Here is a 144,179-nt window from a genome sequence, read left to right as displayed (position 1 = left end):
CAGGTCAGGGTAGGGCCGCCTCATGGGCTCAGTTCCCTCAGGGGGTTTATGCAGAGAGCTTCAACAATGGATCCAAGCTCCTGCCTGCTTGGGGAGCCCTGGTCTGCTCCTGCCTCCGCTGTTGCCTCCCAAGGGGGCCTGAGTTATGGGGGCACCCCACTCCCCTCTCGACCTGCCAAAGAGACCCTCTCACTGACCCCCATCACCTGTGGGTGTAGGGACCCGCGGCCGCTGGAGATTTCATCCCTGAAGCCCGCTCGGATCTGCTCCTCTTGGTGCCGCAGCCGTGGCAGGGCTGTGCTCAGCTCCCAGTCCGGGGCGCCCAGTCTGTGGCACGAAGGACCTTTTGCGAGAGGTTTGCAGGTCCCTCTGGAACAAATCTCCTTTGCTTCACTGTTCTGTGGCCTCAGCTGCTCCAGAATTCACCGTGAGTTCCTTTTTACAGATGTTCTATGGATTGTGGGTTCAGAGCTATGTGTATGTGCGTCTTTCTACTCCTCCATCTTGGCTCCGCCCCGATTTGAATTGTTTTAGGAAATGGACAATTTCCTTTTCTGGACTGCCCTGGATATTAATTTTAGCTGGATTTTACCCATTTGAAAATTTTGGGTTTGTGATGGAAGAAGTCACACAATTTGGGGAAAGGGAGGCAATTTTGAGGCAGAGGACCTGACTTTGAATGTCATTTCTGTTATTGGCTATCTATGTGACCTTGAGCAAGTCAATTAATCTCCATGGTTCTAGATTTCCTCATTCATAAAAATGACAGGGTTGGGTTAGAATCTAACCAACTCTAACCATAAGAGGATCGCTTAAGGTTCTAAATCTGGGATTCTGTGATCTCTACCTTCAGGTCCTGTACCTACCTAGGAATGGCTATGCCCTTTCCAATTCCCTACTCATCTACTTACCCCCAAATCAGAGCTATATTTGAATTGAATCTATAAAGTGGAAGGAAGTGACTCCAAGTTAAATTTAAGTACTTTGCTCTGAAACCACTTGAGATCTTGAAAGGAATTATTGCATATACAGGGAGAAATAAATATATGCAAAGAAGACCACTAGAGAGAAGTTTGGAAATGGGGAGGGTGTAATGAAATTCTCTTTTGTATGGTTACTTAACATGCCAAGCATCACAAGATTAAAAAAATAAATCTATGTTTTCTTTAAGAAGGAAGGGAAAAGGAGTGTTTTGGTTACGTGAATATTCTAGCCGATAGCTTGTTAAGTGAAATTTTATATGGAGACAAAGAGATAGACTTAATGTCCTTTCCCATCCTGGAATACCTTTCCTTACTAACTAGAGCAAGAAGGAATAAATAAAAAAAAGAAATAATAAATGCTATCAGGCCTCCTACAATAAACATTTACTAGGGTGAAACATTGCTATGTCTGCCATCTCCACATGGCTATTACCTTAATTAATTTATTTTATCAATCCAACCTATGTTTCCTACCAGTTCTCCCTCAACTCAAGCTCTATTTGGCACTGTCCATAATTATTTACTTTGAAAGTTTTTGGCAAGTTCCATATTTGTAAACCATTTCTAGCAAAAACAAACTAATGAATGACACTATGTTCTCAAATATTCTTGCTAAGATGAGATTTGATGCCAAACTTTTAAGATAAATAAATAATGATAGAAATATTGGTGTCAGTGTAGGCCTTTCACAGGGACACTTTGAGGTGCTACTTCTCTCAGAGGCTTTGTGGAAAAAATAAAATGTTTTTTTATTGCCCGAGAAGACAGTGAATGTGTGAATATGCTGTCAAAGCTTTATGCTTCAGAGAAAATTATTTTAGGATCAGAGAGCTAGATCTCAAAAAACCCTAGAAGTCATTGAGTCCAATGCCCTTATTTTGCAGATGAAGAAGCCAAAGTCCAAGAAGTTAAGTCACTTGTCCAAGGTCATATAGGCAGGAAGCATCAGAAATGGGGTTGGAATTCAGGTCCTCTGATGTCAGTGAGAGTTCTCTTTTCCCTGTACTGACAGAGGAAAGCAGATTAATTAATAGGGACAATTAATGAACATTTTTTATTGCTTCATGAGAGATAAATTCAATTTATATTTGCTGAAAAATTGCTGATGGGGTAGACAGCACCATCCTGCTTGCTTTGGAAGGCATTCAAACTATCAAAGACAGTGAGACACTTATAATCTAATTTATAAATGTATAATTTATAATCTAATTTATAACTTTATAATTTATAAATCTATAATTTATAATTTAGATTTATAATCTAAATTAAGGAGGCATTATTGAATCTTAGAGTTTTGGAAAAGACCCGGGGGATCACTTAGAACAATCCCTTTGTTTTACAAATAAGGAAATTAAGACACCAAAAGGGAAAGGTGATATTTAGAGCATTGTGACTTGTATGAGAAAGGACACAGAAGCAGGAGACTATGGAACATTTTCCGGGAAAGGAAAGTGGTTTGGTTTGGCTACAATAGAGTATATGAAAGGGAAGAGAAAAGGTGGAGCCAGATTATGGAAAATCTTGAATACTAACCTCAGAAATTTAAATTTTTATTAGATAACAAGGGGATTCATTGAAGGATTTTGAGAGGAAAATAATGTGATCCCAGATGTGACTTAGGAAGATTAATTTGCTAATTGTGTGTAGTGTGGATTAAGACAGAAAGGTGACCAGTATGGAAAGTATTGCAATAGTTCAGATGAGAAGAAATATGAGTGTGAACCAAGATGGCGGCATCAGGAATGGAAAGGACAGGACAAAGATAAGATGTCAAATCAACAGGACCTGGGTACTGATTGAATATGAGTGGTAAGAGAAGGGAGGAGACAAAGATGACACTGAATTTTCAACCATGACTGAATGGGAATTCAGGAGAAGTGTGAGAAGTTGAGAGAATAAATAAAATTTAGGGGAAAGATGAGAAATTGAGTTTTGGACTTATTGACTTTGTGGTGCTGATCACCAGGTAATGTCCAGGTGGAAATATAGGTTTGAGTTTCAAGACAAGAGTCAGACTGACTTGGGAGCCATTTACATAGATAGCTGAAGGCATATGAGTGGTTGAGATTAGTTTAGGAGACAATATATGAATGTAGAAAAGAAGCCTAGAGACAGAGCTTTGGAGAATACTAACATTTAGGAGGCAGAAAGAGAAAGACAATCCAATGAGAGAAGAATGATTAGATGAGTGACGGAGATATAATAGAAGCAAAAGGAAATGAGAAGTATCAAGGCAGAGATGATAGTGTTAAATACAAAGCATAACCTAAGGGATGAGAGCTAAGGAAAGGTCATTGGATTGGACTTCTATGATGGTTTGACCACTAGAATGACCATTGATGACCTTCAAGAGAAAAGTGTTGACAAAGTAAGCCAGTTTGCAAGAGTTCTAGCAGTGAGTGGGTGGTCAAAAATGTAGATTACATCTTTGAGAAGTTTGATAATGGAATGAAGAGAGAGGATATCAGAAACTCAGGAGTAGGGCAGGATTGAGGGAAGAGTTTCTTTAAAACTTGTTTATTTTGAGGATGGAGAGACTTAAGCATATTTGTAGGTGTAGGACAAGTAGCCAATAAGGGGCTCATATACGTAGTAGGAGATTAATAAGTGTTAGTTATACTCATTATAGAATGATGGAAAAGAATTTGAGGGAAAGAGAGAAGAGAAGAAAAGAGAAGAGGAGAGGAGAGGGGAAGAGAGAGAGAGAGAGAGAGAGAGAGAGAGAGAGAGAGAGAGAGAGAGAGAGAGAGAGAGAGGAGAGAGTGGGGGAAGAGAGACTATCCATCATTGTTGGGTTGAATTAGGATGGAAGTGAAAATATGGGCAAAAATGGTAAATATATATATATATATATTTATACACACACACACACACACACACACACACACACACACCATAGTTGTGGGCTTATAAATTATCTATAGAAAGTTTGGCTGTCCTACATGAGACCTTTCCTTATGTCCCAGGTCCTAGTGCCTGGCTGTCCCTCTCTAAAATCTTACATTTATTTTGCATATATTTCTGCCTTCCTAGGAAGCTTGGTGCTCCCCACCACCTCACCCCACTCCCAGGGCTTACTATATTGGTTCTGGGCTTAATACAGACACCCGATTGGTTTTAGCCCTACCATAGGTCTGAACTTCTAAGTTTAATTGATCCACCATCCTCAGCTTCCCCAGCAGCAGAGGCAACAGGCATATATCACAATGTCTGTTCATGTATTTTATACTATGATCTCTTCTATTCCCCATTCCTGACCCCAAGATCCACCTTAACTTTAGCAAGTGTAATGTTCTCACTTTAAAAACCTCCCCCCCAAACCAGTTTGTGAACAGATGACCAAGCGTTCCAAAAAAGTCATGTGAATGATGGTGGACCGCTCTGCAGCAGCTGTAGCAAATTATGGCCTGTGGAAAGACAGATGTGACCACATCACTCTGCTTCAGGAAAGCTGTATGTCTCATTAGATTTTTCATGACGAAACAATCCAAATGCCACAGCTCTGTTCCCCAAGTGTTCTTTGCTGACATGTAGGAGTCCCCGGCAATGGAATTCATTTGCCCAACACAGAATGGGTTAAATAGGTAAGAATTACATGAGCAGGAAAATGACATAAAACTAAGGTTAAGTGGGACCCCACACAGTTGAATCTCTTTCTGCATGGTTTCCTCCAAGAAGCTGTTCTCAAACTCTGGCAAGCTTTATGTTTGTTGCTTGCCAGCGATGATCACAGACATGAAATGGCCAGTTATAAGCATGTAAGAGATTCTGATCACTCCTTTGGGCTTAGGGGACCCCTCAACACTCTTGTGGGTTAGGGAGGGAAGATAAATCTCCCTCATCCTTTCTTTACTTCCTCAAGTTGAGATGGTGCTCGAATACTCTGTGAAAAGTGATTGATTCCTTTAAAAGTACTAGGAATTATTAGTACTGAATCCAGGATCATAGACTCAAACGTTTAGAGCTGGGAGGAACCTTTAGGGGTCATCATGCCTATCCTCTTCATTTTACAGGAATAGTAAAAGACATCAGAGGTAAGTTAAGTAACTTGCCCAAGGTCACAGTGATAGAGGCTGAGATAGAATTTGAACCAAAATCCAGTGTGCTACCTCCCTCAACATCTGATATTAAGTTTGTGAGATGAGATTCAAAAGAACACTTTCTCCTTTAAGAAGTCATCTCAAGTTGCTTTTAGGGATGATTTTTTCAGTCTGTTCACTCTTTGTTTCTGTTTTTATCTACTGCCTAGTACCTAGCAGAAAGTCTTATACTTAGTTGTTGAGTTATTTCAATCATGTCTGACTCTTCATGGTCCCATTTGGGGTTTTCTTGGCAGTTTTGTTTTCCAGCTCATTTTACAGATGACGAAACTGAGGCAAAAAGGGTGAAGTGGCTTGACCAGGTTCACACAACTAATAAGTGCCTGAGGCCAGATTTGAACTCAGGAAGATGAGTCTGACCTGGCACTCTATCCACTGTGCCACCTAGCTGCCCTTAACACTTTACTAAGTGTTAGTAGGCATTTGATAAATGCTTGTCCGGTTGAATTCTTCCTCCTACTATTGGTTATCTGACATTTCAGAAGAGTGGTTAATGTTTCCTTATAACCTTCCTTAACCAGGGCAAATAATGTAGAGTAAATTGAACTCAGCAAAGATTTATGGGAAACAGAATTTAGCTTGACTTCTTATTAGGAGCTTTGAGGGGAAGAAATTTTGTAGTAGAAAAAGTTAAAATAATGGAGTAAAAAAAAAGATCTGAAGACTTGTTTAGGTATATTTTTCCTAGCTCTGGCTAATAATAATCATAATATCTGACATTTATTTACTATTTCAAGGTTTGCACTGTGCTTTGCACACATTGTCTCATTTTATCCTTGTACCAGCCCTGCGAAAGTGGTATCACACCTATTAGGATGCTCATTTTACACTTTAATGATGATAATGATAATTAGTATTTACAACATGCTTAAAGATTTGCAAAATGTCTTACAAATATTATCTCCTTTTATCCTCACAACAACCCTAGGAGGTAGGCGCCATTCTTATCTCCACTTTAGAGATGAGGAAGCTGATTCACACAGAGAAGTGACTTGCCCAGGGTCACACACCTGATGTCTGAAGCTAAATTTGAACTCAGGACTTCCTGACTCTATGTGTAACATTTTATCCATGAGCCAGCTAGCTGCCTCTATATTTATATGATAATGATGATAGTAATAGAATTTATATCGTGCTTTAAGGTTTACAGACTTGTTAAATATATTATCTTAAATTTATTAATAATATAAATATATTATATTAAATAAATTAAGTATTAAACATACTAAATATTAAATATAAACATAGTAAATAAATATATTAATTAAATATAATATAATTATATTAAATAAATTAAATTATAATAATAAATACCTTATTGAATATATATCATAATTTTGTGAAGTGGGTTCTATTGTTAAGTTCATTTTACAGATGAAAAAACTGGAAACTGAAGCAGAGAAGGATCAAGTGATCTACCCCTGGTCAAGTTAGACTTAGAGTTGGAATTCAAGTTCATGTTTTTTTTCTTCACTCAGAGATGAATAGTATTTTACCATAGCATACTGCTTCTTACAATCAATGTAAGACTGTCAGTGTCTATATTTCATGGTCTAGTGGAAGAGGCATTGAACTAAAAATCCTAAGGTCAAAAGATTTATGACTAGAAGAGACTTTAGAAATCTAGTTCAACATCTGCTTTATAGTATTTGTCTATTCATTTACTTTGTCTCTTTTTTATCTATCAGCTCATCAATTGATCTATAGATCTCTGTTTTAGAAAATCCAGCATAAAGCATCTTATTGCAATAATAGAATTTGAAACTATATGTGGCAGAGGGAGAGTGGGTGGTAGTGAGAGTGGTTGGTGGTAGCTTCTTTTATCTCATCACTAACTACACAGGTCAGTAAAAGAGAGCTAAGGATATCAGGAATAAGATTTCTGAGTATTAAAATCAGGAGATGATGAAATTTTGATGACCAGCATCAATTTAAAAATACATTTTTGCTGAGAGCATACATGTATTTATTGTGATGGTGCTTAAGCTTTCATATTGTTCAAAATTTCTACCAAGATCACTTTCAATTTAGCAATCAATTGAAGTTCTTGGAATTTAGATAGTCATGAAGATTTGGTGGCTCCTGGAGATTTAGAAGGTCATTCAAATTCAATACGAAATAACAAAATCATGGGGGAACAAAATCAGGCATCCACAAAACAGGTAGAAATTACCCTTTGTTGTTCTGTAGATAAGATGCTAATTGACATCCTACATTACTTTGAAAGTATCTGCTTTCAAAAGGCAGAAATTAATCTTTACTTTATGGAAGTGAAACTCAGCCATAAAACTAAGTCATGAAACTAAGATAATGAGTGGACTAGAGTGGATTAATGAAAGAAACTTGGGTTATTTAGCCAGAGAAAATTTTAAGGAAGACATGAACTCTATCCTCAAGTATTTGAAGAAACGTCAAGTTGGAGGATATTTAGACTTGTTCTGCTTGGTTAGCACTGAGGGCAAACATGGGAGCAATGGAGGGATACTGCAGAATATCAGATTTAAGTTTTATATGAGGAAAAAGTTATTAACTATCGATGTTGTCCTAAAATGGAATGGGTTGATACAGGGTTTTTACTCAATGGAGGTCTTCAAGCAGAAGAAGGGTCTTCTTGTTGGGGGTATTAGAGAAGGAATTCCTACTGAAGTGTAAGTTAAAGGAGATGGCCTCTGAGGTCTTACTCTAAGACAAGGAGACTCTGAGATCTTTTTTTTTCCTGTCATTAATTCTCATCTATCCCACAGCTGCTATCCCTTTTTAAATTTTTTATTTAATTTTGGTTTATGGAATGAAAAAAGCGTTTCCATAATATGGTACAATAAAAAGATGATTATACAAGAAACTGCAAATCTACTATGTACAACTCACTATTCCTTTAAAATATACAAGAAAATTATCATGTACATTTTTTTTCCTTTTTTCTTCCCTCCCTCACTTTCCCTTAACATAGAGATGGCTACCATTAGACACAAATTTTATATACATACATAGGTATGTATAAATATGTATATATAAAATTATATATGTAAATTAAAACAACCTTGAGATACTCACATATATGTAAAATTTTTATACATAATTCTATTTTTGAGTTCTTTCTCTGGATGTAGATATCATCTTTCTTCATATGTCCTTTATAGTTAATTAGGATATTTATAATTGCCTAAATAACAATTCACTCAAAGTCTTTCTTAAAACAATATTGCTGTTACTATATGCAATGTACTCTTTGTTCTGTTCATTTAAATCTTCATTATTTCATACAAATTTTTCCATGTTTTTCTAAAATTATTGAGTTCATGGAAATTGAGAGGATGCCCATCGTAAGAAATGATGAACAGGAAGACTTCAGAGAGGTCTGGAAAGATATATATGAACTGATGCTGAGAGAAAGGAGCAGAACCAGGAGAAATTTGTGCACAGAAACAGCCACAGTGTATGAGGACTGTTTCTGATAGACTTAGCCCTTCACAACAATGCAAGGACCTAAAACATTCCCAAAGGACTCTTGAGGCAAAATGCCATCCACAACCACAGAAAGAACTATGGAATTGGAATGCAGAATGAAGCAGAATATTTTCTCTTGAGTTATGTTTTGTTTTGTTATGGTTTTTCTCATGGTCTCTTCCATTCATTTTAATTCTTCTATGTAACATGAGTAATGTGAAAATGTGGTTGATAAAGAATGTATGTGTAGAACTCATATAAGATTATATGCCATCTCAGGGAAGGAGTGGGGAGAGAGAGGGAAAAAAATCTAAGACTTATGGAAGTGATTGTAGAAAACTGAAAACAGGTAAATTAAATAAAAATAAAGTTGTTGACTTCATAATTTTTAATAGCACAACAGTATTCCTTTGCTATCATATAACACAGCTTATTCATCCATTTCTCAATTGATGGATATCCCTACAATTTCCAGCTCTTTGCCACCATGAAGAGACCTGCTATAAACGTTTAAAAACATAGTTTCTTTTCCTTTTCCCCTAAGTATTTTTGGAAACAGACCAAGCAATGGTATTGCTGCGTCAAAGGGTATAGGTAGTTTAATAATTCTTTGTGTATAATTCCAGATTGCTCTCCAAAATGGCTGAATCAGTTCACAATTCCATCAACAATGAATTAGTGTCCCAATTTTTCCACATCCCCTCCAACATTTGTAAGTTTTCTCTTTTATCATTTTAATCAATCTGATAGGTGTAAAATGATATCTCAAGGTTGTTTTAATTTGCATTTCTCTAATCCATAAGAATTTAGAGCATTTTTATGTAACTATAAATTATCTTGACTTCCTCATTGGATAACTGTTCATATCCTTTTTTCATTTAGTTCATTTTTTCATTCAGTTTGGGAATGACTCATATTCTTATAGATTTGACAACATTCTTTTTATATTTGAGGTATGAGACATTTATCTGATGAAATGTCTGTAAAAATTTCTCCCCAATTCTCTGCTCTCCTTTTTATGTTGGCTACATTTGTTTTATTTGTACAAAAACCACTTAATGTAATATACATGAAATTATCCATTTTATACTTCATAATGCTCTCTAACTCTTGCTTATTCATAAATGGATCACTTAGTCATGTCTGATAAGTAATATATTCCATGGTCTTCTAATTTTCTTGTAAAAATCTCTCTTTATATCTAAGTCATGTAGCCATTTTGACCTTATTTTCATAATTGGTGTAAGATATTGGTTTATGCTCAGTTTTACCATACTGCTTTTCAGTTTTCCTAATAATTTTTACCAAAAAATTAATTTTTATCCCAAAGTTTCAAGTCTTTACACTTGTCAAATACGCACACATATGTTTGTTTATAGTATAATATGGACACCAAAGGTGGAAAGCATACTTAAAAAGGGCTCAGCAGGCCTCGCACCAGAGGTACTAGTTTTCTCTGAACACACTCTTACACCTACTATACATCCTAAACATAATACTACTATATCATAATACCACATATTTATATATAGTCAATAAACCAACCAACCAACACGTACAGTAATATATACTGGTACTGATATGTGTACTACAGTGTGTATAGTACTATTATTATTTTAGCATTATATATAGTATGTTTTGTATGGTCATATTATACATAGCACATATAGAATATTTAGCACAATGCTAAAGTATGGTTGACTGGTTGTCGGGCTTCGTTCTTGAAGAGTACCAAAATGACATCACTATGAAAACGTGAAATTTCACTGTGTCCGACTATGGCTGATCAGACCAATATGAGCTCAGAATTTTCTACCACAGGTTGGGCACAAATAGTCCATGTGAATATTTGAGTTGCATACTCCAAATTTGCACATGCTACGTTTACTTTATGCTGTTTAAGTTCTGCTTTGTTCACAGAGCACAGCACCTTTTCTGATGTGGGCACACCATGCTGAGTGGTCCTGTATCAGTGTCTCCCACATGTCACAGTCAAATCCAAAGTTCTTGAGAGAGACCTTGAGAGTTCCCTTGTATCACTTCTTCTGGCCACAATGTGATCACCTGCCCCATGTGAGTTCTCCATAAAATAGTCTTTTTGGCAAGCGTACATTTTGCATTTGAATAGCATGGCCAGTCCACTGGAACTGCGCTCTCTGAAGCACAGTTTGAATGCTTGGCAGCTCAACTCGAGTAAGGACTTCAGTGTCTGATACCTTATCCTGACAGGTGATCCTCAAAATCTTCCCAAGACAGTTCAAATGGAAGTGATTCAGTTTCCTGACATGGCTCTGGTAGACTGTCCATGTTTCATAGGCATACAACAATGAGGTCAGCACAATGGCTCTGTAGATCTTTAGTTTGGTACTAATACCTCTTCTGTCCCAAACTTTTCTTCAAAACCTCCCAAACACTGAGTTAGCTCTGGCAATGCATGTATCAACCTCATTGTCAATGTGTACATCCCTAGAAAGTACAATACCAAGGTAAGTGAACTTATCCACAGCATCCAAAACTTCTCCATTTGTTGTAACTGATGGTTCCATGTATGGATGGTGTGGCGGTGACAGATAAAGCACCTGTGTTTTCTTGGTGTTAATTATTAGACCAAAATGAGCACAGGCAGCAGAGAATTGATCCATACTTTGTTGCATCCAGCTTCAGAGGCTGCATTGAGTGCACAATCATCTGCAAACAGAAAATCATGCATCAACACTCCCTCCACTCTGGTCTTGGCTTGTAGCCTTTTCAAACTGAAGAATTTACCATCATTATGGCAGTTGATCTTGATGCCGTGTTCATCCTCACTGAAAGCATTTGACAACATTGCTGAAAACATCATGCTAAAAAGCATGGCAGCAAGCACACAGACATGTTTCACTCTGCTGGTGATTGGGAAGGAGGCACAAGAGCATTGTCCACTATCCAGAACTTTGACAAACATACTATCATGAAATTGATGTATAATATTGATGAACTTCTCTGGGCATCCAAATTTTGACATAATTTTCCATAAACCCTCCCAACTAACAATGTCAAAGGCCTTGGTAAGATCTGCAAACCTTGTGTACAAACCTCTGTTATTCTCCTGGCACATCTCCTGGAGTTGTCGGGCAGCAAACACCATATCAACTGTTCTTGGCCCTTTCTGAAGCCACACTGGCTCTCAAGTATATTACCATCTTCCAGGTGAAGGATCACCCTATTAAGGAGGACTCTAGCAAGAATTTTGCAAGCAATGACTGAGAGACATCCCCGTGTGATTGTTGCAGGGCAATCTATTCCCTTTACCTTTTTAGAGATGGACAATGGAGGTATCCTTGAACTCCTAGGGGATAACCTCTTCTTGCCATATAATCTGGAAAATTTCAGTCAGCTTGTGTATGAACAATAGCCCCCTACTTTGTAAATCTCAGCTGGAATAGAATCAGCACCAAGTGCTTTGCCACATGAAAGCAGTCTAATGGCCTCAAAATCTCTTCTTCAGTTGGAAGTTCAGCTAAGGAGGGATTGACTTCAACCTGAGGTAAATGGTTAATGGCCTCAGCATTGATTGATGATGGTCTGTTGAGAACACTATGAAAGTGTTTCAGCTCATCTCTCCAGGATCATGTCCTTATCACTAATGAATGTGGTTCCATCAGTACTGAGTAGTTGTGATGCACCATAGGTTTTTGGCCCATAAATAACTTTCAGGGAATCATAAAAGTGCTTTGGGTTGTTTCTATCAGCATAAAACTGAATTTCATCTGCTTTTTTACTAAACCAGGAATCCTGCATCTCTCTAAGCTTTGCTTGTACTTTGCTTTTGATGGAATTAAATGCTGCCTTCTTAGAGGTGAATGAACTATCCTGTTGCTAGTATATCTTGTGGAGTTCTCGTTTTTTGTTTAGCAGCTTCTGGATTTCCCTATCGTTTTCAAACCAGTCTTGGTGTTTGCGTGTGTTCTGACCCAGGTGAGCAAATGCAGTGTTGTACAGCAAATTTCTGAATACTGCCCACTCCTTTTATGCTCCACTGTTGTCAACTATGTGTTGGCCCAACCTTCCCTCTAAGTTAACAACAAACTATTCACATGTCAACAAAAGAGCTCTAATATGTCGACATTAATTCTTCTGGTAGTTATTTTGCCTTGGCGGCAGCACTTTTAATGAATGTGAATATTCAGCTTGGAAAGGATAAGTTTATGATCAATTTATATAGAATATATAGTACAATACTAAAGTATATAGTAGTAGTATATGTTTATATAGTGTTCTAATGAATAATTATTGATACTATGTATTATATAGTAGTAGTATATGCTTATATATTTAGCAAGATTAATGAATAGCTATTGGCATTATATATAATATTATGATATAATAGTGTTATATATTTAGTATTATATTTCTGGTATTATTAATTAATAATTATTGATGCTACACATATGCACTATATACATATACTCTTATTATGGTAGTAGTACCATTATAAGGCAAATGATGGGCACAGAGCGTAGAGGGCTAGACCTGGAGTTATGAACAGCTGAGTTGAAATTCAGCCTCAGATACTTACTAACTCTGTAACTCAGGGCAAGTAACAAAGCCTCAGTTTACTTTTCTTAACTGTAAAATGGGGATGATGCTAGTACTTACTTCCTAGGGTTGTTGTAAGGTTTAAATGTAATAATATTTATAAAAAGCATTTAGTGTAGTCCCTGGCACATGGATGGTTTTATATGAATGTTTATTTCCTTCATTTTACCCCTTACCTTATGGTAAGAAGCAGTTGGCATAGTGAATCAAGCACTACCTTCAGAAGACACATGCATTCAAAACGAGTACTATGTCTCAATCCCTCTCTCTTTCTCCCTTTTCCCCCTTTTCCTCCCTCCCTCCATATATGTTTAAGTTTGTATACATGTGTATATGTGTATAGATACATAGACACACATATGTATTCATAAATAAACACAAATGCACCTAGGTTTATTTTTGTTTTTTTAAATGAGTCTTGTGCGAGGTGATCATTTAAGGCTGTGGAGGTTCCATTACTGAGTGAGAGTTTGTGGAGGGAAATGGGGGAAGAACAGATGAAGATGCTGCTATTTTATCTTAGCCCTCTCTGATCTTATCCCTTCTCAGAATTCCTGTAGCATTGTCAGTACCACAAAATCTATTACATTGTTGAATCTAATCTGTACTGTCAGTCTTAGTAATTCAATTCATTCAATATCTATGAAAGACCTACTATGGGCCAAGTGCTGGAGATACTAAGATAAAAATAAAACAGTCCCAGTCTTTAAGGGACTTACATTCTCCTGGGGGGAAACAGCATGAACCTAGGGAAGCAAAAACCAGATAATTTGAGAAGAGAGAGTACTAGTAACTAGGGGAAACAGGAGATGCTGCCACAGGAGGTGGAAACGGCAGTACCTTCTAGCCATGGAGGGGTATCCCATTCAAAAGTGTTGAAGTTGGAAACACGATGACAAAGCAAGAAGACCATTTTGGGTGAAACATAGAGTATGTGAAGCTTGCATACTCTTCTACAGAAAGAAATAGAACATATTTCTTTCATATTTCTTGTCCCAGTTAGTAGAATACTAGGCACATAGGAAAAACTTGATAAATAGTTGATGGTGTGCAGTAACTTGAGGCCTACATTTATGCTGTATATGAAATAAATGTGTCATTTTATCTTGAAAAAGACCTGAAGTTTCCTTGTAGAAGTAGGAGTCAGAAAGACTGTGGCTTTTGAGTTATTATGAAATGGGATGTTTTTTTGCATTCTCGCTGCTATGCTGACAAAATAACACATTAGCAAACTTAAAATTCTCGTTACGCTCAAATTATTTTCTAATATATCTGTCACATTGGAACAGATGAGCATTACATGAGCATTGTTGGAGAGCTGGCTGTAGAACTAGAAAATTCTTAGTCAATATAAAACAACTTACTAGACTTATCTCATACTTCTATATCTTCCTGAATTGCAGCTGTTGAAGTAACCAGATAAGATGATGAAGAACGGACATGGTCCTACAGTGGGTTCAAAGGATCTTTTTGGGGTGTGAAGGAAAATGCAACATTCCTAACATTGTTATGCCTGTCAAAAGGGGATGGAATATTTGGTAGTTATTTTCCATTTCGAGTCCATTTTACAGTCCTTTCTTTAGATGAACTCCCTAAATATCTTGTGTTTTTATTGTTTGTTCATTTTTGGTCATGTTTGGCTCTTCATGACCCCATTTGAATTTTTCTTGGCAAAGATACTGGAGTGGTTTGCCATTTCCTTCTGGATGAGAAAACTGAGGTAGTGTTAAGTAACTTGCCCAGAGTAAGTATCTGAGGCCAGATTTGAACTCAATAAGATGAGCCTTCCTGACTTCAGGCCCACTGTTCTATCTACTGCCACCAGGCTAAGTGACACAAAAATGAAAATGAATTATTTACATGTTTAAATTCCTATTGTTTTAAGGTCTTATTGCTGTCCACTTCCAGGCTTTGGTAATGACCTAAACTTTGAGTAATAGAGCCACAGACTTATTTGTGGCATTACTAGACTTTATCACTCATGCACTTTATGATACAACTACATATACACCAAGCCAAACTTCCTACACAATCCAGTTGTTTTTCCATTATGACAAATACGTAAGATCCCTTTCTCACATTTGGTAGAGCGGGAAACTACTTTTGCATTGTTTATCTCAACTGCAAATGCCTATAGTTTATAAATCATAGCTCATGCATATAGTCTTTTCTGGTTTGCTGTGTGTGCATACATTTGCAAATTAATATTACTTCTTTTTATGAGATTATTGAGAAGGAAAAATTATGAACAAGGAAATAAAAAAAAACCTGATGACTTAAAAAGCTCTTTGAGTTCTTGAGTTAGAACTTTATAGTAGAAATAATATTGTGAATTGGTATTATGAATGCATGAATCAGAAAACCTGGGTTCTAATCCTATGACCCTGAGTAAGTAATTTCATTTCTCTGTGCCTCAGTTACTTCAGCTGAAGGGGGGAGTTGAACTTAGGAGTATGTTGGTATATATATAGCAACTGGATTCTGAAAAAAAAGGTATGCATGCACTTCAATAACACTTTCTTAAGTCTAGATAGCCAAGAAAACACCAAGCCTTGCTTTGTAACAATCATGATTATTGAAGCATAAATTCTACTACTAAAAATGTAACATTTGGCTCTCCAGAGCTGTCTCCAGCTAACCCCTGGCTGTACTGGATGGTCTCTACAGACCTTCTTAGCTCTTACATTCAGTGTAACCATGGAAAGACAGCAAAAGTCTTTGAGTCTCAGTTTTCTCATCTGTAAAAGGAGATAAAACATAGGGTACTTAGCAATAGCAGTTAGGATTTATGTAGCATTTGCTATGTACCAGGCACTGTGCTAAGCACTTTATGATTATTGCCTCACTGATCCTCCCATTAATGCTGAAAGGCAGGTGCTATTATTATTATTTGCAGAAGATGAAACTGAGACAGACAGAGCTTAAATGACTTGCCCAAGGTCACACAGCTGGTAGGTGTCTGAGGCTGGATTTGAACTCAGATCTGCCTGACTCCAGGCATGGTGCTCTGTCCGCTGAGTGACCTCACTGCCCTAGCTGTATAAGGTTGCTGTGAGGTTAATATAATATTTGTTAAGTATTTTGCAAACTTGAAAGCACCACAAACATGCCAGATGTCATTGCTATTACACCACAAATATGCCAGACATCATTACTATCAATTATTGTTTATTGTAACTATCGGTCTATAGTGAAGAAAGACATTCAGAAATACCATGTATTGTATTCTTACTATTAGTAGCACCACCCTCAACTTTGCCAAAGTTTACATTTCAGCCTAAATGGATTTTCATTCCCTATGAATGTTACTTTTTACTGGGTGCTCAACAAATTCAGTGTAACATTAAAAGGCCAAAGTCCCCCACTGCATCCTGGGCCATCTCCAGTCATCCTGAGGAATATCAGGTCACTGGATCCAGATGGCGCAGGAGGAGAAAGTGAGGTTGGTGACCTTGCACAGCCCTCCCTCACTCAGAACAAAGGCCAGCGCAAGTCATGTCATCATTTCTCTGATGTCATGGTCTTCTTCACAAATGAAGGATGAACACAACAGCTAGCTAGACTGTATGATGAGAAGTGATGACATCAGGGTTATGTAGAATTGAGATATCTATGGAACATCTCATTTCAAAATGTTTAATCATCAGTACCATGTGTGTTATAAGCTTGGACCAGTGGTCTTAAGACCACTATGACAATATCCCCTTAAAGAAGACTGTAGCTTATAGAATCTATACATGGAAATCATTCTTATGAGATTAGGCCTGATGGTTTTAAGGCCATCATGACAGTCTCCCCTTTTACAATAACATTTTTCAAAGACTGATATAGCTATACTCCCCAAAATGATATTCTGTCCATCACCAGTTTATTTTTCTACCTGATATGCAACCCCCCAATAATATTTTGTCTACCACAAGCTTGTTTATTCTCTCTGATAACAACTGCCCCCCAATAATATTTTGCCCTGACTACTGACATGCAAATCAGCCAGCTCCAGGGAGGCCACCCAAAATCAAAATAGAAGAACCCCAATCTCAGAAGGGAGCTTTAGAGCACACCCTCTCCTTCAGCAGAAACACACCTTCCTGCTGGAGCACACCACCTGCAGAATGGACACTTGCTCCCTAATGTACGTATGTATGTCTGAGTTGTATGTCAAGTCCCCTTTCCTCACTCTCCTTTCCTCTCTTCCTCATTTTTTACAATAAAGCTTTGCATTGATCTGATTCCCATTGCTATACATATTCTCAGCACCTGAACTCATTAAGACTAGTTTTCTCCAACATCTCTGGTTGGCCCATAAGCCTTTTTTGAGACATAAACCCAGGCAAGGAATTAACATATTGAAAGTTGCCCTTATACTTGGGGAGTAGGGCACTATGAGCTTACTTGTAGAAAGCAAGGGTCAATAGAGGAACCCTCTGTTTTCCCAGGAGGGACTCCCTAATGCCGAGGGACTGTCAGAAAACAATGTTCAATTAGTACTATACCATATTCCAGGTTCTGTTCTAGACAGTGGAGATACAAAGACAAAAAGTCCCTTCCCTCAAGGAACTTTCATTCCATTGCACAACGACAACAACACACACAAACACATATACACACATACACACATACTCAAAGTAGCTATAAAAGTAAAAAAATACTTTTAAGAGGGAGTGATTGAAAACACTTTGGATGAACAGACCAGAAATTCTATAACATCTGGGCTGGTCCTTGAAAGAAGCTAGGGATGCTAAAATCCCAATCCCTCAAATCTTTTGCAACATTACACTATTTGTTGCACTACTGAATTAATAAAAACTCACCTTAAACTTTTTGAGATCAATAGTAGGGAGAGTTTTCCCCACACTTTACAGATGCAAAAAATGGTGTTTGGAAAAAAGAAAAAGACTTGCCCAGAGTCACGGGGTCACTAAGAGACATTACTGGATAAGAGTCAGGTAGTCAAATCCATTGCTAATTTCATTCTACCATGATACCGTATTATCTTCTATGGTATAGTAGGAAGGGGTGATGGGAAGAAAAAACAGAGTCAACATGCAAACCTCTACAACATCAAATTGAAGCGTCAATGCTTGTGATTTTGGTCTCCCTACATCATTAGTATTTTCTTATACAGTAAAAAGTCATCCATTATAAATCATTAGAATTTTAATTTTAAAAATTAGTGTGAGAGCCTGAGTTGGGGAGGTATATTAATCTGAGTATCTGGTATTAAGATGAGAACAGCCCCGCAGGAAACTTCCTAATGGAAATGTCACCGATAGTAATTACCCCTTTCCAGCCAGGCAACTCTTTGATTTCCCTCCAGCATTCAGAGAGCAGTCAGCCTAGCAGACACTGGAAAATAAGAATGGTGATTCAGAAAACTATGCAGTCCAGCAAACTGGCTGGGGAATTGGAAGACAGCAGTCTAGTTCAATATTTGCTTTATCTGAGGTTCTAGTTGGTTATATTTTAAATCTGTTAAATAGAAACCCCATGGGGCAAATGACTGTTCAAAAGTCAGAATGAGCGGAATAAACAAGATAACAATAAAATAAGAGCAGTTGGTCCAGTCATAATTGGGTATTAGCTAGAGGAACCTTGCATACAGGTGATACATTTGACCTCAGGCACCAGAACCTTTGTCTCAGCCATCTTGTAAAGGAAATGAGCAGAGGGAGTGGTAGTAAACTGTTCATGATGGAGGAAGACATAGGAAGGACTTAGCCAACCTTCCTTTAGGCAGCATGAGGGTGTTCAAGACCATGACCATAATAAAAAAAAAAGTTTAAGTTAAGCCCTTGTTTCTGTGGGATCTGAGTACAAAATGGTATAATTGTATACGTTTATGTGTCCACATACAGATACACAGACACACATTCATATATTGTTTAAGAACCCGTGATCTAAGTGTCACTTTTGATCTGTTCCTACTATCCTGGCTATCTCCAAATGTAAGGCCATTGGTCTCAATGTGATCTGGTGGAAAAATCACCATGAGTTTTAGGCCTGAAAAGCAAACCACTGAACTCACCTGGGACTTAGTTTGCTCAACAGCAAAATGAGGGGGTTGAACAAGATTTTTTCCAAGATCACATCTACCTCTAAAGTTGGAAGGGGATGGTAGAACTGGGTTCTAGACTCAATTTTCCTCACCTTAGCATTGTTCTTTCTTCCTGGTCTGGTTCTTCCAAACTAAATGAAGCTTGGTGGCTAAGCAGATAGATCGCTGGGCCTGGAGTCAGGAAGACTTGAGTTCAAATATGGCCTCAGATGCTTACTATCGGTGTGACCTTGAACAAACCATTTAACCTCTGTTTGCCTCAGTTTTCTCAACTGTAAAATGGAGTAGTAATTTCACCTACCTCCCATGGTGACTGTGAGGATCGAATAAGATAATACATGTAAAGTACTTAGCACAGTGCCTGGCACCTAGTAGGTACTTAATAAATACTTGTTTCCCACCTGCCCTCTTCAGGAGATAAAATGAGCAATAATTCCTAATGTTGAATAGTCCTCTGTTTCCTTTTCTTTTTGCATGTGTCCATATTGAAATTTTCAGTGCTATAACATTCCTGTCAACTTACAGATCTCATGCATCCCCTGCTCTTTCCCTCTCCCATAAAAACATGATATTGCTTTCTACTCAGAAAGAACAGATCAAATTGGTTTACAAAATTAAAGGGCTAGAGTTTATTTTAGGGTCCCTTCTAGAGGTAACATTCTATGATTTTATGAAGGAAAGGGAGAAAAGGGACTTAAGAGTTTTTTACTTTTTCAGTGAAAAGAACACATTTGTCTAACAACTTCAAGAGGTTCATAGATTTAGAAGTACTGGAAGTACTGGAAGATCTTCTAGTACGTCATCTTTCATCTTGCACATGAAAGAAACTGAGACCCAAGAAAGTGAAGGCACTTGCAGAATTTGAACTTAGGATCAAAGCATCCTCTCTTCTTACTGAAGCATTCTACTTACCATATTAAAGGTGATATTGATCGATACGGAGACAAACATCCAGACATACTTCAATGGAACTGTGAGGTGATGATCGATGTAGATACTCTTGTAAATGTGTAGATTGTGACACATCTACACTTTATCCATGTCCACCTTTTACCCATGTCTTTCAATGAATCCTCCACCAGAGAGCCAATCAATATGCAGGGCCTTTGACTAGAATTCCTGTATTATGTAAGGTACTGTATTATATGCAGGTTCCTGTATCATATACAGATATACCTTTGGTTTCACTCTTTCATTCCTCAAGCCTGACACCTCCTTTCTGGGCATCTATTTAATGGTAGCAGTTACTTTAATTTTTGTACATCATTTGATATTGGTATGCCCACCATGTACTTCACTGTCATTTGTGTGACCTATAATTTTGAATCTTCAGAGACTGTGGTTTTCCACCATTCTTAGCCATACAGCATCACCAGAAGAATCAATGTTAAAAAGATGGGTTTTGTTTCAAGGAGAAACTTGAAGTTATGAAAGCATTAAACAATTTCCCAAATGTAATCAAGCCATTCTCTCACTCTCACTTATTCAATTTTGAGCTCAGCATTCATTGTCCAAGAGACATGCATTGTATGTCATACTTTGGACAATAGATATTCTTAATCTACTTGACTTTCCCCCCCATATGGTTGGTTAGGCCAAAATCATTTGAGTGGTTACAGCCCTTATTTAAGAGATCATAAGCAATGCCAAACTGGATGGAATAAAAATGAAAAGCTAAGATGTGCAATTAAAACAGCTCCTTCCAGATCTGTTTGAACAAACTATTGGTGCCAAAAGTGGGACATGGATAAAGGAATATACAATAACATAGACTATCAACACATAAGGAAATTTAATTAGTTTAAGGCAGATGAACAGCAATGAGGACAAAACAGCCTGAAAACTGACTTATCCAGCAATTCTTGATCTCCTTGCCAAGTGAAGTGGAGATAAACTCCAGTTTAAAACATAGATTAATTTGCAAAAAAGGTGATGATTATGAGCAGTATGCTCTTATAAAATAGTAAGAAATAATGAAAGCCAAAAACAAATTTTCAGAGAGTTGGATAAGGGATTCAATTAAAGCAGATCATCCCCAGAGAATTTGAAAATGAAATTGCAATTAGAATAAACAACAGGCAAAAATGAGGAAGATCTACAAATATTTGTACAACAAGCTATTTTTAAAAAATCCTTTAGAGTGGAGCCACCACATTTAAGCTCTATCACAGTCCTTGATCATAGAATCACAGATTTAGAGCTGGAAGAAACCTTGGAAGTCATCGATTCTAACAGTCTCATTTTATAGATGAATAACCTGTGGTGCAGGGAAGTCAGTTAAGAGATTTGCCCAGAGTCACACAGCTAGTACCTTTCAAGTGCTGAACATTTAAGAAAAAACTGTCGTTGTTACAGAAAACCTACCTGGATAATTAGATGAGAACTGGTAGAAGGTCTGTGGACACAGATATGAATGAGGTCACTGTGTCCACATATTATGATTTATGTATATTTTGTCTTTTTATACATGTATATGTGTATGTGTATATTTACACGCATATTTAGGTTTGAAACCTGATTTAATTGGTATAGAAAACAACCAGATAGGGGAATTCCCTTTGCCCATTCAGGTTGGCATCATCTTTGAAACCTCCAGTCTATGAGAGTTGTCTAGGGCACTGAGAGGTTAAGGGACTTGCCCGGGATTACACAGCCAGTACGTGTCAGAGATAGAACTTGAATTCTGTTGTTCCTGCCTAAGACCAAATCTCTATACATTCAGTGATGCTACCTGTGTGTGTATGTGTGTGTGTGTGTGTGTGTGTGTGTGTGTGTGTGTGTGTGTGTATATACCCATATGCACATACACGTATCTATCTATCCCTATTTAATAGTTAACATTTATATAGCTCTTCAAGGTTTGCAAGGTAGTACATATATATATATATATATATATACATAATGTAAAATCATATTTAATCCTCATAACTATGCTGCGAGTTAGTTACTATTATTTTCCCTATTTTCCCAATAAGGAAATTGAGTCGGAAAAATTAAACAGCTTACCTAGGGCTACACAGTTAGTATGTGTCTGAAGTGGAATTTGAACTCAGGTCTTGATTCCAAGTCCAATGCTCCATCCACTACAGCAAGCTGCCTCTGGGTATATACACACATATATACATACACATGTATACCCATACAAATTGAGAGAGAGAGAGAGAGAGAGAGAGAGAGAGAGAGAGAGAGAGAGAGAGAGAGAGACAGAGAGGGAGACAGACAAACAGACAGAGACAGAGAGAGACAGAGAGAGAGACAGAGACAGAGAGAGACTAGATAGGTTTTCATGTGTGGCTTGTGGAACCAATCTCATTATTTTGTAGTCACTAATATCCTAATATAAGCATACCTCAAGAGATGGTAGATATACTTGGGGCACAGCATGCTTCTATGTAGTTCTATTGTTCTGATACTTTCCTCTTCTATTAAAAAAATCAGATTTCAAATAAAAAAGAAAAAGACAAAGATGTTGAAGATGAAGATGATGAAAATGTTAGAGAGTGGAGGAGAGGAGAAAAATAGTATTTACCATACCAAAACTAGACTAACAATCTGTTTTATTTTGCTGGTAAATTTTCACAGTCATTTGGAGTTGTTTTTCCAGAGATCAGAGACAGTAGGAATATTCTCTAGGATCTATGAAGGTTCTGACTTGGGGGTAATTCAAAGGTTTGCTTTTGTAGCCTCCGTACTCTTCACATATAAATGAAATGGTAGATATTTTTAAAGCAACTAAATAATGCATGGTATGATGGGATGAGGAAAGTATTGCTAAAATTCACATCAAAAAGCATACTGTATCACATTGCTTGGTTCTCAGAACTGTTCCATTAGTGCACCTTTAACATGTAATATTTCCCAATTAAATGTGCTGGTAAGAATTATTCATGTTAATAATTAAAAAGCTTCCCCAGCTCCCTGAAGAGCGTTACCATGGAGGCTCAGCCCCACCACTGGGAATACTCACAGCATGCTAATGTACAGGATGAGATGACGCTTGAATGTTAGTGTTGCTGATGTATCGGAGTCCCTTTGTAAGTGACTAGCACCAGAAACTCTCCAAGATGTGAAAGGAAATTGGGATATATGTTAGATTGGGTCTTAGCATGTCTGAACAGAACAGGTTCTAATATAGTGGTTTGGTTTCTTGGCTCTAATTGTGATTGTATATAAAAGTTCATTAAGCACCTTCAGTCTATGTCCATGTATAACCTGACTTTTCCTCCATCTTTAAATATTTTCTCCTTTTATTGTATCATAATTTTTCACCCTTTCCCACTGACTTTAAATTGTAAAGTGCTTGAGAACAGGGCTTGCTCCTTATGTTACCTTTGAATATCTTTTTCATTCCATAAGAAGTTCAAGGATCTATTATTTAGTCAGTGTGGGAAATCTGTCCACCAATCAAAATCCCAATGAATGTGCAACCCATTCATAACTTATTGTTATGTCTTATGGAGTGATGTAAGGTTCATAGAGGTTTGGAGGGATTAAGTGATATGCCTAAAGTCACATAGCTAAGCAGCAGAAATGGGATTTAAACCCAGGTGTAACTGAGTCCAAGTCCAGCATTCTATATACTCTGCCTAGCTTTCTCTAATGTAGAATTTCTCAGCCTTTTTTTGTGTCATGGACTCCTTTGACATTCTGGCAAGAGGCCTTGGGTCCTTTCACAGATAAATTAAGAAAAAAATTCATAATTTAAGAAAATGCTAATTTTCAGTTAGAGGTTAGTAAAAATAAAGATGTAATTTTTTCCATCCAAGTTCCCAGATTCCTTGAAACATATCCATAGGTCCTTTGAGGGCTTGTAGACCCTGGATGAAGAACTCCTTTACAATTTGAAACTGTATCCAAAGGGCTATAAAACTGTGCATACCCTTTCATCCAACAATATCACTTCTAGCTCTCTGTCCCAAAGAAGTCAAAGAAAGAGAAAAGGACCCACATGTACAAAAATATTTATGCAGCTCTTTTTGGGGTGGCCAAGAATTGGAAATTGAGGGGATGCCCATCAGTTGGGGAATGGCTGAACAAGTTGGGGTATTTGAATGGAATGGAAAACTGTTGTGCTATAAGAAATGCTGATAGATGGATTTCAGAGAAACCTGGAAAGACTTGCATGAACTGATGTTAAGTGAAGGGAGCAGAACCAGGAGAACATTGTACACAGTAACATGCAACAGTATGTGATGATCAGCTATGACAGAATTAACTTTTCTCAACCATGCCATGATCTAAGACAATTTCAAAAGACTCATGATGGAAAATGCTATCCACATCCAGAGGAAGGACTTTTGAGTTTGAATGCAGATTGAAGCAGACTATTCTCACTTTTTTTTCCTTTCTTGTGGTTTCCATTTTGGTTCTGATTTTTCTTTAACAACTTACCTAATGTGGTAATATGTTTAATATGATTATACATGTATAATCTATACAGATAGCATATTTTTTTATGCTTGCCATTTGGGAGAGGGGAGGGAGGGAGACAGAAAAAAATGTGAAATTCAAAATCTTATAAAAGTGAATGTTGAAAACTATCTTTACATGTAAATGGGAAAAAAAAACTATTAAGTGGAGAGGAAAAAAGAACTGCTCTACTACACAATAGATACATAACAAATGTTTGTTGAATTGAAATAAACTGGGGTTTTTCTGGTCTAAGTTTGATTCAGGTCATTCTGAAATTTCAGTCTTGGGACTGGAACAAAATGAGATACTCCTAGATTACCTAACATTTAACAAGTAGTTTTACATGATAATGGTGGAAAGGACATTCAGCAAGGATGCAGTACTGTTTTCAATGGGTGGAGCTCCTCTGCCTCCATATTTGCCATCATGGGATACCTTGTTAGCAGGTAAGTCAAGCTTAAGGAGCCCCTAACTCCTTGTGAACTGAGTTTTTAGATTTAACTGACTAGGAAGTTATGACAACACTTAAAGTCAGTCCCCTGGACCAACTGAGGCTTGATGATGGCTTTGAAGTTTTGGGAAAACCTTTCCTAATTTCCATGGAATATACGTTACTCCTACCAAAAGGAGCTCCAAATTTTTTAGAGCTAGAAAAGATTTCAGTAGCCGTCTAATCCAACCTATAAACAAAAGGAATCCCCACTAAAATATACTCAAGAAGTGGTTATCCTGTCATTGTTTGGAAAGCACCAATGAGAGAAACTCCATTAGCTCCTGGGGTAGCCTATTTCACTTCTGCATAACTTAAATTGTTAGAATGTTTTGCTGAATTTTACCTCTTGACAATTCCCCTTCCATTGTTCCTGCTTCTGTTCTCTAGTGTCAAATGGAATCTTTAAATATTTAACTATTTTAATTCAGCTATCATTTCCTCTCTTCCTCATAGGACTCATGCTCAAAGCCCTTTGTCATTCTGGGTGCCATCTTCTGGATGCTCTCCAGTTAATAAATTGAAACCCCCTTTAAAAAAGAAGTTTCTAAAATAAGTGCAATGATTTTTTAAAAATGATATTTTGTTTTTTCCCAATGACATGTAAAGACAACTTTAACATTCATTAAACAATTTTTTTTGAGTTCCAAATTTTTCTCCTTCCTTTCACCCCCTCTTGAACAGAGCAATTCAATTTAATTTAAACATCTTAATTAAATTAAGCAAATTAATACAGGCTATTACATATGCAATCATGCAAAATATATTTCCATAATAGTCATGTTGTGAAAGAAGACACCGACCAAAAGAGAAAACACACATATGCACACAAATGAGAGACAGTATGCTTTGATCTGTATTCAGACTTCACCAGTTCTCTTTCTGAAGGTGAATGACATTTTTCATCATGAGTTCTTTGGAATTGTCTTGAAAAATTCAGTGATTTTTACATCATGTTTAATAACGAAAACCCTGTGCACTAGATTAATTTCAGTTCTTCCAAAGGCTAACATATTAAAACCTATGTCCTAGAGTACTTTTCAGAAAGTGGGAGTGGGGCTGCAAAAGCAAACTACAAGAAAGTGCTAGCTAGACTATATTGTAAGAAGAGGCAGCAAGCGTATTGAATTTGGTCTCTCCTGTGCACAGGGACTTGGTTCCTTGTAATCTTCCTTTGTTCATTGGGGCAACTAGGTGGTGCAGTGGATAGAGCACCAGTGCAGGAGTTCAAATCTCACCTCAGACACTTGACACTCACTAGCTGTGTGACCTTGAGCAAGTCACAACCCCAATCACCTCATCCTGGGCCATCTCCAGTCATTCTGACAAATATCTGGTCACTGAATTCAGATGGCTCTGGAGGAGAAGTGAGGCTGGTGACCTGCACAGCCTTCCCTCACTCAAAACAAAGTCAAGTGCAAGTCATGTCGCTATTTCTCTGATGGCATGGTCTTCTTCAGCAACGAAGGAAAAAAACACACACACCTTTGTTCATAAAAACTTATACAGGTCTCTTATTTAATCATACTATAATTATTCTTGAAAATGACTGTCATCATCCATAAACAGGGGTTCAATATCCACTCACACACCAATTGTGTGACCTTGATCAAATCACTTATTTTTAGATTCAGTTTCCTCATCTATACAGTAGAGACAGTAATACTTCTTACCTTTGCCTGTAAGATATTCTTGGCAAGTGGCCATTAAGCCTGTATTCAAAGACCTTGACAAATGGGTGTCGACTACTTGGACATCTTCTTCCACTTTTGAACAGCTTCAATTGTTAGGACGTTATTACTCATGCTAAGCCTAAATGATCATTTTGCAGATTAAATCCAGTCCTCCAATTTCTATTTTTTGGAACCACGTAGAATGAATAATTCTTTTCACACAATGCTTCTTCAAATATTTGAAGATCATTATCATGTCCTCCCCAAATCTTTAATTCTCTAGTCTAAACACCTTCAGTTCTTTCATTCATTTCTCAATAATCTCATAATCTTGAGGTCTTTCATCTTTCTTGAAAGACTTACTAATATGGAAATATGTTTTGCATGACTCAAAGTTTTATTCTTCTTCCTAATTTAACATTTTTATTTTTCCTCTACCTCTCTTACTTGATTTTCAAAATCCTTTTGTAGCTCTTCTATGGCCTGAGATCAGTTCATATTTTTCTTGGAGGCTTTGGATGGAGGAGCTTTGAGTTTGTTACCTTCTTTTGAATGTGTGTTTTGATCTTCCTTATCACCATAGTAACTTTCTATGGTCAGAATTCTTTTTATTGTTTGCTCATTTTCCCAGCCTATTTCTTCAATTCTAATTCTTTGCGTGGGTGGGGCTCTACTTCCAAGGTAGAGGACATACTGCTCCAAGTTTCAGGGGTTTTATGCAGCTGTTTTCAGAGATACTTCAAGGGACCTGTAAGTTTTTGGTTCTTCCAAGGTGATATGATCTAAGGAGACTCTCCTGGTCTATTTTCTGGTCTGTGAGTGACTTGGAACTTTGAGAACACCCCCTTCCCTGTGGCCACAAGCTCTGCTGTGCTGGTACTCCTCCTAACCCTGGGACTGCTACCCAGGACTGTAACCCAGATCCAAATATGGGCAAAGCAACAGAGTCCTATCTCAGTGTTGCAAAGAGACCCCTGTAATCTCCTTCTGACCAGTTGTTTGGCCCCCTTATTTGGCAAGAAAATTATTTCACCCGTCCTTTTGTGGGTTCTGATGCTCCAGAAACTGTTTAAAGATGTTCAGAGAGGTTTTGGGGAGAGTTCACGTGAATCCCTGCCTTTTCTTCTCCATCTTGGCTGTGCCCCAGATTGGCTTTATTCTAAAAGTGATAAAGGTCACGCTAAATCTCAATGAAAGAAATCTCTCCTAGCAGTGCCCCCAATGGCAGTAATTATGATAGGAATATCTCACTTTTATGTAATGCTTTAAAGTTTATAAAGCATTTTCTAATAACAGCTCTGATGATGATGCTAGAAGTATGTAAAGAGTGCAGTCTTCTAATATTTTTTGCGTCCCTAAGATATGCTCTTATGGATGTTTGTAGATGTCTGTGTAATCTTATGACAGATAAAATCTTTGGTTTTGGGTTTATGCTGCTGAATCTTTCCTGACATGCCACTCATTCTACATTCCAATCAAACTGGTTTGCTTGATGTTTGCTGATAGAACATGACATTTCTTCCCCTTTTTCTTTGTCTTTGTACAATGCCTGCTCTTCTCTCATTGACCATTTGAATTCTCTCCTATCTTTTAAGAGTACAGGTAGGTGACACAAGGACAGAGCACTGGTCCTGGAGTCAGGAAGACTCATTTTCCTGAGTTCATAACTGATGCTTACTAGCTGTATGCCCCTGGGCAAGTCACTTAACACTATTTGCCTCAGGTTCCTCATCTGCAAAATGAGCTGGAGAAGAAAATGGCAAACCACTTTAGTATCTGCCAAAAAGACCCCAAATGAGGTAAAGAGTCAGACATGACTGAAAAATTGAATAACAGTATTTTTTTGCAATCATGTAAAACATTTCCATGTCAGTCATTTTGTATAAGAAGACTTGAATGAAAGAAAAAATGAAAGTGAAAAATAGCTTGCTTCAGTTTATTCTCAAATAATATCAGTTCTTTCTCTGGAGGCAGATAGTACACTTTATCATCAGTCCTGTGGGATTGTTGTGGATCCTTGTATGGCTGAGAATAGCCAAGTCATTCATAGTTCTTCATTGACCAGTATTACTGATACTGTGTACAATGTTCTTTTGGTTTTATTCATTTATGTAAGTCTTTCCAAGTTTTTCTGAAATCATCCTTCTTGTCATTTCTAATATTATTCCATTACAATCATATACCACAACTTACTTATCCGTTCCCAAATTGATGGGCATCTTTTTGATTTCCAATTCTTAACCACAACAAAAAACCTGCAATAGGTATTTTGTACAAATAGGTCCTTTTCCATTTTTTTTGTATGTCTTTGGGATACAGGCTTAGCTGTGGTATTGTTGGATCAAAGAGTATGCATCGTTTTATAGCTCTTCAGACATAGTTCCAAATAGTTCCAAATAGCTCTCCAGAAAGGTTGGATCAATTCACAGCTCCACCAACAGTGCATTAGCATTCCAGTTTTCCCACATCCTCTCCAACATCCAACATTTTCCTTTTTTGTCATATTAACCAACCTGATAGAGAACAAACTATATCAAAGAACAAACTCCATGTTTCTAAACTCAACTTAAAGACCTTTTCTGGAACTACACAGTTTTTAGCAATCTCTATCCCATTTCCAAATTATTTTGTATTTACTTATGTGTAATTTTCACTGAGCATAGCAGTCGAGGGAGAGTTTTTTTTTTTTTTTAGATCAGTTCACTGTGGGTTTCTGAATTGGGGATCTGCCTTCTGTCTCTAGTTCTGTCTCCCTTTTGAGAAGTAGTTGATTTTGGATGTTGGTAGAGATAGCAGGGCTAGCACAAACAGAGCTCATAATCCTCAGGCTCTGCTCCACTTACCCTTATGATCTATGGATATGGATCTGTGACTTGGTTCTCAGCTCACACATAGCAGGATTGATCTTGGGGGGTGACCCTAAAAGACCAGTATTTTTATTGGACTCATTATGCTTCCGTCCCATTTAAACATAATCAAGTAACAGTGGTATCTGACAAAGGACAATTTCTATTTCATCCAGCTGAAAATGTGTAAGGTACAAAAGACTCAGCAGTGAATAAATAAATATAGAAAATACATAAGGAAATGCTAGCTAGTCCATTAACAATAGCCTTGAACTGAGCTAACTTTTCTGGGGCACTACAAGTGAGGTGGGCTCACAAGTGAAGTAGAACCCAAGGTCCAACATTCAGTGTAAAAATTGGAAGGGACTTCATAGACCATTTAGTCCAATCCATAACTGAACATGAATCTTTTCTGTGATATACTTAAAAAAGTAGTCATCTCATCTTTTCATGAAGAAGTGCAGTGCGAGGGAACTCACTGCCTCTGGAGGCAGATCATTCCACTTCTGGGTAGCTTTAACTGTTAGGAAGTTTTCCCCTACATGAAGACTATATCGGCTTCTCTGCAGTTCCTACTCTTTGATCTTGGTTCTACCTTGTGTGAACCAAGCAAGACAAGTCTTCCCCAAGGACTTATTCTCTATTTGTCCAGAGGCTGCCAAGGCACTTACTCCAGTTGTCTTTCAATTTTTTCTCATTAGAGAATGAACTAGAAGTGAAATTACGTGAGGCTTTTGGTGACAAGAATCACTAGTCATCACTCATACAAAATGAATGTGGTATTATCCAAAAGTGAGGGTCTGCCTTCTAATCTCCTAAGTCATTTAGAGAGAAGGGTTGGTCAGGAGTTGAAGTCAATGCTGTAGTTAAGAAGGGAAATAAGTTTATATATGTATGTATTTATGTATATGCATGTGTGTATATGCATATATACACATTTATATACACATAGATAAACATAGGCTGTGTATACATATAAATATACACACATTTAAACATACATATACACACACACATGTGTGTGTATGGTGTGCTTGTGTTGATATGCAGACCCTGTATTGGAAGGGACAAAAAATGAGGGAGCTCTTCACTAGAGGTCCATTTATTTTAGCCTTATATAATAGGGATGTTCATTTCAAATTTGAACAAACAGTGCCAGGAGTCATAATCATTAATAATGTGTCTGATCCTCAGAGGAAGAAATAAAAGGATGATGGGAAAGACAGAAGCTAAGGAATAAAACACTTTTTATTTGCATAGTAGTAATGAGACCTTTCAGGTAACATTTAAACGAAATGCTAGTAGTACAAGGGATTTTCCTCACATTAGGACAAGGCCAAGAGCAAGATTTCCTTAATTATATGAAGTGTGATCATAAAGAGACAGAAAGAGCTTATTTCATGGAATCAGGCTCATTACTTTGGTCAGTTCTACCAGTGCTATGAAAATGTGTTGTGATTTTGCAGCTAAGTCAGAAATGTGACTCTTTTAAGAAAACCAAGTTTACTTCATAAAATTCTGTTTTTGCTTATTAATTTTAATTTGTGTGATTGAATTGTTTGTGATGAATCCCACATATCCAAAAATATATTACAGTATTATTTATAAAAGAAATGCAATGCTAACCCTAAATTCACTTTTGATTCTAATCCTAAACCTATTATATAATGAAGGAGAAAGAAGTTGTACATTTTGGAGGATGACAGTGCAGTTTGGAGGTGAGCAATATGAAAAAATTATCTCATTTTTATATAGTATTTCATAGCTTACCAAATACTTCACCTGTGATGTCTTGGGAGAGTGCGTGGGGTCATATCTAGCAAGATGGCCTTGGAGCTGGAAAGATCTGGACTCAAATTCTTCTTATACGGACTGTATGACCCTGGACAAGTCCCTTAACATCTCAGTGCTCTAGAAACAATTTTCTATAAGTTGCAGAAAAGATGTCAACTTTTATTGGTACTTTTTGTTTTGTTTTATTCTAGTAATTTCTTACATGAATGAAATCCCAGGTCCAAGTCTTCATTTCCCCCTATGCCCACCCTAGTATTTTAGCTTGATCTTCACTGTGTGATCTTGGGCAAGTCAGTTCACTTCATTAGGTCTCAGTTTCCACATATATAGAATTAGATATTTCAATTCACTTAATTCAATAATTGTTAATTGCCTACCGTATGTAAGGTGCTCGGGTACAAAGACATTAACTTTCTTTTTGATTGAAGGAGCTTGTATTGTACTGAAGGATTTCACATATGCACAAATAGGTAAATATAAGATAATTTGAGGAGGGAGAGACCATTAACAACTGGGATGGGGTGGGAAACCTGTGGCCTTGAGTCCACATCTGGCCCTCTGGGTCTTTGGGGGCGGCCTTTAAAATGAGTTCAAGCTTTACAGAGCAAATCCTTTTATTAAGGGAATTTGTTCTGTGAAGTTTGGATTCAGTCAAAGGGTTGCACTTGAGGACCTAGAGGGCCACATGTGGCTTTGAGGCTGCAGGTTCCCCATCCTTGGACTAGGAGGTTTAGGAAGGTTTCCCCACAAGAGGTGACATATGAAGGTGGGGGTGGGGAGTGGGGATGGTGAAGAATTCTAAGAATTAGAGATGAAGAGGCAGTCCTTTCCCATGCAGAAGAGACAGGTTAAGCATAGGCACAGAAATGAGAGAGACCATATTGCCTTCAGGGTTTGGCTGGAAAATAAAGTGTGTGATGACTAATAAAATGAAATAAATCAGGAAAAGTCCATAAGAGCCGTAAGAACCTAGGTCGGACGGGATTGCTTGTAGCATCCCTGCCAGATATGTGATGATTATAGGTAGACGGAAGTGAGGCAGCTAGGTGGCTCAGTGGATAGAGTTCCAGACCTAGAGTCAGGAGGACCTGAGTTCAAATCTAGCCTTAGACCTTACTAGCTGTATGATCTTGGGCAAGTCACTTAACCCTGTTTTCTTCCATTTCCTGATCTCTAAAATGAGCTAGAGAAGGAAAAGGCAAACTAGTTTAGTATCTTTGCCAAGAAAGCCCAAATGGGGTTGTGAAGAGTTGACTGTGCCTAAACAACAACAGGTAGAAGCATCAGAGGAAGACTGCAGTTGGGGCTGCCCACCAGAGATGATTACGACTTACCAGGACAGGAGTGGAGAAACTGTGCAGCAGAGATGAGCATCAGGTGCTTTATCCAAATATGGATCTTGGGTGGGTCACTATGGGGTCCTTTACTATATAGGAGCCAGGATACAGACTACATCCAAGGTGGGTGGGGGGTTTAAGCAGTGATGATGAATCTGGCAGATTTGAACTCAAAGCCTCACATCTCATTCCTCACAACTAAATTTAATCCTCCACCATTGGGGAAAAGTGGGCCTGTTTTCAACGGAGCAAGTCTTTATTAAGCACCTACTAAAGATCAACTATTATGTTAGGTGCCGAGAGTACAACAGCAAACAAAACATCTGTCATAATCATGGAACATAGATTCTGCTGAGGGAAAGTAACCTGCATGCAGATAAATACATAGCTGTTCTTTCTTTCTTTCTTTCTTTTTCTTTCTTTCTTTCTTTCTTCTTTCTTTCTTTCTTTCTTTCTTTCTTTCTTTCTTTCTCTTTCTTTCTTTCTTTCTTTCTTTCCTTCCTTTCTTCCTTTCTTCCTTCCTTCCTTCCTTCCTTCCTTCCTTCCTTTCTTCCTTTCTTCTTCCTTCCTTCCTTCTTTCTTTCTTCCTTTCTTCTGTTTCTTTCTTTCTTTCTTTCTTTCTTTCTTTCTTTCTTTCTTTCTTTCTTTCTTTCTTTCTTTCTTTCCTTTCTTTCCTTTCCTTTCTTTCCTTTCTTTCTTTCTTTCTTTCTTTCTTTCTTTCTTTCTTTCTTTCTTTCTTTCTTTCTTTCTTTCTTTCTTTCTTTCTTTCTTTCTTTCTTCTTTCTTTTCTTTCTTTCTTTCTTTCTTTCTTTCTTTCTTTCTTTCTTTCTTTCTTTCTTTCTTCTCTCTCTCTCTCTCTCTCTCTCTCTCTCTCTCTCTCTCTCTCTCTCTCTCTCTCTCTCTCTCTCTCTCTCTCTCTCTCTCTCTCTCTTTCTTTCTTCCTTTCCTTGTTTGGTAGGGGAGAATACCAATGACTGGGGGATTGGAAAAGGCTTCATATTAGAAGTACACAATATTTGATCTTAATCTTAAGGGGAATTCTGTATTCCAAAAGTTGCAACTGAATAGGGATAACATCTAAGGAGTAGGGGATAAGCTGAGCAAAGGCAAAGAGGTGGAGAGATGGGTTGGTATGTTTGGGGAGCAACAAGGAAAGATTTTAAATTCCAAATTTATACTTCTTGATCAAAGGAGAGGGATAATCAGACCCTCAAGACAAATTTCTATGACAAATGATGATACTAAGTAGGAGTGGAAGTATTATTTCCATTTTATAAGTGAGGAAACAGGTTTGGAGATGTTAAATTTTACAATGGTAGATGATGTGTGTTTAATATTTTCTATGTTTTACTCTTGCTTTTGGCCCCTGAGATTTCATCGGTATGGGGGTACTCTTGGTATGGAACTTCCCTTCACTGATGCAGATTAGAAGCTCATTTGTAATTTACCGTTCTAGTCACGATTTGTCTGAGATCACTAAGAGGTTAGGTTACCTGTCCATGGTCATACAGCTACCATGTGTCAGAGACAGGGCTTAAACACAGATCTTCCTGACTTTAAGGCCAGCTCTCTATTCCCTACACTATACTGCTTCTCAACTTAGCCCCTCAGGAATGTTAAACTAAGTGGCATTTTAATCAAATCTCTACATGCTATGCATATTTAATTTTGCTTTCAAGGAACAAACATAATGATTAAAACTGGCAGGGCTGAGAGAGATGTTAGAGATGCAGAAGGAAAGCATTTTGTAAGCAATTTTGTAAGGGATCACCAAGTTTGCCATCTTCATTTCAATGAATACTTGATGATGATAAATATTGATGATACTTGATGATAAGATGATGATACTTGGGTGAAGAAACTTGCTGAAGATCACATAGCTAATTAATAGTGGAGCCAGGCCTAGGCCAATGCTCTTTACCGTATTGCGTGAAATAGGATATTGTTTCCAGCTCTTACATCAATTGAATATAAATGGTTAACAACATGGTTTTGCTGGAAGTGAAGATTCGGAAAAATTCTCACTTGCCAGGATTATTTGAAGTGTAACCTCTGTAATTTTTTATTATTTTCAAAACCCTCAACTTCCAGACCTGCTAGAAGTAAACTTTACCTGCAGGCCCATGGAAAGGTTATTTCAGAATTTCCAGGAGTGAAAATATCAATTTGCTAACGTATTAGCCCCAGGGAGGAGAACCTGCAACTTCAAGTCCACAGGTTCCCCATCCTTGTAATACCTTGTGGTGAGCCAATGGGGGTGTCCGAAGTTAGTATATTTTAGTTAGTATATTTTATTTAAGTTAATATATTTTATTTTTAGTTTTAATTTTTATATTCTCTTCCCTGTTATCTATTGTTTCTTAGGTTAAGCCTGTGCAATTTTGTATCCCCTGTTTGTGTGTCCCTGTGTGAAAATGCATGACTCAGTTACCTTAATTGTAAAACATGTGGAAGGTTTAGTTGATCTGTAATATCCTTTCCAGCTCTGTTTCAGTGGTTCTAATTTTTTTCTTTAGAGTTTCATAACATGATCTCTAATCCCTTTCCCCTCACTTTTTCCTTAGAGTCCAATTTGTATACGGCATATATAATGTTCTTTAGAAGAGATATTAAAGTTGACTCATGGGAATTCCTCCTTTTCCTCTCATTATTCTGTTTCTCAAAACCAGAACATATATTTTAGTTTCATAGCAACAAATTAAGTTGAACTTGAGCTAAAATATATGCTTTACATAAGTTAGTTGAATAAATTTCCCCAATCTTATCTGTTCCAATAACTTTCTGCTAGATTCTCATTTGCTCACAAACTTTACACCTCTTCTAGGTGCAAAAAAGTCCAGTGCATCCAATAAGTAATCTATAGTGGGTGGGTTAAGTGATAATAGCTTGCTTTCTTTAAAAAGCATTCAATTTAATTTAATTAAATAAATATTGAGTACTTCACTATTGTAAGGTATATGTCTGGTTCAGAGGGAGATAGCAAACTTGTGTCTCAAAAAACTTGTAATCTTAGAAAGATAAGATCACATAATGTAACTTAAGAATGATATTCATTCAACCATCACATACTGAATGCCTCAAATATATGTTCAGTGCCCTGTGTAGACATGTACACAGTTTAGCGATTGCTGTCAAAGAATTGACAATCTAGTAAAGGAAAAATATTGCTTGGTAAGTACATGAAAGAGTTGAAAAGTGGTAGGAGGGGGAAGCCATTTTGTACTCTTTACTATTAAGAGAATCAGTGAGGGCATAGCGGGAAAGTAACGTTTTGGTTGAACTTCATAGAATGGATAGGAATTCAATAGGTAAGAAGCAGGTAGGATGGTATCTAAGAACTGAAGCTTGTTTTCTGAATGATGGCTAAAATGTAGGACAGATATACTCTAGTCAGAAGTGATGTGACCTATAAGATTGGCAAACATGACAGAACAAGAAAATGATAAATGCTGGAGAGGATGTGGGAGAGTTGGAACGCTAATTCATTGTTGGTGGAGCTGTGAGCTCATCCAACCATTCTGGAGAGTAATTTGGAACCATGCCCAAAGGGCTACAAAAATGTGCATACCCTTTGACCCAACAATATCGCTACTAGGACTGTATCCCCAAGAGATCATAAAAATGGGAAAGGGTCCCACACGTACAAAAATATTTATAGCAGCACTCTTTGTAGTTGCCAAAAACTGGAAGTCAAGGGGATGCCCATCAATTGGGGAATGGCTGAATGTATTAGGGTAGATGAGTGAGAAGTGATGTGTTCATAACAGGAGCTGGCTGAAATATATTTGTTGAGTCTTTTAAATTTAACTAAAAGGGCTTTAAATTGAAAAGGAAGGAGGAAGAAGAAAACTGTTGACATATAACCATAAACTAGATACAACGCAGCAAGAAAGACAATAAGAAAATTACAAATTTAAAGAATGCTGTTTGACATTTTGTCCAAGATGGTTGTCTAGTACTCACATCCCTACTCTAGTGAAATGCTAAAGTTCATACTAGATTAAATAATGTCAAGAAATTCATTGAAAAAACCATAGCACACAATTTCTTCCACTCCAAGAATATAGAAAAATCAGCCAGCAGCCCATAGACAATAGAAAAGGGGGCCCCTCTTTCTCAGCAACTTCCAGTACGACCAGACACAAGGCATAGGTAGCCTCAAGGCTCTGTGTCTTGAGGCAGAAAAACGAAAAAGCTGTCTTGAGAAAGCTCCAGAATGGCCAGAATGCCCCAGGACCTTCAGAGTCCTGGGGAGAGGCAGCAGTTAGTGACCAGCAACTGGTGTGGTGCTGCAGTGCTATGATATGGCCCTGGAGCTCTGAGATTCTCAACTGCTTTGAGAATTTGAAGAGGGTGGATAGAAGGGAGGGTAAAAAGAGGAAAACACTGGTGTAGAAAGGAGGAGTAGAGGGCAAAACCTGATATTTCTTATAACTGAAAAGAATATATGTGTGGAAGAAAGAATGGAGGGAACAAATGCACATCAGCCTAATCTGAAATAGATAGGGGAGGGCTGAACACACACACACACACACACACACACACACACACACACACACACACAGAGTTTGGTTTGGAAGTGCATCAAACCCAACAGTGAAATAGATGTGAATGGGGAGGATGATGAGACAGGGGGTGAAGCGATTAAAAAGGGAAAAAAGTAAGAAAAGAACTTAAGTCAAAGGAAATGACTTAGACTGTTTTAGACAATTGTAGAATGATTGAACGAGCTGTGGTATGTGAGTGTAATAAAATATTATTGCACCATAAAAAATGGCAAAAGAGGCCATTTCAGGGAATTCTGGACAATATGATCTAATGCAAACTGAATGAAATGAGGGTAACCAGGAGAACAATTTATATAAGGAAAGTAGAAATGTAAAGGAAAAAGAAACCTTGAAAGACTTAAGAGCTGTGATGATTGTGATGACCAACCATGTTTCCAAAGAACATCTGATGAAGTGTGCTACTTGTCTCCTAACAGAGATGATGGATGCAAGGTGCAGAAACATGCATCTTTGGACAGGGCCAACTATGGGGATTAATTTTGCTTACCTATGCTTATTTGTTACAAGGGTTTTTTTCTTCTTTCTTTTGTAAATTAGAATCAAGCTCATTTACATAAGATTCTCCTTATTGGTGAATGATACTAGATGTTCCTTGTCTGTCTAACTCTTGGTAGGGTTGGCAAGAGCTCAGTAGAAGGGAAATCATTTTTTACTGACTTCTAGCTTTGAGAGACGAGATGCAATTCTACCTTTTCTTCAGAAATAAAACTTTAAAGGGAGAGAAAGAATCCAGGAAAAAGTCAACATGTAGAGGAACTGGCACCTAAATCATGTCCCTATTCAGGTAATATTATGCTAGAGACTTTGGGTAATTTCCTCTTGGGTGAGACCTGGACTTTCTCTTTCTTATGCTCGAATTGAGATATATCCTTCTCAATGAGAGAGCTTATAAATTTTGTATGCTGACTGGCATATTCAATTCTGTATAACTTTTCTTATTTGTTTGCTATTGGCATGAACAAATGGGTTTATCTGCTATTTTCTATGCATGAGGGTCTTTGTGGAACTGACTTTGGAAGAAAAGAAATAAATATTTGGATATATAGTTTTTAATATGCTTTACCTGTTAAGTGATAATGAACAATCAGAATGGTGGATTCAACCTGAAAATTATTTCCCCTAGACTAATAATATTTAGATAGGAAGATATCTATGATTCTATCCTGATACCTCCTCTTTGAAGAGAGGAGAGAGACCACCTTTGTACTCCTATTCTGATTGCCTACCTGACAGAAATCTTGGAGAAGGGTGAAAAGAGGCTACTTCTGTTGTGTCACGTTTACATCTCTCTGCCAGCCACATCTAGACAGACCCATGTGGATACACATAACTGGCATGGACAACATGCACACACTTCTACCTTATGCTTTCATTTTTAATTGAGTGGGGTATCAAGGGAAGGAGTATAAACAATATTGATGCAAAGAAGGGGCCACTTAAAATGCGCAGAAGACAACAAAAGAATTTCTGAGGGAAGCATAGATCAGCAGGACAGCTTTGAAAATAATGTTTATTTTTTATTATCTTAAAATGTAAAAGCAAACAAAATGGAATGAAAATTCACTATTTCCTTTAGAATCCTCTTTTTCACAAGCTGCAGTCTGCATAGAAATACATTGTTTCATGTTTAAGGTAAAAATAAAAAATCATTTTAAAAATTCAAAGTAGGCAGATATCTTTGAAGTCATTAATAAGAACCATGACTTCAGCTGGCAATACAGAAATGCACAAAGTATAAGGCAACAAAAAAGGTATATTAAATTTTATATTATTTATTTATATTATTATATTAACTTATATTAAATTAAATTCCTAATTACAGCGAATTTGCATTCATATTACCTATATTTGGTAGAATTTGATATATTTGAAAGAGTATACCTCATTCAAATGGGACAAGATAGGTAAAAGTTGGGAAGGTAGAGTAATAGTAAGAGGACATATAATGCACAGAAATTCAGGAAACAAAGAGGGCAAGTGTAAGATTTAGATTAAGACCAATGGAGATTAAAACAGAAGCGATGTTGTTATATACCATATATTAGAGAGTGCCTAAGCAGAAAGAAAAAATGGATTATGAATTTGGAAAATAGATTACAAGCCTGATATGAAAGCAAAACATAGTAATGAGGGAGGTCTTCAAATATCCAGAAGTCTTTCTTTCTCTCCCTGAAATGTGGTATAATGGAAGAAGGGCTGGATCTGAAGTACAGAACATGACTTCAGAAAACTATCCCTGCCATGTGCTACCTTTGTAACTTAGGACAAATCACCTCACGTCTCCTGTTTTCTCATTTATGACATAAGGAGATTGAAAGAGAAGGCCTCTGAGGTATCTTCCAGTTCGAAATCAATGATGTTACTTCAATGCAAGTAACAATTTCCCAAATTACCTTAATGATAATTTTATATTTCAAAAAATATGGGGTCTATACACTGTTCAGGGAAGACCAGCACCACTGGTGTGAGGACTTGCTGAGCCCTTGTCAGGGCTGCTCATTCATGTTTGGTGTCCCACCAATTGGTCATCTTTCACCTGTGGCTCCAAGAAGCAGTAGCATACAGCAGCCACACCTCCATAAAACTCAGGAGATGGGTTAACACACGTGAGGAAAACCAATGGGCCTCAAACCTGTCAGTAAATTAGGGGGATGTCTAACATATGAAGATTTCCCCTGTCAAATTGGGCAGAAGCAGGCCCTGAGGAACTTGGTCAGACAGCAAAGATGCCAAGATCATCCACCGCATTCTAGGTCACCTCCAACCATCCTGACTTTTGTCTTGCCCCTGGACTTAGACGGCTCCGGAATACAGAGTGAGGCTGACAACTGTGTGCAGCTCTGCCTCATTTAAATCCAGTTCATACACAAGTCACATCACCTCCTGGTTTTGATGATCCTTTTCTAAAACAAAGTACAAACAACAAACTCTGTGTGTGCACACACATTATTTATGATTAATTGGAGATAATCTCAGAGGAGAGCTACTAACAGACAGATTCTGCAAGCATGGAGAATTCCCGACTTCTCAAGATCCTATAGCTGCTTATTCTGGTCAGGAAGATGCCTGCTCCCCTGTCTTTCATGTACTTACACCACTCACATCTGCATATCCTAAATTGTTGGCTACATGTACATATCCTTAAACTCAGAGCTATCTATTCAGTGCATCATCGACTTCTCAGGTCACTTCTCAGGTAGGTGGAGAATGTTCACAAATATTTCCTGGGTGTTATGGTGGGGCCAGTTGAGATAAATGGAAGTTGCTGGACCTACACTAGACAATTTTGGTAGCTGGTATACAAATGGTAGATAGACTAGTAAAGTGGAGACTCCCTGAAGACAGGGATTCTTGCTTTGCCTTTATATTTCTAGTGTCTAGCACAGTTTCTAGCATTTAGTAACTGCTTAATAAATTCTTATGGAATAAATCAATGAAGACTGACCATTATTTGATGGGTTTGAATGGGTGTAGCAGAGATGACTTTACTTGATGAAAATAGATGATTTGGCTTGAGGTAGGTATTGTGGATAGAGTTTGAAATCCACCTAGACCCTAGCTGTGTGAGCCTTAGACAAGTTATTTTATCTCTTTCTGCTTCCATTTGCTCATAAAATGGGGATAATAATAACACTTACCTTTCAGGTTGGTTATAAAGATATGAGATATTTGTAAAAAAAAAAATTTAGCACAATGCCTGACGCATAGCTGGTGTTTAATATATGCCAGTTTGCTTCTTTCCTCCTTCCCCTAGAGAAGAACCAAAGTGAAAGAAAGAGAACTGGCATGTGATGTTTAGTCTTAGATGTTCTTCCTATGTCTGTGTATATGTGCTTGTATGTGTGTATGCATGTGTGTGCACATGTGTGCATGAGTGTGTGTATGTGTGTGTGTAGCACTCCCAGGTGTCTGTCTGGATTCTTGTCCTGTACTACTATCACATCCTTACACACATCCAAATTGAGGAAGCAGATAGTGTTGAGAGCAGAGGTCAGACCCATTCTAGCTAAACTTATCACAGTTGTATCAGTTGAGTTTACTTCCAGTGCCTGGTTCTAAAAAAGACTTCCTGGGAAGCAGGGATGAGAGAGGGGAGAGCGGCATATTGGGCATTCTTAACACACCTAAATTGCCACTGGAGCAGAAAGGGAAGCCAGAGAAAAGCCAGTACCAACTGGAACTTGCCTCATCCCTTCCATAGTGAAAAGTAAATCCAGAGGAGATCGGGCCAAGTAAGAAATACTCCTATTGTGATTTCTCCTGCCACTATTATCTCTACTATGAAAGTGCCTCATTGGTGTGTATTTAGGGCTCTGGTTTCTTTCCTGTCGTCATGCTCCCTTTCCCTCTCTCCTCTACCCATCACCTCCCCACAACACTTCCCACAGCCAGCTGGTTATCAGTCTGTGGCATTTGGGTTCCGTTGTTCCAGTTGTGTTCGCTGGTCCTGCTGTGCGAAGAAACCAAGCCTTGTGTCTTGTGCTGCCATCCCATATGCCCAACATGAGCAGGGATTCTTCTCAAATGATTACTATAGCAACTAGACTCCCTGCTCAGTTCCAGCTCTTCTCTGTAATAGGGAAAGGAATTTATTCTAGGAAATGAAGCTAACTTGGAACGCATGTACTCCCCCTTGCCCCTTTCACTATTATATGTGCTAAAGGGAGGGGAGAAAAGCACTCTGGAAACTACAGTATAAACAGACAAAATAAGTAAACAATCCAACTTGTGAAGCAGAGGGAAGGCAACTGGTTCTCCAGGCTAATGGATTTTCCTTATTTTTAGACTGGTACTTTTACCAACAAGGAAGGCAGCTGGTTTAAAAATGGCAGAAACCTGTAGTTTTTTTTTTCTTCTGAGACTTGGCTGGCCTATACTGTGTTAGTTTTGAGAGCATTGTGTAGGTGTTGTACACCTGGGTACTGAATCCAGTTAAAAAATATGCCTCACTAGGGGTCCAGTCCAATAGCTTTTTCTCATTTTAAAGCGCAGGCACCACTCCAAGTTTTGCATCTTGAAAGAACAAGACACCATCGGTCAAATCTAGAAGACCCAGGCAGCTGGAGGTAGAACATAAGCTCCTTGAGAATAGGACTTTAATATTTTCTTTTTAAGTTTTGCATCTGGCACTCAGCCTGGCATACTGTCAGTGCTTAATAAATGCTCTTTGAATTGGAATAAATTTAAATTGAGATTAAAGGAGTTGTGAATTGTCTAGAGTGGTGGAATATTCTCAAATTGCCAGTTCTATCTGCAACAGGAAGTTACTTTTGTATCTTTGACAATGATTGTTATCTCTTTAGTTCCACAATTAAAGTGTGTGTTAGAATGAAACCAAATTTCACAGCTCTTTACTCAGATTACTTGGATTCACAATTTTTTTCCATCTTCCTTTTTCCTACGGCATGGGTTCTTAATCCTTTTTGTCTCATGGACCCCATTAGTAGTCTAGAAAAGCCTGTAGACCTCTTCTCAGAATAATGTTTTAAGCATATGACATAAAATACATATGATTACAAGGGAAACCCACTTGTATTGAAATGCAGCTATGAAAATTTTTAAAATAAAATGTAGGGACCCCAGTTCCTATCCTAGGAAGTCTGTATCACTTTTTGCTTAATTTAAAGAATTAGATCACAAAAGCACTAGATTTCTTTTAGAAAAATCCTTTTGGTTCACAAAATCCTTGGGAGTAGGAAGGGAACTTTTTGATTTAAAGGTCTTATCTAGTTCTTGCTATGTAAAAAATAATATAAGCTGGCAATTGACACCCATAGTTATGTTTATAGAATAAGTGTAACCATAATAGTGAAACAACATTGATTTTATATGAATGGGTTAACAATTATAAAAGCAAGTCAAAATCTCTCAAAAGATTGTGTGATATTTCTTGTCAGTTTCTGTTATATACTTGTGAAATTTACCAAGTTACCAAGATACAGATAAATCGCTGAGGCCTGGCCTGATGTGATAGTTGTTCCCTATGGTTGGGATACTGTTGGATTGTTGGGTCAATAAACAAAGATGATGCATGGAGTTAAGGCAGGCCAGATGTACCAGGCATCGCTGCTTTGGGAAAACAAAGCAAAGAATGTTTGCTTGCAAATGACCCAGAGAAAGAAGTTTTGCCAGAGACACTCCATCAAAAATATTTCTCAGCTTTTCTGGAATGCCTAAGAGTCTTGTCGATCCCAGAGGAATGCCTATTCTAAATTGAATGAGGATGTACATTGTGCCTCTGTGTGTGTGTGTGTGTGTGTGTGTGTGTGTGTGTGCATATGTGAAAAGATGACAAAGCAACTTAGTTAATACCCATATACTATTAATAAATTTTTGAAAAGCATAATTCTGAATCCACTGGCTGAAATCTACTCTTATATGTCTTTCCTCTGATCTTTCACATCCAGGAGCACTACAGGATTTTGGCAGCAATAATTTTGACCCCTACAGTAGAGCAAACGATTATCATACTTCATATCAACCATATATTACAATTAATTAGAATGGGTAATGATAATACTAATAAGAATTTAGATAATCCTCAGATAGCCCTGTAGAGTTGACTACATATGGATGGTATGAAAATTCAATGTCTACCTGTTAAGTGAATTCTAGCATCCTTTATTCTTATCTGACCTTGCCCAGAGTTTGAAGGTAAAAGAGGTAGTTACAGAATAGTTCATAGGACTATTAAACAGTATTACTTAAAGTTATGCTATTGCTAAAACATCAAAAGTAAAATTTTGCAAATTTTATTGGGCATTATAAAATTATTACTCCATCTAAACTAGAAGATGGTATGTACGTCTATCTGCTTCACAACTTACGGTCTTAGGTAGTTTATCTGAAGGTCATGGAAAATGTAAGTGACTTACCCAAATTCCTATACCCATATGTGTTATTTGAACTTAGGTTTTCCTGACTATAAGAAATGGCACAAAACCCAGCCAGCAGCAAATTCTAAAATTTGTATCTATGAGATTTATGAATCCTACTAATTATGGCATACAAACACCAGTATTAACAGAAGAATCATATCCACATGCCAAAGACAAGATACAACAACAAACTGCAACTACGAGGCAAATTTTGGATTATTTGTCTGTAAAATGGTTTCAAATCTAGGTCCCTCATGACAGGAAGATACTTCAAAAGCAGCAAATGTCCAAGGACTTTAAAAAGGAATAACTCATTTATACTTTGTTCTAAGGATACAATACTAATGTGATTTGATGGAGAATATCTCAGACACATATGTACCATAGCATCCATGATACAAGATTTAGATTTGGGCCTTATTGTTACAAGCTGACATACAACAAGGAAACTAGATAAAAAATAAACAAGAATCTTAACGGGGCAGGAGGACAGCCTGCATAAAGGTGTTTTCTGTTTTAATGCATTTAAGTGCAGTTGACAAATATGCATTTATTAAGTGCTTGCTATGTATTAAGCACTGTTCTAAATACTGTAGATACAAAGAAAGTGAAAAAAAACCATTCCTTTCCCTAAGGAGCTCACAGTCTAATGGTGGAGACAATGTTCAAACAACTATGTGCAAATATGATATGTAAAGGGCAAACTGGAGATAATCACAAATGGAAAGTATTGGCATTATGGAGGATCAATAAGCCTTCTTGTAGAATGTGGTATTTTAGTTGGGACTTGAAGGAAGACAAGGAATCCAGAAGATAGAGATGAAGAGGGAGAGTATTTAAATATGGGGATTGGCCAGTAAAAATGCTTGGAGTTAGGAGATGGGTTATATTGAGCAAGGAATGGCCAGGAGGGTAGCAATACTTGGATTATAGGAAATGTGGAGAGGAGGAAGACTGGAAAGGTAAAAAGTGACCAGGTTTTGGAGGGCTTTAAAAGTCAAATAAATGATTCTGTATCTGAACCTAGAGGCAATAGGGAGCCACTGGAGTTTATTGCATGAGAGAGAAGTAGAGTGGAGTGTGTGACTTGATTACATCTGAGCTTTGGGAAGATCAGTTTGAGAGAGTGGAAGATGAACTGGAATAAGGAGAGATTTGCAATCAACAAACTATTGCATTATTCAGATGCGAGATGATGTGCATCTGCACAATGTTAGTGGAACTGTCAGAGCACAGAAGGGGCTATACACCAGAGATTATGACAGGACTTGGAGACTGATTTGCACACTGGAATGAGAGAGAATGAAGTATTTAGAATACCTAGGTTGTGAGCGGGTGACTGGAAGGATGGTGGTACCTTTAACATTAATAGAAAAGTTAGTAAGAAGTCATGCATATCACCAGCAAGCTAGTTTCTACTCTTTGGGATTTTGAGGAAAAGTTTAATGCTCCCAGATACCACTTGGCAGGAATACAGAACCTTGGTATTTCCTTATTTCAGAGTGACATGAGGACTTTTAATTAGGGACTAATGATTTAGGGGGAAAAGGAGTAACACCAAGATTTTTTTTCTGAAAACTTTCAACTTATGAGAATTGGCTAATTGGAATGTCAGCTATTGTTAACTTATATTTAGCGATGAACCTACATAAATAATAAATACATATTTCCACTTGGCTACCGTAAATGAAGTTGTTGATATTTCATGGTGGTATTTATTTAAGGAATTTTGAAAAGCAAAGTAGAAATGGACGTTGCCCCTCTGTGAGAAAATAAGGTCATGATTTTGGCCACAGGAGAAAAAAAGTTGTTGGTTGTGAAATCTGATCCAAGATGTCAGTCTAGTGGGACATGGGTTATCAAAAAGAAATTGTTTTTTCAGGTATATACCATATGAGGGGCATCATGATGTGGTTGTGGTGGATAAAGAGTTGGCTCAGGAGTCAGTACTGACTGTGTAACTTTGCACAAATAAATTGACCTTTCAATGATCTTGGACTACCTTTTAAGGTGATAAGTTACAGAGAAAGTGCTACTTGATTTCCTAACATGAATGAAATTATAGATATTTAACAATAATAACAGTAGACCTAGTGGGCACAATTCTGAACTTGAGTCAAGAAGAACTAAGTTTAAACCCCATTTCTGATACTGACTAGCTAGCTAGCTATGTGACCCTGGGCAAGTCATTTACTTTCTCAAGAAACTCTTGTTGTATAGTTATTTTCAGTCATATCTGACTCCTTGTGACCCCCTTTGGAATTTTCTTGGCAAAGACACTGGAGTGATTTGCCAGATCATTTTACGGATGAGAAAATTGAGGCAAAGAGAGGTAAGTGACTTGCCCAGGGTCACACAGCTATGAAGTGTCTGAGGTCAGATTCTAACTCAGGTCTTCCTGACTTCAGACCCAGCTCTTTACCCACTGCACCTCCTAGCTGCCCCAAGAAACCTTTGTAAGACTCAAATTTTATGTCCTAGATGGGTTCTAATCCCTAATCGAATGTTCTTTATCTCACCCTCCTGGCTTCCTTCAAGTCCCAGCTAAAATCCCACCTTCTCCAGGAAGCCTTTCCAGATCCCTTTAATTCTAGTGCCTTCCCTCTGTTGATTATCTCCAATTTATCCTGCATGTATTTGTATGAAGTTGTTGTATGGTGTTTCCATCATTAGTCTGTGAGCTCTTTGAGAGTCAGCATTGTCTTTTATCTTTCTTTGTATCCCCAGTTCTTTTCACAGTTCCTGGAACACAATAGGCATTTAATAAATGTGTGTGTATTTGTTCTTTGTTGCCAAAGAAGACCACGCCATCAGAGAAATGGTGACATGACTTGCACTTGACTTTGTTTTGAGTGAGGGAGGGCTGTCTCACTTCTCCTCCAGAGCCATCTGAATCCAGTGACCAGATATTCATCAGGATGACTGGAGATGGCTCAGGATGAGGCCGTTGGGGTTAAGTGACTTGTCCAAGATCACACAGCTAGTGAGTATCAAGTGTCTGAGGTGAGATTTGAACTCAGGTCCTCCTGGCTCCTTCACTGGTGCTCTATCCATTGTACCACCTAGCTGCCCCAAGGCATTTAATAAATGCATATTAACTGATTGATCCACACTTGGTTTTGTTACATTATTCTGGGTCTAAGCTATTTCAGGGCTGCATGATATAGTGGAAACAGGCTGAATGTGAATTTAGTTCTTTCTTTCACTCCCTCCTTCCCTCCCTCTCACCTTCCATTTCTCCTTCCCTCCCTCCCTCCCTCCCTCCCTCCCTTCCTTCCTTCCTTCCTTCCTTCCTTCCTTCCTTCCTTCCTTCCTTCCTTCCTTCCTTTCTTCCTTCCTTCCTTCCTTCTTTCCTTCCTTTTTTCACAAAATCTTAAACCCAGTTATCTATGAAGTTCATAGATTGGACTATAATGGGTCCCTTGCCCAAGTGCCACTTCCATCTACAGTCCAAAGACCAAAGACACATACTAATAGTGGAGTAATGTAATTTTGGCTACTACTGCTGTTACTGAGACACTGTAGTTGTATGAGTATCACCTTAAAATGTGTTTTTATCATCTCAAGTCATTGAGAGTTGAACAGTTAAAGAGATAAACTCAAAGCCCAAAAGACATAGGTTCAAAGCCAGCCTCTAGCATATACTAATTGGGGTAACCTTGAGCAAATGACTTAACATCTCAGCACTCCAGGAAACTTTCTAAGACTATAAGTCACAAGGAAGATGTCAACCTGCATTGATCAAGGTAATTTTCACACCTGAGGATTACTTATATAGTGAAATCACAGGGTTGGTCTCTCTCTCAATTCAGTGCACATTTAAGCAACCCTTATTATGTACTAGGTACAAAAAAATACACAATGCTTACCTCCAAGAAACTTCTATTCTTCATTTATTGAGTACCAACTATGTGAAAGGCACTACAGAGAATAAAATGATACATAAGGATCTCAAATGCGAACTCAACTTTCTTCCATTAGGGAATCTAATAGTTTTCCTTTCAAGAAAGACCCACTTCTGAATATTTTGTCCTCTAATGTTTATGAAACTCTTTTCTTACTAGCAAATTTGTGAAGGATGTTTGTTATTCAGTCGTTTTAGTCATGTCTAAGTCTTCATGACCCCATTTAGGACTTTCTTGGCAAAGATACTGGAGTGGTTTGCCATTTCCTTCTCCAAATCATTTTGCAGATGAGAAAACTGAGGCAAACAGGGTTAAGGCACTTGCCCCAGGTCACACTAGTATCTGAGGCCAAAATCTGAGACATGGAATCATGTCTTCCTGACTCTATCCACTGTGCCACCTCACTGCCCATGTGTGAAGTATATTTGTTTTTATACTCTTCCCCATTTTGAAGATGAGGAAACTGAAAGTTTCATACGCTAAAGCCTACTTATCATCACTATGAATTTACCCATTGCCCTGTGATTTTGACTCTTTGAAAAATATGTTGTTCCTTGATTCACAGCCAAAGAGCATCATTGGGAGAATATTAGTATTAAATGATTGGTTTTGGGAGCAGAGAGCAGTTTGGGGTGGTTGAAAGCACTGCATGATTCCCCAAATGCAGTTCAGCTTGGTAAATTCCTTCTGGTGAAGCATCTTGTCCACAGTCTCATACTTAAAAAGTATCAGAACACAAACTCAAATTCAGTTTTCCTGGCTTGATGCTCTTTTCATTATTCTTCTCTTTTACATAGATGTAGAATTAGGATGGTAGAAGTAGGATACGGTCCCTACTTTGGGTTTCTTTAGTATGCATGGGAGTGACTTTTCCTGGGAAGCAATCCCATGCTGGATGAGTCTGACCATTACTGCTTGACCTGATTTGGTCATGCCATACACGCCTAATGTTGGGGTTAGGATTTCCTCTTCCCTGGGAGAGTAGTTGATAGGATGCCAATTTCCTCCACTTGGAGTGCCTTCTACTCTCATCTTATCTTTTTTCCTGTAAGGCATTTTGGTTCCCTCCATCCTCCTACTTTCCAAGGAAGATTTATATGATCTGTATCTCTTCTTAATATCCTAGTCTGCTTATAGGCTTTTCTGTAGACACTGTTCCCTTAGAATACAGAGCTAGGAATGATCCCAGAAGTAGCCCAGCTTATGTCTTAAGCAGTAACTTTCTCCATAACATCACTGACATGGTTATTCAACCTCTGTTTGAAGCTTTTTGGTGTTGGGGAACTCATTTGCTCTTGAGGTTGCATAATCTGTTTTGAGAAGGTGTCTGACTATGATGGGGAGTAGCCACAAGGTAGAGAGATTCCTGGGAGAAAGAACAAGGTATAGTGAAATGGAGGGGTGACTGATTGGGGGAGTCATGGGGTAGACTCTAAGGAAGAATTCCTTTTCTCCCCATGGCAAGAGAAAATGTTTCTTGGATGGAGTGTCCCAAGAAAAGAAATGGCATCCTTCATGGCAATTGCTGAGGGAGAAATGAGGCCCAGAGTAGTTGGTTGGGGGAGTCATACAAGTCAGAAATAAATCAAATTCAAATTGGCACCTGGCTAGGAGGTTTTCAGGGTTTCAGAAGAAAATAGGAATGGATGATTGGAGCCTTTAAGGGAGGTTGCAAGGTTGAGGGTCCAATGAAATGACTGAAGGGACAACCCCTGGAAGGCAAAAGGCATAATCTCTACCAGAAAATAACTTTAAGGAAGACAGTGTCTGCAGTCAACTGAGGGTGGCTGAGTACTTCCCAGGGAAGATACTGGAGTTCAGTGGTTGATTAGGAAGAATGAGGGGGCAGGGATCAGGAGAGCAAAAGATTTTGTATGGATCTTTAGGAAGAAGAGTGGTGGCAGTATAAAGCCTTCTCTCTCATTCCTACCCCTAGAGTTATGAGAGTGCTATGTCAGTAAAGTTGTCACAATTTCTTCCTCCTACTGCCGGTGCCCTATCCATTGATCCTGAGCTCCTCTTGTCTCTGACCTCCAATAATCCTGAAGCTGGTGTCACAGAGCTGAGTACAGGGAGGCTTAGTTGGGAATATGGATCCCACTTGGAAGCTGCAGCTAGATTTAGGGCGCAACTACCATGCTATCTTCCGAGAGCTCCAATATAGTAGAATTCTTTCTCAGTGCTGTGAGGAGCAGGCCTTGTGCTAGAAAAATTATTAGAATAATAGCAGAGGGTGTCCTCATGGACAACTAGATGGCATGATGGATAGAGCACTGGGCTTGGAATTAAGAAGACTCACCTTCCTGAGTTCAAATCCAGCCTCAGAAACTTACTGTGTGACCCTGGGCAAGTCACTTAACCTTGTTTGCCTTTGTTCTTCATCTGTAAAATGAGCTGGGGAAGGAAATGGCAAACCATTCCAGTATCTTTGCAAATAAAATCCCCAAATACGGTCACAAAGAGTCGAATGTGACTGAAAAACAGATGAATGACAACAAAGAGGCCTTGCTCATTTTTGTCACAATAGTGAGGGAGAAAATGCCTCTGAAGTACATCCACTTATTTGAAGTAGTTCATGCTGCTGGACCTCTTTGAAGATTATCTCAGTCACCAATTACAATTCCCCTCCCATCACTGTGATTTCATATCAGCTCTTCTCCATGCTTAGAACGTTCTTGTATCACACCTCTTGGCTTCCTTCCGATTCAACTGAAACCCAGCACCTGCAGAAACCTTTCCCAGTTCCCCAGCTTTTAGAGCCTCCCCTCTGAGGCTACCTTTCATAAACTCTGTACATAGCTCACATCTACCTAATTTTTTGTATGTTCTCTCTCTAGATTGAATGTAAGCTTCTTTTTTAAAACACATTTTCACATTGGTCATGTTGCATAGAAGAATTAAAACAAATGGGAGAAACCACGAGAAAAACAAAATCAAAACATCACACAAGAGAAAATAGTCTACTTCAATCTGCATTCCAATTCCATGGCTTTTTCTCTGAATGTGGATGGCATTTTGCATCGAGTCCTTTGGGAATATTTTAGGTCCTTGCATTGCTGTGAAGGTCTAAGTCTATCAGAAACAGTCCTCGCACACTTTGACTGTTACTGTGTATGATGTTCTCCTGGTTCTGATCATTTCACTCAGCATCAGTTCATCCAAGTGTTTCCAAGTTTTTCTGAAGTCTGCCTGTTTGTCATTTCTTATAGCACAATAGTATTCCATTGCATTCATATACCACAACTTGTTCAGCAATTCCCCAGTTGATGGGCATTCCCTTGATTTTCAGTTCTTGGCTACCACAAAGAGTGCTGCTAGATATATTTTTGTACATGTGGAACTTTTCCCATTTTTATGATCTCTTTGGGATACAGCCCTAGAAGCAATACTGCTGGGTTAAAGGGTATGCACATTTTTATAGTACTTTGGGCATAGTTCCAAATTGCTCTCTAGAATGGTTGGATCAGCTCGCAGCTCCACCAAAAGGAATTAGTATTCCAACTCTCCCACATAAGCTTCTTGAGAGCAGGGACCACTCTACACTTCCTTTGAGTCCTTGGTGCTTAGCACAGTGTCTAGCACATAGCAAGTTTAATAAATGTATATTAATTTGTTATGCTTATTCTTGATCTTTTCTGACTTGTAGTTGGTGTTTTTAAAAAAAGACCTTTAAGGAACATGGACAGTAACCATCATTAGTCAGATGATAAAATAGAGAAATGAAAAGAAACCAAAAAAGAGGGAGTGAGAATTCCACTTTCCCAACCATTCTCAAGACAGAAAGAAGAATTCTAAGTGTGCCTCCTGACCCCATTTCTGGGGTGAGTATTTAAGTGTCAGAAAACAGAGAGTCCCAGGAGGCTTTGGGAGAAACTCTATGGTAGGCAATCCCAAGATGCCCTCCTGACGTCAGGAGGCAGCACCTTCATCTCACTTCGAGGCTCCTGGCACACACACACACACCCCGCAGGTTCACCGAGCTGCTGATGCATTTATTCGTGCATAAATAAGTAAAATGAACTATTAAGCAGCCACCAACTGTTTTATTATATTTTGTCACAATTGTGAAGGCTCATATTTCATATTTAGAGTAAGTAATGAGCCTTGTGGAGAAGTTCAGAGCTGTGCTGAGGAAATGGTATGCTCCCCCATGGTCTCACAGGGCACCGTAAACAAAGGGCACTTATCCTATAAATAGGGCTTGTGTCAGGAAGTGCTCCATGCAAGTATTAATAATCAATGCATTTCACAGTCTAAGGTGAGGGCTGGGGATGCTCTGCATCTAGCTGGCCAAGTCTAAACAACTTCTTTTACCTCAGGTGACAGGTGAGGTTTCCCTTTTTGTTTAATTTTTTTTTCTTCTGGTGTTGATTTATCTCCACAGTTGCCACTAAGACACTGGGGTTTGCTTCAGGAATCAGCTCATGGCACCCAGTGGTTAGCTTTCCTTTGCACACTCCCCATTCAGCCTAGAAGCAACGTTAGAGGAGACTCAGCTCAGGCTCGTCAGAGCAACCTGTGGCAGGAGACTCGAGATGCCTGAACTCTGAAAGTGCTGTGAGGCCTGACGAAAACCAGTGTGAGCCCCTGTGGCCCCCTCCCCAGCCCTCTGGTTGCCTGCTTCTGCTGCTGCTGCTGCCTGCACCTATCCAAGTACCTGCTCTTGGCAGAATGCTCCAGGGGAGGCAGCTGGATTCCTGGTAGTAAGTGCATCTGCATGAAGGTCGCCCAAATGAAAAACAAACAAACAAATCTGGTGAGTTGCTATGTTTTCTCTTAAAGTTTCTGGAAATGCAAATACTGTGTTGTTTCATTGAGGGAGTGGAAAGGGGACCCTTTTAAAATCAGGGTCTCTTCCTCAAATGAGCTGGTTCTCTCTGGAGATTTTGTTAGGAAACTTTCAAGGAAGTTATAGCAGAATACTAGTGTGTTTGGAAGTCATAAGAACTGAAACTAAAAAAACCCTCTTCATATCGATTCCTAGGTTGGATGTGGCATTGATTTTGAGGATGTGTGTTTTTTAATGGTACAATGAATGAAATGAATAGGTTTTTTTTTAGTGTTTCTTTAACAAAGGAGGATAGAATTTTAAGGTAAAATGTTAGGTATACAATTAATTGGTAAATAGTGAGGGAGCAGTGAAGGTGGAAAAAATGCAGTTTGAAGTTGTTAAGCTTTATTACATTAAAAAATTTATTATTTCTTATTATGAACTCAACAGTTCTCACCAAACATTTCAGTATACAGAAAAAATCCAGAATAGAGGATTTTTATGGGAATTCTGGAACTTCTGTTATACATAATTTGGCATTATCACTTTAAAAATATTTTATAACATTTGAAAAAAAGTCAAATTAATTTGAGGACCCAAGGAAGAATTCTCCTGTAGAAACATAAAGACAATTATATATCCTCCTTTGTATAAAAACAATGAATTCATTGGTTTTGATTGTATTGACTTCAAACGTATTATAGTCAACTCTATGTGCAAATAATCTATTTGCACATGCTCTATTTGTAAATAATTTACTTTTTAAAATGACTTCTTTTGGTCCATTTGGCAGATACTTGTAGTGAAGATGTTTTTAATTGGGGCATTAGCTGTTCTTCCTTTGTTTTTAAAGATCATAGAATCATCTATGGACAGATGCAAAATTACTGGAAAGCATGATTTGCAATATAAAAAGTGGGTGATTTAATTTGGAATGTTAACATTCCTTTTGCTTACAAAATTTCAACCTTATAAAAGCTGCAGTTTTATTTTGACCCATGGAGGTGAGCAGACTAACTTTCCCCTGTGAAGCATTTTACCTGTCTTTGAGTAATTTCTGCTCCAGTTTGGATATGCTACATACCTTTTACATTCAGACACTCTCACCTTCTTCCTTCTCCCAGCCAAAAAAAATCCTATTTAGGTATACGAAATGTGTGACTATAACAAGGCATGTAAATTATCATTATCTTTTCTGTGACTCACATCTTGATGTATAACAAATGTCTGTTTTAGTAACTGAGATTTTTGATACTTATTGCCCAAAATAACATTATTTCTAATAATGTTTATCTGAAGTTTATCGGGTAGATAATTTTTCAGAATAAAAAAATGAGAAAAGAATTGTATTGAAATATTTGGAGCTTTTATATATGCATAATATATATAGATATAGCTAGTTAGCTAGCTAGCTAGATTGACAGATAGCCTTTGAAAGCAGCAAAGGACTGGGGAAAGGTGTTTTTTTTATTTTAAAATTTTTTAGCAATGAATGTTAAGGATGTTTTAGAAATAAATAATATATGAAGGTTAAAATGCCAAAACACTTTTGACCCATCCTTACAGTCATCTGAAAAAGTAGATTGATGAAAGAAATCAATTTCTGCCCTCCATGAACTCTAACCTCTTTTAGATTTCACTGTTGCCCTGTAATCCACTTTTATTTTAATAGCCTCTTTGATGCCACTTCACCACAGTAAGTTTGAAGGTATTATCACAGAAAGGTAAGTCTACATCGGAAAGAACATGCAAGAGGAATTCTGAGTTGGCGGCTTGCGTTTCATTATTGGGGTACTCAGTCCTGTGGAGAGATCTATCTCCAGTTTCCACAAAATAGCTCTTAGTGACTTTGTGAGGCATTATAACCATCTGATTTAAAAAGAAAATAAATGGAAACATAACTATCTTTACAAGAATGACTATACTTTGTAAACTCAGCTGTACACACTAACTTTTGAATTTGAAGCTGTGGATTTTTTTTTTTTTTGAGGCAGGTATCAGCAAAAGAAATTTTCCTTTTGCCTTACTAAATGCCTTGAAAAAAAGTTTGAAAGATTAATGCTTACTTGCTCACTAGCTATGCAAAAGGTACACATTTAGAATTTAGAAACTACTGTGTTATGTTTGCATAGATTGCATAATGAACACATGAGCATTACGGCAAGTTTCTGAACATTTTTCTCTTTGTAATAAAGGTTCATCCTTTCCCTTAATCTTGGTCTCTTTAGAAGAAAGCTCTGTCTTCACATTCTTCCTTCCTTTTTATCTACTATTGCCAATAATATGTTTTATAATATTAGAAAGACATTTCTGTATATTTTATTGGGGGGTATATTTCTTATAAACAGTGGAACTGAATCTGTTGAAATTACATCTAGACAGTTTATTATTTTTTAACCCAAAATTCTTTTAAAAAGTCAATCATTTCCCACATAACTTTACTTGTTAGAATTTTGTGCTTTAGATGTGGAAAATCCCAATTCTTTGATATCTATACAACATAGATGCCTTTTCCTCTTCCAAAAGAAGAAATCTTTCATAATGGAAATGTCTACCAGATGACATTTCTATGGCATATACATCCCCACTTCAGAGTCATGAAGAATATAGCAGGTATTTCTCCTCGTATTTAAGCTGAATGCACAGGGATACTTACCAAGTTCACTTAAGAATCCCATGAAGCCATTAAGGTCTGATGGAAACTTTTTTCAAAATAGTCTACTATGGAAGTCTTTTATAGTATTTGTTTCTTTGAGTTTTATATTGGTGAGAAAGTAGGATACGTTGTTTTATGAGTGTTCTCCTGTTGTTTTTGACATCATAACCTTCTGTAACCCAACAGTGATATGAGCAACTGAAGATTACAGCTTTTGATAGAGTGTATAAAAACAGCAGGAGCTAATAGAGTCTTTAAAATGAAATTAGTTTCTTTTTAGTCACTTCCCCAACCAATAAAAATGGAACTTCTTTGTGTTGGTTTATCTTTAGTGCTGAGTCTTAAGCAGTAGATGCTTTGGGGTTCTCAAGGTCTATCTGTGTCTAGCAAATATATCTTTTCCAAGACAGACACCCTACATATGGCCACATTAGGTAAAAAGAAAAGCTTCATTCATACAGTATGTAAACCACCTTGGGTTAGCACTTCAGCTGCTGAGATTGTCTCTTTTCTCATCCCCAAAGAGAGTGTCTGGTTTGTTAATTGAGGGTCATGCTTGTTTGCCAAAGCCTGGTCACATAAGTGTTATGAGGAAGAGAGATGCCATTTTTGGTTGTCCAGCCTTTTCTATGAGAGAACTTCCTTCACGAAAGGAAAAAAAAATGAAATGAAATAACTGCTTGTGGTTCTGGACTCTATTGTGCCTTCACTAGACAGACACAATAGAGCCCATAACCATGAGCAGTTATTTCATTATAACTTTTTATCCTTTTGAGAAGGAAGTTCAGAGGGAAGCTCTGTGATCTAACAGGCCAGGTCTTATTAATGTTTTTAATTGTGTTTTCAAGATGTTACACACCCAGGGAGATTTGTTCCAGATGGGTGCAGTACAAAATGAAAAATAAAATAAAACTATATCCAACGACAATATTGTTCTGAATTTTTTCTATGAGGCATCAGCAAGTTTTTAAACCAGTGGAAGGCTGGTCAAGGGAGCAGAAATGATCTTCACATTATTCTACCATTCTCAACTGCTTGTATGTCTTTGGATTTTGAAGGTAGTACTTGTATGCTCTGGAAGCTTTTGTGTCATTGAAATTCTTCCCTATTCAAAAGAAAAATATCTATTATATCAAGAGGTGGGATAATGCAACCTGTAGCCACATTACCCATACCTAAGAATGCTGAAAGTTGACTTTATTTTACGTGCTGAAGGGTTTTTGTAAGCACATATATTTTCCCACACCATTCTGGATTTCTCCTTTGTCTTGACCACATTCTGCTTTGGATCATAACCTGTTGTATTCCACAGACTGTTATACTGTAGAGTCCTAAGGAAGAGATTGTCATTTTTCATCTTTGCATCCCTAGTACTGAGCATATGAGCACAGTATTTTGTACACAGTAGTTATTTCATAGCTGGTATTGAAATGAATTCCCTTAAATCACTCTCTCTCTCTCTCTCTCTCTCTCTCTCTCTCTCTCTCTCTCTCTCTCTCTCTCTCTCTCTCTCTCTCTCTCTCTCTCCCCCTCTGTATTGGTTACAGAGAAGACCATAAACTAATACTATATTTAAAGGAAAATATATTTTAAATATTAAATATGCATGTGGTAGAGCACAGTGATATGCAGACACATCCGATTCCCATGTCTCTGTGTAATATGTATAAATAAACTCCAAAATTGAATTTGGATAATTGGATTATATACTAATTGCTACTCAGGATGAAAGTAATTAGATTCCCTTTCTAGTGTACAAACTACAAAGTGGAATTGAATGATATTTGCAATGACTTTCATATTTAGTAAACAAAATCAAAATTATATGTGTCTTTAGATTAAAGGGACTTGAGTTCAGGTAAGGGGATATTGTATTTACTCACTAATCTGGAGAGGGGTGAGACTCTTACTTGTTCTTTAATAAACACTAAAATTTTAAGTGGCTACAAAAATCAGCTATCAAAATTGGTAATCATTGAAAGACCTTTGCTGAGACACTCCTCCATTTTGTAATGCCAAGTATCATTTGTACTTGAATTTTATCATTGGGTTAGAGTATCTTCCTCTGTCTCTTAGCCCCTTAAGATAGGAACAAATGATTAGCATTTTCCTTTGATACCTCAGAATACTAGTTCTTTTTCCCATAACATCTCAGAATCCTTAAAGGGTGGCTTATAGTTACCACTTTCCTCATTTCGTCTTTTAAAAAGATTATCTCCATTTTTGTGTGACATTTGTTCCTGAATATAGTCATTTCTATTTTTCTACCTTGTGAGCCACCTCTTGTAACAAAGATTAAGACAGAAGTAAAGCAATAGCTCAGCAAAACTAGCCACATCCCCCATGTCTAAGAGTATATATTGTAGATATAGATATCATATTCCAAATCCAAAGTCCTCTATATTTGCAGTGTCAAGGTGTATTTTCTCAACTTTTCTCCATTATAATTATGGAGTACCCTGGTTTGCTCTTTTCTCGTATTTTAGACTCTAAAGAAAAGGTATAAATAGAAATCAAAGGTCTGATAAAATCCATTTTATTCCAAGTTAGTTTTTGAAGTGGTTGATATTTGCTGTGGTCAATAGGTGATATGGATCCTGCCTCTAAGAAACTCAGGAGTTAAGCTAGTTAAAGAGAAAACATAAATGTACTGAGTGACTTTATAGTGATTACAAAATTTTTGAATATTCAAATGAATTGGTGATCTTATTAATTTAGGAAATCCCTCAAATGATAGAGATTTTAGGCTGGGCATACCTGCCCATCCTATGAGACTCTCACTCATGTCCTCCTTTTAAAAATTTTCATCACAACTTACTAGAGGCATTCTTTGGCTGTTTATAGGTTACTCCTCATTTGTGGCAAGAATGAGGGATGACAGATGAACAGATGTCTGTGTAATTTCTTTTTTATTTTTTATTCTTGATCTATTTTTTTTTTTACAACTTCCTTACTGGTTGTATGTTGTCCCCTGTTTGCATTCATTCTATACTTCTCCATATTCTTCTGCATGATAGTAATAGTTAGTGTTCTCTGCCTTTGGCAGCTGTCTCTCTGTTTAAATAAACCAGATGTTTGCTGACTAAGGAACTTTCTAGTTTTTTGGTGTCTCCTTGTGACAATTCATTAACATTGGACAAAATTATGATAGTTGGTGGCTGATGTCATTTCTTTGTCCATTTCCCAGTGAACCAGATGTTTGCTGACTAAGGGACTTTCTAGTTTTTTGCTGTCTCCTTGTGGCAATTCATTAACATTGGTCAAATTAGTGGATAAAATTATTATAGTTGGCAGTCGATGTCATTTCTTTGTCCATTTCCCACTTCTGGTTTTTAGTTATTTGTTTAAATAGCTCTTGGTTAAGTTGTTCCATTTAAACATCTTGACTTTTTCTCATTATTATGCTTTCTTTTTTTTTTAAATGAATTTTACATATATATATATATGGAGATATATCTACATGTGTCAAATAGTAACCTTCTCTAGTGTGGGGTGGAGAGAACTTAAAATACAGCAAAAATAAATAAATAAAACTAAATTAAAAAAATGAAATCTGATCTGAGTTGACTTGGGAGCAACTACTACATCAACAAGAATTTTTTTTCCTATCTTTTAAGATATATCTATTTTTATGATATTGTTTGGTGTTCATTGTGTCCATGACCTATCATTAAAAAAGAGAAAATACTTTATGATATAGAGATGTGAAGCTTCTGTGTAATCTATCAGTCTTTGGTCTTTCTGACTCCTTTTCCTTGAACCATGTTTCCCAATGGATTTTTTCCATCCTCACTTCTCTCCCCTTTCCATTTGAAGTAAACAAGTACCAGAATATGTATTGATTTAATTCCAATTATCTTTCAAAATTCTTAATAGAATTCTTTGCTATTATTTACTATTCTTAGCAATTGATGTTGGTGCATAAGCTATTATTATTTTCATGTTGGTCTTTTTGCAAATACTTATCATGAATATTGCAATATGTGAAAATTAAATATCCCACGAAGTAATGTTTCTTGTCTTTGAGTGTACAGTAAAACTCCACTGCTTCCATTGTTTCCCCAAGGAATACCTGTGAACCAACTTTAGCTGCAACTTCTTTTTTCTGATTCATTTATGGTACTAATGTTAATACTCATGATTACTACCTCCATCAACATATATATGTATATGTACATATATACACATGTATGTATACACACATATGTTAATTTGTTAAGGATCTTACATTTAGAGTATCAATAGTCAAACTGCAGTTTAGTGAGTCTAAAAACCAATTCTTGGTCATTTCTGCACACTTTTCTTTGTTTGTGTGATTGCAGAAGCAAAAGAGGACCATGTAAGCCTAAGGACAATTTTTACATTTTTCTTTGTCTTGTGGGCTACCATGGATGAAAAAAAATCATTTTCTTGGTGATGACCATTGTAAATAGTATAACTATAGCTTTTTTAGCTTAGTAAACGCGGCAGTGACCTCCATACCACAGTGAAACATCTGATTAGGACTTTGTGAAAGGTTATAAAATAGAAATACAACACTAATTAATCCAGTTTAGTTTATGATATTACAACATTAGTCTATGGAAACTGTTAAATTTGTGTGCCTGGAACAATTTGCAATGGATTTCTAATATTTGGTAAGCCCCTTGAGGGTAGGGACTTAACTTTTTGATTTTGCTTCTGTAACTTTGCTTTTAGCACAATACCTAGCTCCTAGGAGATGTTTAATACATGTTTGCTTGTAATTAAACTGAACTGAATTGAACGATCTAGCTCAAGAATCACTCTTTTAGTTACTTCCCACAACAATACAATGAGAGCCCTTCTAACTAGAAATATCACAACCTTCAGAGAAGATAATAAAATCTTTTATTTATATGTTCCTATTTCTTGATTAATCTGCAGATAACCTAATACTTATTCCCCATGATTTTAGCACACATTTATATAGCTCTCTAAACTCCCATTTCAATTCAACAAGTATTTATTAAGTACAAGGTCTTGGGCTAAGTGTTGGGAATTCAATTCCAAAATAGAATCTCCTTGCCCTCAAGGAGCTTATGTTCTACTACATTCTTTATAAAATGCTTTCCTGAGAAAGCTGGTTAATGGAGATAATACTACTGTTCTTTCCTCCATTATATGGATGGAGAACTAAGACTGAGTGGGACCGAGTGTCTGGTCCACTCGTTAGTGCTGACCTGAGACCTAAACCCAGTTTTTCTCATTTCAAGTCTAGTATTTTTTCTATTATACCTGATAGTTTTTCATTCTTTGTGATGCATCCAAATACATATATATATATGTATATATATACATACACACATATATGTATATATATATGCATGTATTTGGATGGACTACTATGAGCACTATATATATACATATATATAGTGCTCATAGTAGTGCATCTCTAAGTGCAAAGAGGCTAGCTGGAACCCCAAAGGTATAGCATTGAAGTGCAGAAATGTGTGTTCTAGTTGGTGTGGAATATTTGGGCCTTGTTATCACTTATTGTTTTGCTCTTAATTAATCCTTATACATGATTCTGGTCAAGTCCCTTCATCACTTAGGGCTTAGGTTTTCTCATCTGTAAAATAGGGGAATCATATTTATACTACTTATCAAGTAATGTCTGAAGGAAAGCTCTTTGTAAACTTCAAAGAGCTAGAGAAATAAGTTATTCAGATCAAGTTGAAAGCAAAAAAACCCAGCTAAGTATAATATACATCAGCATCACTGACCAGAACCTTTATTTCTACTTTAAGACTATGACTGAATAATTTGACACCACTCTCCAGATGATATTTAAAGGGAAAAAAATATGGTGTCAACTATCTACTTGAATGGACTTAGAAAATTCCATCAGAAAATAGGAAAGACTTTTCTCAGTTAGATATTTGATTTTCAAAACAATTCTTTATTTCCCCTTGAGAGACAGTGTTTACTTCTTTATCTTGATATTTAGCAACTTCCAAGGTTGCTCATGTTTGAATTTTGCTTTTTGCAAGTATAGCTGTTTTAAGAATTTACAATAGAGAGTGATTGTGATTAGAGTGAGGGAGGAAGGGGAAGGGAAAGGAATAAACATTTTTGTAGCGCCTACTGTGTGCCAGGCAATGAAAGTATCTTTTTTTCCATATAGACTTTCAGACTGAGCAGATTTTAGTAGCTGAAAATAATAGCTAACATTTATATAGAGCTTACTATGTACTGGGTCCTGTACTAAACACTTTACCTTTATTATCTCATGTGATCCTCATACCAACCCTGGGACATAGGTATTATTATTAACCCCCTTTTACAGATGAGGAAATTGAGGCAAACAAAAGCGAAGTGTCTTAATCTTAAGGGTCACACAGTTAGTAAATGGTTGGATTTTAACTAGAATCTTTGTTTAGGCATTCCAGATACAGTGCTCCATCTACTATACCACTTAGTTGTCTCATAATATAAAAATAATAATGTTTGATTTCAGTAAGGAGTAATCATAAAACCTTTAAAGACTTTCAAATAGGTACACTCTACTCCACAATCAAAGATAAACATCTCCAACTATAGAAATGATTATGGGTTTTCTCCCATTTGAAAAGGAATCCAAGCCAATGCAATTCAATCCAGCAAGCACTTTAAGCACCTACTGCATAGGTGTAAGGCATTATACTAGATAATGGAGACAGAAAGAAAAAGCTAAATAATGGTTTTTGTCTTCAGTGAGCTTACAATCTACTGGAGAGATACAACTTGTAAACATAAACATGGTAATCTGAGGTAGGAGAAAGGATTAATAAACAAATGTGACAAGAAAGACTTCCCATGGGAGGGAGCCCATGAACTGGGCCTTGAATGAAGACAGAAATTCTAAGGGGTAAGAGCCCAAAGAGAGTACATTCCAGGCATGGAGGGTTGCTGCTGTGTTCATCCTTTGTTGTTGAAGGAGACCATGCCATCAGAGAAGTGATGATATGACTTGCGGTTGACTTTGTTTTGAGTGAGGGAGGGCTGTGCAAGGTCACCAGCCTCACTTCTCCTCCAGAGCCATCTGAATCCAGTGACCAGATATTCATCAGGATGACTGGAGATGACCGAGGATGCAGTCGGGGACCTTGGTCCCTTTAGGCCAAGGTCTATACAAGTACTTGCATAGTAAGAAAATTGTGAATTGCTTTAGATGTTAAGCTGCCAAGTTAGCATTTTATCCTAGACGCAATGGGGAACCACTGAAGAATCTTAAGCAGAGGAGTTAAGGGAAGAATCTCTTTATTTCTGTTGATTTTTCTTAAAACCTCACATGAGACCTTTGATAATTAGAAAAGAAAAAACAGAAAGAGAACAATTAATGGTGAGAGATATACAGAAAGTTTTGGAACGAAAGTTATTTCTAGGTGAAAAGTTTTTAGGAGAGAATACTGCTAACACACTTCTATAATATATCAAAGTTTAGAAAACATTTTCTTTACAATAGCCTTGTAAAGTAGGTAGTGATAGTGTTACTTCCATTGTACAGATGAGGAAATTGAGGCTTAGAAGAGGGAAATAATCTGACCAGTCTTACAGAACTTGTAAGCAAGTCTGAAGTGGCAAGTCTCAAAACTAGTTTTTACCACTCCAAATTGGGTTTTTTTTTCGCTGTACCATACTGATTTCCAACTTTCTACAATCTTGCCAGTTAAATTTTTCAAATTGTTTTATATTTGAATTCTGAGCTATGTAGAATCTATCAATCTGTCTTTCTGTCTGTCTGTCTATCTATCTATCTTTGAACCCTGTGCTATGTAGACTCCAATGATCTACATACATACATACATGACCAGGCAAATCTTACGCATCTATATACATGTGATTCTAGATAAGTTGTGCATATATAAAAATACATATACATGCATGTATATATGTATGAGACCTGCCTAGAGTTTCATGTGTATATAGTGGCATGTATATACATATATGTATTATATGTAGATGCACATATAGATGCATATATTATACATATTTATATACATTCATGAGACTCACTCAAAGTCATGTGTATATGTGTATATTTTACCTAATTAAAATGTTCAGATTGTTTAATACAAAATTGATATATAATACATCTATAACTGGTTGGGAATTCCACAAAAGTAGCTTTGTTTTTTTCTGCCTATTGTGTTCCTTTGTGAGTTGATGTTATTTCATTAGCCTGTTGGGACAAATTGGATCTAGACTGCAATTCACCATGTGCTGGCAAACACAGGCTTCCCCTGCAAATGCAGTGAAATATTGCCAGGTCTAAACTGATAGTTTGGCTGAAACGAGAAATCATCACTGTAGCAGAAAGGTGTCATCATCCAATGAAATTGTTTCCTAGGTGCAAACTGGTAGTGTGGCATCTGAAGATGAGGCACTTTTGAATTTGGTATTTTAGGAATTGTATGAAAAATGTAAGCAAGAGTTGTGATGCCTTGGATCAAATAGTGATTTTTCTTACTCCTCATCCCTAGCTTCTCATTTACCATCATCTATGCCTGTCATAACTCTCTCCACCAAATTTCATGGTCTGTTTGAAAACAAGGAAGAGAAGAAATACCCTCTTATCTTGTGATGAATAAAATCTATGACTCTCAAGTATCCAGAGGCTGAGCTATACCCAAACCACTCTCCTCCTTTCTCACTCTGCTTTCATTCTGTTTTACTGTGAGTTAGCAGCTCTCAAAAGATGTCTCATATGGAAGAAACAAAAAATGATAACATCTTAAAAAAATAACCTTGCTGCCTTATTTATCCATGCTCTACTATGATTAGTGGTCAAACATAATAAGGACCTGTTTGTAAGATAGGTAAAACCCCTCTGTTTCTCCACCTGTGAAATGAGAATAGCAATACCGCCGATACTTAACTCATAGAGTTATTGTGATGCACAAATGAAATAATATGACTTTAAGCTTAAGGAACCTTTAAAAACATTAAAATGTTATGTAGATGTCTGGTGTTAGCATGATTTTTAAAACAATTGCAAAAATACTACTTAAGGTAAACTACTCTTGAAAAGTTTTTAAAATAATGCCTTTTCTATGCTAAAGTTTTTTATATATATACATACATATATACACATATGTGTATACACACATATACATATTCTATACCAGGAACCTTCCTGTTGGGGTAGCAGGAGAGGGGACAAGTTAATAATTACATATTAACAGTAGCAATACAGAAAACATATCTTTCATATTTGGCCCTGGCCTGTACAACATAAAGAATTCTAGGGTATAAGAAGACAAGGAACCTGCCCTCAAAGAACCCATTGTCTATGAAAGGGAAGGAGAGGAGGAAGAGGAGCAACAGGGAATAGGAGGAAAAGAAGGTTGATGTGAGGTTTAGAATTCATAACTAAACAGATAAAAAATGGGTCAAAGCCTATGAATCCCCCCCCCCAAAAATCAGTAAATTGGGTTCACGTTTCAGTAGTTTTTTTTTTTAAATTAACTGTTGACTTTGACAACTCTTAGCACATTAAAATGATAGGGGAATTAACTTTGATCTTCAAAGACTGAATACACACATCAATTGTCATTTTTTCCCCAATCTAAACAAATGTATTGAAGGCAGTAGGCATCAATTAAATAAGCAAGCCATTAGTTTATAAGATAGTCTAGTAATTTACTGGTTGACAAGCACTGGCTAGATTTTTACCTTCTTTTTACATATGTAAAATTGAATAATCAAGTAAAGGCACCATATGTATACACTGGAAAGTGAATGGATTCAGAAAGTATCATTTCAGTGAACAAGACAATGTGGGGTCTGTCATGTGGATGTAAATGAATGAAGAAAAAGTTTGGGAAATTTTATGAGAATTCAGTGTTAGAATGCACAGAGTAGTGTTTTCAAGGTAACTTTAAGAAAACTCAAGTTGTAATCTTTAACCCAGGGCAGAACCTGTCTGAATGGTAAAGAGTACCTTCATAATTTTGTTGGATTCCATTTAAGGTTTTAGAGCTTAGAACATTCATTACAGATGGATTAAATTCAAAGATTAGAGGTACTTGCCTTGTACATGAAGATTTTCAGAGAGCCTGGAGATGAAGTATTCTTTAGGTCCTACCAAACGGCCAGCTTGGGTGTGAATAGGTTTCTGTCTTCCTTTTGTCATACCTTGTCCATTAAAGCCTATCACAGGCTAGGTTGAGAGGAAAGAAGGAAGCAAGGAAGGGAGGAAGGAAGAAAGAAAGGAAGAAAGAAAAATGGGAAGTAAAGCATGAAGGAAGATAGGAAAGAAAACTGGAAGGAAAGAAAGAAGAAAAAAAGGAAAGAAAGAAGGGACAGATCTGTTGTAGCAGGTCCAAGACGGGCTAGAAGTGCTAGCAGATGAATAAATATATCTTTATATATTCTACAATTTACTTACTTTAGGCAGGGAGCATGGAATAGTGGAACAAACTCTGGAGATTTGGGTTTAAATTCCATATCTGCTGCTTAGTAGTTGTGTAACCCAGATAAATATTAGGACCACCGAATCTGCAGTTTGGAGAAAACTTTTGAGATAATTTATTCTATCTTCATTTTACAGATAATGATGTTGTTAAATGGGCAAGTCATTTAACTGCTGTCTCCCTCAGTTTCCTCATCTATAAAATGGGAATAATAACAGCACATACTTCCCAGATAAAGATAAAATGAGATAATAGTATAAAGTATTTTACAAACCTTAAAGTGTCATGAAATGCCAGTTATTATTTTCATTTCTGTTGCTGTGGTTATTGTTACTTCTAGCTGTGAGACTCAGACCCGCAGAGGGTAATGACTTGTAAGTGGCAGATCTAGAATTCAAACCCAAGTCTTTATGAACAAGTGCTCTTTACAGCATCCAATCATTTCACCCTTCGGGGTCTTGGTTTCTTCCCCTGTAAAATGAAGATTTAGACAATATTATCTAAAGTCTTTTTATGTTCCAATTTTTGTGATTTGAAAGAAAACCCTCTGTTTCAGTTCACAAATGAACTCACATTAGTGGGTGAATGCAATTATAAAGAAATGGAAAACTTTTCACATTCAAATTCTCTTTGCATGGAAAATGCCCCAATTACAAAACAAGGTGAAGGAGTTTCCTGATCAACCGATCCAAGTAGGTTTATACCAAGTTGTTGCTGGGCTAGTTGAGAAGACCAGAAGTGATTACATAATATCTGGGCTTGGGAAAGAAAAAAGGATGCTTTTGTAGCTTTTTCCAATTGTTGCTGCTTTCTTTTTGATTTTTAAATTGAATTTGCATAGTTTCTAAGTTAATTTGAGCTGTGAGTTTGAAGCTAAAAAACATAACTGAACATCTCAGAGAGGCTGATATTTTAGGGGAGGAACAAGATGCTTCAGGGATTCAGTTCATCTTCCCGGTGCTTTCTTACTGTCTTCTGAATTTTTTAATCTCTAGAAGTTTGTAACTTTGCTTGTAGACAGGGAAAATGCTTTAGTGGAAAGAGTAAAGAATTTGGAGGCATGAGACCTGCAGTTCTGGAATATTGGAGAACTGGAAAGGCAGGGGCACTGGGTTTGAATCTCTGCTTGCATACTTACTGGCCCCCTGATCCTGGTCAAGTTGTTCTACTCAAATTAGTTCAACTGATTTAGATTGAAAAGTATTTATTAAATTTTTATTGTGGGAAAGGGACTACACTTTCATCTCTGTAAAAGATGAAAATTTAGAGATCTATAGAAGGGATCTTTGAAGTCATTCTAGGTCAACCTCAAATTTTATACTTAGGGAAACTGAGGCCCAGGGTGGTTGTCAGTTGCCCAAAGCTATGTAGGTAATAAATGCCAAAGTTTGAAAATTGACCTAGACTCTATGACTCAAAATCGAGTGCTTTTTCCATTGTAAAACTATGTCTTCCAAGCTTACAAACTATAGGAAGGGACATAGAATATAAAATTAGGTCCTGGTTAGTGCGAATAATGATTTCCATGAAGTGGTCAGATTCTCACTATTTGAAATTATAATTTTGCAAAATATGTAAATTGTCTTTAGCACAGTGAAAATAGTATGAATTAAAATAATAAAAATGCTTCATGAGGTTCATTATTCACACTAACAGAGATCTAGCTATATACAAATAAGGATAATTCAAAGGAGGATGCTGTGCAGATGAAAGAGTGATTCAGACAAGATGCTTAACATTCAGACAAAATGCTTAATAACTCAGTTTCCTCACTTGCAAAATGGTGATATTACTCATACTGCCTGCATTAGAAGGTTGTGAGGAACTATTTTATAAACCTGGAAGTACTATCTATTTATAATTTGTTGCTATCCTTACACTGAAAGAATTTACGGTCACCTTCAAGTAATTTTGGAAAAAAAAGCAAACACTTTCTTGGATATTTTGCTTGCATGTTTTTGATACTTGTACTATATGCTTCAAGATTATAAAAGTAAATAAACAAAAATATAGACTCATAGGTGTGGAATGCATAGACAAATCACTAGTTCTTTTAGCTTGAAAATTCCAGCTCCTCACTTGGAAATATGGACAATGATAGACGTACTTTCCCTTTGTAATCATCTCATTCTACTGTGTTTTCCCTAGTCCAAGAGTTATATGTATAAGACATGACACTATCATGGAAGTATCATGAAGAAAATATTTTTTCAGGTATAAGTCTGGGGTCAGCAAACTTTCAGAAGTGGCTCACCCCATTATTCTGGTCACTGGGGACTTATTGGGTATGTGGTGGCTAGGAGATGACAAGGGACACAAGAAGTCCCCATATTTGCTAATTGTTTGCTCAAAAGGTGTCTCCCACTCTCATTTGACTGTTCAGAGATTCATTTGGGTCACCAAACTCCTTTTCTAAAAAGTTAGTATCATCTAGAGGGGGTGCAGCTAGGTGGTGCAGTGGATAGAGCACCAATGCAGGAGTCAAGAGGACCTGAGCTCAAATCTCACCTCAGACACTTGACACTCACTAGCTGTGTGACCTTGGGCAAGACACTTAACCTCAACTGCCTCATCCTGGGTCATCTTCAGTCATCCTGATGAATATCTGGTGACTGGATTCAGATGGCTGTGGAGGAGAAGTGAGGCTGGTGACCTGCACAGCCCTCCTTCACTCAAAACAAAGTCAAGTGCAAGTCATGTCATTATTTTTCTGATGGCATGGTCTTCTTTGGCAACGAAGGACAAACACACACATATCATCTAGAGGGCTGGGATCATTGTCATTAATATTGTAAATGAACAACTATTCATAGCACAAATTATTGTGATCACATTAAACTTCTCAGTTCTGCTCTTGATTTTCTGAACTTCAAAGCTATGTCTCAACTGCTGTTTCATTCTGGAAATTCCCTCCGCACCTCAGGCCTTCTCAACCTGGAACATCCCACTATCCCTCCAACTTTCTTATCCTGGAATATTTCTCCAACAGGCCTTCTCTCATTAGCAAGTTTCAATCTTCATTCCTCTCCTATCTTCACTCCTAATTTTCTGGACTTTAAAACTATGTCCTTACATCTGTACCTTCATTTCCCCTTCTACTATTCTCCAATAACTTTCAGTTATTTTTTGAGTATTGTCTACCCCTGCTAGAATCAATTCCTTGAGGACAAGGATTGTTTCACAGGCTTGCTTTTCGTTTATGTCTCCAACACTTAGCACAGTGACTGGCATATAAAGAAATTTTTTAATAGCTGTTAACTGTCCCTTCAAAATATAGCAGAGATCAACAGGAGGAGGGAATGGCACTTTGGATGGGAAGAGAAATGCCTTTTCAACTTGAGGCATCAGCCAACTAAGAGTCAGCACAAAAGCACTAGGTTCATTGAATAAGTAAGCCCTAGCAGTGGAAGAAGGGTGCAGAAAGGAAAATAGGAAGTCTCTGGAAGCCTACCTTCTGTGCTCCCACTTTTACTAGGGCCACAGTGCTGCCAACTCTGTGTGTGTGTGTGTATGTGCGTTCGTATTTTACTCTGCTAGATGTCCAGCTTTAGGTAAACACAGAATAGTCATCATTTTCTTTCCATATCCGACGTGGCTAAATCAGGGGTGGCATGACATTTTCCTGCAAATGGCAATTGCATTGTCATGAGCTTGTCATTCACTCCTTTTGGTAGGCATACCAGCTTGCCAACTAGATTAGTTTTGATTGCAAAACCTACGCCAGCTTCACAGCGCTCCCCTTCTCTGTGACCACTCCAGAAAAATGTGTATCCAGCTCTGACTTCAGTAAGCTGAACTTCATTTGCCAGCCTTGTTTCACTCAGGGTGGCCAGATCAAAATAGAAAAACAAATGAACTTGGATACACTGAGCAGTCTCCAAAGTTTCAAATCCCTTAGTTCTGGGTTGGAACCTGCCACAGGGTATGAGTATGCAGCTTCTAAAAGGGAAGTCCAGTATCTATGGAACTGAAGCCTCCACTTAATTTCCATGTGGTTTGGAGGCCAAAAAAGCTACCTGGCAGATGTATAGTGTCCAGAGGTCATATCAAATTTGGAAATTTATTTCAGGGTGCCACTTTTAAGGCACTAACAAGTTAAAGCATATTCATAGGAAGCAGTTAGGTGGCACAGTGGATAGAACAGTAGACTTGGACACAGGAAGGACCTGAATTCAGTTCCAGTCTCTGACAATTAGTAATGTAGCCCTGGGCAACCCACCTAACCTCTAGCCGTCAGTTTCCTCATACTCTACAGAATTTTTATGAGGAGGTTTCTCCCATTTGTTTTAATTCTTCTATGCAACATGACTAATGTGAAAACGTGGTCCATAAGAACGTATGTGTAGAACCCGCATAAGATTGCATGCCATCTCAGGGAGAGAGGGGAGAGGAAGGGGGAGAAAATTTAAAACTTATGGAAGTGATTGTTGAAAACTGAAAACAAATAAATTAATTCAATTTTAACAAAAGAATCTTAATGAGGATCAAATACAATAAGAGCACTGGAGTCAGGAGGACCTGAGTTCTGATCTGTCCTCACAAACTTACTAGCTGTGTGACCCGTGGCAAGTCATTTAAACTCTGTTTAGTTCAGTTTCCTCAGATGTAAAATGGGCGTAATGACAGTACCTATCTTGTAGGATTGTCACGAGGAGCAAATGAGATAATATCTGTAGTGCTTGGCACATAGTAGGCACTATATAAATAATTACTTTTCCCCCCTCCTCTACTTTTACCCAATAGTACTATCATGTCTTGACTTTTCAGAACCTGAGCTTAAAAGGCAACTTACAAATTACACGATCATTTGGTGTATGTTTAGCCCAGATCTGCCTGCCTGTAACTTTCACTACCTTCCAGAAAAAAAGATCTTTCTTAAACACTACTTTATCATCCTTTTTTAACAGAGGCCTTGAAACCTTACCATGTAATGACCCTACTAGTCTGCCCAGTGTCCTGGGTCATTCGATTTATTCCTTCCTCTCATTCTCAAATCAGCCATCTTCTTCCAAAAGTGAGTAACCAAGAAATAGCTGACATCCACATTTCAGATACTAGGCTCTGAGGGATAGCTTTTCATCTTTGTTTCTCACTGTTATAAACTGGGTGAAGTCAAGGAGCTAGCAGCAGGTCACAGCTCTACACCTGTGCACAGTACCTGTCTCCCTCTACAGTATCTTTCCCACTTCACTTGAATACTCAACCTGAATGGCCAACATTGTTCCCACTCACTCAATAATCTCATGCAGAGATACCTGGAACATTCCAGAACTGCAACTAAGGCCTTTCCTTGTTTACTGCCTTGCTTACAACCCCCTCTGATAAAAATAGCTAACATTTACATAGCCCCTTCAGGCTTGGAAAGTGATATCTATCTATCTATCTATCTATCTATCTATCTATCTATCTATCTATCTATCTATAGATATCTATCTATGTTATATATGCATACACCTTCACATATTTGTATATTTGTATGACTATTTCTACATACATATATATGTATATGTATGTACATGTTCTTGTTTGATTCTCAGAAAACTGTGAGGTAGGTAGTATTATCATCTCCGTTTTCCAGAGGGTTGAACAGACTGGGAAAAGTTCAGTAACTTTTCCAAGGTCAGGAAGTGTTTGAACTCAGCTTTTCTTGACTCCCAGGTCAGCACTCTTTCCGCTGTAACCGTCTAGATGCCCCTAAATATAAAGAAATGCTTCCTAGAGGAGATCAGCTAACCTCTCTCGTCTTCACTTTCCTCATCTGTAAAGTGGAAATAATAGCACCTCGCTTCCATGGCTGTGATCGTCAAATGAGATAAACGCCTGTAAAGTCAGAAAGCACTAAATTACACTAAATTAGCTATTGTTCCTGTATGTGTAACTTCACTCCTCTCCATAGACTTTCTCTGGTACTTGTGTCTTAAGTTTGTAATTGGATTAAAGTTAGCAAGTGTTTACTTGAGTGCACAGCACTATGCAAGGTCCTGGGGGAGATAAAAAGTTAAGATAAACCTTTATGGAGTTTATAGGCTAGTTTGTATTATATTAACTAGTTGTAGTTGATAATCTTATTTGAAAAATTCCATTTCATTTCTTTTCTTTCTTTCTTTCTTTTTTTTTTTGGTGACTGTTCTGCATTCTAAACTAGCTTTTTAATCCCCTAAGAATGGGGACTATATTTCTATTTCTTTGACTCTTCCCTCTGTTCGCCTTCCCTGGGCCTCTTTTCCCTCATATATATAAAGAAGGCTTGAACTTAATGACTTCTGAGGTCTCTTTACACTCTACCATCTATGACATTCTGCTGCCCAGTAGGATCTCCTCCATGGTATTCCTTAGATAATTGTGTGCTATCAACGTTATTGACTGAACATTAAGCCTTCTTTTTCAGTAGAGACTTTGGAAAGCCACAAGGAGTTACTTTGCTATTGGTTAAACTAACATTCTACCTGGGGCTAAATTAGGGTGAGTTTTATATTTTTTGAAACCTAATCTTATCTTAGCATTGCAAAGTCCTCTGTGTTCTGTGGCTTCAGAATCCAAATATTTTCATCCTTTTGTACTAACAGAGTGTTCTGAGGACACCTTCAGAAAAGAACAAAAATATAAACTTCTCATTAAGCACAAACTCTATGTAATCACATAAATGCATGCGCCATGTGGATGGGTCCACTAAGAATGACTAGCAAACATGTTCTCAGGTATTGCTCAGCTTTTAAGGGAAAACCTGTGTCTTTGAGGCTGAATAAAGCTTTCATCACAGCTATGGGTCTAAGGTCACTCAAGATTCCCTATGGTGCTGCTTCTGGGGAAAAAAAAGTTGAATAGTATGGTAATTTCACCTTGGATATGTTTCAGAGAGGCAGCTAGCTGGCTCAATGGAGAGAAAGCTGGGCCCAGAGTCAAAAAGATCTGAGTTCAAATTTGATCTCAAACAGTTACTAGCTTGGTGACCTTGGGCAAGTCATTCAATCTCTGTCTTAAGCCGTTAGGGAAAGAAATGGTAAACAAATTGAGTACATTTGTCAAGAAAAGTCTATAGACAGTATTGGTATGCTATGTTCCAAGGGGTTACAAAGAGATGACTAACAAAAACATGCTTTAGAAAATAAAAAGTAGCTCCTCTGTGTTTCAATGGACCTTTCTCTCAAATAGATGCTTTAGTAATGAAGGCTACATTTTCTAATTTTATTTGCATACTTTCTTTGGGTTCATCTTTCAGGTTACTTCCAGTTCATGTGTGAAATACTTACTGAAATTCTCGTCTACATGTAGGATCATTGATTCAAAGCTGGAAAAGACCTAAGAGACCATTTAAGGCATAACATTTTACAGAAGAGAAAAATGAGGCACAGCGATTGATGACTTATCCAAGGTCACTGAGCTGTTAAGTGTATTAGATAATATTTAAACCCAGGTGTTCCTGACTTTAAGTTCAGTATTCTTTCTACTAGATCATGCTTCCTTTCAATGTAATGAATTGAAAAGTTATGACATGGAAAATTGAAAGCAAAAGTAGGTTTACAGAATGCTGAAGTGGAAAGGACCCTTGAGTGTGAGTCAGGAGACTTGGCTTTTCGCTCCAACTCTGCCACAAGCTAGCTTCAAGTGGGACCTCAGGCAAGATGCCTAGCATCTCTAGGCACCCCATTCCTCATTTGTGTGTTCGTCCTTCACGCTCAAGGAAGACTGTGCCATCATAGAAATGATGACATAACTTGCACTTGACTTTGTTTTGAGTGAGGGAGGGCTGTGCAGGTCACCAGCCTCACTTCTCCAAAGCCATCTGAATCCAGTCACCAGATATTCATCAGGATGACTGGAGATAACCCAGGATGAGGCAATTGAGGTTAAGTGTCTTGCCCAAGGTCACACAGCTAGTGAGCGTCTAGTGTCTGAGGTGAGATTTGAACTCAGATCCTCCTGACTGCTGCACTGCTGCTCTATCCACTGCACCATCTAGCTGCCCATTTCTCATTTATAAAACGAGGGATCAGCATATATCATCTCAAAGTCCTCTTCCAACTCTAAAATTTTATAGCTCTGTGTTTTTCTTGCTGAATCCATCTGATTCCTCTGGTGTGAATACTTTTGTGGGTCTTATTCTGAAGTATCACTAGACATCTCTCTATTAGGAAATTCTGCTTTCATAAACAACCAGGCTTTCAGCTGCTACTGTGCTATCAGGTCAATTTGGGGATTAGTCAGAGTATAAACTGAAAAAGAAGAACATATTGCTGGAACTACCATAAATCATAAAGAAGGAAGCCTTTCTTTGTACCTCTTGCCATGCACATGACAGATGGGTGGTGCGGTAGACAAACTGTTAGAATGAGAATTAGAAAGATTTGAGTTCAAATCCTGTCTCAGACATTTATTAGCTGTTAGAGCCTAGGCAAGTCTCTTAACCTCTTCCTGCCTCAGTTTCCCTCTAGAGATAGTAGTAGCACCTGCATCAGGATACAAACCTAATGAATCTTGTATTCATGACCAGAGTGCAAAAGAGAAAGAATGCGAATAGTAGCAGTGGATGGTGTGGAGGAGAGTTGGACCTGAGGCATTCCTTCACAATGTGGGATTCCTTTTCTTGGACCACCCTTCATCCACTTACCCTAGAAAGACCCGGATTAAAGAAGCCTCCCTCTTGGTATCCAAACACAAGCCCAGCTGGGAATGGAAAGGAGCTCATAAATGAATTTAGGCTAAAGTGCTGGTGATTAGTAAGAGCTAAATGTGTTCTCTTAGAAGTATTTGCATTTTAATAGAGGCTAATGCTTAATGAGAAGGCACAAATCTCCAATGGCAGAGCTTTCTGACAGCAGCAAGAATCTGGGATTGTCTTGTCCAAAGTAGGCTACCTGGTCACCTGACTCTAAAGCTGAGGCAAGGCTATTCTCCGAATAACTTAGCTCCCAAACATTCTTTAATTATTGGCTGCCTTGCATTTGCAATTTAAATAATTCAGAAGAGAACAACTTCATTACTTGATTTATTGCTGTGTCATTTACCACTGAATAGGAAAGAGATGAGTAACCCTTCGTACAATAGTTATTGCCCTTAGACTCCTTTGGAAAAAGAAAATTCCACCACAGAAATATTTGCAGAATAAGATTTCAGGAATGGAAAAGGAACATCATATTGTTGGAACTACCATAACCCATAAGGAAGGAAGCTCTACTTTATACATCTTGCAATACAGAAAACAGGTTTGGGTTTTAAGCATCGTATATAAAAAAATCTAGCCCGTAAACCCCATGATATCTTGCTAGCTTTCGATGATCAAAATTATATTCCTTTAGGCAGAGTGTCTGCAGGTAAGGGTATGATTTCCTATGTGGATGGAGGGAGGGGAGGGAGGGAGAAGAGAAAGGGAAAGAAGGAAGGAAGGAAAATAAGAAGGAAGAAACTGTGCTGCCCAACTGGAACTGACAGTTGGTTCCCAAGTGGGGCAGTTACTATTACTCACTGGTTGCTGTTTGTACTTCAATCTCGAAGAGGATCATAACATCAGGAAGGTGATGTTATGATTTGCAAGTGAATTGGATTTAAGTGAGGCAGGACGGCAAAGTGCCTGGCCTCACTCTTTCCATCACAGTCCTTTGGGTCCAGTGACAAGATATAGATCAGGATGATTGCAATGGTCCCAGGTGTAGTGGGAGACCTTGGCTTTTTTAAGCTAAGTTCTTTCCAGAAAGAAAGGAAGGAAGGACAAAAGGAAAGAAAGAAGGAAGGAAAAATCCAAGGGCTTTGTTACATGAATGAATGAAAAAGCCTTTATTAAAAGCTAATGCAAAGCGCTGTCATAAATACTGGGGATACACATAGAGAAACAAAGATAATCCTTGCACTGGAAGCAGTTATGGAAGAGGATTCAGCAAAGAGCTAAGTTCTAGTCTTGGCTCTCTCTGAAAAGTTGTGTGACTTTAGATAAGTGATTTAACCTCTATGGGCCTCAGTTTCTTCATTACAAATTGAATGGTGGAATGAGTCCTAAGCTCCTGTGTGTCTGATATTCTATGTTGCTTTGCCTAGATGATCTCCAAGATTCCCTTTCTAGCTTTTACATCATTTGATCTAGGATTTATATGCTTTATCCTATACACTTTTAAGTTACCTTTCAAAATAATCAGGAATTTACCTGAATTTTGGCTGTCTCACTTTTCCATCTCCAGGAAAAATATTATTTTGGAAGGCAGCTGGCAGTCAGTCAGCTGTGATAAAGGATTCTCAAACAAGATGCCAGGAGGATGCAAATACCAGAGGACTTACTTCTCACAGTAACAACAACTGGCAAAACATTTTTCATGCATTAGTTAATTTAAATTAATTTCCTATTTTTTCTGTCTTTCAATCATTTTTCAGTCCTGTTCAGTTCTTTGTGACACTATTTGGGATTTTCTTGGCAAAGATACTGGAGTAGTTTACCATTTCCTTCTCCAGCTCATTTTTCAGATGTGAAACTGAGGCAAACAGGGCTAAGTGATTCTCTCAGGGTCACACAGCTAATATGTGTGGCTTAATTTGAACTCAGGTCTCCCTGACACCAGAGCCAGTGCTCTATTCACTGTAGCACCTAGCTGCCCCATTTCATATGACTTCATTCCATCTATTATTTCATTTTCACAGTAATCTACATAGATACCACAGGTATCATTGCCTTTATTTTACATATGAGAAAACTGAGACTCCTATATTAAAAGACTTATCTGTGTCACATAGTTCATGATAAATGTAAGATTTGAACCCCAAACTTCCTGATGCTGAGACCAGTTCTGTGGTCATTACTCAAAATTGCCTCTCTTTCCTCTAGGCAGTGCCAGATGCAGTTTCTTTTTCAGTAAAATGGGAAAAATAGTTATTTCCATTGTTTGCTTTGCAGAGCTTTTGCCAGGTTCCAAGAAGATACCTTAACCTAAAATACTCTGAAGACCTTAAAACACCATCACAGACAGCAATAAAAAACATATTTGGGTACAAAGCTGTTTTCATGTTGTTGTCATCTTGTCTGTAACTGCAGAAAAGTGGCAAGGATAGGGAATCTCAAAGTCCAGAGGTGGAATCTTCAGCCAACAGTGCTAGTAAGTATCAGTTTACCCACATTACGCAGTCATGATGTTAGAGTTGGAAAGGAACTTACTAGTCATTTAGTCCTGCCTCTTTATTCTGTAGATGAAGAAACTCATATCTGTGAGAGGGGAAGTGATTTGCCTAGCATCACACCTCTACTATGTTGGTGACATTTCAATTTTTCCCCACTTCAGAAATACTAAATTGCTAAAAAGAAAACAAAATAAAGACCTTTTAAAACTTAGCTCTCCAAGACATACTTCCAATCTAGCAAGGCACATGACTAGAATGAGTTAGAGGCAGTTACATCTGTCTTGGTAATATCCTTTTTTATTTAAGTACCCATAGCCATTCTAGTGTTATGTATTCAAGACTAGAAGACCCTGTTAGACTGGGTCTCTTAGAAAAAGGACTCAGGATTTTTTTTCTAATTCACAAGTGATTTGAATCTTAATTACAACATTTCTTGAGATACCTAGGAAGTTTTCACAATAATTCAATTTATGTCATTGGCTTTGACTCTCCTCAGGGTACAACTGGTCTATTTCCTAAGGTACAAGTCCTGGTCAGTTACTAATGTACTCACAAGCTAAGCCTTAAGGAGTTCCCTATGGCAAGCTGCTGAAAAAGCACATGGAAACTTCTGATTCTTTTCTAGTAAGAGATCTCAGCTGATAACTTTTAAGCGTATCTTCATTTGTGAACTGGACCTCTTATGAACTAAATATATTTATTTCCATGATTTCTTACTAGTATCCATTTATTCTAAGGACACAGTGCTTGCAATTTGGCAATCATGAAATTCAAATCCACAGGAAACTAATATTTATACCCAGGCCATCATTGTTCAATCTAATTAGATCTGTTTTTAATAAGCTGGCAATTATTACTGTAGCTAGCAGACACTGGTAATTTCAGTGAGGCTTAATGAGGTGGTAGAGATGTGATACACACAAAGGTGGTTGGGAAAATAGGCACAAAGTCCACAGAGAATTTGTTCAGCAGTACTTCCAGGCAATTCTTGCCCATATTTTTGTTGTCCTGGTCTATTGCTGCTCTTAGGGGCTTAGAGGTTCCCACAGAGGAGGTAGACCTGCTAATACAGAAAAAGTCATAAGCTTTTATTAGGGCTTTATTAGGACTCCCACACAGGAAAGGTTGTGATTTAACCTGAGAGAGAGACGTGAGAAGGGGAGTATAGGAAGACAGGAAAAAGAACACATTTGCATAAAAATCACTGGCGAAAAGATACAACTAGATCTCTGGAGAGGACAGGATATAGCTGTGACTAGTCATTGGAGAACTTTCTGTGCCATCACCTCTAGGCCTTGATAGCAAGGGAATTGATCCTGCATGATTCACTCTTTGAACTTGGTAGCCAAATGCCTCTAGATCTTCCTCGATATTTTTGGGTATATATGCTTAAGTTCCATCCCTTGCAACAGGGGCAGTTCTGGAATGCCAACAAAGGTTCAAGGATTTTACAGGGAGTGGGGGGGTCTTTTTTAGTGAGGCATCTGGTAGGTACCTCAATTAGTGAAATTTCAGGTAGAATGGCAATTTCTAGTGTCAACAGTTTCATCTAAAGAAGTTGGCATCAATGCAATATAATGGATAAGGCCCTGGACCTGGTTTCAGAAACACATGATTTCAAATCCTGCCTCAGGCATCTCCTAGTTGTATGACCCTGGGTAAATAACTTCACCTATTTCAGCTTTAGTTTGCTTGTCAGCAAGAAAGGGGATAATAACTCCCAAGGTTGTTGTGAGGATCAAAGAAGATAATACATTTACATCTTATCTTAAAGCACTATATTAGAAATGGATTAGAAATCCCCACACACTTGGGGATGTATATGAGGCAAGGCTACCCTTTCACAAGAATCACCAGGCCTAGAAAGCCAAGGGATTTTATGGATTTGTGAGAGAGTTCAAATAACATGATGTAGGTCCTTGCTTTACTCTAATTCAGAACAAAACTTGACACTGACTTTGCTATCTTTGAAAGTACTGGAGTGAAGTGAAATAAAATTCAGTTTGGGTGTAAGAAATAATAACTGTCTTCTGCTTTCCAGAAGAGAAATGTGGAGTAGGATGATAGAGCTATTGTCTATTTGTAAAGCTTACCTATCCCTTAAAGAGGTAACTCTTCAAGACTGCAATTCACAGAGGAGGCTCAAATCTGCAGAGCAGAGGAAGTTCCTCACTGGGAGCTCTCAGCACTGATGAAATCACAGATCTGATAAAAAGAAAAAAAAGTCTATCCTTGTACCCTTTCACTAGTCTAACTGGGCTACTAGTCATTCCCTGAATTTCAGATGGTTTTCCACCTCTCTCTACGGCCTCTCCTACCTTCTCCACCTATTGAAATCTTAGACATCTATCAAGGCCAAGGGCAAATGCTAACTCTTTCATGAAGCTTTCTGTGTTCTTGCCAGCAAGAAGTGATGTCTCCCACTTCTGAACTCTCGTAGCCCTTCAGTTATTGTTCTCCTATATTTATCATTCTCTACCTACTTAATATTTATGTACACTTTTTATCTTCTCTACTAGATTGTAAGCTTCTTGAGAACAAAAACTGTAGCTAATTAATCTTATCTCCTTCAGAACCTAGGACAGAGCCATTCACACACTACTAAATGCTTTAAAAATATCTTCTAAAAGAGGTCATGTAGAAAAGTGAAGAATAACTAATGACAGTCTGCATACTACTTCGGCATCCATAAAAAGTCACGGTATATAGAAGAAGACTTCAAGTCCATTGAGTAGAATCTCTGTAGAGAGTTTATGGGAGGACTTACACAAGAGTGGCATAGGATGAAAACCCATGCATGGGTTGTGAGTTGTAATATTAGAAGTAGTGTCTACCTAGATGAAATCACAGATCACTTTGATATACTTCAAACCTGAAAAAGAATTTGTTGTCTTTAACCACAGAGGTGTACTTGTTCAGTAGGCTAAAGAACAGAGACTGAAAGTTCTAGTTTTTGTCTTTAGGCCTATGTGACTCTGGGAATACAATTTCTTCTCTAGGTTTCAGTTGCTTCATCTGTGAAATTAAGAGATCAAAACTAATCTATCTTTGGTAGTTGATTAGAAGGAGATCTAAAATGATTACATAACTGAAGATACTTGATACTGGCAATCTCCAGAATTTTATTTTTGTTAAGCTCTAGAGGGAGTAGTCCATGGAATATAATGAAAATGGACATCATGATGAAGAATCAGGACAACTTTTTCACTGGAGACTAAGAGGGCAATAAGGTTTTTCTTTTTTTAACTTATGCTAGTATTTGTGCTGTGCTTCTTATATCAGACTATATTGGTATCAGAAAACTGACTGAAAAGTTAGTTGACTCATGGTCAATTAAAGAACAACTCCATATCTAAGATGAAAACAATTAAATGAGTAATTTACAAAATGAATTTTTTTGCATTTGTCAGAGCTAATTATACTGACACAGCTTTCATATGTAGGTAACCAAAAACTAATGACTTTATAATTACAATGTACTTGACTCCAGTAGATTTAACCCACGGCTTCAAAGTCTTTTCTTTATTTTAGTACCAAACTAGTAATTTTTCACAAAAGTCCATAAAATGTTCAAATATAATGTATCATTAACTTGCAAAGGTTACAATAAGTTTGTGTAATAAAATACAAATTACTACCTTTCACATGCCATCTGAATAGCGGTTTGAGGGTAAATAGTGTAATTTGATGACAATAAATGAACCTGAATATGAGGGGGGGAGATCTGTTGGAGACTTGCATATTCATACTCATGGTATATTTTCCCTGATTCACTGCTTTTCAGTTGCTTATCTTGATTTCCAGGATTTTAATTCTTAAAATCAACACACATACACACATGCATACATGATTTTAATGGAGTATTTTACTCAGTATACTGAATCTTTTATATAAGTTGATCAGTTTTGCTGTGGAATTATCTGTGTGTCTTAGCAATATCTTCTATGTCCTATCTTTATTTTTTCATTCCTGCTGCTGTTATCCTAGTTCAAAACTTTTTCATCTCATATCTAAAGTATTTCTAGAACTTTCTCACTGTTCTACTTGCCTCTGCTGTTGTCAAGTCATTTTTCCATCATATCTGACTGTGATCTCATTTGGAGTTTTCTTGTCAGAGAAACTGGAATAGTTTCTTATTTCTTTTTCAGCTCATTTCACAGATGAGGAAACTGAGGCAAATAGGGTTAAATGACTTGCCCAGGGTCATACAACTATTAATTATCTGAGACCAGATTTGAACTCATGCAGATGAGTCTTCCCAATTCCAGGTCCAGCACTCTCTCCACTGTACCACCTAGCTTCCCTACTTGCCTCTAGGCTCCCTATATTTAAACCATTATGTGCAATGCTGCTAGATGACTCTACCTAAAACATCATTACTAACATGTCATTCCCCTGCTCAAGAACATTCAAAGACTCCCCATTGCTTATAGGTTGGAATTCAGGGAGTTACATCTTTGTAACTCATTCAAGACCCTCCGTAATCTGTTTCTACCTACCTTTGTCCCTCACACAAACATTTCCTGCAATCAAACTCAGGTACTATGGACTGGCTTCCTTCATGCCTATGCTTTTCTGACTCTATATATTTGCCCATCTCTTGGAATGCCATCCTCTAGTCTTTCTACTTGCTCAATTTTTCATCACCTTTTAAGGCCCAAGTTCTTTCTTCTACATGAAGTCTTCCCAACCCATTCCAGTCTACAATGATCTCTCCCTCCTCTGAACTTGTGACACACCACATTGGCACTAATTTGGCTGTTATAAATACTATCTCTTTCTCTGTGATAGTTTCTGTGTAGGTTCCTCTATTGTGATTTTGACTTTTTATTGTTCATATTTATTTATTTATACTTTTATTGTTTTGCTTTATTTCTCTTTAGTTTGTAAGTTACTGTAGAGTAGATCATGTCTTATTGATCTTTGCCATTCCTCTCAGTGACCAGCACAGCATGCAGCATGCACTCAACAAATATGTATTAATTTGTTTGGTTTTAAGGATTATAACAAAAAAGAAGATTGACACATCATTACTTTATTTATGCTAAGAATAGCTAGGGACCATTAAGATCTGAGTTTAAATTCTCCCTCTGACACATACTGGCTGTTTGATCCTGGGCAAGTTATTTAATCTCTCAATATTTTGAGCAACTAACTTTGTAAGAATATTAATTTCAGTGAAGGTGCCTATCTACATTGGAAGAGATAGTTTCCTCACTGGGAGCTCCCTATATTAATGAAACAGGTTTGGTAAAAATAAAACATAATAGTTAACAAGTGTAATTCTTTGTAAGCTGTATTTCATTTGAATCTCACAATAGTTTCCTGAGTTACATAGTACAAGCATAATTTCCTAAAGTGTATGTATAAGGAAATGGAGGTTCATAGAATAAAACTGGTGTTTAGAGCCAGTGTCATAAAATATGCCATCAAATCAGTTTTCATTTTAATTTTTTAAAATAAGTTTTACTTATATTTTCTGTTTTTTACATCACCATGATAATACTATGTATCATTCCTCCTCTCTGAAAGCTATCCCATATGACAGATAGTAATTTTTTAGAGAGGAAAAAAATTCAGCACGACGGATTGACATTTTGAAAAAGTCCAAAAATATGTGCAATGTGTTACATTTGTGAATCTCCCATCTCCAGAAAGGGGTAGGTTGGAGGTGTCTTTTTATATTTCTTCTTTTGAGTTCTACTTGCTCTTATAATTTTTACACTTATTTGCGAATGTTTTGGTGTATCGTTTTTTCCACTTATGTTGTTGTGTATATTGTTTTTTTGGTTCTGCTAAGTTCATTTTTCATCAGCTCACCTTTTCATGTTTCTCTGTATTCAGCACACATAATTTCTTACAGCAGAGTAGTATTCCATTATACTCATGCACCACAATTTGTTTAACCCTTCTCCATTCCCCAATTCATGGCCATCTAATTTGTTTCTAATTTTTAGCCATCACAAAAAATACTACTATAAATATCTTGGCATACATTGTTACTTTTTCTCATCAGTAACTTCCTTGGGGTGTAAGTCCAGTAATGAATTCTCAGGTTCAAAGGGTATGTACACTATTGTCACTTTATTTGCATAATTTCAACATGGTTGTACCACTTCATACTCCATCAGCAATATATTAGTATGCCTATCTTCTACAATCTTTCCAAAATTGACTGTTACCTTTTTTCTCATTTTTGCCAATTTTCAGAGTATAAAAGGTAAAGCTTCAGGGTTATTTTTATTTGCTTTTCTCTTAATATAATTGATGTGGAAGATGTGGTTGTGAATATTTCATAATTTTTCTTTTGAGAATTTTTTGTTCCTATTTTTTGTCCATTTATCTGTAGGAAATGACTATTAGTCAACACACATGAATATGCACAAATTGCTTATATATCGTGGATATTAAACCCTTATCAGAGAAATTTGATGTAAAGGTGTTCCCCTCCCCCCAATAGACCATTTCCATTCTTATTCTACATGCATTAATGTTGTCTCTGCAGAAGCTTTTTAGTTTTAAGAAATCAGTTATCTGTTTTATCTTTTCTCCGATAATTGCCTCTATCTCCTGTCTGATTAAGTCAAGCCAATAATTGTGAGAAGTATATAATCTGTTTCTCTTTCAACTTTTTTAGCATGATCTTTAATATTGAGGTCATATATCCATTTAGAATATCTTGTGATATGTGGTATAAGATGCTGGCCTACACTTAATTTCTGCCAGACTTATTTCCAGTTTTCTCAACAGTTTTTTAATGAATAAATAGTTTTGCACAGGTCGCTTATGTATTCCACTTTATCAGACACTGGGTCATTGAATTCCATTGTTTCTGAATTTCCTGTGACCTATCTCTTTATTCTCTAATCAATACCAGTTGGCTTTGATGACTTTTTCTTTGTATTATACTTTGAGGTCTGTAGGTACTATCCTTCCTTAATCCTTCTTTTCATAATTTTCCTTAGTATTCTAGATAGTTTGTTTTTCCAAATAAATTTTGTCATTATTTTATCAAGCTCCATAGAGTGTTCTCTTGGTAATTTGATTGGTATAGCACTAAAAGTATGAATTAATTTTGGTAATGTTATAATTTTTATTTTATTGGCTCAGCCTAGCAGTGAGTATCAGTTATTTAGGGTATTTATTTCTTTAAAGAGTTCTTTGTAATGAGATCTACATAAGTCTTGTACTTTGTGTACTTTGCCATTATGTACTTTGAGACATTGATCCTTAGATATTTTATGCATTTGTAGTTTGGATCTGTATTTTTCTCATAAAAAGATTCTGGCAGGATACTTTCTCAATTTTTGAGAATAATTTGTGAAGTATGGGTACTAACTCTTCTTTAAAAGCTTAATAGACTTTTCTTGTGAATTCACCAGATCCTGACTTTATTTTCTTTGATAGATCCTTTACAACTAGATCGATTTCCTTTTCAGAGATCAGGTTATTTAATATCTTCATCTGGTCCTCTAAGAGTTTGGGTGTTTTACATTTTTAAGATATTCCTCTATTTCTTTTGTGCTTTCAGGGTTGTTTTCATTTTTTAAGTACATAATACACAACTACATGGTGCAGGAGATAGAGCATCAGGTCTGGAGACAGGAACATTTATCTTCCTGTGTTCAAGTCTGGCCTCAGACACTTTCTATTATGTGTCCTGGGCAAGTCATTTAACCCTGTTTGCCTCAGTTCGTAATTTGTAAAATGAGCTGGAGAAGGAAATGGCCAATCGCTTTAGCATCTTTGCCAATAAAACCCAAAAAAGGTCATGAAGAGTCACACAGGAGAAATGACGCGTCAATAACAACAACAATGTTCATAGTAATACATTCTGATTATTTTCATTTGTTCTGGTTTTGCTGCTTTTCATCTTTCTCATTTGCTATTTTATTCATTCGGTCTTCTGCTCTCTTTAATCTGATTAGCCAAATGTTTATCAGTTTTATCAGTCTTTTAAAAAACCAGTTTCTTGCTTATTTATCATTCTCATGGGATTTTTTTTGTTTCCAACTTACCTGTTTCCCCCTCTAATTTCTTAATATCTCTTTTTTTATTTTAGATTTGTTTATTTGTTGATTTTCTAAGTTTTAAAAAATGCATTTTCAGTTCATTAATCTTTTTCTTCTATTCTGTTCATGTATGTTTGTAAGGATACAATTATCCCTTGAGGACTGCTTTAGCTATCTCCCAGAAATTTTGGTATGTTATTTCATTATTAGCATTTTTTATATAATTTCAGTTTTTCTATGATTTGTTCTTTGACTCATTCATTATCTAAGATTTTATTGTTAAGTCTTCATTTGGATATGTATCTTTTGTCTGTGGTCCCTGAACCAATTTCTATTCTTATTGCATTATGGTCTGTAAGGGATATAATCACTATTTCTGCTTTTTAGCATTTGCTCATGATAGATCTGTTCCCTGGTTTGTGGTCAATTTTTGTAAAAGTTTCATGTAGTACAGAAAAATATGTATTTAGAAGATGCCATAAGTTTTTTTTAACTGTAGTTTCTCCAGAAATTTGTTAAGTTTCACATTTTCCCTTTTGTTTATTTTTCTGATAGATATCTAAGACTGATATGAGCATATTGAAATCTCCTGTCACTGTTGTATAATTGCTGGTGTCTTCTTGAAACTCAGATAATTTTCCCTTTAGGAATTTAGATGCTAAGGCTTTTGGAGTTGGTTTGTTTTCTATGGTTTCTTTCAGCATAATATCACTTTCTGGTTTGTCCCTTTTTATTTTTTTGAACGTTTGCTTATACTTTGTCTGATAGCATGATGACAACTCTTAAGTTTTTATTTGATTCACTAGATGCATAGTGAAGATTTTTTTCCCCAGCCCCTCAGTTTTATTTTGTGTACGTCTCTGTGTTTCTTGTAAACTAAGCAATAGATTAAAGTTTTGTTTTCTTATGCAATCTGTCACTTTTTTCATTTTTATTGGATTGTTTATTCTACTCATATTTAAAGTTACCAGAGTTAGCAATATATTTTTCCTCCATCTGTCTCTAAAATTGTTTGTTTTTCAAGTCATTATTTCCCCCTTCTGCTTTAAACACAGAATTATGTTCCTTCAATTATTTTGCTTTTTTCTTTTTTTTTTTAGGTGGCCCTGTTCCCATTGGCTCTCTTTCCTTCTTTCTTGATCCCCTCTTCTCATTTGCTACCATTTTCCTTTTAGGATTTTGCTTATATATTCCTTTCTCCTGCTTTTATGGTCACACATTTCTTCTCCCTCTTTTTTCCTCTCAGTTAGTCATGTAGATTCCCCCTTCTCCTTCTCTTCAGTCGATCTTGTTCATTCATTTTAAAAATTCCATTTTTGCACTTCTTTCCAAAAATAATTTCTCTTACTCTCTTCACTATTCATTTTCTCTTTCTATTTACATACTCATTCTCTGAATCATGACTCTTATAATCGCCCAATCTTTTCTCTTTTCTCTCTATTCTTTATATATCCAAAGCTTTCAAGGTATCCATTCTGAGTTTTGCCTTCTAGGCACTTACTGCCACTACATTGCAGGGCTTACCCCATGGATTCCTTTTTTCCATTGTAGCTTACTCTCAGAATAATGTTAATTATTGCAAGTATCAGAGAAAATAGTGCTCCATGGTAACTGCCTCTCTGGTTCTCATTGATTTATAGCCTTTCTTGTAGACTTCCCCTTGCTCCACATTTGCTTGAAAATTTCCCCCTGTTTATACTTTCCCACATGTCCAGGTACCAGTTGTGCCTAGGGGTTCAACCTCCACCTTTCCTATGACAACTAGACTTTCCAGGCACCAAAGCCCCCAGGCCTCATCTATTGTGAGATTCTCATCTTCCTTCATCCATATAAGCATTCATCAGTAGAACCCCCTTCCACCTACAAAGAAAGGCCTCCATCTTTTTTCAATCTTTCCTCTCTCCTTTTTAGTCACTCTCCTATACATTCTTCTCTTTCAGAGACCACAGAAGTCACCTTCCTCTTGTTCCTAGCCCAGAACATCACTCCTCTCTTTCTTCTTGTTCTCTTTTCCCCTTTCATATACCCTTCTATATTGTAATAGAGTCCCACAAACGAACCATTCACCCTTAGATTCCATCCACAATGCTCCCAGTCTGCCACTTCACTGTTGCCTTTCTAAGATTCCCGTCTTCACCCTCTGTTTCCTTCTGTGCCTTTACAAAGAAGTCTCTTACTGGTCTTTCTGTTGTCACTCTATTACTGTTGCTCTCTGTATCTATTCACTGCTTGTACAATTCAAAACCTTCATTTCTGGTTTTATTTATAAAAGTGTTTCAAACTTTTCTTTATTATTGAGCATTCATCTTTTCTCCTATTTGGTTAAGCTCAGATTTTCGGGATAGGTCACGTTGGGCTGCAATCTTAGCTCCAGTGCTCTTCAGAACACATTATTTCATTCCCTCCTCCTTTTTCTAGCGAATGTGAAATAGTCGTGTGTTCTTTGAATGTCCCCTTTCCTTTGTATTTGGCAGTCTTTCTCCAGATGGCTTGCAGAACTTGTTTCTGAATTGAATTGTTAAATTTAAACACCGTGTATTTTAGAGTTTGCAGCCTTGGTTTTTTTTTCCTAAAGGTGGTCTGTGAATTCTTTCCATTGGGATTTCATTTTCTATATTAAAAATTATGGGTAGTTCCCTTCTGTTATTATTACATTATTATAATGTTAAAGACTTTTGTGCTGTCCTGTCATGTTCTCCTGGGAGATCTCTGATCCTTACATTGTCTCTACATAACCTGTCTTTGATGTCTGTATGTTTTATTTGCATAGTGAATGTATTTTCTTTTAATATTTTTTCTTTTTCTTCTCTTCTTTTAGGTTGTCTTTCATTTCTGCATATTTATATTCCCAAGTTATTTTTTCTTTTGTTTCTCTGGTGAGGCTTGCCATTATATGGTTTTGTTTTTCTACTCTGCTTATTATTTTTGCAGTGCAGGACATAAATTTTGTTCTCATACTTTTCATATTTCTTTTATACCACTTAGAAGCAGTGTTTGTGGTTCTGTGTTCTCAAATTCCACAGGGTTCTCTGTCTTTTCAAATGTTTGGTCATTTTCTTTCATTGTGTAGCCCTTATTCATAGATGCCTGAACTTGCTTATTAGATCTGGAGGTCATATTTCCTTCCATTACTTTTTTCCTGTTGATTTATCTATTTCTGTTCAAGGTCTTTGAGATTTCTTCTTCTTGAAATTGTTTCAGTCTCCTTGCTCCCACTTTGTTTTACTTCTCACTCACTTCTTGACTGTGGTTTCCTTGGGAGCTTGATCATAAAGTATCTTAGCTTCTTCCCACTCTGAACAATTCATGGTTCACCAGCCTAGGTCTCTGTCCCCATTGTCTTTTGACTAGTCAGAAATGGCCCCAGCTAGATGCTATGCTCTTTCTCTCAGGCTTGGTGGGGTGTTGCACAGCTCCCTGAGAATAGGGTTTCCTGTCCCGTTGACCTGTTCCACCCTCTCTGTTCCTTAGTTCTCTGGCCATATACTGACAATTCAGAGTCTGCTTATCCTAGCACCAACAGTTAAGAGCTTTGCAATGCTGGTGCTTCTGGGTTACAGACCCCAGCCACAACCCTTGCTCCTGAAGGATTGTGACCAAGTTGACTGTTGACACTTGAGCAAACTTCCACAGCCTAGAGCTGAAGTTTCTATGGCACTGGAAAGAGGGAGGGGGAACAAGGTACAGAGATGGGCTATGTTGTGTCCTTGGCTCTGCTAGTACAGCCTCAGTCTGTAGTGGGGGGTGGTAGGGAAAGGGTGCTAAGTAAGCTCAGAATCAGTGACCATTAGTTTCCGCTTTTTTCCAACCTTCTTTTGGATTCTGGGTGTCCTAGACTATGGAAACAGCTGAACTTGCTTTATCTTTCATGCATCATTTCTATTTTGGAGAATTTTGAGAGGCTAAGGGAATCAGAGGAAATATGTAGTCTACCACCTTGTTGCTCAGATGACGCAGAAGTCTCAAGTCAACTTTTAAAAGCAAATTGGGGTTGGAGGGAATCCTGGGATAGATATCACCCAGTCAATTTTAGGAGGAAGCTGATAAAGCTAAGGTATGTGACTAAAGTTCATCAGGAGTATGGGTGCTGGAGGGATGAGGCATGCCAACTGGTAGCTTCCTGTTTTCACTAGGAGAAAGATGCAAAGACAAAAATTAGACAGTCCCTACTTTTAAGGAGCTTAATCCTATGTGGGAGGCAACATGTTTATACATATATACAAAACCTAAACGAAAATAAATACAGAGTCTATTTGGGAGTGTGGAGGGACCTAACAGCTGGGGGGGGGATCAGGAAAAGCATTGTGTAGGAGTTAACTTGAACAGAGTTCTTGCTAACTAAATGTTAAGTTAACTCATTTCTGTGTTGCTGAAGGGGAGTAATTGTCACCAGTAATCTCTCAATTTCAGTAGCCTTAGTCACAGCTCTGTCAGAGGCATTGAATAAATGGTACAGGATCATAAAGCTACTAAGTGTCAGAGGCTGTCTCTGCTGACTTCTAGTCCAGACCTCTTCTTTCCTTGGCACCATGCAACCTCTATAACTTGGTCACATTGCACGGACCCAGGAATGATGCTGAAAGGAAAATGAAGCTTCTCCATTTAGTTTTATTGATGCTCTTTGGCATCCATCTGCGTGTATTTCTCTAATATAGTCAGTAAATATAAACAAGTCCAAGACTTCTCAGAGACTAGATGATTTCTGTCAAGGTAGCATTTGCCTTTCTCCCTACACACATTGGAAACAATTTCAGAGAATAACATTAAATTATAGAAAAGCCGAATAAAAAATCCAATCACAAAAATCTCTCTGTCAAGCATGATACATTCTTGGTGCATTTTGTAGTTATTTTAACTGCCAGGTGTATCAGTCACAAAGATGGCTGAAACAAGCTAAATTTGTCCATTTGGTCAAATAAATACTTGGAGAATCTAAAAGCCTGAGTGGCATAATGTAAGCACAGTAGCAATCATAAAAAGTCAAGAGCATAGCATTTTTTACTGACAAAATAATGATAAGTTCATTGGAATGACATTTAGCTTCCTACAGTAAAATCTAGGGGCCCATGAATAGATCTGATAGAGTGCATGGAAGCTCTGAAGATAAAATAATTTATAATTCTGAGAGAAGCCTGGAAGTATGCCAAGTCATCTTTTAATAACCCTATGAACAAAATGGTACGGGGAATAACATAATAATTTAAGGTTTGCAATCATTTTTTGATTCAGGCAGTATGAGCATTGGGGTACTACCAAGGGGTCTGTATCTTTGATTTCATTCATCTAGGGAACTTCTAGCAAGAAAACTTCTTTTAATCAATGCAGATTGGCTACTCTTCTGCATCTTACAGTCTTATAGAGTTGATAAATCTTATTTTCATGCTTATTTTGAAGGTGAGGAAACTGAGGTATACAGAAGTAAAGGATCCTATTCTTTAGTGACACAAATTGTATCAGCGCTATTCAAAACAAGCTTCCTGCTTCTAAAAGTCCAGCACTTTTTTTCATAACCCACTATTCAATCATTTCAGTTGTTTCTGATTCTTCAGAACCCCATTTGGGGTTTTCTTTTTTAATTAATTCATTTATTTATTTTTAGTTTTCAACATTCACTTTTATGAGATTTTGAGTTTTAAATTTTCTTCCCCTCCTTTGTCTCCTCCTTCCCCAAGATGGCATGCAATCTGATATAATCCATACATGTACAATCACATTAAACATATTTCCACATTGGTCATGTTGTGAAGAACAATTAGAACCAAAGGGAAAAACCACAAGACAGAAAAAAAAAACAAACAAAAGAAAAACATGAAAAATAGTATGCTTTGATCTGCATTCAGACTCCATAGTTCTTTCTCTGGATGTGGTTAGTATTTTTTGTCATGAGTCTTGGAATTGTCTTAGATCATTGCTTTTCTGAGAAGAACTAAGTCTATCAAAGTTGATCGTTGAACAACGTTACTGTCATACACATTTTCCTGATTCTGTTCACTTCACTCAGCATCAGTTCATGCAAGTCTTTTCAGGTTTTTCTGAAGTCTGCCTGTTCATCATTTCTTATGAAACAATAATATTCCATTATATTTGTATATCACAACTTGTTCAGCCATTCCCCCCAATTAATTGATTGTCATCCCCCCAGTTTCCAATTCTCTGCCACCACAAAAAGAGTTGCTATAAATATTTTTGTACATTGGGCTCCTTTGCTCTTTTTTATGATCTTTTTGGGATACAGATCTAAAAGTGATATTGCTAGACCAAAGTGTATGCACAATTTTATAGCCCTTTGGGCATAGCTCCAAATTGCTCTTCAGAATGGTTGGATCAATTCACAACTCTACCAACAATGCGTTAGTGTTGTAGTTTTACAGTTAGGATTTTCTTAATAAAGATACTGGAGTGGTTTGCCATTTCCTTTTCCAATTTATTTTACAAATGAAGAACTGGGGCAAACACTGTCAAATGACTTGCCCAGGGTATCACACAGCTAGTAAGTGTCTAAGGCCAGATTTGAACTCAGGAAGATGAGTCTTCTTGATTCCAAGTCCAGTGCTCTATCTACTCCATCACCTAGCTGTCCTTAGTTCCCGCTATTTTTCCATAAATGTTTGTCAATGATGAGAGGATACTCTTGAATGAAACAGGTATCAGGAAAAAGGTGAACAAAGGGATGTTATGGATTAAGGAAAGAGGAGACAGAATACAATATATTCTGAGAAGTTGGAAGCAAGTGATACATATTTCTGAAAATCATGGAGACATTAGCTGTAATGACCTGGTATGCTTCATCCCTCTGCCATTTCTAGCCATAGCTATTTAACCCCCATCTGTGAGTTTAGGGCTGAACATCTCTGGGATTAATAATATTTTGAAACAAGAAGGTATACAGAAAACCCTAGGTCAGTAACTTGCTAGTTTCTTTTGTGTTATTGCTGGTTTTGCTCTAATCTTTGTAAATTCTTCAGTAAATGCATTCTACTTTGAGACTGTCACTCAGTCTCTGACTTTTAACTCAGCTCCTTAATGACTGAGTTTTCTTTCTAGTTAACCAGTAAATAAAAGCCTGAATGGTATCACTCTCCTACCCCTCTCACTCCACTCCCTTGCCAAATGAATTTCCCATTCATGAACACCAATTACTTTGTCTCCAATACCTGCTGCCAAAGCACTTTGAAACTAATCACCTGTCTTACTAGATCCCAGCAGACTGGAAAAATTTCTACAGTTTGGATCTCTGTCAATTTCTTTCCTTGCCCTACTTAGATGGATCTTGGATTTCATATGGATCCTTCCTCCTCTCTGCTAGTTGATCACACAGCTTTGGCATTTGCTTTAGACATACATTTCTCTGTACTTCCTTTTTTCATTTTTTATTTTAATACTTATTAATGAATAAAATGAGCATTTCCATAGCATAGTATAATAAAAAAGATGATTGTACATGAAACTGCAAAATTGCTAAGCAGAACTTGCTATTTCTTTCAAATATAGAACAAAATTATTGTGCAATTTATTTTCTTTTTTCCATACACTATTTCCCCACCCTATAGATGGTTATCCATTAGACACAAGTAGAAACAAGTGTGTGTATGCAAAATTTTTCTATATGTCCTTCTATCTATCAGTTCTTTTTCTGGATGTGGATAGCGTCTTTCTTCATATGTCCTTTATTTTTAATTTGTGTATTTATAGTAGTCAAAATGATTTAGTCTCTCAAAGTTGTTCTTAAAATAGTATTGTTGTTACTGTATACAATGCTATTTTGATAATGCTCATTTCACTCCATTATTACATGCAAGACTTTGCACGTTTTTCTAAGATCATTGAGCTCATCATTTCTTAGAGCAGAGTAGTATTCCATCATTATCATATAGCACACCTTCTTCAGCCATTACCCAATTGATGGGCATCCCTGCAATTTCCAGTTCTTTGCCATAACAGAGTTGCTATGAACATTTTAGAACATATAGGTTTTTTTCTTTATCCCAAATTATCTTTAGAAATACATCTAGTAATGGTATTGTTGGGTCAAAGGGTATATGTAGTTTAACAGCTCTGTGTATAATTCCAGATTGCTTTCCAAGATAGTTTGATCAGTTTACAACTCCACCAACAACGAATTAATGTCCACATTTTGCCAACATTTGTTGCTTTCTCTTTCAATCATTTTAGAAAGGTTGTTTTAAGTTGCATTTCTCTAATCAACAATGATTTAGAGCATTTTTTCATATGACTATAAATTGTTTTGCTTCCTTCAGTGGAAACTATCTGTTCATAGAATTATTGCCTACTCTTGCCAATAGAAAATGTGCTGGATTTGGAATCAAAGGATCTGTGTTCATTTTATAGTTCTGCTAGTTACTGGCCACATACTCTTGGTAAGATATGTTACCTCCCTGGGCTTTAGTATCATTATTCATTATTTGTATCCAGTCCTATATCCTATGATCCTTTCTGTTCTAGCACCTATCATTTCAACTATTTCATGGATCTGTCTAGATTCCTAGGATGCAGCTTTCCTTTGTCTGGTCTCTTCCACTATTGCTTGATAATAGAATCTTAAAATATCTAGCAACAAGGCTAATTCTATCACCAGGGAGAGTAGAGATCAAGTGGGTGGAGTGATTTGAAGGCTGCAAGAGTTCCTTGGATTAATACACACATATCTAAATATATACATTAACACACATACATATTCATATATATATGTAATATACTTAAATGCTGTGACTGAAGTTTTTATGATTCAAATAATTCCTGGTGACTTTTGAGAAAAATGATATTTCTTTGAAATTATTTAAGACATGATCATACTAGAGAGGGGAAACCCATTACCTATATAATGGAAGATTACTTATCTAATTAAACCTTTTTTTTTTTAACCATACTTTGTCATCTAACTATTTAGGCTTTTTTCTCACTGGAAAGAAAACACAATCATTAGGAGTAAGTTAAGATAATGGAATGAACAACAAAAACTCAAATACAACAGAGATTTACTCATCAGGATTGTTCTTGCACCAGATGGGAGATTTTAGAGTCATAGAGATAAGCCGAGAATCTCAGAATTGGATGGGTTCTCAGAGGCTATTGTGTCTTGAAACACACTAGAGATAGATATTCATAGGGGAAAGGAATTGGAGAAGCCATGTACCAGAGGGCATTTTCCCCAAGCAAATAATGGATTGCATGTGACAGTATAAGTATGCAAAGTATCTATAGAAAGTAGAGAAGATTTTAAAATATTTAAAATCATTTCATCTGATCCCCCCACTTTTTTAATAGAGGGTCCAGAGATTTTTTTAAATAGCATTTAATTTTTCTAATGACATATAAAGACAATTTTAACATGAATTTTTAAGCAAAATTTGAAGTTCCAAATTTTCTCCCTCCCATCCTTCCTTCCTTCCATTCTCTTTATGATAGTAAGCAATTTGATATAGGTTATATAAGTGCAATCATGTAAAACCTATTACCATATTTGTCGTGTTGTGAAAGAAGAAACAGTTTGCAAAACAATTACAGTATGTAAAAAAGGAAAATGCCATGAAAAACATAAGGAAAGTGAGAATACTAGGCTTTGATTTGCATTCCGACTCCATCAGTTCTTTCTCTGAGTGTGGATTAAGTTTTTCTGTCATGAATCTTTTGGACTTGTCTTGGATCATGTTCAGAGATATTAAGTGATTATTTGTACTCAAAGTCACTCAGAGATGTAGATGGATTGGGAATTTGATTTGGGAATTTGAACTCAGGTCTTCTGATCCCAGCAATTTAACCGCCATGTTTTGGGGAATTCTTATCTTCCGTGAGTGGGTGAGATTCAGTGTGTAGCACAGCTCCTGGAACAGAGAAGGCACTTAATAAGTGTTTGTGAGTTGGTTGATGCCAAAACAAATTTCACCCACTTCGCAAATTTCATGCATGGCCAATCCTGCAGAGGTTCCAGGTGCTTCTGCATGTTGTACCTAATCAATAATTCAAAATTATAGCTGAGGTGTCATGAAGTTAAATTAATTTTGTTTTAAAAAAATCTGCCAAATTAAGTTTCATGGTTCCCATAGCAACTCTTCAATTTTCAGTGTTTTTTTTTACTGAGTACATAAAATATAACTTGAAAAATACATCACTTTGGTACCCTGATAAGATCGCATCTTTCTAAAATTACTTATTGCTTCTCTAGTGATTGTTTTTTGGAAATGGAAATGGAAACCACAGGCCTCTTCTGTTTTTGATCACCATTCATAAGGAATATTTTTCTTATCTAGAAGACTTATTTTGTAAACATAATTTGTTTTCAGATTCCTCTGGGGAGTCAGGTGTTACATGGACATTAACTTCATTTTTACTTCAAATGATTATTGATTTTATCCTGGAACATCCACTGGTAAAGACATGGCCCATTATTCTTGTTTCCTCTCCACCCCTTTCCACAAGTTCACAGATGATTTCAAAGGTCTCAATTACAGGTAACAATAGCTAACAGTAATAACTAGCATTTGTATGGCACTTGAAGGCTTGCAAAAGGTTTTATCTCCTTTGATCCTCACAATCATTCTGTAAGGTAGGTGCTATTACTATCACCATTGTACAGATGAGCATGTTGAGGCTAAGAGGTCAAGGGACGTACTCCAACTAGTAATAAGTCTCTGAGGCTGGATTTAGATTCAGGTATTTCTGACAAATGCTGTTCCAATCAAATAATTTAAAATGCTTCCTAAAGAAATTGGAATGAAGTAGAATGAGCATAAACTTGGTAAAGCCTTGAAGGTGAGGTTCAAAATGAAATTCTTGAGTTGATTTCTTGACCTTTTTGCAGTTCCTGCACTGAATAACTTTTCCAAGTGCTCAAGTAGGATGTTAATCTCTTCCATTTGGCCTGACCATATGGTTGAGGGACTTGTCCTAGGTTGGGGGTCTTGTGTTAAAGTTTCCGTTTATTTGTTTAGTTGGTTTCACAGTTGTTTGAGTGCCTTTTTTTAATCATTATGCAATAAAACCCATTTACATGATTCCTCTGAGTAACACTGTCCTTTGGGTATTTGTTCACATTTCATGACTCTGCCAAAAATGGCCTAAAATTCAAATTAATTTTTCCCGCAAGCATACTTTTGCCAGTGTTATACTTTTACATACGGTCTGTTGTGAGGTCACTCATCTTGTTTTCCCTAAGGTACTCAATATTCTTGGGCAGTTCTCTAGAACTTCTAAAAGATTCACAACAATGGAGAGAACAAATGTTTTCAAACAATTGTTCACTCTCCAGACCCCCATATTTTCCAATTTCCATTTTCCCTTTGAAAAAAAATCTTGGTAGGTTATCTCTATGTTTTCTAATGATTGGTTTTTAAAATTCCCTGAAAGTAAAGGCCCCCTCCCCTCTATTTTTAGTTACAGTGCATCTGGCTGAAGGAAATGTTAGCACCTAAAGGCTAATTGACTGACACAGGTGTTTAATGTAAAGATGTAAAAGGTGTCATCATGCAAATTACTGTTTAAATTTTTTTCTCTCCTCCTACCAAACTTTATGGATTTATTAAGTTGTAGTGATGGCCAGCAAGTGTAGCCCCATGCGTCTGAAACTCTCAGCTTCTATTTATCACTTCATTTGCTAAAAAGGAAAAAAGAACAGGGTTTGGTGTTTAGCCTTTGAATGTGAAACATGAATATTGTATACATGGGCATATTCTGCTCTGCCAAATCAAACCTGAAATTCATGTGGCAGCTTTTCTTTTTCTTTGTATAAATCCTAAGACCTCCCCCACTTTCAAAAAAATTTTAAAATAAGCTGTACAAACAGTACACAGTGGGTAACCTGGGGAGTGTTCTCATCTGAAATATTTTCACTCATAGGGGGACACTTTACATAACCCACTAGGAGCTTGGATTTGAACTGCTTGTTGTAAGAAATTTTAAGCATCACAATGTTTGTTCATGGGATTTTCAGAGTCATATGTGTGAAATGCTAAGCATAAGAAATTAAGAAATATTAATACCACAGTATTTGTTTATAAGATTTCCCATATATATTAACATATATATATGTATATGTATATATATGTATGTAAAATGTCTCTGTGTGGAAAAATTAAGCATATTTAAAAATATTAAAAACCACAATGTTTGCATTGGATTTTAAGAATCATAGATATGTGTGTGTATGTGTTCCACCTTCTATTACTGTTTTGCAAATTCAGAGGGAATTGTGTAAATGTATAACTACTTACCTTCTTATAGATATGTGTGAATATCACCATCTGCTCCTGGTTGCTCTTTTCCATTACAGTTCCCCTTGTTATGTCTTTAATGTATCAGAATATTTATATTTTGGTGAATGTGTGGCCTCTTCAATATGGGTATTCCTTCTATTAATGAAGATTTTAGTTCTTCCACATCGTAATTCTTATGTCTATCAAGTCAACAAGTATTTATCTAGTTCCTATTATGAGAAGATCTGATCTTTTCTCTAGAGGCTCTCCTCTGAATCTTTTATTACCCCTGAATACTTCTGGCTGTCCATCACTTGTCTCATTATCCCTACATGACCAGACAATCTCCTTTCCTGGTCATTTATGTTAGTTAATGGAAGCCTGAATGCATCAATGAAAGAAATCAGTGTTAAAGTAGAATTTGTTTTGAGGGAATTCTTTATTCCAAGACTAGGTTTCTAACCTCCCTTCTACCACTGTACTACAGTGAAATTCAGACACTTCCGAACAATTATGTCATCTTATATAATAATTATTAAATCATGAGAAATTGACCACCATTTAATTTCAGTACTCATTGACTGAAAAAAGGGAAATGGGAAATGTTCACTTTGAAAATAAAATGTCAGTCTGACTGCTTTCTCTGTTTCATTTCACATTCCAAGAATCACAGAATCTCAGAGTGCAAAGAAACCTTAAAGACTATTTCATTCACTCTAAGTGAGTTCCTGAATAGGCCTTAGCCAAAAAAGGCCAAGGTCTCCCCTTGCATCCTGGGCTGTCTCTAGTCATCCTGATGAACATCTGGTCATTGGATCCAGATGGCTCAGGATGAAAACATAAGGCTGGTGACCTTGCACAGCTCTCCTTCACTCAAAACAAAGTCAAGTGCAAGTCATGTCATTATTTTTCTGATAGCATGGTCTTCTTCGAAAATCAAAGATGAACACAAAAAACAAAATAAGAATACACACGCACATCTATCTATATATCTATATCTATTTATCTATATAATATCTCCAAACTTTGCTTGAAGAATTTTAGTATGGGAGATTCTACTATGCCTCAAGCCAGTTCATTATATTTTTGGACAGCTCTAGTTATATCCCAAGTATGTAAATACTTGAGTTTATATCCTACCTCAGACTTTATTAGCTGTGTGACTGTGACTAAATTGGTCACACTGTCTTGGAAATCAGTTTCTTCATCCATAAAATGAGAGAGTTGGACTAAATGACCCCTAAGATCTATTCAAGCTCTAGATATATGATCCTATTTTTTCTTTCCCCTTAGATCAATCTGAAACCAGCTGATCTGAAGTCTACATGCAACATTCCTAGCTCTACCCTCTTGGGTACCACAAGTTTAATGCATCTTCCATGTGAAAACCCTTCAACTTCCTGAGTGTTGTTACCATCTCCACTCCCTACTCCCAATATATCCTTCTTTAAGATGAATGTCAAAAGTCCCATCAAGCTTTAAAGCTTAATCTATTCATGGAATCTCCACTTCCTCTATGTGAACATCAATAAATTGGTCAACCTTGGAAGATCATCGTTTTCAAATCTATAAATAGATTTATAACCTGTTTCTATCCTACTGCACACAGACAAAGCCATGACCATTTAGAAAAATAATAGAATCATAGAAAGTCAGAATCTCTAAGTACCTTTCCTTACTTAGGTATAAGCATTCTATTTTTTTTCTGAGAACCCAGTTTGAGAATGTACGGTGTTGCAAACATGAGAAGAGGTACTCATCATGTGTTAGATGTGTGTACAAAATATACAAATATACACAAGAGGATCCAATTCTGGGTAACATTAGGAACATTGACAAGTTGGAGTGTTTCTGTAGAAGTATGACTAGCATAGAGAAGGACCTCCAGAAGTGTGCCATATAAAGAGCAGGAATGGAAGGAATTGGATATGTTTAGATTAAAAACAGAAGACTTGGAAGAGACATTGCAAGTATTTCAAAGGCTGTCACATGGATTTAGTTTTTTTCTGTTTAAAGCCAGAAGACAATGAGTAGAAATTGTAAGAGAACAAATTCAAGTTTGGTATAAAGAAAAAGCTTAATTTGATCCATCCAAAATTGGATGGACTACTTTACTGGAAATTCTTAAGCAAATTTTGTATTAGTGCTTGTTGGATATAGAGAATTCTGTTCTAGATATTGATTGGATGAGAAGTCTACTGAATTTCTTCCCAGTGCTGAAATTCTAATATTCTGTGATTCCTTACTTTCTTTTTATTATTAATTAATTTTTAGTTTTCAACATTCACTTCTACAAGATTTTGAGTTCCAAATTTTCTCCCCATCTTTCCCTTCCACCCACCCCAAGAGATCATGTATTTCAATTACCCCTTCCTCCAATCTGCCTTCCCTTATATCACACCTCTCCCTTCTCTCAACCCCTTCCCATCTATTTTCTTGTAGGTCAAGATATATTTCTATACCTTGTTGCCTGTATATCTTATTTTCCAGCTGTATGTAAAAACAATTTTTAATATTTTAATACTTTGAGTTCCAACTTTTATCTCTTCCTCCCTTCCCACTCATCCCCACTGAGAAGACATAAAATTCGATATAGGTTATACATGTGTAGTCATGTGAAATATTTCCATAATAGTCATGATGTGAAAGACTAACTATATTTTCCTCCATTCTATCCTGCCCCCAATTATTCTATTCTCTCTTTTGACCCTGTCCTACCTCAAAAGTATTCACTTCCAATTACCCCTTCCTCCCATCTGCCCTACCTTCTATCATCACCCTCACCCCTTATTTGTCCCCTTCCTCCCTACTTTCCTGTAGTGTAAGATAGATTTTCATACCCAACTGAGTGTTCATGTTATTCCCTCCTTAAAGCCAAATCCAATGAGAGTAAGGTTCATTCTTTCCCTCTCACATCCTGCCTCTTCCCCTCCATTGAAAAAGATTTTTTTCTTGCCTATTTTACGTGAGAGATAATTTACCCCATTATATTTCTCCCTTTCTCCTTCTCTCAATATATTGTTCTTTCACCCCTTAATTTTATATTTTTAGATATCATCTCTTCATATTCAACTCACCCTGTGCCCTCTGTCTATATATAGATAATCCCTCCAACTACCTTAATACTGAGAAAAGTCTCAAGAGTTATAAATATTATCTTGCCATGTAGGAATGTAAACAGTTCAACTTTAGTAAGTCCCTTATGATTTCTCTTTCCTGTTTACTTTTTGATGCTTCTCTTGATTCTTGTGTTTGAAAGTCAGATTTTCTTTTCAGCTCTGGTCTTTTCATCAAGAATATTGAAAAGTCCTTTATTTCATTGAATGACCATTTTTTCCCCTGAAATATTTTACTTAGTTTTGCTGGGTAGGTGATTTTTGGTTTTAACCCTAACTCCTTTGACCTCAGGAATATCATATTCCAAGCCCTCTGATCTCTTAATGTAGAAGTTGCTAGATTTTGTGTTATCCTGATTGTGTTTCCACAATACTTGAATTGTTTCTTCCTGGCTGCTTGCAATATTTTCTCCTTGACTAGAGAGCTTTGGAATTTGGCTACAATATTTCTAGGAGTTTTTCTTTTGGGGTCTTTTTCAGGAGGTGATTGGTGGCTTCTTTCAATATGTATTTCACTCTCTGGTTCTGGAATATCAGGGCAGATTTCCTTGATAATTTCTTGAAAGATGATGTCTAAGATCTCCTTTTTTTTGATCCTGGCTTTCAAGTAGTCCCATAATTTTTAAATTGTCTCTTCTGGATCTATTTTCCTGGTCAGTTGTTTTTCCAGTGGGATATTTCACATTGTCTGCTATTTTTTTCTTTCCTTTGGTTTTGTTTTATAATTTCTTGATTTGTCATAAATTTATTAGCTTCCATCTGCTCCAGTCTAACCTTTAAGGAATTATTTTCTTTAGTGAGCTTTTGTACCTCCTTTTCCATCTGGCCAATTCTGCTTTTTAGTGCATTTTTTCTCCTCATCGGCTTTTTGAATCTCTTTTGCCATTTGGATTAGTGTATTTTTTAAGGTCTTATTTTCTTCAGCATTATTTTAGGTCCCCTTTAGCAAGCAATTGACTCATTTTTCATTATTTTCTTGCATCACTCTCATTTCTCTTCCCAATTTTTGCTCTACTTCTCTTACTTGACTTTCAAAATCCTTTTTGAGTCCTTCCATGGTGTGAGACCATTGCATATTTTTCTTAGAGGCTTTGGATGTAGGAGTTTTGATCTTGTTGTCTTTTGTTTATATATTTGGTCGAATTCTTTTTCTGGTTTTTGCTCATTTCCCCAGCCATTGACTTGACTTTTGAACACTTTGTCAAGGTAGTTTTCTGCTTCCAATAGTGGTGTGGGGGTATACTGTCAGCTGATCGATTCCCTCACAAACTGTGGACCTAGAGCTCCAGAAACAGCCACTGCCTCTGCCCCTGCTGTGGCTGCCTCAGGTTCCTCCACCCCCTCTGCCAAACTGGGACTGGGGCCAGATCATTCTATTCTCCCACACAAGTCCAACAGGTTTTTTCCACTGACCTTTCAATTTGTTCTCAGTGCTCTGGGGTTATAAAGTCTGGAAACTGCTACAGGTGCCAGAGATTCAGTCCCATGAAGGGTACTCAGGTCCCCTTTGTGCTAGCATGGCCCATATTGGACTATGCTCTGCTCCCAGCGTGGTGCATGATAGATGTTTCCTGGTCACCTTCCAGGCTGTCTAGGGCAGGAGATTTGCTCTATTCCATCATTCTGTGGGTTCTGTAGTTCCAGAATTTGTTTAGAATCATTTTTTGCAGGTATTTACCTGGGCTTGGGAGGAGAGCTCTAGCAAGTCTCTGCTTCTATTCCATCACCTTGACTCGGCCCTCACAATTCCTTATTTTCTAATGTTGACATTCTCAAGTACTTTAGAATGCTATTGTCACAATACCAAAGATATTAAGGTACCATTCATCTATATTTGGCTGAGAATTGTTAGTGGTCAAGTATGAGACATAAATAGATATCACAGTATAATGGAAAGAGAATCCTGGATGCAAGTCCTAGTTCTCACATTTACTAGCTATGTACCTTGGACAAATCAATTCAAACTTCAACTACTTCATCTTTTAAATGAGTATTATAATAATACTTGTGTTACCTATATTCAGAAATGCAATGAGGAAAACACATGAATGATCATGCAAATTATTAATATTGTTATTGTTAATAGTAGTTTTGTAGTATCGTGTTAAATTCCAATTTTCAGATTTACCGTGGAGTATCTGAAGGGGAAAAGGAGCAGAGAGGACTTTTTCTACAATCATTATTGGCCCACTGCTTGTTATAAAACCTAGACCTGCAGTATTGGTGCAACCTTAGGATTATTCACGTTTTAATGAAAAATATGATGGAAAAAGTTTTAAATGCTTAGGGGTAGGGAACTATGTGAAATAAAAATTGTAAATTAATGGTATTACCTTTGACCAAAAAGAGAGACTAAATAGTGGCTGCAAGCTTACCAGGTTAAGGCTCCTAATGAGGTAGAAATTTTAGTTTTCTCTAGTGATGAATTTCAGGAGATACTCATCCACTCAAAGTTCAGGAAATGGTTTTATCAGAAGTCCCAGGAATATGAAATGATTTGTTACAGTTGGTTATTGTGCAATTATTATGCGTCTTCTTTTAAGCTGATAACAATTAGCACAGTGGTTTCCCAGGGTACAAGTAGAGTGGGTGTCACCAAAAGAGTAATTGGTCCTTTTAGGGAGTGGGTTGAACTTTTACCTCCCACAGTTCTATTTTCTATTTGAGGGCCTGATCTGCTCCATTTAACGTTCTTATGATCAGAAGCTTTCTATAGGGAATTCAACAATGGTTTGCAACTGAGAACTGCCTCAAAGTTTGAAGCTGCTGCTGGAAACCAGATGTTAACCAGATTATGGAGTTTTGATTTCTTTCCCAGAACCAGAGTTTCCATCATATACTGGGTTAACTTGCATGTGTGGTAACACATCTGAAGCCAACTCGCAAATTTCTATCTTCCCAACTGTGTGGTGTGCCTATAAAGTCAGAGGAAGCTCTGCTTATGAAATAATATGGAAGGTTTGGTCTTTAATAGTTCTTTGTTGCCTATTCACATATTAATTATTTATGTATAATGAATGTCAGGAAATTCAAATGGATTCTCCCTGGGTTGGTCATCTTTCAAAAAAAATCAAATATACATTTACTTAAAATCTGGCTTGGATTTATATGCCTGATACAGCCAAAAGATTTCCTACGTATCTCAAAAAAGTGTGTGGAGGCAAAATATACAGAGGAAGCTACAAAGACATCATCTTTTTGTGAGTCATTTGTATGAGGGTAAGTCAAGGATTAAAAGATTATAGATAGATATACAATCTAAAGACATAAGTCGGGGGAGAGAGGGCAGAGCCAAGATGGAAGAGTAGAAGGATGGACCTGTAGAAGCTCTCCCCGCATAGTCCATAAAATGCCTGTAAAAAATGACTCTAAACAAATTCTAGAGCAGCAGAAGCCACAAAGCGACAGAGTGAAAGAGATTTCCGGCCCAAGACAGCCTAGAAGACTGACAGGAAAGGTCCATCACACCAGACTCAGAGTGGAGCCCAGCCCAGTCTTGGCCACTTGGCTTGGCAGGGACAGGACTGGAGCAGGCTTCAGGGTGTGGAATCACTGGTAGCAGCTGTAGTTTGCAAAGTCTTATCCTACAAAAGCCAAAGACAGGTTCAAAGGTCAGTAAGAAAGCTCTTTCACCTGGGTTAGAAGGGATCAGGGTCCAGCCGTAGCCCCAGGCCCAGGGCAGCAGCAGCCACTGTGTCAGCAGAGCCCTCAGTCTAAAGATCCTGGAGGAATTGAGCACCAATCTGGGTCTTAGTATTGACAGATGGTCCTGGGGTGAGGAGGAGCACTGGCTGGTTGGAACTGGAAGCAGTTGAGGAGAGAGAACCCTACTCACAGATCCTGGGCAGAAAAGCTGGTGGTTGCTCCCAGACCAGAGCACAGGCCAGGAGAGGAGTAAACTCCCTTGACTGTGCCACCTTGGAGGAACTGAGAACTTACAGGTCCTTAGAGTATACCCTCTAACTGCCTGGGGAAAATGACCAAAACAGGAGAAAAAAATAGGACTATAGAAGGTATTTTCTTCCATCTTTTCAGATGAAGAAAAACACAGCATAACCATCACAAGAAGACATAAAAGTCAAGGCTTCTACATCCAGAACTTCCAAAATAAATAGGCAATGTCTCAGGCCATGGAAGAGCTCAAAAAAGATATTGAAAATCAAGTAAGAGAGGTGGAGGAAAAATTGGGAAGATAAAAGAGAGCAATGCAAGACAGAAGTCCTAGCAAAGGGACTCATGGGATGGACTAGGAAGGCCTGTATTTTAGTTGTGACTGAGACCCTTATTCTATAATTTTTGTATGACTTTAGGATGGTCCTAAGGTACCTGTGAATCTATCATCTGAAAATTATTTTTGAATTCAATTCAGCAAACATGTTTAAAAAACTTACTTTTTTAATAGTATTTTCAAAATAATTATTCATATCTTCTGTTTTTACTTCGCCTTTATTTATAAATATATCCCTCTTTCCTTACCCCAAAGAGTCATTCCTTAGAAACAATATTAAAAAAAAAGAAAGAAAGGAATACAAGGAGTTCACAAAGCTAAGTAATACATCAACTACATCTGACAAAATGTGTCATGACTATAATCGCTCTCCTCCTTAAAGAAGGGAGGAAGGTGCATTTTTCTTCTCTTCTTTGGCATCAAGCTTTATCATTACAGTTTCATTTTGTTGTGGCTGGTCTATCCATTTTTATCATGGTAGTCTTTGTGTATATTGTTTTTCTTAAATCTGCATATTTCTTTCTGGATGAGTTCATTTGAGTCTTTATATGTTTCTCTGCATTTATTTTAATTCATCATTTCTTATGGTTCTCAATAAACATTTATTAAGTTATCTGCTTGCTAAAGTTATTGCGCTAGGTCTTGGGACATAAGGACTATAGAATCATCGATTTAAAGCTTGAAAGCACCTCAGAGGTCACAAACTCCAACCATTTCATTTTACACATGAGGAAACCAAAGTCTACATATGTTTGATAGAAATGCTGTGTGCAGGAGCTTAAAATCTAATGTTGTATACAGCAACAGCAATCAAAAACAACTTTGAGCAACTAAATCATTTTGATTATTATAAATATTCAAGTTAACTACCAGGGACCTATGAAGAAAGATGCTATGTGCATCCAGAGAAAGAACTGATAAATAGAAAGCATGTATAGAGTAATTTTACACACACACACACACACACACACACACACACACACACACACTTATTTCCAGTGGTAACCATCCCTAGAACTGGAGAGGGGGAAAAAAGTTACATGATAGCTATGATTTGTTTTTAAAAGAGTAGCAAGCTGTACATAATAGGTTTGTAGTTTCATGTGCAAGCATCTTTTTTTCTATTCTGTTATGTTAAGGAAATGCTTATTTTATGTCCCAGGGTTGTTGTAAAGATCAAAGGAGATAATAATTGTAAAGCATGAAGCACAATACTTTCTCCTGGTAAATGCTATATAATGTTATTATTATTTTGACTCAGTTGATTTTCTTAGAAAAAAAGACTTTAATTCAAACAATGCTATGTTATTCTAGATCATAAGAGCTGACAGAGAAATTAAATTGAAACATATCTTTATTTTGGGGGGAACTGAGATTCTGAGATTCACCGATATCAACAATTGCCTTTCTTTATTTTGCCAGACCCATTGGGCTTATTGACTTTGCAGAACTGAGATGGTGGGAAGTACCATAGGAATGGCTCTTAACTGGTTAAATATAATGAATGCAATACTTAAGGTACTAATTTGCCATTGGTCTTTTCTTGTAGAAAAATATCCTGAAGCTCAGAAATCTTCCAACAAAGTTCATCAGATAATGGAAATTTGGTTAACTTTTTTTGTTAACTAAATAATGACTGTAATGATAATGGCAGTGGTATTCCTCATAGATTTCCAAACCCCCATGCCTTTTCACAAATGTCCTTGTGGTCCTTTGGATCCCTACATGCAGAGTTGTAATAAGAAATCTTGGTGCCTGGGGCAAGCAGCATGAAATGCATTCTCAAATTGATTTTAATAAAACGTGATGTTGAACAATGTGTCTGGAGAAACCCTGATACACTATGATACCACTTTTGGAGAGGCCACCATGGAAGGAGTAGACCGGGGCTAGGATGAAGAGGAGGTCACCCAGGTGGCAGCCTCTAGTGGAGGAAATGCCACTTAGTATCTTTATTTAGTTAACTGCTTTTGGAAACTAGGCATTAAACTCCTCCACAACACCTGCCCCCTTCTCTCCACTTGCATTTGCCTTATCACATCTCTCACTAGTGCTCTGGCAATACCTTTCTGGCCTCTCCTCATTCCAGTCCAACCTCCAACCTTTAACTGTCAAAATGATTTTCCTAAAGTGGAGGACTGACCATGTTATTTTTCTCCTAATTAAACTCCAGTGGCTTTCTATTGCCTCTAGAATCAAATACACAGTTCCCTGGGTGGCATTGAAAGGCCATTACAACTTGGCCCTAACCTAATTTTCTAGCTTTATTACATATATTTGTAATATACGTATATACATATATGATAGACTTGTATATTGTCATCCAGCCAGACTGTCCTTACTATTCCTCACAACTGAAATTCCATCTTTGTCTCTGGTTCTTTGTACGGGCCTCAAATCTGTTCCCTCTTCACTTCTGTCCATAAACTCTAATCTCTACTTTTCTTTGAGGTTCACATCAAGTGCTAGCTTGTACATGAAGCTTTTCTTGAAACCTTAAACTGCTAATGTTTCCCCCTACATAAAAAATATATATCTTAAATTTATAAATATAATGTCTAGTAGGCAGTTTTGTTCACTTTTTTTCTAATCCTCAGAGCTAGTAGGGTACCTAGGATATAGTAGGTGCTTAAAAAATGCATGGTGATTGATTGAGAGTGAAGAGGCATCACCAGGGTTAATATCTCTCCCAGTTTAACTCTCCTAGTTAACTAGGTACTAATCTCAGTTGTCTCCAAGCTGCTGAAGGAATGTAAGGGGCATCAGCTCCCTCTAAATTTCAACACCAGGGCAAAATACCTACTACCCTCACCTACTTGTTCTGCTTTCTTGCCTCTCTGGAGCAAACCTCTCTCACCAACCCAGCTTTCAGTAGCACAAATTAGCAGCAGCAACCCTAGCTGCAAATTGTACTGCACCAAACTTCCTTATAGCTTACTGGCTGGCCACCTAACTTTGCACTCACTACCAATGAGCAAGAGACTGCTCACCTGCATAGTTGTACTACTCTGTCTCTCTGTCTCTCTCTCCCCCTCTCTTCCTTTTTCTTTCTTTCTCTGTCTTTCTGTCTGTCTCTCACACAGACACAGACACAGACACAGACAGACAGACAGACAGACAGACAGACAGACAGACGGACACACACACACACATACACACACACACACACACACACACACCCCTTCCTATCTCTTCCAGCCTCTTCCCCAAGGGACCACTCATTATTCTGTCACTTGCTCTAAACCCTTGCATCAGACTAAACTAAACAGTTACACAGAGAGAACAGAACAGCTTTCTTGTCAAATGAGCCATGGATTTTAAAACTGCTAAATCAACATGAATTAACATGTTTCATTTGAAAAATGACACTTGTCTACCACAGGCCATTTCTGGGAAATAAAAAAGCATTCACAGATTTTTTTTTTTGCAGATCATTAATAAACATATTCCCACTTTAAAGATTATTCCTTATCTTTCAATGTCTGGAAATAACTCCCACATTCCCAGTTCTCTTATAAAAGTATAACTTTCTATAAGCTTGCATTAGACTACCTTTGGTTATTCTTCAACAAGCAGTGTTTATTTATTTATCATTTTCAACATTCATTTTTATAAGATTTTCAGTTCTAAATTTTTCTCCTCTCTCCCCTCCCCTCTACCCAAGAGGGCATGTAATCTGATATAAGCTATACATGCACAATCATATTAAACATATTTCCATATTAGTCATGTTCAACAAGCATTTTTTAAGTACTTAGTATATACCAGACATTGTGCTTAGGTCCTGAATACAAAGATTAAAAAAAAGCAACTAGTTCCTGTCCTCAAGGGGTTACTTAGAAGTACAGGTTTCTGTGCCAACTAGTCAACCAATCAATAAGAATTTATAAATGTCTACTATGTGGTAGGGAATACAAAAATAAAAACAAAAAACCCAACAAAATCAAAACAGTCCATTGAATTAATAACCACCTCAGATTGCTACTGTGAGTAAAGATCATTTCAAAGTAGAACAGGAAAGGTTCCTACAACCGTCAACCTTTCCCTGATGTTTTTTCTTGCATCCAGGGCCAGAACTCAATTGTAATCTGGAAAGTAGTAATCACATCACCTTTTTATGTATGTCCCCCAACAGAGAATAGCATGTTCCTGTGGACATAGCAGGTATACTATTTCCTTATAATTATAATTATTGAACCCCTTACATTGTGGCCCCCAGAAATACATAGTAAGGGCCCATGTGCATACCTCCCTCCTTCCTGCTTATTCACTGCTGCCTTGAATACATCAAGGATTTGTGATTTCATTTAATTTCTCTGAACTGCCTTAATCTACTTTTCAAAAATTGTCTTAAAAAATAGCATCTGCTCCACCCACCTTCACAACTGTCCCTGCCTAGTCATCCTCACTTCCTGCTCCCTACATCACCATACTTCAGATACAATAAGCATCTGCTTGCATAAAATATACTCAGAATCTTTCCTCTAATATGCATTCCCTTGAACATATAGAAAAAGCCAATGAGTATAATAATACAGTAGATAGAATTCAGGGCTTGGAATCAGGATATCTGGATTTGAATCCTGGCTCCAGTAACTACTAGCTGTGTGACCTTAGGTGAGTCATTTAATTTTTTATTTTTTCCTTTTTATTTTCATTGATATCTATAAAAAATTAAGTTCACTTCTAAATATGTCCCTTCTGAGCAAGTTGGTAAGACAACAATCCTTCCCTTGTCCTAAAGATATATTTTCAGTAAGTATCTCTTTATAAAAGCTAGTTGATGTTAATTGGTCAAATGAATTTGGAACACAACTCAAAGTCAATCAATGGTACTAGTGCTATTGAGGAGATATTAACCAATACTACTGTTATTGGGGAGAACAGGACTTAGGACATGAGCTAATAGCATTAGAGAAAACCCCTGCTGCTCAGAGTTCCAGGGGTAAGCTTGGGGTGATTTTTTCTAATGCTATAGGCATGAGCCCCCATTCTGATGTTATCTCTTCAATATAAATTACTAGTAATTAGCACTCAATATTATTTGCAAGTGCTAGTTAGATATCCCCTGTATCCTTTAACCATTTGATATATCTTTAATATCATGGATAAGTAACTGATTTCCATTACCTTTTACAAAGGGATATTTAGTAAAATGACCTAGCAAGAGCAAAGCACAGAAATACCCCCCCAAACCAGGGCACACTCTCTCCTCTATTATATTAGTTCCTGTGGATAGTGGGTTCGAACTAAAAGTGGTTGCTACATGTTAACTTACAAAGACAGTATCATAATCTCATTTGAAGATACAATGTCTTAACTGTTGGATCAATGCATTAATGGTCTCGGTTGAAGGAGGTTGCACTTTAGGGCTTACTCTTTCCTGGACTTGGCTGTTAGACTTCTAATAGGCCTTCCGACATTTTGAGATCAAAGGAAATAAGACAGAAACAATAGGGGGAGACCATGTGTTCACTAGCTGTCTACGCCTCAGAGGGGGATGACTTATAATTTGTGACTAGCAGGAAGGAAAATGAGCAAGTTTCTGCACTGGAGTCTTACAATGCACTCTCAGTTCTGGCTCAGCAGCCTACTGAAAGATTTTCTTTACCATGTAGCAACTGGACAGAAAATTGTCACTGAATCTATGCATGCTTTAAAGTTGTATGCCTGGGTACATCATGATGTAATTCTAAAACCAGCCTTATCAAACATGCATGTGGGTCATCTGTCCATGTTGTTCAAAGACTGGACCCTCATTGACAAGCCTCTCTCCTCCCTGTTAGACTGAAATAGCATTCTGGGAGAACTACTTAACAATCAGGAGAGCAGGGCCTCAGGGAAGAAATGCTTCCATATTTCTAGGGCATGGTGTGTGGCGTGTGTAGGGAAGAGGTTGGCAAGGAGGTTGTGAAGGATGAGTCAGGTAGGTTCTGAAGCAGATAGAATGCCTGGTCTAGAGTCACAAAGACCTGAGTTCAAATCTGGCCTCAGACATGTACTAGTCATGTAACCCTGGGCAAGTCACTTTACTGTTGTATGCCTCATTTTCCTTGTCTGTAAAATAGGGATAACAATAGAACCTGCCTCCCAGGGTTGTTTTGAGGATCAAAGTAGATAATAGCTATTACTCGGTAGCTTTGGTGTTCTACCTTGAAATGACCCTGTCTTTGCAATAGCAACCTGAGATCAAAGTGGATGCTAACTCAGTTTAAAGGGGTATGTCCTGTTTCATCTTGTCTTTTTATTCCTTACCACATATTAGGTACTTTAAAAAAGTTTGCTGATTGATTGGTGGACATGAAAACATACATGTATAAATAAATTTCTTGGTGCAAGAACAGTTTAAAATAAAATCTTTGCATTCTCAGAATCTAGATGCAGTAGCTGATACATCATAGGTTCTTAATAAATACTTGTTTACAGTGACCAAAGTGTGAATCTAACACAAACTAGAGAAAGTTAAACTTCGCTATTTTAGGAGATTGGGGGAGACAGTATTATTTGCAGGCACTGGAAGATGAGAAGCAATCTTTTAAATGGGAAAATCTTTATTAATGATCCATAAAAATTATTTGAATCATTGATCAAACTCTCTACAACTATACATTTCAGAGCAGCTGCTATTCTATTTGGTGGAGGGAGTTGCTATACTAATTGACAGAGGAAACAACATGAGCTAATGAAATCATGAATCTCATTCTCTCCCCATATCCTTACCCCACACACCCCACATCCCCCCAATCACCGCCAACTGGCACTCACTAAAAGTCCAACATTGTCCTAGGATTGCTAGGACATAATAGTCCTCACCCATAAATAAGTTATAATCTAGTTGAGGAGACTACGTGTAATACTGAAACAATTAGAAAATAAGATATTTAATAAAACCCTAAATGGTGCCATACAGATGATTAGAAAGCAAGATATTTCACAATAAGTTCCACATGTGTAATGGAAGGTGGCAGGAAGGAGAGAGTGAAGACACTTGAGTTTTGTAGCCTGGGACACTATCGGAACTCTGGAAACTTTATATCAATCTCCCATATGAGCATCCTCCAAAACCCCTGAATCTTTACATCTCCTCCCATTTATCAAGGTTATTCAGCCACGGATTGTTCTCTCTTTATTACACAGAGAGTTAGGTGATGGGGTATCATAAGATGGCAGCTAAATCATGGTTGTGAATCATGGGGAATAAAAGGTGATGGGATAGTTCTGGGGCAAAAGGGGCAGGAGGGCAACTCAGTCAGCCCTTTGATTTCCCAGACAGAGGTTATACTTTTCAGTTTGGTACTTCTCTTCGCAAAATGCCATCCCTGTATCTGAGCTAGATGCAGGAAATACTTATCCAAGTTCACTCTTTCTTAGATGTCCTTTTCTTTCAAGGAAAATAGTGAAATATATTTGAATGAACACTGAACTTGAAGTAAGGGAACCTGGGTTCAAATACTGGGTCTGATATATACGAGCTATGTGATTGTTGACGAATCTCCAAACCTCAGCTTCCTAATCTGCAAAAGGAAGTTAATGGTACTAAAGCTGCCTTTTTATGTGTTGTCTTCCTCCATCAGAAGGTAAGCTGCTTGAGGGCAGGGGCAGGCTTTTTGCTTGTATTAGTATTTTCTACACTTAGCAGAGTGCCTGACACATAATAAGTGCTGGACATATTCTCTCTCTCTCTCTCTCTCTCTCTCTCTCTCTCTCTCTCTCTCTCTCTCTCTCTCTCTCTCTCTGTCCCTCTCTCCCTCTCTCTCTTTTCTCTCTCCATCCATCCATCCACCCATCCATCTGTCTGTCCATCTCTCTGTCTATCTTTCATCAGGGAGTTGTGAGGCAAGCATTTGTAATATAAATGTGAACCATATTTTCTCTTTGAAATCTCTGTGTGTTCTTCAATTTCTTCCTTAAGGAATTTTTTTCCTTTGGACCTCATCAGTTTGCAAATGAGTGGGGAGAGGAGGGAGAAAAGAAAATGCCTTGCAATTTTTCTGGGTAATTATCATTTTCCCTCTGTATTGTATTTAATGAGATGACTCATGTTATACAAATTGAGGATTATTGCTAGAAAGGAGCTTCTCCTCATATGTTCAAAAATTGTTTTTTAAAAGTTTGTGGGTGTAAAGGGCACTGATAGCAAAACTCAGCTACATCTAAAGAGCTAAGTAAAAACTCCAAGAGTTCATGAGGTTTCTTTTATATCAGAAAGGTTTATGCATGATGAGTATTAGTTTTTCACTTTGTGCCACATACTCTCCTTCCCACTTATCTCCCCCTCCCCCATCCTTGTGTCATAGAGGGGAATATTCAAAATATAAGGCTAAAAAGCTTAGGTAAAATAATGCCATTACAGATAGAAGGAATTTGAAAGATTGATTATCGATTGGTTGTATTCCACAGGGGGTAAATTGAAAAAATGATACTGAGTAGTGTTGTTTGCCTTCAAATCTTTTTTTCCATCATTTACAATCATACACTTCTCTCTTCTCATCTGTCTTCTGACTTCCTTCCAGTCTCATCTACAATTCCATCAATGAGAAGCCTTTTCCAATTCCCCTTTAAAGGTTTTGCCTTTTCCATGTTGATTATCTCCAACTTATCCTGTATCTAGCTTGTTTGTACATACTATTTCCATGTAGTCTTCCTTGTTAGAATGTGAAGTCCGTGAGAGCAGGGACTGCCTTTTGCCTCTCTTTGTACCCCTAGAGCTTAGCACTTTGCTTAGTGCCTAATAAATTATTGATTTGACTTCACTAACCCTCAGAGTTCATCAGTGATGAGAAATATGAACATTTCCTTACAACACTGATATGAAACACAAGTTATTAATGCCACATTACAGATAACTGGAGTTACATTTGTCTTTTCCTGTTCCCATAACCCCCAGATCTAATCAGTTCCCAAGCCCTGTTCATTATAACTGCAAAATATCTTTTGCGCCCATTTCTCCCTTTTTATTCCCAGTGCTGCCACCCTAGCTCAGGTCTTTATCTCCTCTCTTCTAGACTATTATAATAGCTTTCCTGACACTGTTCTCACTCTTCTCTAAACTACATGGGATGTAGCTCCCCAAGTGATAGTTCTAATGCTCAGGTCTCATCATAACATTCTGCTCAAAATCTGCTGGTTAATCCCTATTGACTGGAGAACGAAGTCCAAGTACATCACGAGTGGAAAGAGCGCTGAATTTAGAGTCAGAAAACTGCGCCAGAATCTGGGTTTATTATCACTATGTGAATCTGAGCAATCACTTCACCAATTTGGGGCTCAGTTTCCTCACCTGCAATTAAGGAATGAATAACTGAATTAACAAATGAGAAAAGAAAGGAAGGCAGGAAAGAAGGAAGAAAGAAAAGAAGGAAGTAGGAGTATATTACAGAATTGCTAAAGAGTTTGTCTGCCCTAAACCTTTGATTGTATAATCTAAACTCCTTAGCCTGTCATTCAAGGTCCTTTAGAATGTAAACTCCTAGCATAGTGCCTGACATATAATGGGCATTTAATTAATAATTGTTGATTAATTAATTCTGAGTCTGGTAGCACTGTATCCTCCCAACTTTCTTTATGCTCCTCCCCTCCCCCACTAATCTTATATACTTTTTGCTTGTACAGTTCCCTATACCTGCAATGTCCTCCACTCCATCTTCAACTTTTGAAATCTTACCTATTCTTTGGCGTACAATTTGAATACTACCTCTTCTATGAATTCAATGAATTTTTGAACAAGTTTTTACTCCCTGATGGGTAAAACACTGCAAGGCACTGGTAATACAAAAACAAAATAAAAAGCAGTAAGCACTCATATTATACTGGGGGGGGGGTATAACATTTATACTGATCAAACGTTGCAATTTTTCATCCTTTATTCTTGAGGAGCACCTATGACATCATGAGGGGGCATCTAGACTTGCATGTGAAATGGATTAAGTGAGGCACAGCTGTGCAAAATCATCAACCTCCTTCGCTACCATTATAAAAATGTTATAGTCAAACAAAAATGATAAAATGGCAAAATAACGATTAAATAATAAATGATTAAAATTAATAAAAAATATTAATTATATTAATAATAGTATCACTTGAAGAGGGTGAGAACACTAACAACTGGGAGGATTTGAAAAAACATTTTCTAGGAAGTGGTATATGAGCTGAGCCTTGAATGAAGCTGAGAACCCTAAGAGCTGGAGATGAAGAAAGAGTGAGTTCATTCTTCAAGTGGTAGATAGCCTGGGCAAGGACTTGAAATTTAGAAATTGAATGCCAAATTCAGGAAAGAGAGATTAGGAATATAAGGTGAACTCTAGGGCAGCTAGATGGTACGGTGGATAGAACACTGGGCTTGCAGTCAGGAAGACCGGAGTTCAAATCTGGTCTCAAACAGTAGCTGTGTTAACCTGGAAAAGTCACTTAACCCTGTTTGCCTCAGTTCCTCAACCGTAAAATGAGCTGGAGAAAGAAATGGCAAACCACTCCACTATCTTTGCCAAGAAAACTCAAGATGGGGTCGTACAGAGTTGAACATGACTGAAATGATTCAACAAAAGCCAAAGGTGAACACTCCCAACTTGGAAATATTAGTAACATCTCACATATATATATATATATATATATAATATTTTACTTATTTGCATGTTTATGTCATATCTGCCCTATAAGACTGTCTGGGCCAGTGAGCATTTATTTAGTACCTACTGTGTGTCAGTACCATGCTGCTGAAACAAAGGAAAAGATAGTTCCTGTCCTCAAGATACTCAGTCTAATGAATTCTAAGCCCCAGGAGGTCAAGAGCTGTGTCTTTTTACCTTTGTAACCTTTAGCACCTGACACAATACTTTGCGTACTGTCAAAATTAATTTTCATTTAATTGAACTATATTTTGATCCCTTTAGGGTGAGGCTTTGTTGTTTGGTGTCCCACTTAACCAAGCACACCACTCAAAAGCACTGGGCGACTTCTTCAAAGACTAGAAATGGTACCAATGGTGTGAGGTACGTGTGGGAGGTTAGCTATGAGGTCATCTGGGATATCCTTCTTTTCTTACCTGGACATGTCATTCAACAGTCTGTAAAAGACTGAATACTAGTCAGGATTCCCAGAACACACAATTTTATTCATTGCTTCTGACTCAAAGCCATTTGATTAAGTGGTATTATTTCTCATGTTAGTGTATGGTATCTTTGAGACATTGAGGACATTGGGAATAAGATATTTGACTAGGGGCCAGCAGCAAAGGTTCTGAGATAGTTAACAGCACCAAAACATCATTAAGTTAAAATGAGGCAAAAAGGAGGTTATTCTTCTAGTTAGACAGCTTTAAAAATCTCTTTACAAGCAGGACATGTCTTTGAATAGGAGATGACTCTCTCTCTCTCTCTCTTTCTCTGTCTTTCTCTGTCTTTCTCTCTCTCTGTCTTTCTCTCTCTCTGTCTCTCTCTCTCTGTCTCTCTCTCTGTCTCTGTCTCTGTCTCTCTCTCTCTCTCTCTCTCTCTGTATTCATTTCAAAGGGAGATTTTGAATATATGTAGCACTGGATACCAAAACATACTACTAATGAATAATGGATGAAAGCTTTCAAGTCTAGAAGTAATACTACTATTTTCTAGGTGAGAAGATTAGTCAGGACAAATTACTTATGCCTTATTTTATGGTGAGATATCGAGAACTCGTTAAGAATTGAGTCTCCATAAAGACATATTTCTCATAATCTTATATGCCAAAGTTACAGTTCTTTCTGTTTTGCTTGACTTATGTAGTGCAGGGCTCTATCAATGTGTCTCCTTCCTTAGGTCCATCTCAGTTGGTGATATTACTATGGGAGTAGTCCAATCAAGAACGTAGCTCTGGGTCCACATAAATGTTTATCCTTTTACCTGACCAAGCCCATTGACACATTCCAGATGCTACATGCATATATTTATTTTATTTTTCAAGTAACAAGTATTTTCAAAATAAATCTGTCCCTCCCAGTATTCCTTAACTTCACAATGAGCAAAACACACACACACACACACACACACACACACACAGAAGCAAATACATCTTTCATTGCATTAATCTAGTCAAACAGTGTGTGTTCATCCTTTATTGCCAAAGAAGACCATGCCATGAGGGAAATAATGATATGACTTGTACTTTATTTTGAGTGAGGGAGGGCTGTGCAGGTCACCACCCTCACTTCTCTTCCAGAGCCATCTGAATCCAGTGACCAGATATTCATCAGGATGACTGGAGATGACCCAGGATGAGGCAATTAGGATTAAGTGACTTGCCCAAGGTCACACAGCTAGTGAGCGTCAAGTGTCTGAGGTGAGATGTGAACTCAGATCCTCCTGACTCCTGCACTGGTGCTCTATCCACTGGCACCATCTAGCCGCCCACCCTAGCCAAACAAATTCCCAAGTTAATTGCATTTACCTCTCAACGTTTTTTAGAGAATAATAGATCTGTCTAAAGTTGGAAAGGACATCAAGTGGCCTGTACTTTCATCTCTCTCTTCTTTACAAGAAGGTTTTGCAGTTTAGAAGGTTTAAGTGACTTACTGAAGATCGTCAATGGAAGTAAGAAACCAGAGGCAAGATTTGAATCCAGATCTTATAACTTTAGGCTAGTGCTCTTTCCTTTGATTCTCCTTTTATCCTTAGGAATTTCCTTCTTTCAAGTACCTTTCTGTGTTCCATTATTGCTCAGTTGACTGTCAGTCAATCCTCAAATGAAATAGATAAAATAGGGGGAGCATAAAAAGTTAAAGCAATCAGAAAAATAAAGGAGAAAAAGGGGAAAGTATGGTCAGCTAGGAGAAGAGAGCAGAGAAGAGTAGAGAGTACATAAGAGAAGGGTCAGAAGATGGTCTGACAAATATAACAAGACAAGTGACTGAAGCCTAGATAAGCAGGAAGAGGAGGAAAGGGGGACAGAGGCAAGAAGTAGCTATTTGCTGGATTCCTCCATGGGTCCATCTTTCAGGCAACTGAAGGCAGCTTCTAGTTACATTAGAGCTTTTATTAGAATTATAATCAGTGAACAAAGGCAGATAAGCAATCTAATATCCCATAGGGAGAAAAGTCAGAAAGCTTGCTTTAAAGAAATAAAGTTTCTCTTAGAACCCTCCTCCCCTCTCCAACTGAATCCTTACTATAATTTGCTGAAAGAACTAACAAAAAGAATGACAGGGGACAGAGGTCTTTAATTTTATGATGTGTGGAAAGCAAGGGGAATGTTGCAGTGACCTAGAGTGTACAATGTTTGTGCTTCTGTCAATGACAACTAACTTTGTGTTCACAATGAACATAACTGGCTCCCTAACAGAGGAAAAGGTGAAAGTGTTAGAGGAAGACCCCTCTACACTTTAGATTATCAGGGAATATCTATTTTTTTCTTGGAGAGATGAAAGAAATACTTCAAAGAAAACAAGTTGAAAAGGTAAATGAAGAAGACTCCTGGGAGCCAAAATAGTAGAGTAAGTAGTAAAACCCCATAACTCTCCCATATTCATCTCTAAATAACAAATAGTAAACCAAAACAAATCCTGGAACAGCAGAACCAACAAAATGATGGAGTGAAACAATCTTTTAGCCCAAGAAACTTGAAAGGTCAACAAGAAAAATCTGTCTCACTTTAGTAAAGGAGAAACACAGTCCAGGACAGGAAATGTCTTAGCAAGCCAGCAGCGTGACCCACCTCAGCAAACCACTGAGCCCCAGTGAATGGAACAGGCAAACACCAACACCAGGAAACCCCATATGCCTCAGCATAGCTAGGGGAATGAGCAGTCTCCAGCTCCAGAATAGCCCTGGGCAAACAGCCAGCCTCCAGCAGCCAAACTGCTGTGTGCCCCAAGGAAATGCAGAAATACCCTACCAGCCTCAGTACATACCAGACACCAGCACTGGGATCCCAGCCACCCTTCACCCTCACAGCACAACACCTGAAATGTTCCCTTTGGGCCTCAGGGCAACAGCATTGCAACTTCAAGTAAACAGCCAGTTCCTGTAGCCTCTGGCATAAGAAGCCTCAGACAGCACCCTTTCCACCTGGGGGGAAGAGCTCAAAATAAAAAGAGATGGAAAAGACAAAAAAAAAGATGAGCAAAAAACAATAACATCAAAAGAACCTGACCTTAGAAAGTTATTAAGGTGATAAGGAAGATCATGACACAAACTCAGAAGAGGACAACAATGTCAAAGCATCTAAGGGCAAAACCTCAAAGAGAAATAGGAAGTGTTTTCAAACCCAGAAAGAACTCATGGAAGAGCTCAAAAAGGAGCTTAAAAATCATGTAAGAGAAAGAAAGGAGAGCAATGTAAGAGAATTACGAAGAAAGAGTCAACAGCCCGGAAAAAGAAAGCAATTACTTAAAAAGTAGAATTGACCAAATGAAAAATGGGATTAAAAAAAATCCACTGAAGAAAACAACTCTTTAAAAAGTGCAATTAGCCAAATGGAAAAGGAAGTACAAATGCTAACTAAGGAAAACAACTCCTTAAAAGTTAGAGTTGGGCAAGTGGAAGTTAATCACTATTAGAGACATCAAGAATCAAGCAAACAAATTCAAAAGAATGAAAAAAACCAAGAAAATGTAAAATATCTCATTAGAAAAACAACTGACCTGGAAAACAGGTCCAAGAGAGACAGTGTCATAGTCATTGACTACCTGAAAGCCTTAATCAAAAGGAGTACCTGTACAGCATTGTTCAAGCAATTATCAAGGATAACTATCCTGATATCCTGGAACAAGAGGGCAAAATAGGCATTGAAAGAATCCACCCATCACGTCAGGAAAGAAATCCTCAAATAAAAACCCTAAGGAACATCATAGTGAAATTACGAAACTCTCAGGTCAAGAAAAAATACTGCAAGAGGTCAGAAAGAAACAATTCAAATACTGGGGAACCATAATCAGGATTACACAGGACTTAGCCACTGCAACATTAAGAGATCAGTGGTCATGGAACTTGATATTCTGGAAAGCAAAGGAACTAGGACTACAGCTGAGAATCAACTATCTGATGAAATTAAGCATAATATTCCAAGGGAAAAATGGTCATTCAGTGAAATATAAGGATTTCAAGCCTTCTTCAGGAGAAGACAGAATTGAATAAAAAATTTGATTTCCAATATCAAGACATAAGAGAAGTCACATAAGGAAAAAAAGGTTTCAAAATATAGTTAAACTGTTTATATCTGTACATGGGAAAATGATATTTGTAATTCTTAGAATTTGTGTCACCAATAGTACAGCTAGAAGAAATATACATACACAGAGGGTATGGGTATAAAGTGAATTTGAGGGAATGGCATTAAAATAATTAAAAGATGAGAAATAGGAGTATCCTTGGTGCAGAAGGGAGGGAGAGGTAGAATGGGGTGAGTTATTTCACATGAAGAGGCAAGAAAAACTGCTACCATGGAGGGAAAGAAGAGAGGATGAGAGGTGGGCATTGCTTGAACCTTGCTCTCATCACTATTGACTCAAAGAGGGAATAATATCCACAATCAGTTGAATATAGAAATCTATCTTAATGGACAGGAAAAAAGGAGAGGAAGATATTAAGTAAAAGGGGGAAGAGACTGATAGAAAAGAGAGTAGAACAGGGGAGGCAGTAGACCGAAACAAAATACTATTGAGGAGAGAAAGGGTGAAAGGAGAGAGAGGACAAATGAGAAAAAATAAGATGGCACAAAATACACAATTAGTAATCATAAGTGTAAAATGTGAGTGGGATGAAACTCTCCTATAAAATGGAAGTCGATAACAGAGTAGATTAAAACCAAGAATCCTACAATATATTGTTTACAAGAAAAACACTTGAAGGAGACACACACAAAGTAAAAGTAAAGGGATAGAAAAGCAAAAATAGAATTAATTGAAAGAGATAAGGAAGGAAACTACATCTTGCTGAAAAGGTACCATGGACAATGAAGTACTGTCAATATTAAACATATATGCACTAAGTGGTATATATCCAAATTCTTAAAGGTAAGTTATAGGTTTGTGATAAGACATAGAGAGCATTATGAAATGAAAAATAGGAAATTCTGATGAAATTAAATTAAAAGGCTTTTGCACAAACAAAAACCAATGCAAACAAATGAAAAGGAAAACAAAAAACTGGGAAACAATCTTTATAGCAAGTGTCTCTGATAAAGACCTCATTTCTCAAATGCGTAGAGAACTGAGTCAAATTTATAAGAATGCAAGCCATTCCCCAATTGATAATTGGTCAAAGGATATGAACAGGAAATTTTCAGATGAAGAAATCAAAACTATCTATAAGCATATGAAAAAATGTTCTAAATCACTTTTGGTTATAGAAATGCAAATTAAAACAATTCTGAGGTACCACCTCACCTACCAGATTGATTAATGTGACAAAAAAAGGAAAATGATAAATGTTGGGAAGGATGTGGGAAAATTGGGACACTAATGCATTGTTGGTGGAGATGTGAACTAATTCAACCATTCTGGAGAGCTATTTGGAATTATGCCCAAAAGATTATCAAACTATGCATACCCTTTGATCCAGCAAAACCATTACTATGTCTGTATCCAAAAGAGATAATAAAAATGGGAAAAGAACCTAAATGTGTAACAAATATTTATAGCAGCCCTTTTCATGGTAGCAAAATATTGAAAATTGAGGATAACCCATCTATTGAGGAATGATTGAATAAGCTGTGGTGTACGAATGCAATGGAATACTATTGCACAATAAGAAATGATGAACAGGTATGTTCCAGAAAAACTTGGAAAGACTTAAAAGAACTGATGCAAAGTGAAATAAGCCGAACCAGGAAAATATTGTACACAGCATCAGCAACATTGTGTCATGATCAAGCATGAATGACTCAACTCTTCTCAACAACACAATGATCTAAAACAATTACAAAGAACTCACAAAGGAAAATGCTATCCACTTTATCCACAAATAAAGAACAGATGGATTCTGAAAGCAGATGGAAAAATACTTTTTCCCCTTACTTTATTCTTTTTCATGGTTTTTCCCCCTTTGACCTGTTTCTTCTTTCACAACAGTGACTAAAATGGAAGTGTTTTACATGATAGCACATGAATAATCTATAGAGAGGAGGCAGGGAGAAAAAATTTGGAACTCAAAATTTTGTAAAAATTAATACTAAAAATTGTCTTGACATGTAATTGGGGGAAAAATAAAATACTATTAAAAAGAAAAGAACTGTGGGTCTACTGCCATGATTGTCTTTGGTCTAAGAGTGAGACTGCCAAACGATCTTCCTTTTATTAAAATGCTGGTATTATTAATAAAATTATTAAATTATCCATAAAAAATCTGATACAGAGAAGGAAGGAAAGAAACACCACTATATCATTAGTGCTATGAAACTAATGATACATTCTTCTTGAAGAGTACAGAGCTAGGCTCCCCAAGAGAAAGAATTTTTGCATGACCAGGAAACTATGGAGTAGATCCTCAGAATTCACCAGGAAAAGAGGTCACTCAGTAATGGCCAGAAAGCAAAAGAGCTGAGTTATATTGGCTGATCACTAGCTAACTTATACCGAAACAATCACACATTAATCAGATATAAACAAAATAGAGAGGTCTAATATTTTCCCAGGGCAGGCAATTGGAACGTGACTTGTCAACACTTATGAACCACTATCTTTCAATGCCTGGGTATTTGCATAGAGGCAGACCATGCCAATTATTGCAGGTGTCAGAGAGGCCCCTCTCTCACCACATCCCTGATTATGTAGCAAACCACTACAGTATTCCCCTCTGTCATTACCATTTTTTCCTTCATTTGCCTCAATATTTCTTCTATATGTCCACACTTTCTCACTTTTTCAGGTGTCAGTTGCCCTGCAGGCATTCCCTCCTACTCCCAAGGTGAGATTAGTCGATTTTCCAAGCACCAAATTGCCTAGGCTACACCCAATGTTGGATTATTTCTCTTTGTTTTGAAGTACTTACTCATAGGTGCCTGAACTTATTTACTAGATCTAGAAGTCATATTTCATTGTTAATGGTTTCCCTGTTGTAATATCTGTTTATCTTAAAAGTATCTGAGTCTTCTTCTTAAGATTTTTTGTAATTTCAAATTTTTTTGCTTTTCCTGATTTTCTCTGTTTACTTTTTCCACTTTACTCTAGCTCCTTTTCTTGGGGGCTAGATCTTGAAGCTTCTCTGTCTCCTTCCATACTGGGCAAGTCACAGTTCACCAGCCAAGATCGTTGCCCCAAGTTACCTTTAGATGGTCGGAACTGGCCCCAGTTGACTGCTGTGCTTTTAGCTTTAGGCTTAGTGGACTGCTGCACAGCACCCCTCACACATACACCCAGTGTTGTGCCCTGATGTCCTGTACTACTTCTGTTCTTTAGTTCTCTGGCCCGATAGCAGCAATTTAAAGAGCTGAACTCTGGTGTTAAAGAGCTGTATGCCCTGACCCTAACATTTCAGAACTTTGCAGAGCTGGTGTATGGGGATGCAGCTTCCAGCAGGCTTTTGTTCCTGCAGGGTTGTGGCTGAAGGATTTCCATGGGACTGAAAAGAGGGAAGAGGGGCTGGAATGTGACAGGGATTTTGTTATAAGCCTTTGGTCTGCTACTGCAACCTCACTGTCAGTAGTAAGGGAGGTGGGGGAGAGCTGTTGAGTGAGCTCAGAGTCAGTGAATATCACTTCATGGTTATTTGTTTGTTTTCTACCTTCCTTTTGGATTCTGGGTGTCCTAGACCATGGAGACATCTGAAGTTGCTTTATTTTTGGTGCACAGTTTCTGTTTTGGAGAGGTTTGAAAGTTTGTGGAGACCAGAGAAAATGTCTAATCCTCCATCTTATTGCTCACATGATCCTGTGAGTTAGTTTATATTCTTAATTGGTGTCCCCTTTTTTGCTATATTTCTCTACTTAGCAGCGAGATTCAGTATTTCTTAGCTGAGATGGTTTCTGGCCTCACTGATTTTTGTTGTGACGACTTTTGTTGTAGTGAAACTCCCATAAGAAATTGTCATCATTGAATCAATATCTTTCCCTTTACCAACTTCCAGCTTTCAAGTATTAATAATTCATTTAAGGAGATTAGGTTAGCATTGCAATAGCACATAGTATCTGTTCATCTGAATGATTTTTAAAAAATATAGTGTTGGTTTTGGTCTTTGATGTTTTATCTCCACATATAGAGCTGATCTGGAAATACCTTTCTCAGAAAGAGATACTTTCCATCTGCTAAGAAGAAAGGCAGTTAGTAAATGCCTAGTAGATGCCTAGTAAACACACTGTGCTGAGTACTTTACAAATATATAATTTATTCCCACAACAACTCTAGGAGGCAGGTGCTACGATTATTCCTATTTTACAGTTGAAGCAATGGAAGCAGACAGAGGTTATGTGACTCTCTCAGAGTCAAATAACTAGTAAGTGTCTGAGACCAAATTTGAAATCAGGCCTTCCTAAATTCAGGGTCAGTTTTCTATCCAATGCACCACCTAGTTACATCAAGAAAAACCTTTGATTTTCATCAAGTTTATCACTTTCCTATTCTCTTCTTGACAAAAGTTTGCATATACAAGCATGATGCTTCTAGTAAGTCTGTAGGAAATTGACCTCTTAAAATTTCTTAAGCCTGGACAATATTTTCTAGCAGTTTATGTGTATGCTCTATGTGTGTGTTTTGTCATTTTTTTCCTATGCTCAATTTTGCTTTGAAGCTACCACATACTACAAGTACTAATGACACTACTTTATATTATTTAATAATAATCACAACAATCACATATGCATATGTTTGTATTGTATACACACACACATATATATGCATATGTATATACACATGCATATGTATATATGTGTGTATATATGTGTACACATATGTATATATGTGTACATGCATTTGGAAAAAGTTAAAAGAATTTTTCCACCTTTTCCTTCTCAGCAACTGATGTTGCCCCATAAACTCCAGTTCTTTTCTTATCACTGCCCTTGTTTGCACTATCATGAATACTGCATACTGAGATGCTTGAGGATACCATGAAATTATATTTCTCATTGACTTTGGGTAGTTGATGAAAGCAACTGTGTCAACTCTTTTATTTGCCATTTTTAAAAGAGAACCTGTGAGCCATCCTTTCATTTGGCAGTAACTTCCTTATGTTTTCTGATTCTATTTAGAGTGAGACTGTCATATTGCCTTGATTCAGTTCCTTCACTGGTATATCACTCCAGGTTTTTGGATAAGAATCTCATGTTGAAAGTACAAACATTTAGATTAATGTTTATAGACAGTCAAAAAATGTGTGATCTTTAACACTCACTATTCTACTTTCTATCATTCTGTTACCATCACTACAGAAAGAGAATGGGACCACACAGGACTGGATTTTTTTTTAATTTTATTTCTTAGGTTCTAAAGAATCTCTCATATATTTACTAAACTACTCTTCATAGACTTCTCCATACTTATTTTTGGATAGTTGATACTATTATTGGTTCTGTACTTGAATGTCTACCAACCTCCAAGGTCCAATATGTCATGATGAGGTATCAGAATAGTACTTTTGTGAATGAATATTGTATTTTGCTACTTTAAGGTCAGAATTCTTAATCCCATGTTCATAGACCCTCAAAGGATCTGCGAGTAGATTTCTGGATAAGGTAGGGAAATCAGATGGGGGGAATATTACATCTTTATTTCAGTATCATTAGTTTCCTTTGAAATTCAATTTATTTTATTTTATGCTTTTAAAAATATTTTCTTGAGAAAGGAGTCCATAGGTCTGGGAAAGGAGTTCATGCCAAAGGGGTTCATTATCATATGTAAAATGTTAAGAACTCCTGTTTTAGTGGCAGAAATTAAGAGCCAAGAGAAATATTATAAAGAGAGGGCCTTTGAGAATTTTTAACATCTCAATTTATTCGAGAACAAAACTGAGGATTAGAGAGGTGAAATCAGTATTTGAGGGTCACACAGCTAGTTAGTGGAAGAAGCAGGATTTAGGACTGCATCTCCTGGAGTCTTGGCCAGTGTTCTTTCTATTCCAATATGACTAATTCCAAAGATAATAAGAAGTTAAAGACCAATTAGAAACAAAGGGTCATGTATCTCATTTAATCTATTGATGTCTCCACACCTAATAATGGCTCTTAAACTACCATAGACATAGTTGTTCAGGTAATTTGAGCTAAGTTGGTATTTGATTAAATTCAGCATTTACAGTCTCCCTGGGAGCATTCGGTCCATCCTCATTTAATTCATCACAGGGCAAAATGTAGTGCTCACTTTGAAACTGGGAGCCAAATCTCACATAAAGTAAAATAGAATTGAAATCTCAAACACCCATCTTTTGTTTTCAGTGTTTAAAATTTTCCTCCTGCAACTTGGATGGGTTCTAAATCTGCCAGAAGATTCTTTCATCCACAAACCTACTGAGAATATTGGGTTATAGCTATTGATGGAAATCCCATAGGAAATAATAATTTGTCACTTTATTTAAAGTTTTACTAGTAGCATACTGATGACCCAGCAGTATTGGAATTCTATTCATTCCAATTATTCATTATGATAAGATACAATAAATGAATATCTGGCAGTCAACTTCAGACATGAGAATCAGTTTTATGATAAAAGAGTTCAGCCAAATCAATAATTGACAGATTATTTTTATATTATGATTCAGGTGTAACAACAGTACCACATGAATTTATAATATTAATTATATCACACCAATGAGATCTTTCCAGGAAAGGATTTGGAACCAAAAGTAGAACTGAAAGAGGTAGATTTCATTTTTATAGGATGGAAAAATTCAGAGCAAGTAGAGTGTCAAAAAATTCAAGAGATTTCTTCAGTAGGTAGTGAGTTCCTCATCACTATAGATCTTCAGATACCTGCCAGGGATATAATAGCTAAGCAAGTACTGACATTTGAATTCAAAACCAGGTCTCTCCTGACTATAGGTCCAGTGCTCTTTCTACTATACTTTGACATGTACCTTAAAGCCCTAGCCCTCCAGGATACATTTTCTGAATGATCTATAACAAATCTCTCCATCTCCTTTCTTCCTTTTCCTTTAATAAATAACATAATAGCAATAATAGATAACATTCATATAGTGGCTGCCAAGTGCCAGATATGGTGCTAAACATTTTTTAAATATCATCTCCTTTGATCCTCCCAACAGTCATAGGAGATAGGTGTTGTTATTATTCCCATTGTATAGATAAGGGAACAGAGGCAGACAGAGGTAAAAATAACTTAGCTAGGATTCACACAGCTAATTAATGCCTGAGGGTGGATTTGAACTAAGTTTTCCTCACTCCAGGTCCAGTCCTTCATCTACTGTAGGAAGGGATAAAGTCAGTAAAACTTTGAGTCAAGTCCTGTTCCTGACACATATAGTTTTTCTAACCCTGGGCAAGTCAAAAATTCTCAGTGCCCCTAAGTAACACTGAAACACTACAAGTTTCAGAGAAGCTTCTGATTTGCACTGGAGGGAAAGTTTCTCAATAGAAACTCCCAACATGGGTGAAGTCATATTTCCAGTTTCGAAAAAATTATTTTAATTATATAGCTTTACTCTTCTTAAAATGTACAAGTATTATGATTTGTATGTGCAAATGGATTTTTACAATCCAGGCATATACAATGGTTGGTGTCTAAAAACTGTTCATTTCATGTGTGGTATGGATAGATCTCTGATCTGGGATCTGTTCTACCCAGTCTCTAAAGAGAACTATAATTTCCATCTTTTTGGGGAATATGGTTGATTTTTCCTTCACTTTACTTACTACAGGAGAGGTATTAGTTGAGTAATATATCAATCTAGCACACCTTAAATATTAGTAATTAGGGGTAAAATAAAAAATTCAGGGTATATGTTACATTCTTGGATTGTTTTTGAGGAAAAGAAAATGACTTACTGTTACCAGCTTAGTTCCCTCTCACCTAATGCTGATTATACAAATGACTGCCATGAATTGGTATTAGTAAACCTTTATCAAAGTAAGAAATGAGTAGAAACTAGGGAAGTTATATGGATTAGACAATAGAATAAAATAAATGAATTTTTTTAGTGTGGGAACAAGATAAAACACCTCTGTTCAGCCAAGGAGAGAATGATCTCACTCAGAGGGGACTCCCTCTTGGTAGTTTTTAGGGTTGCCAGCAATGGAAATTGGGGATATGGTAGGGGGCAATTTGCACATGCTTCTGACTCCTGAGAGACCTCCTGTCTCCTTATTCAAAAATCTAAGGTCACCTCTGCTGTTTTCTTTGAAGTTCTCCAACAGTTTTGAGTGATTCCTTTTCCACTCATGCAAGTACTCATGGTTACAGCTCAGAATTATCTCAGCCAATCAGGAGTCATGTCTCCCTCTGCTTACACATCGCACAGTGTCACAGAGCTGTCAACATGGGCCAACATGAAACATTCACATAGCTCTGATTTTTAAAAATAACATTTGTTGGTCTTGCTTTCCTACCTTTCTACCCTTTCCCCAGAACAAAAAATGAGTCTAGATACAGTGCTATATTCGTTTTCTGTATTATCCCCTCCTAGTTCCATGAGTATGAGTATTTTAAATGATGATAATACAGACCCTCTTCTTTCTTTTAATAATGAGAGCTAACACATATAGCTCCTTAAAGTCTGAAAAGTGTTTTATGCATTGATCTTCATAACCCTGTGGGAAGGGTCTTATTATTATTTCTATGACATAGATAAGAAATCTGAAGCTAAGAGCAGTTAAGTGATTTGTTAGGGTCATCTTTCTAAGAAGTATTTGAAGAAGGATTTGAACTCAAATCTTTTGACTTCCAGTTCACTCTAGCTATGAAGGATATGGAGCTTCATGTTGCCACTTCTTTTTTTTTTTAATTAATTGAGTTGTTTTTAGTTTTCAACATTCATTTCCACATGATTTTGAATTTCAAATTTTCTCTCCATCTCTCCCCTCTCCCACCCCAAAACATCCTGCATTCTAATTACCCCTTCCTCCAATCTCCTCTCCCTTCTATCACACCCCTCCCTTCCCTTATCCTCATCTTCTCTCTTCTCTTTTAGGGCAAGATAGATTTCTATACCCCCTTACCTGTATTTCTTACTTCCCAGTTGCATGTAAAAACAGTTCTCAGCATTCTTTCCTAAAACTTTGAGTTCCAACTTCTTTCCCTTCCTCCCTCCCCATCCATCCCCACTGAGAAGGCAAGCAATTCAATATAGGTTATACATGTGTAGTTTTACAAAATACTTCCATAATGGTCATGTTGTGAAAGACTAGCTATATTTCCCTACATCCTATCCTGCCCCCTATTTATTCTATTCTCTCTTGACCTTGTCCCTCCCCTAAAATGTTTACTTCTAATTACTTTCTTCCTCATTTCCCCTCCCTTCTATCATCTCTCACCACTCCACTTATCCCCTTCTCCCCTGCTTTCCTGTAGTGTAAGATAGATTTTCATATCAAATTGAGTGCACATGTTATTCTCTCCTTAAGCCAAATATGATGAAAGTAAGTTTCACTTTTTGCCTCTCAACCTCCCCTTTCCCCCTCCATTGAAAAAGCTTTTGCTTGTCTCTTTTATAAGAGATAATTTGCCCCATTTCATTTCTCCCTTTCTCCTCCCAATATATTCCTCTCTTACCCCTTAATTTTATTTTTTCAGGCATCATCCCTTTCTTATCAACTCACCCTATGTTCTCTCTCTCTCTCTGTATATATATATATATATATATATATATATATATATATATATATATATATATATATATACACATATATATGCATATACATATGTATATATATATACGTATGTGTGTGCGTATGTGTGTGTGTGTGTGTGTGTGTGTGTATAATCCCACCAACTACCCAAAAATTGAGAAAAGTTTCAAGAGTTACAAATATTATCTTTCCATGTAGGAATGTAAACAGTTTAACTTTAGTAAGTCCCTTATGATTTCTCTTTCTTGTTTACCTTTTCATACTTGATTCTTGTATTTGAAAGTCATATTTTATATTCAGCTCTGTTCTTTTCATCAAGAATTCTTGAAAGTCCTCTGTTTTATTGAATATCTATCTTTTTCACTGAAGGATTTTACTCAGTTTTACTGAGTAGGTGATTCTTGGTTTTAATCCCAACTCCTTTGACCTCCAGAATATCATATTCTAAGCCTTGCAATCCTTTGATGTAGAAGCTGCCATATCTTGTGGTATCATGATAGTATCTCCACAATACTCAAATTGTTTTTTTCTGGCTGCTTGCAATATTTTCTCCTTGATGTGGGAACTCTGGAATTTTACTGCAATATTCTTAGGAGTTTTTCTTTTTGTATCTCTTTCAGGAGGTGATTGGTGGGTTCATTTTACCTTCTGGTTCTAGAATATCAGGGAAGTTTTCCTTGATAATTTCATGAAAGATGATGTCTAGGCTCTTTTTTCGATCATGGCTTTCAGGTAGCCCCATAATTTTTAAATTGTCTCTCCTGGATCTATTTTCCAGTTCAGTTGTTTTACCAATGAGATATTTCACATTGTTTTCTATTTTTTCATTTTTTTTGTTTTGTTTTGTAATTTCTTGGTTTCTCATAAAGTCATCAGCTTCCAACTGCTCCATTCTGATTTTTAAAGAACTATATTCTTCAGTGAGCTTTTGAACCTCTTTTTCCATTTGGCCAATTCTGATTTTAAAACATTCTTCTCCTCATTGGCTTTTTGGACTTCTTTTGCCATTTGAGCTAGTCTTTATTAAAGGTGTTGCTTTCTTCAGCATTTTTTTGGGTCTCCTTTAGCAGGCTCTTGACTTGATTTTCCTCCACCTCTCTTACTTGATTTTCAAAATCTTTTTTGAGCTCTTCCATGGCCTGAGACCATTGCATATTTATTTTGGAGATTTGAGATGCAGAAGCCTTGACTTTTATGTCTTCCTTTGATAGTATGCATTGTTCTTCATCATCCAAAAGGATGGAAGAAAATACTTCTTCACCAAGAAAGTAACCTTCTATAGTCTTATTTTTTTCCCCTTTTTTTGGGCATTTTCCCAGCCAGTTACTTGACTTTTGAGTCCTTTGTCAAGAGGAGGGTATATTCTAGGGACCTGTAAGTTCTCAGTTCCTCCAAGGTGGCACAATCAAAGCAGAGGAGTTTACTTCTCTCCTGGTCTGCACTCTTGTCAGTGAGCAAACACAAGCTTTTCTGCCCAATATCTGTGAGTAGACTTCCCTCTCCTGAGCCTCTACCACCTCTACCAGCCAGTGTTCCTCCTCACTCCAGGACCACCACTCAAGGCTGAGATCCAGATCAGCTGCTTAATTCCCCCAGGGTCTTTAGGCCCAGGCTTCAAAAATGGACACTGCCCCTGCCTGGGGCCACCTGGGACTGGGGGTAGGGGAGGACCCTGCTCCCTTCTCATCCAGATGAAAGAACTTTCTCACTGACTTTTGAAGCTGTCTTTGGTGTTTGTGAGGTGAGAAATCTGGGAACTGCAACTGCTTCCCTGGATTCCATGCCCAAAGCCTGCTCCAGTCCTGTCTGATAGACCTTTCCTCTCAGTCTTCCAGGCTTCCTTGGGCTGGAAATCTCTTTTACTCTGCCAGTTTGTGACTTCTCTTGCTCTAGAATTTGTTTAGAGTTCTTTTTTTTCCCCATGTTACCACTTCTTGGTAAGAGAATAGGCCAATCTATCTCCACCTTGCACAGTATCCTTACCTTGCATACATACTTCTGGACCATACTGGACCCCTTGTCTTATTCTATGCTGCAAATAAACTGAGCTACTTAATATTCTATTGTATGATTTTCCAGCTTAAGGCTCCCACTTCTCCTGTTCCCTGACAAATATCCCTGCTTAATGAAATCTTTCATTTCCTTCAAACCTAAGGTCAGGTAATTGTCCTGATCTCTCAAGAACTGAGTTTTCTCTTAAGCCTCTCAATACTTTCCGAAGTTTTGACTTCTCCTTAACACTTATTAGGGTGGCAAGGTGGTGCAGTGGATGCAATGCTGAACCTAGAGTCAAGAAAACTTATCTTTTTTAGTTCAAATCTGACCTCAAACACCAGCTGTGTGAATCTTTGCAAGTCACCTAACCTTGTTTGCCTCAGTTCCCCACTTATGAAATGAGATGGAGAAGTAAAGTGTAAACCACTTCATACCTTTGCCAAGAAAATCCCAAATGGAGCCAGAGAATTGGCCATGATTCAACAACAAAGCACTTTTCATTTTAAGCATATTTGAATACATGACATCTTTATAATCTCTTTGAGAACTTTGCATTTCTAGTGTTTATCACAATGCTGTGGACATATTAGGTGCTTGATTTTTTAAAAGCTTGTCTAACTTAAATTTGAGTTTGATGAGTGACAGACATCCCCTCCACACTGTTCCTGTTATTGAACTTTGTGATGATGAGAAGGGATCTTAAGAGTTTCATTTAATTTCTCTCAGAGAATTATATACAGGCTACTTTTAGGAGTAGGTGAAGAATATATTACCCATGTGACATAATTTGAGGAGTTCAAAGAAAGAAATTTTGAACTAGTGAGACCTTAGCAATAGTTATGGGCAGCTAGTTGGATAAATTACTGAGCCTCGAGTCAATAAGCACCCAGTTCAAATCTTACTAGCTTTGTGACCCTGGGCAAGTCACTTAACCTTTATGTGGCTCAGTTCTTCATCTGTAAAACAGGAACACATTGAAGAAGGAAATGACAAGTTACATCAACATTTTTTTGAAGAAAACCCCATGGACAAAGTCCATGTGGTCACACAGAGTTGGACGTGATTGAACTACTCAACAACCACAAGAAATAGTCATAGGGCATATAAGAAAATAAATAAAATTGTGGAGAGTGCTGAGACAACCTGAAGGTTTCCACCTCTTCCTCTGTAAATTCTGTCACTTCACTATGGATTTGGGCATATCTAATTGCCCTAAGGGCATTCTCCTCTTCTGGAAGGCTGACATTGTCACAAACACCACTTTGAGAAGGAGCTGATCAGATCCTTTCCTCTTGACAGGAGGCAACCAGGACAATATGTGAGCATTAAGTCGTTGCAGGGCAGAGACATTAGCAGGGGTTAAAAAGAAAATTTAAAGGTACGGAGTAATAGACTGATGGACTTGGAGTCAAGAAAATCTAAAATGAAATCCTGCCCCAGACACTTACAAGTTGAATGACCCTAATCTTCTTTAACTTCAAGAGTCTCTAAGGTCCTACCCATGTCTAAGTCTGGCTGGCTCTCACTTTAAGTTGAAGAATTTAATATTGTTGATCTCTTCTAAGTGCTGTGTAGCCTTAAAGGAATAACAAACAAGTTAATAACAAACAAAATGTAATTATTTCATTGTTCAGAATGCCGTTTTCAAGTTCTCAGATATTGTACTGATAGCTTTCAAAATGGACTGCTTAAGTTCATCACTAGTTACAATAGAAACCAAGAAGAAGTTACCATAACTGAAAGATGTCAGGAATCACTTACTGCTATGAACATTCAAAATCAATTTTTCTTCCCTAGTGTTGCCCTTGAGATAGGCTAAAGGAAGGAAGGCACAGCACTTAATTGGTCCTTCAGGCTGTACTTCATCCAAAGAATCACAGAGAGGACATTGTAAGAACCTTTGGTAGTCATTGGTCCCTATTCAATACAGTAAAGTATGTCCTAGGACCATTTGCTAGGTATTAGTGCCCATTTTCTGGTGGAACTCAGGCAAAATGAAAATTTTATTCAGATTGAAAATTGACATACAGGACAACTTGTTTTTGAGTGCATCTCATAAGCACAGTAAGGCATAATTGTCATTGTACATGCAAATAAGCCAAACTGTTATTCTCAGGATTAACTTCAGGGATTAGTCTCAATTGTAGAAGAAGAATTTTAATGTCCATTGAAACAACTGGTCTTAAGGGCAATTCAATTGCACAAGGAAATTAGCGTCATCTTTTCACAGGGAAAAAACAGAAACAGCTTAATTTTTCATACTTTATTACTTTTCTCATTAATGTACATATCCCACTGGTACACTAATGTAGACTATTTTGAAAGCATCTAGGAGTCCTTTTTATCTTTTGCTCACAGAAACAGATTTCAAAAACTTCTTTTGAAAGCAGTTGCAAGACTAATTTTTCTGATACTGAAACAAAAATATAAACTACTTCATTATTTGAAACAATTTAATTGTAATTCCATATCTTTAATTTTATTCTTTGAGCTGCAGTTTTTCTCTAGCTGCCCCTGTCCTGCCAGCCTCTATAGAGGTATAGAGATCTTTTTCATAAAGGACATAGGATTAATGCCTTTCTGGCCTCTTTACATGTTAGTCTTCTTCATGCACTCTACAATCCAGTCAAACTGGCCTTCTTCCTGCTCCTGGAAGGCACAACCCTCTATCTCTCATTTTCTGTGCCTTTGTATTGGCTATTGCCCATGTCTAGAATGTATTTCTTCCTCCTCTTATCTCTGGGGCAACTAGGTGGTACAGTGGATAGAGTGCTGGACCTGAAACAGGGAAGACTTCAGTTCAAAATCAGCCTTAGATACTTTCTAACTGTGTGACCCTGTGCAAGTCATTTAACCTCTATTTGTCTCAGTTTCTTCATCTGTAAAATGGATATAATAATGTCACCTAACTCAGAGCTAGTGTGAGGATCAAACTGAATAATATTTGATAAAGTCCTTAGCCCAGTGCCTGGTGTATGGTAGGTACTTAATAAATGTTTGTTTCTTTCCTTCTTCATTGGATTAACTTCATATAGAAGGGGATAGTTGCGTTGAAACTTGAAAGAAGAGAGAGATTATATAAAGTGGAGGCAAGGAGGGAATGCATTCCAGACATCGCAAGCAGGAAGACTCAGCGATGCAAAATGGAGTGTCTTGTGTAAGGAGCAGTGAAAAGACCAGCTTGACTAGATTGCCGAGTATGAAAAGGAAGCAGTGTACATAATGAGGAAGGAAAGATAGGTGGGACCAAGATTTTAAAGTCTTTAAAAACTAAACAAGGAAGTTTCCTATTTGATTCTAGAAGTATTAAGAAGCCAATGGAACATTTTGAATAGGGAAATGACGGTGGAATCTGTTCTTGGGGAAAATCACTTTGGAACAATGTGAAGAAAATTGGAGAGACACTTGAGATAGGGATACCAGTGATGAGGTCTTTGCAATAATCAAAGTGAAAGGTAATTAGGGCCTGAGTCAAGGTGGCACTTGTATGAATAGAGAGGAGTCAGAAGCAAAAGATGTCAAGGAAGTGGAAATGGTAAGATTGGCCATTAATTAAATATGTGGGATAAAAGAGAGTAAGGAAAAGATAGCTATGGTTAAGAACTTGGGACACTGAAGAATAATGATGCTTTGCTAGAAATAGGAAGGTGTGGAAAAGGGGTTGATTATGTGGGAAAGATAGCAAATTTTATTTTGGATACGTTTTTGAGATGTCTCGAGAACTTCTAATTTGAAATGTCTAGTAGGCTTTGAAGCTCTGAAAAGGGACTAAGAACCATCAACCTAGAAATAATTAACCCACTGGGAACTAATGAGGTCACCAAGAGAGAGCTCATGAGATAGAAGAGAGTAGAGGGCCTGGGAGGAAATCTTGGGAAGTACCCACATAATGCATATGATCTGGATGATGGACCAGCAAGCAGACAGAGATAAGACAGGTAGGAGAAGAACCAGAAGAAAGGAGTATCACCAACATCTAAAGAAGAGAAAATATTGAGGAAAACATATTTACTCATTTATACAGTGCAATGGTCCTATGAGGTTGGAGCTGCAGGTGTTATGATCCTTATTTTACAGATGAGTAAACTGAGACTCCAAGAAATTTAGGATCTTCTCCAAATTCTTGCAACTAATTAAGATTAGACAGTATTTGAACAAAGTTGCCCCAAACTCCAATTCCAGCATCCTAGGGAGGTAGAAGGGATTGCAAAATGGATGAAAATTAAATAGAAACAGTTTATTAAAATACACTACTGACTTGTATACCTACTATGAATTCAGATGTCTAATTTTATAGATGAAGAGGAAACAGACCCAGAAAATATAAGTAATAATATACATTAAATAAATATAAATATGTAAACATAATATAATAATATGAATAAACTAAATATAATACAGATATTTACAATAAATAAATAAAAAATAAAATCAGGTTGGTCTCAATCTGATTTTTTTTGTTTGGTTTTTGTTTTGTTTTGATTTTTTGCTGCCTTTGCAAGTCTTGAAGACCATCTACCAAGACCTGGGATCTGTGTGGGTAAAAAGAACACTTCCCTCTTCCTCTGCCGCAGTTCCCCCACCCCAGTTCACTCAAGGAAACCACAAATCCTTGTAGTATTTAATACAATACACATAGTAAGTAGCTTCTAGTCACATTGTCCGCTTCTCTATATTCTGGATCCTTCTGAATCCTGAAATCTGATCCCTAAGAAAGGAGAGAGGAGAGGTGCTAGAAAAAGCTTAAATAGCTCCCTTGGAAGAATCTGAGGATTCTTCCTGATCCTAGGGAGGAAGGGTGGCAGGGATATCCTGGAGACGGGAGTATGGGTTGGGTGACTACCCCAGAGATAGTGGTTTCCATAATCATTTCAGGATCTTCAGGGAGAGAGGGGAAGGGTTTCAGGGACCATTATTGTGTATGAGTCCTTTGTAAGTCTAATGTTAAATCAGGTTGGCCACAGGGTGATTATTCTTTCTGAGAGGTCACGGCAACTTACAAGACTAGTAAAGACTGAATGGGGGGGGGGGGGGTCCTTCATATTTTTAATTCTGAGTAAGTACTGCCCTCTTTGGGCAAAATTCCTAGTTTCCAACATTTCCATATGTGCTCCCCACTCTCAGTTACATTTTTAATGTACTTTATAATTATATTTGGTACCCTATTAGTATAAGATTTCTACATATGATCCTATTCAGAATTTTATCTGAAATAGGGAGAAAAGCTTGCTCTTTGACTTTGCTTCTAGTTTCAACTACCAAGTTCTCCTCTACCCTCCACCCCTTTCTAGCCATTTGTCTAGCTGTATAAAAATATCTTTTCAAAGGTAGTCCAGAATGTAATCAGCCCTTTGGAAGTTTGATTCTTAGGAACTAGAAAATAAATACTACAGATAAATGTGATGGGAATTAATTGCATGATAAAAGTAAGGATGGATTTACAGAGGACATCATTCCCTTTCCAGGCCCACCAGGATCTGTCTGTGTTCTCTTAGGCATACAATTGTCTATAATAAGCCTCTCCCTGTTGGAAACCAGGAACGTAGACAATTTGCAACACTCTCCCAAAGGCATCACTCTACCAATCGGTCATGTTTCTATTTGTGAGCACCCATTGTAACAGGTCACATAGAAGGAATAGAAGGCACAGTTCAGTCCTTGTTCTTGAGAGGAAAATAATTTAATGGGCAAGAAGCAGAAAGCACAGCAGATGCATGGGAAAGAAGTCAAAAAGCACAGAGAAGTATATCCTACTTTGGAACAAAATATAGGAAACTCAGGATTTCCTAAAGAACAAGTTAATCATGTTATTTTTTGCTTTGTAAAAGTATTTATGAAAGTATTCCTCCTATAAATAACAAGTTCCCATATGGTAATTAAAATGTGATGTAATTGATACAACATTTATGAGGAACAAACATCACAAAAAAGATGCAGTATCTTTTTCTTTTGGACTAGATCTATGGTTTGGCTGGTTTGGGGGAATCCTGGTGAAATAACTCACTTTAACATGAGGGTCAGCATCTATTCTGCAGTTTGGTCATAGAGACTTGGCTCAGCCAATATGAAGTGATTTGGGGTAGCTAGGTGGTACAGATGTTAGAGCATTCAGAGATACTCATCTTCTTCAGCTCAAATACTAACTCTGGGACTCTGGGGAAATCACTTAACCCTATTTCCCTCAGTTCCTCATCTGTAAAATGAGTTGGAGAAGGAAACAGCATACCACTCCTGTATCTTTGCCAAAAAAACCCCAAACCCAAATGGGGTAATGGAGAGTTGTACATGACTGAAAGGACTAAGCTACAACATAACCAATGTGTGTCGAAGATAGGGCTTAAATGTAATTCTCCCAGACTTTGAGTCCAGCACTTTATTCACTCACAGGAATAACCATATTAAAATATAATTGAGAGGTGTTTAACAACAACAGAAAAAACAACCCAGCAAAATACAATAGAAAATAGGTAATGTTAATTTGTGGTTTTCTTTAGGGTTTCATTCCTATTTGTGTTTAATTTCATTACATCATGCTTCTCATGCATAAACTTTTGCAGCAAGGTCATAAACGGGCATTATTTCAATATTTTAGGGCAGAATGGCAGAGTAGATATGACTGACCTTAAAGCAAGGAGGCAGTTTAGGTAGATAAATTGTTGGACCTGAAGTTGGGAAGATGTGAGTTCAGAACCCATCTCAGACACCTACTAACTGTGTGAACCTGGGCAAGTCACTTAACTTGCCTGTGCTCTTAGCTATCTTCTAAGGATATGTAGCGCCAATGTAATACTCACAGCAGCCATTATAGATATGCATGCATATTTCGAGGGTAAATTTGCAAAATATAAACTCTCTTTCTCAAAGACAAAACCAAGATATTTATAAAAAAACCCGAGTTTTTACACATTACCAATAAAGGGAGCCTGGCCATCCCCAAGGCTTGCCTCCATCAGGCCTCCCCACAGACAAGCTCCCTTAGGCAAAATCACTCCCTCTCTCACTCATGCTACCTGCTGTGCTCTGATCTGCCTGCTCTCTCTCTCTCTCTCTCTCAGCTCCACCTCACACTCCTTTCCTGCTCCACCCATTCAGCAAGCTCCTCCCAACATCAACTCCTACTCAAGCTATGGGCTGGGCCCGAGTGGAAAGCAGGTCACATGGGCCTATTAAGGGGCACAGAAGATCTTCAAATTACCTTACCTTTACAGGATATAAATTGGAGAGGAAGTGCTAACCTATATCAGTGGAGAAAGTTTCTCTCCCAGGTTTTCTGTGTGCTCTTGAAATAATAAATCCAGTCCTTGCCCTTGTCCCTTAAGTGCCTACAATTATATCGCTGCAGGCACTACCCTCACTGATTCAGATGATGATCTTTCATACCTTTAGTAAGCAATCTTTGTAAGCTGATGTCCCCCCATCTTCCCCTCCTATTCCCACCCAATTAACACCTAATGGTCAGTCTTAACTATCTTATTGCCAACTCGGTAATAAGCTTCACCAAACTTGGCTAGGTCAGTCTTGGGGTGATTATACCAAATTTGAAGCCTTTCTAACTTCATAGGACTCACCAAATATTAAACTCTACTGGCAGTCTCTTAAGAACCCAGAGTCATTGCCACAGTACAATGCAGCACTAGAGGAGAATTTTTATGAGGATAAAAGAAAGATAAAAAGAAGTTTTGTATTGAACATCCCAACCTAGCCAAGAGAGAGTTTTTATAAAAGGGTAGATGGAGGAAAATTTGTTAATTTTTTACTAGATCTAAGATCTAGTTTATGTTGGTAGTTCCTCCAGTCATGAAGACCATAATGCTCCTTTGCATTTCCTTCCATATATCCTCCATAGGGGATTCCAATAACATTTTGAGGGGCCTTCCATTTGGTCACTTGACGTTATGTGGGTACCAGCGCAAGCATGTGGGCTACCTCTTGCTCTCATTTTGTGATTGCCCACTTCTTTTTCCAGTCAGTTATATTTTACAGCATTTTTTAAAATATTCATTTTGAACTTTAATACAGAATGAGAAAATGAAAAAAGAATATTTACATATACACATCAGACCATAAGAGAGGATTCAACATAAAACAGTAAATTTCCATTTCATGAAAACATATGTAATAAATACTATACATTGTTTTCAAAACTATCCAGCTTTTCTTTGCTCCTTCTGGGTTTTCTTTTGTTCTCTGCTGTGCAATTTTCACTTTATTTGTTTTCTTCCTCCCTCCCCACCCTAAAAATGCTATCATCAATCATGAATATATATGTATATGTACATATACATACATACACAGATAGATATCTTTAACCATACACCTATATACATGCACTAATGCACATATATGTAAGACCACACTATGCATATTTCCACTTGTTCTCTCTTTCTTTGGAGGAGGATAACATCTTCTTTCATAGGTCCAAGTCTTTCCTTATCTTATAGTACTTTTTATACATCTTTTAACATGGAACAGATCATTGGTAATATGTTGTTGCCTATTTGTGTCTACCACATGTCTTTTGTGTTAAGAAAGATTTTAGGTACAGGAAGAATCTAGGAATAGCTAAAATCATTTTACAATTTTTCAAATGAAATTTAACTCACTCTCTTCATCCTGTTCTGTCCTGGACCCAGCTCATTGTCCATTAGCAGTGTCTCCTCTAGACATGTGTACTGATGGACTAGCTCTGTGGGCTGTCTATCCAACTGTAGGAAAATAATCAAGGCTTTTTCTTGATTAGGAGTCAAGTAAAAATACTTAAGATCTTTTTAAAATGTCCACCTCAAAAATGGATTGGCTTTGAAAATTAAGAAGTGTTCTTTGAGCCATCCAGTTCGAAATGATTTTTCTTTTCTTGATATTTGCAGAATAATTTATTTGTGTATCTCTTAGGTACTCTATATATATACATATATGTACAATTACTTAACTCATAGGTATTTTTGGAGACATGTAATCTCTACACATTATTTAAATTTTGGTACCCATTATTTAGGGGAACCTAGGTGGCACAGTGGATAGAGAGCCAAGCCTGGAGTTAGGAAGTTTCATCTTTCTGAGTTTAAATCTGGCCTCAGTCATTTACCAACTGTGAGACCCTGGGCAAGTCACTTAACTCTGTTTCCCTCAGTTTCCTCATTTGTAAAATGAGCTAGAGAAGGAAATGGCAAAACACTCCAGTATCTTTTCCAAGAAAACCCCAAATGGGTTATGAAGAGTTGAACACAACTGAAAAACGACTGAACAACAACAAAAAATCAGTTATTTATTGACTCACAGGTTATTCTCCCTCCTTTGTCAGAGTTTCATAATTTGGTTTATAGTCTTACCCTTCAGAATAACCCTTAACTTCTATTTGAAGACTGCATTATATATATTGACATCCTCTCAAGTATGTTGACCTCCCAATTCATCAACTTTGTGAGTTCCCAGGGCAGGCACCTTCATGAACCTCATTTAAAAACAAATTACAGAATTAATTAATTACAATTTAATTAATAGAATTGTAGGGTGGTAGCACTGTGGCTGAAAAAACCATAAAGTCCAAGGGATCAAGTTTAATCCATATATGAAAGTGTTGAAGTTTAAACCCAGGGACACCAAAAATTATTGAAGTTTCATGATGTGCTGTGGAGAACAGTCTTAAAGAATTCAGAGTCAGACTACCTCTAAGTCAAGTATAGGCATTTATTGAGATTGATGCCTGTCATGAAGGAGGATAAGTTTCAAGAGGAACCACCAACTTTAGAGAAAGCAAGATGGATTTTTATAGGGTAAAGATGCAATTATATTACAGAAATTGACATGGAATATAGGAATATGATTAATATTAAAAAGGCAAGAGGAGTTTGTTAAGGGATTAGGTAATGGAAGAGGGGTCTCAAGCATAGTGGAAATGTACTTATGACTACCCACAATGTTTACGGAGAAACCCATTTAGGGGTGTATGTATAACTGATAATGATATTATAACAAGCCTCTCTATGTTATAAGCTCATTCTAGGTCAGTTCTTTACTATTCCCATGCAGGTGCCTTCTTAGGAAAAGTCCCTTCTATTGTTTTGGGGTCCACATCCTGCTTGGGTATCCTGGTACTGCTGTTTTCTGGTTGGTTGAGTATTGTGGTCCTGTCTAGGACTAGATGGATGTGGCTATGGTTGAGTGCATGGACACACCTGCTATTTGGAAAGTATGAGGAATGGGTCTGGGGAACAGTGCCTAGGTAGAGTCAGTGACTTGCTTCCCATCACATGGACATGCTTACTGTTTCTGTGAGAACTATGAGTTTCAGAGACACACCTGTTGTTCTAATGAGCAGGGAGGCATATATGAGGAAGTTAGGACATTGGCAGGGGAGCGGGGAGGGCTAGGTAGGTATAGTGGGACTGTAATGAAGTTAGACTATTGGGACTGGGGGCTGCTTTTTTAGGACTTCATCAAAAGGAATCCCCCTCATCATATACCCTTAGAAGTAAATCATCCAACCTCTGCTTGAAGACCTCCAAGCAAAGGGAACTCATCATATTTGCTAGGCAGCTCCTTCCAATCATAGACACCTCTAATTATCTGAAAGTCTTTCCTGACATCAAGTCTAAATTTAGTTCTTTGTAGTTTCCAGCAAATGCTCCTTGACTATGTCCTATGAGGCAAAACAGAACAAGTCTAATTCCTTTTTAAGATGATTTTCTTGTTCAGTTCTATTCAACTCTTTGTAACCCCATTTGAGGTTTTCTTGGTAAAGATGCTGGAGTGTTTTGCCATTTCCTTCTCCAGATCACTTTACAGATGAGGAAATTGAGGCAAACAGAATTAAGTGACTTGCCCAGGATCACACAACGAGTAAGTATCAGAGACCAGGTTTGAACTCAGATCTTCCTGATTCTAGTAGTCTATCTATTGTGCCACCCAGCTGCTTGCTGTTTAAATGATAGTCCTTTAGCTATTTGAAGACCACTATCATGTCCCCTCTGAGTTGACTCTTCTCAAGGTTAGATATGTCTAATTCATTCAATTGATCATTGTGAGCTCCTTCAGAGCAGGGACTATCTTTTGCTTGTGTCTCCAGAGCTTAGCACAGTCCCTGACACATAGTAAGCATTTAATAAATGTTTATGAACTGACTGATAAGGCATCCAGTCTCTATAACCATCTTCCCTTCCTCTAGCTTAATCAGTGTTTTTATTAAACTGTGATGATCAGAACTCCAGTGATGTCTGACAAGGACGGAGTATAGAGGGAGTATAATATACATTTCTTGAATTTATGTCCCTTAACAAAACCCAGGATCTTATTAGCATTTTTTGACTACCACTACTCAAATTGCTTTACTTTGAGCTTGTGGTCAAACATTAAGCTAAAATCTTCATCTCTTTCACAACTCTCCCACCTTATGGTTGTGAAATTGATTTTTTCTTTTTGTACTCAACTGCAGCACTTTACATTAATCCCTGGTGAAGTTCATTTGAAGAGATTCAGCCCAGTGTTCTAGCCTGTCAAGATTCTTTTGCAATTTGGTACATTACTATTTTTTCCAGCTTTGATCATCTGTGAATTTGATGTACATACCATCTAATGTCTTTGTCTAAGTCATTGATAGAATTGTTCACAAGAACAAGAACAACCAAACAGAAATCCCTGGAGAACTTCACTGAAATTCTTCTCACACTGGCAACAAGTCATCAATAACTAATTTTTGAACCTTGCTACTGGCTAGCTAGGGCAGCTAAATGGCACAGTGGCTGGAGAGTGAGAAAGATGTATTCTCCTGAATTCTAATCTGTCCTCAGATACTTACTAGCTGTGTGACCCTGGGCAAGTCACTTAATCCTGTTTGACTCAGTTTCTTTATCTGTAATATGAGCTGGAGAAGGAAATGACAAATCTCTCTAGTATCTTTGCTAAGAAAACCCCAAATGTAGTCATGAAGAGTCTGAAAAGCCTGAAAATGGCTGAACAGTAACAATAACTGGCTTAGTCAACTAGTTTTGAGTCCATCTATAATCTATAATTCTCCATCTTCTTCATGAGAATAGTATTAGTTTCTCAAAAGTTTTCTGAAATCTAGGTAAAGTATATCTACAGTATCATCCTCATCTACTAGTTTAACCATCATGTCAAAAAAGGAAGTAAGGTTTGCCTGGTATGACCTGTTCTCAATTAAGCCATTCTGGCTCCTCCTCCTCAATGAGTGATCTGATGTTTGCTATCTCTTTAATGATCTATTCCAGAATTTCCCCCCAAAATTGCATTCTCCCATTGACCCCTTACTCTTTATATTTATCTACTGGATCATTCCCTATTGACTACAAAAGGGCCTAAATGTCTCCCATACTTAAAAAATGAACAAAGTTTTCACACAGTCCTGCCATCCCATCAAGAATCATGCTCTTGCCAACAACCCTTCGATTTCCTTCTTTTGCATACCAAATAAAGGCCTTTTCACCTTAGCATTCAGGAATCGTTTTAGTCTGGCTACAGCCTGCCTTTCTGATCTTTTTTCTTCATTATCCCTCTTAGGTATTCCTTTCTGAAGCTCAATGGAACTATCATCCCTTTCTCAATTCCATGCCTTTGTGTATGCCACTTACTGTCTTGGAATGTCACTCCTGCTACCTATTTACCCAAACTAATAGAGGTAGATGTGGAAAGCTTAGGCTATAAACCCAAGTTTTAAGTCATACCAGAGAGACTATTCATTTGAGAATGATTTAAGCACCTTCTATGTTCCATGCACAGTTCTAAGCCCTGGGAAAACAAAGGCAAAAATGAAAGTTTCTTCTCAAGAGGCTTACATTCTATTAGGGGAGAATGAACCATCCCTAGAAAAATGAATACAAAATATATACTACACTGAATCAAGGTTATGTCTGGGGGAGGGCAGTTGCAGATAGGATGATCAGGATAGGTTTCCTTTAGGAGTCA

At 37.3% G+C, this 144,179-nt stretch overlaps 1 long non-coding RNA gene across 1 annotated transcript; it reads left to right on the top strand.

Moving 5' to 3' along the window:
• Positions 1 to 27,378: 27,378 nt before the first annotated feature.
• LOC140505455 (uncharacterized) lies at positions 27,379 to 98,780 on the top strand. The gene is made up of 3 exons (XR_011967510.1): positions 27,379 to 27,488; positions 52,451 to 52,822; positions 98,520 to 98,780. It is a non-coding gene; the product is annotated as an uncharacterized lncRNA (long non-coding RNA).
• Positions 98,781 to 144,179: the final 45,399 nt, after the last annotated feature.

Source organism: Notamacropus eugenii, chromosome 1 (assembly GCF_028372415.1).
Source record: "Notamacropus eugenii isolate mMacEug1 chromosome 1, mMacEug1.pri_v2, whole genome shotgun sequence".
NCBI classification, from domain to species: Eukaryota; Metazoa; Chordata; class Mammalia; order Diprotodontia; family Macropodidae; genus Notamacropus; species Notamacropus eugenii.
The sequence above is the reverse complement of the archived record's forward strand: the minus strand, read 5'-3'. Positions and strand labels throughout refer to the sequence as shown.